A 144,179-nucleotide genomic window follows, 5' to 3' on the forward strand; every position below is an offset into this window, starting at 1 on the left:
CATCAGTTCTAAAACTAAGTATAAAAGGAGATCCCTCAGCCCATCAGATCTGCTGTCCTTCTTTAAGCAGCCTGCAGCAGATACCAGGTCTGCAGTCCGAGCTGCAGAATACATGGAGATCACCCTGAGCCTCATCACACAGAGAGTGCACAGGATACACAGACGCTCTCTGAATGCAACAGGTACCTTCACACATTCATACACGCGCTTTGTACAGTGTGCTTTCTGTAACATGTGTGAAAGGAATGCTTGTGAAAGGGGAGGACCCATAGCACTAACGATGGACTTTTAACTCAGAGTGTTTTTTTTTTATCTGTCCCCATATGAGGTTGCCTTGCATGAAAGGGTTAACACAGTATCTCTAAAGTGACTTAAATGCAGTTAAATGACGGGATTGTGTAAATGTTTACATTCATTTTAAAGTGTTACAGAACACACTGCAGTGTTCACAAGCAAGATATTACCATATCACAGCATTTTTATTCAACATATATCCGATAGTTTTATAAATTTTTTTTTTATATATAAATTTAGTCATCGCCAATGGTTTTTACCCTGGTTTTCTACACAATTTGGAATGCCCAATTATTATTTTTATCCCGGTTCGCCGCTGCAACACCCTGGTGACTCGGGAAACAGAGGCTGAAACACGTGCCCTCCGAAATGTGTTCCTATCAATCCGTCATTTTTCACACTGCGGATCCACAGCGAAGCCACCAGACCTATAGTGCTGGAAGACAACACAGATCTGAATGGCTCCACTGCAGACCCGCAAGCGCCCTATCAGCCACAGGGGTCACTGGTGCGTGGCGAACCGTGGATTGCCCTGCCGACGTAAGCCCTCCCTACCCAGGCGGCGCTCTGCCAATTGTGTGCCACCCCCTAAGAATCGATAGGGATCAATATTAGGTCCTCTGCTATTCCTAATCTACATTAATTATTTAGATTCTGGTATAGTAAGCAAACTTGTTAAATTTATCAATTTGCAGAATTGCCAGATCTCGGTTCTAATATCTACTAACTAGATAAAATCTACAAACTTGTTAAATTTGCAGACAACACAAAAATAGGAGGAGTGGCAAACACTGTTGCAGCAGCAAAGGTCATTCAAGAAACAAGGACCAGTGGTCACAAATGGAGATTAGATAAAGGGGCATTCAGAACAGAAAATAGGAGGCACTTTTTTACACAGAGAATTGTGAGGGTCTGAAACAAACCCCCCAGTAATGTTGTTGAAGCTGTCACCCTGGGATCCTTCAATAAGCTGCTTGATGAGATTCTGGGATCAATAAGCTACTAACAACCAAACGAGCAAGATGGGCTGAATTGCCTCCTCCCGTTTGTAAACTTTCTTATGTTCTTATGTTCTTATGATAGTTTTGAGATGTGCTTTATTCACACACACACACAAAAAACTAGCGCATTACTTGTTTTTCAACTTTTACTCAGGAAAGTTCACCAGAAGGAACACTTTTCTGTAACAATTTAAGGTTACTGAAGCAGACCAGTTTATCGTCCTCTGAAAAGGGTTCTTTGTAAATGTTTTGTTGTCAGTTGACACGGTTACCATTGAGCTCCAGCTAAAGCTAATGCTTTTCAACCAAACAAACAATAGCAAGAGTGTGCAAAGTCATTGAAAAGTAGTTATTAGTTATTTTACAAGCATGCAGGTTATTAAGGTTTGTCTGTATGAACTACTGTACAACATTACACAATAGTACACCAGAGCATAACAAGGAAAAGAAAAAAAAAAAATACAGCCACAAAAAAAAAACTTCCTTGAAAATGGTTATTTTTTTCTAATGCTAAAGATTATTTTTGGTTTACCTAAAACAAGGAAAGGGAGACTGTATTTGAAAACATTGCGGCACAAGAAATAAAAAAAAAGCTTAGTAACTCAAAACATAGCTTACCATTACTAAGATAAATAGCCCTGTCCTCTTACAGGACAATATACTGTCTTTAAAAATCAGTAGTGTAGCTTTTATCTCACAACAAAGAAAGAGAAAATACAGATTTTTTAGCAGCAAGAAACTTAAATATCTTACATTTGTTAACATAGAAGCACTGTCCTCATAGGAGGGACATGATGTACTATTGCTTTTAACAAAATGCTTTGAAAGCATGCAGTAGCAGTCATTCTTTTGTCTAGACAAAGACAGAGTAATAGTAATGCTGTAAGACAGAGGAATAGTAATGCTATATGACAGAGTAATAGAATGCTATAAGACAGAGGAATAGAATGCTATAAGACAGAGGAATAGAATGCTATAAGACAGAGTAATAGTAATGCTGTAAGACAGAGTAATAGTAATGCTATAAGACAGAGTAATAGAATGCTATAAGACAGAGGAATAGAATGCTATAAGACAGAGTAATAGTAATGCTGTAAGACAGAGTAATAGTAATGCTATAAGACAGAGTAATAGAATGCTATAACCCACAGTCCCTGAAAAAACACAAAACCACCTTTAAAAAAAATCTATGCTATTTTTTTTTTTTTGATAAATGAAAACAAACTTAGTTTCACGGACATGTGCACACAGAGATAACAAATAACTTTGAACAAAGGTTAAAATTAACCTAATGTGAACTAAAACATCTTTTGAAATAATGTGTGCTTTTGGAAAGTATATCCTTAGGAAGTCCTTTCTTCAAAGTGGATGTATGTAGGAATTCATTGACAGCAGCACTCCTCTGAAAGAGTAATGGAGGATGTGTCGTTCAAACACTCCTGTGCTGATGGTCTCTCCTGCCCACGCCTCATCCCTCCATCCATCTCTAGACGAGCTTGGCAGTCTTCACTGCCCTATCTGTATTCCCAGAATAATGAGTAATAGCAAAATTACTTGTGTATTACTCATATTCGGTTGTACTCATTGCTTGGCATGGCCCTGATGTTTACAGTATTAATATTTCTTATAAAACAGTTTCCTAAATAAGTCAGATCTAGGGCATGACAACAATCTGTTTTTTTGCCTTTAAGATATTTTAACTCCAGAAGACTTGTCAGTGATTGCTCGGCTCACAGGCTGTGAAGCCCGGATCACAGTGCCTTCCTGTAACACTAATGCCCTTGTAGACAAATACAGGACCATCACCAGTGTGTGCAACAACAAGTAAGTCGAATTCTTTTAATGATCCCGATATCGAGAGATCACAGTGGTGGAAACAGTTGTTTGTACATCAGGGACAAAGTTACTGACAGACTAATAAAAAAGATATTAACAATTCAGTCTATCCATTACTAAGTAATTCCTTTTAGATACATGTTGTACTCATTTATTTGGTGTATTAACTTCTATAGTAATGCCATGGATCTTAATCTTCCTTGTAGCTATAGTAATCTTAGTGGCAATCTATACAAAAATCCATAGGATTTCATTAACATTTCCTTCAATTTGCAGCACTCACTGTGTTTATTAATTTGTACATTAGTACTATGGATGTAAATAAAAGCATGCATATTACATTTATATGTTTTGTATGATCACTTAAAAGATCTGGGTGGCTGAAGAGGTCAGAATAAGATGGTCAAAATGGTATTTTGATACTGTATCATAGTGTACCCAATCCTTTATATAGCATTCTGCAGGTACACTCATCCTAAGGAACTTTACATAATTCAACAAAATGAATGAGCTCTAAAATGCTCTCTTAAGAAATATGTTATAAACCTAGTCATTTGACTTAGTCTTCTGAATTGAACTCTGAAGTGAATTACAAAATGAGGGAGCTTGTTAGTGAAATGTGCCCCCTTGTTTTTGGAAATGGTAGGAGAAACCCTCGGCTAGGAGCATCAAACACCCCGCTCAGCCGCTGGCTGCCTTCGCAGTATGAAGATGGAATTCATCTCCCCAAAGGCTGGGATCCCAACAGACTGTATTCAGGATTCCACCTCCCTCTGGTAACACTATGATATTATATAACAAAAAATACAACAATTCAAACCATTTCTTCTGTGATGAACATAAATACCAATAACTGTTGTTCATTTTAGGCCAGGGCGGTGTCCAACCATATTCTTCAGACCCCAAATGACAACCTGACCCAAGATAATGATTTTGCCTACATGCTGGTGCTGTTCGGCCAATGGACAGATCATGATCTTGGCATCACTCCTACGTCTCCGAGTGTGCGATCGTTCAATAAAGGCATTCACTGTGACGAAAGCTGTGACCAAGCATCTCCATGCTTCCCGATTAAGGTAGAAGCTTTTTCTGTGACGGACCCACTCTCAACACTAAATCCTACACTCATGGCTGCCTCTGCAGAGATGATGCTCTCTCAAGTGGCATAATTATGCGTCTCACAATCAGATTGCCCACTGAGAAGTCACAGGAGCTTCCACTTTCATTTAAGTATAAACAGTCTATGTCAACTCTACCATCCAATGTAAATGTACTTTACTTAATTATGTTAAAAGAGCACTTACCAAGTTTAAAAAAGAAAAAAAATTCTGTCTGTCTAGTTATTAAAGCTATGTGATTGATCTACAAAACGAAAGTTTACATCACTCAAGTATTCAATACACATACCAGTGTTCATAAATACAGGCCCATGTGGTGTACAGGTGATGTGTAAATGCTTCTTCCGGGGCAATTTTTACAGATGAATGAACGATCTGCATCTGCACCAGCAATGCTGCAAAATGAAATACTTTCCCTGTTTTATCACCAGATTCCTCCCAACGACACCAGAATTCACGACACTGACAGCTGCATCCCTTTCTTTCGGTCGGCTCCAGCCTGTGGCACTGGAACCACAGGGTACATGTTTGGAAATGCCAACACCCGTGAGCAGATAAACGCCCTCACCTCGTTTGTTGACGCCAGCATGGTTTATGGTTCAGAGGAGCCTTTATCAAGAAAACTGAGGAACCTAAAAAGCGATCTTGGTCTGATGGCTGTCAATGATGAATTCAGAGACGATGGACTGGAGTTCCTACCGTTCAACAAAATGGAGATGAACATGTGCGCTACGAGGAGGAGTGCTACGAGTGACCAGTCTCTGAGCGAAGTTGAATGTTTCCATGCAGGTATTATTCACGCACTTATTAAACGTCTTCTTTTTAAAATGATACCGTATTACAAGAGCAATGCTCACTGAAATTGCCCCTGCAGTCATCTCCTAGACTCCCAGAAACCAGACGAAGAAAAACCTTATTTTTTACCAGTAGGAAACAAGCGTTGACAATTCAATTCTAAAAAGGTTTTGATATCAATCTGATTTAATTATGAAACCAATACTCTGTATCAGTATGAACCATACTTTCATTTTTTTTGTAGTTCTAAAATACCAAACAAATAATTCATTGGGGGGAAAAATAAAGGTAATAATAATAATAATAATAATAATAATAATAATAATAATAATAATAATAATAATAAACTTTATTTTATATAGCGCCTTTAAAAGCAGCATCTCAAAGCGCTTTACAAACAAACAGAACAGAAAATAAAAAGTCATAAAAATGCCTTTCTATAAAAGTAGGTCTTTAAGCTAGATTTAAAAGCATTAAGAGTGGCAGAGTCCCTGATCTCTTTTGAAATGGTGTTCCAAAGTTTTGAGGCATAACAGCAAAAAGCCCTGTCGCTCATAGAATGTAGGTGAACAGAGGGAACACATAACAATCAAAGACCAGTTGAGCGAAGGTTGCATGAAGGGGTGTAGACTCATAAGAGATAAGATAAATACTGTGGGGCCAAACCATGTATCTTTAATTAATGCTGTTTTGTGCACATTTGCACAAAATGTGTTTTTCAAATGACTATATGAGATTTAAAAAAAAATCTTAATCAGTATTGATATTGTGGTATCGACTGGTATTTTACTGATACCAGAACTGAGTCGCCCAACACAAGTAGCAAATGGTAGTACAGCATGAGAAGAGATTAAACATATAAACAATATATTCTTTTGAAAATCTTCATTCACATGAATTGTTTCTATATTTTTCAATATTAATATTAATTTGGTGGACACATATGTTGTTGGTTTGTAGCAATAGACAGAACATGTGTTGGCTGTGTAGGGATTCTTGTGAGTAACTGCAGACAGCTCCATGTTCTTTGGCTCTCCTAGCAGTGGCACGACAATGGCACTGTACTGCACCTGATCTGGAAGGTTGAATGAACACACTCCTTTCTTGCAGGTGATGCACGAGTCAATGAAAACATTGGGCTGACAGCAATCCATACTTTATTTGTCAGAGAGCATAACCGCCTGGCAAGAGAACTGAAAAAACTGAACCCACACTGGAATGGAGAAATCCTCTTCCAGGAGGCCCGGAAAATCATGGGGGCGTATCACCAGGTACTGCAGACAACTGGGCCCTGTGGTTGTGATTTAAGGGGCTAATTTAATCAGACTCCATGTTTACATTTAACTCTCTGATAGGTTTAAATATGTTATCTTCATGCTGTACAATACAATACAATACAATACAATACAATACAGTTTGCTTTTATATAGCGTTCTTCATGCAGAGCATTCCAGGGCGCTTTACAATAGAAATGTGCTTGTCCAATTTCCATCCTCGAGGGCCATTCTACTCCAGGTTTAATAAGTAAAATGAAATAATTAACTAATTTAGAGCCTGGATTGAGGTTTATTTTGTTAAGTTAATTTTGAACATAGCTGGCCTGGAATGACCAACGTTTTACAGTGTTTACAATGTGGGCCAATGACCATTTACTGTGTATCCTTCTAAAATTATATTAAAAAAATCATGTTAAAAAAAAAAAGTGGACAGATTGTAATGTATGATCCGAGTACTTGGCATGTAACGGTAACGGAGTTAAAGAAAATCACTGGTATGAATTATTTCCAAACCAAGCACTGATTTATTATATTTTAAACATTGAGTTGCTTTAAATTCAAATCCAAAGAGGCTCATATTTTTTATTGGTAACTAAACAAAATATGTCATATTCCAAAAACTCTGAGGTGTGGTTTTCCAGTCCAGTTTCCCACTGACGAATACAGGCAGGTACTCGTTTAAAACAAAGAAAAAAATGCATCTGTTTTTAATTGGAGATCTGGCTGATTGGTACCATGCATTGTTTGCTCTGTTTCAGAAATGCACCCATGATTTGATATTAAAAGCAGTTTTTCACGCTTTGTCTAGATTTTGATCTACAGAGAGTACCTGCCTCGGATCGTCGGAAGAGAGGCTGTTGACACGTATCTCAAGACATACAGTGGTTACGATGAGTCTGTGGACCCTGGAGTTGCCAATGTATTTTCTACAGCTGCTTTCCGGTTTGCACATCTTACCATCCAGCCGTTCATGTTCCGCCTGAACGAGACCTATCAGGAGCATCCTGAGTATCCCAGCGTACTCCTTCATAAAGCCTTCTTCACCCCTTGGAGGCTTGTCTTTGAAGGTAAGACTAGAAACACGTTTTCTGGTTCTGTCAATGGAACCGCTTTGCTGCTACTGAATTTAAACAATAGTTTCTGATGTGATGACAGTGTTTTTTGTGGATTATTGGGGTGTAAAAACACATTAATCGGGGTCTTCACTACAAATATATAGTCCATAAGTGCAATGTAATAACATTTTAGTTTTAAAGTATTGAAAGTGGTTGTAGCTAAAAAAAAAAAGATGTAATAAATGTTTTGTTCCTTGCACTTTCATTCACTGTACAGGTCTGGAATGTGCAGTTTGTTCTGCTCCACTGCTGCCCTTCTAACAGGTCAGTTTGCTGACATATTGTTTTCTCTTTCTTTCAGGTGGAGTTGATCCGATCCTTCGGGGTTTGATTGGAAAGCCTGCCAAGTTGAATACGCAAGATAAGATGATGCACGAGGAGCTGCGTGAACGGCTGTTCAAGCTAACCAGCCACCTTGCACTGGACCTGGGCTCTCTAAATATTCAGCGCAGCCGAGACCATGGGCTACCAGGTAAAGACATTATAATGAACCAGTACGGCAGGTGCAATTAGGAGAACCTATAATACCCTTAGCTGTTTCTTAATCGCTTGTAACAATACCAAAGTAACATTATTAGAATTGATCGTAATGTGATTATTGATATTGTCATACATTAATACTTATCTACTAGTTACTGTTTGTGAATATCAACCTGTACACTTGTTTTGAATGATAGTACACCTACAATGTAATTAAATTTGACAAGGTAAAAAGAATGATCTGGCCACATCAGCTTTCCATGGCATGATATAAACCCTTTTTTCTCGTGTTTTGTCTAGGGTACAATGACTGGAGGCGTTTCTGTGGTCTTTTTGAGCCCAAGACTGTTAATGAGCTGGCTGAAGTCCTCAGTAACAGAAACCTGTCCGTGAAGCTGCTCGGACTGTATGGGTCTCCTGACAACATTGACATCTGGATGGGCGGGATCTCCGAACCCTTTGCCAGCAACGCTAGAGTAGGGCCACTATTCGCCTGTCTGATAGCAACACAGTTTCAAAAGATAAGAAATGGAGACAGGTAAGAGGACGTTTTTGTAAGGGGCTGTATTATTTGTACAATATATCCATCTGCAATCACAAATACAATTATTTAAATGTGTACTTGCTGGTCATTACTGTGTTGTTTCAGTGATCAAACCAGCATGTTTTATCTAATTAATTAATTCTTTTTTTCGGTGCTGAGATCTGTATTAGATAGGCAAAGGTTTTATATACACAAACATGTAAGGAACAAATGCCAAATGGATGGTACTGAATTAGAACAGGCCCACAACCAAAAGTGTTAGCATTCAGGCAATGTGGGGAGGCATTTGAAAAGGCTCACAGAATGCCTGACTATGTACAGATGTAGATGGTTGTGTAACTCCCTGGTGAGACCACACATACAGAATACTGTGCTCAGTTTAGGTATCCATAATACTAAAAATGAGATTATGGCAAGATTTCAGAAAAGGCGCTCCACGTGTGCCCTATAGCCTGGTGGTCACCGGTTCAAGTCTAGGCTATTCCACTGCCGACCGTGGACGAGAGCTCCCAAGGGGCGGGGCACAATTGGCCGAGCGTCGCCCGGGTGGGGAGGGCTTAGGTCGGACAGGGTGTCCTCGGCTCACTGCGCACCAGCGACCCCTGTAGACTGGTCAGGCACCTGCGAGCTTGCCTGTGAGCTGTGTTGTCCTCTGATGATGTAGCTCTGGGAGGACAGCATGTGTTCGTCTTCACCGCTCCCGAGTCAGCGCGGGGGTGGTAGCGGTGAGCTGAGCCTAAAATAATTGGCTATTTCAAATTGGGAGAAAAACAGGGTAAAAATCAATTGGCAACAACTAAATTAAAAACAAAACAAAAAAGAAAATAGCCTTAGACAAATCCCCTGGGTTCAGGGTACTGAATACATTCAGCCTGGAAGTGTTACAGGATGCTTGGGAGAGCTTTAAGCCCCCACAAAAGGGATGAATAAAGTCAACTCCAATCAGTAACACAAACATAGACCAGAATCAGGACCTGAGGACACATTGGGAGATTGAGTGAGGATTCAGGAATAGGAGTACTGCACACAAAGTGGGGAATGGGATTATTATTATTATTATTATTATTATTATTATTATTATTATTATTATTATTATTATTATTATTATTATTATTGTTTATTTCTTAGCAGACGCCCTTATCCAGAGTGACTTACAATTGTTACAAAATATCACAGTACAAAGTATCGCATTATAAAATATCACATGTTTGTTTTATTGCTGTGGTAGTGGGATCATTTCTTATTTTCTTATTTTATCAGTTGGAATGAACAAGAAGTGGCTTTTCACATGACAGTTAACTATAGTAGGTGTGTACCTGTAAGGTGCTGTAAGTATCTACATACAGATAATAACAAAGGGGATTCCAAGAATTAAACAAATCTCTGGGATCTTGTCTACAGCAGCTATGTTGATTCGACTGCAGTCCCTGTACGACTGTAGTGTCCAGTCTTTAATATACTATACATGGAAATATGTAAATAACTGTGTGATTTCTTTTCAAGATTCTGGTGGGAAAAGAGTGGCACCTTCACTGAAAGCCAGCGAAACTCCCTAAGAACAGTGAGCCTCTCTCGGATTATCTGTGACAACACCAAGATTCAAGAAGTTCCTGAAAATGTATTCCAATACAGACCGTACAGTCAAAGCTATTCCAGATGCTCACAGATTCCCAGTTTTGACCTAAGCCCCTGGCAGGAAAATACATCAGGTAAGTTTAGAGTTTTCAACTGGTAAAAAAAAAAAGAAAAACATTTCAGAACAATATATATGTTACTGCAGTGTTGGAAGCAGTGTCTTAATACATCAGTGTCCCATAAATATGAAGAATATTTTACTAAAATATATTCTCCGAGCTCTGAGTGTCAGTCTACCACATGGACATAGTTTAGTCTTTCTGCAAAGATAGCTGTTCACATTTCCACCCCCTGCCACCCTGTTAGTCTATATATTAGTCTGCTTGCTCTTACTACTTACCAGTAATATATGAACCAATATCTTACCAACTGTGTGTAATATTATTTTATTTAAAATTTCAGCCACAAGGAATAACCCTGTTGTTTTCAATGAGTCCCAGGGACAACAGGTCAGGTTACAGTCTCAAACAAATCATCAATCAGTCAAACAAATCAAAATAATCAATAACATTAGAGATACAACAATGAATCCTTGCATTGATTATTGATCATCCATCCTTAAGTTTCCTGAGCTTCAATTACATATTGGTGAATCAATGCATCAAATTAGAGTGCAGTTTAAAGTCTCCCATTGCCAGTTTGCATTAAAACTTGATTATGTAATTATATTAAAACATTGATTATGTAATTATATGCTTATATTAATGCTTGTACGGTAGGCAGAGGTCTTCAAACTAACAAACAAAAACCCAAGCAAAACATATACAGCACTTGTATATACTTGCACTTCATTTTATATTGCGGTTCAAAAATAAAATATCTTTTAGACATGCTTTTGCTACCATGGTATACGACCAGCAATATTAAAAGCAGCCTAACCTCTACCCCTAAACCTATCCCTACCCATAAACCTGACCTCTACCCCTAAACCTAACCTCTACCCCTAAACCTATCCCTACCCATAAACCTGACCTCTACCCCTAAACTTAATCCCTACCCCTAACCCTAACCCCTACCCCTAAACCTAACCTCTACCCCTAAACCTAACCCCTAACCCTAACTCTGTCAAAATGAACTGTTACTATTATTTTAACAGTTTTTTTGCACCAACTAGCAGCCTTTAGTGGCAACTACATCCAACGTTCTCCGCCTGAACTGAAAGGTAATTCACAGTACTGTAATATGCAGTCATATTTTGGCCTATATTTCATAAATAAATTAATAATTTCTGTATTTTCCTCACTTTATTTTTCTGAAAATGACCCATTAAAGTTTAACAACAACAAATTGGGCAGCAGTGTGGAGTAGTGGTTAGGGCTCTGGACTTTTGAATGGAGGGTCGTAGGTTCAATCCCAGCTGGTAGACACTGCTGCTGTATTAGATTGCTCCAGTAAAAATCCAGCTGTATAAATGGGTAATTGTATGTAAAAAAAATTATGTAATTGTATGTAAATAATGTGATATCTTGTAACAATTGTAAGTCACCCTGGATAAGGGCGTCTGCTAAGAAATAAATAATAATAATGTTCTGTGCGTGAGTTAAGTGTACCATAACCATTAAAGTCTAGAGATATGCTGCAGACACATGCATACTTTTTCAGTTCTTATTTGAATGTAAGTTGTGCCTTTCTGTTTAACTATTAAGCACAACAGTGTATTCAGTTATTGGATCTTCTGATTAAACACCCTAATGTTTATTCTTGATTTTGAATAATAAAATGCTGATGCATCGATTATTCTCAATTAAATGCGTATGTGACAATCGATTAAGAACTTAGGTTGAAAAAAATCACAGGTGTAAGCAAATTATTCCTAATTAAAAAAAATTAAATGAATTGATGAAATCTTATAATATGAATGATTACATATTGTATTCAGCTGTCACAGAGATCGCAGCTCTTGATCATTTGAATTATTGGTGAATTCCAACAGGAGTAAAGTCAAGGCCATCACTGCACTTCCAATAGGCTCACCATATCCAGTATGAGGAGCCATTGTATGCATGAAGATATACTAAGTATACAATGTGTTTTCAGGAACCACAGAGCACCCTGAGCAAACAGGAGGGTCAGCTTCCTCAGCTCCCCAAGGACCAAAAGGTGAGAAAGGAGACAGCGGACCTGCAGGACCTACAGAATCTTCTAGACCTCCAGGACCTTCTGGACCTCCAGAACCTTCTAGACCTCCAGGACCTTCTGGACCTCCAGAACCTTCTAGACCTCCAGGACCTTCTGGACCTCCAGGACCTTCTAGACCTCCAGGACCTTCTGGACCTCCAGGATCTTCTGGACCTCCAGGACCTCCAGAACCTGCTAGACCTCCAGGACCTTCTGGACCTCCAGGACCTCCAGGACCTCCAGGACCTCCTGGATCCAGTTCCGGTTCTGAGCAGTAACCAGCCTTTGCTTTTACTCTTGGCTGTAGCTATCCTGCAGTTGGAAAAGCCATTGCATTTAAAGAAATCATTTATAATGGGCAAAAAAGTTTTAATCCAGACACAGGAGCTGGTGTTTATCAGTTTGACTTGACAACTGCTACTTAATTTTCAGGACAGCTCCTGTTTAAAATCTAAGGGCTCTGTGTATCGTTGATTGTTCTTTTGTATCTTGACTTTTCATAGGTTTTTGTGACTTGGTAGACTAACCCGCAATGTATTAAAGCCATTATCACTACCGTAACTTCATCCCTGCTGCGGTAGTTTAATTACGACTGTTTGTTTCAAACTACTTCCGTATGCAAATGTACAAATCTCATTATAATGGTTCTGTGCTTACCCTTGATGTACTATCGTTCGGGTTTGTGCCGCATGCCTCTCACTGGCATAGATTCAACTAGCGGTTCGTATGTGAAACGTTTAAACGTTTACAGGCTTTTAGTTATTGTACTTTCAAATAAAGCACCTTAAAATATATTAAAAAAATTATTAATACCTAGTCTATATTAAATAACAATGGCAATAAATACATTTTGTTTTGGTTTCTTTTATATTTTAAGGTGCTTTATTTTAAATTTCACATTAATAATGAAGGGAATCACGGAAACAAATCATTGCAGAGGTCTTTAATTAAACACAAACTAAAATCTTTTCTTCTCAGTAATTAATTATGTAGTGCATAGACAACAAAAAATCTATGAAAACTATTTACTGCGTAGCCTACTGTATGCACTGCGATATTTTCTGCGATATTCTTAAATTTAAAGCACTGAAAGGGAAGCATGGTCAGGGTACAGACGAGTACAAACTTGGTAAACTGGAGAATTACCGAGCAAATTTCCCATGGTAAACGATATAGAAACAAGCTTAGTTCTATATGCTTTCGGTTTTTGGGGACCCATTCTTTTAGATCTACGTGTTGGTTTGTTTTCGCTGTGCCAGGGTCTGCGCTACGTTCACCTCACATTCAGTTTATCCTGTTTGTTTTTTTTATTTTCTGCTGCTTTCTTTTTTGTAATCCTCCTAGGTCATGCCATTTTTTTTAAGGTCAGGTGTCTGTCGCTTACAGTGTCCCAGTAAATGTATTTTGTTAGTTATTTCTTTCCATGTTTCTTTTCTTAATGTTTTTTGGCCCTGCGAAGTGTTAAATAATAGTTCTTGATTTGCATTTCACTAACTAACAGGTAAATGTCGTCTTTGTAGAAATTTGTTTTCCTTTTCTTTTTGCCCTGTGCCATGGTTGCAGTCTTCAGAAGCCATAGCTCGATCCTAGTACATTTGCCTACTACTTTCTGTTTACTATACCACTCATTTGTCTTTGCCAGATGGAAGTTATAAATCTTGATTTTGGTGTTGCAAATTTATTTATAATGAGATGCAAATTCTATATAATAAGCAGTAATTGATGCTGTTCGAAAACTTGTGGTGACAATAGTTCTTCACGAAAAAGAGCTGTTAATACATCGCAGGCAAAAATTCTACGAAGGACAGAGGCTACAAATTCACAGTATTTACTAACACGTAAGTAATATTAGTACATAGATCCCTAAGCCATTTTTTAATTAGGTGAAATACAAAGAAAGAAATACAAAATTTTGCTTGTCAATTCAGCAGTAAAACCCGATGCTTCTAACCCAGTCCCTTATTTGCAGCCACACAATAGAAACTTTTGGTGTCTATCCCAAGTAAAGACACATTTTATCACTGGCTCTCTTTTTACAGTTTTTTTTAAACATATTAAATTGGCTTTACATATTTTATATCAAAGACAGTTTACTATAGTATTTATTTTACATAATGCAATATTAGAAATTATACCTGCAACCTGATTCAGCCTAACATCATTATATATTGCAGGAGAATGTGCTATTCTTGCACTATTAAATTAAATTTGCATGATTAGATTACAATATTGAATTGTGAACATTAATAATACTTTTACAAAAGGAGAAATATGGATGGATGGAAAACACATTGATATTGGGATTTATACTGTAAAATCACATACTTAGGATTACATTAGTTATTGTATATTGCACTGACATTTAAATTGCATTATTTGATGGTTGTCTGGGTTTGGAGTTGACAGCTGTATTAATATTGGCAATCTGGTTTACTTGATGCTTCGGCTGTATGCATTTGCATCACAAAAATGTCTTAGTACTTCTTGGTCTTGTAGGGTTCCTGAACATGAAACAGAAATAGGTGGCATTTTACAAAATAAAACTGAAGTGGAGATGAATCTGATGTGAATAACTATAGACCTATTTCCAATGTGCCTGTTCTGGCTACAGTGCTTGAGTCACTACTCAATGTACAGTTAAAGTGCTACTTGAATTCTATTAGCATTCTTAGTGAAATGCAGTCTGGTTTGGGTCTAATCGTGGTACAGTGACAGCAATCCTCAAAGGTATGGGCGATATTACCTTTTCCCTGGATAAGAATGAAGTGTGTGCATCTGTGATCACTGAGCTTTCTACAGCTTTTGACACAGTGGATCATGGGCTTCTGACTCAAAGGCTTGTGGATATAGATGAGAAGGCGGTTGCATGGTTAATTATTTTAGAAATCAAACCCAAAGTATAAAAGCAGATGGATTAATTTCAGAGAGAATTGAATTAGAAAAGGAGTTCCTCAGGGATCTGTACTCAGACCAGTCTTGTTTACACTTTAGATTAACAACCTGGGCATTAGTATTGATCAATACAATGTTAATTACCTCTAGTAGCACTTAGAATCTTAGATCTCAGAATGTTCTACATTTCTCAGTTCTTAAAGTTCATACGGAATTTGGAATATAGGAATTCAGTTTTCTTACTCCGTAACAATTTTGCTTGCTTTCACTTTAAAAACACTGTAATTTGACAGGATGTGTGCATGGAAGCCTTAACTCCGGAAGATTCAAGGAAACTTTTTATATTTGAGGGCTGTCATGTATTCTCGTTTATGATGCTGCTGTCAGTAATCTTCTTAATGATGTGAGATTATAACACTTATTTGTTAAATTGTTTATTAATGCATGTTGAAAATTAAAATCGGCAAAAAATTAAATGAAGGAGCATTTTGAAGCATTTGTTTTTCATTAATAAAGTATATTACCACACTAAATAAAGTGATGTGTCATAATTTAACAGAAACAGTTTCTTAAATTGATTTTATTAATCAGAAATATAGAGCATGCATCTATAAATTCAAACACATTAAAAAATATGAAGGAAAAATTGGATTCACTGCATGAAATGAAAAATTCACAGCATGTGAGCCAAATGTACACTAAATCTGTGGGTTTACATTATTGTTTTTCCCTCGACATGTTTTACATACATTTCTTGGTTTATAAGTAACGGTTTGTTTTCAGATGTAGTTCTTTTACCAGTGTAGTGAATGTTAGTTTCGCTGCTGTATATGGGAGCACAACAGGCACATATATTTTCTAAAAAAAAGCTTTCAGTTGTGATTGTAATATCTAAATTAAACCAATATTGTATACAGTACATCTCAATTTGAATCTATCTATCTATCTATCTATCTATCTATCTATCTATCTATCTATCTATAGTTTATTATATATAGTTTATTATCACATGATAATAACCCTGTAACGCCCATTTCTGGATCACACCTGATACAATGCTTAGCCACACCTCTATATTATAATTTGTTTAATAAAGCCTCACAATTTTTCATATGCAGCACATTCTGTGTTGCCAGACAGAGAAAAAATGTCTATTTTGCATGTTTAAAAAAGTCAACTTTTGGTACTGCCTGAACAAGGTGGAATTTCTGCAATGAGAGCAGTATAAAAATGATCACTAGGGATGCTTAGCAGTAATTTTGCAATATCATTATTTGACGAAGTCACTGTTTCTGGAGGGGAGGGGTAGGGGAGTAACGGTCCTTTTTAAACTAGTCTCATTAAATAAATTCCACCTAGTGCATTATATCAGATGCACTGTCCAATAATCGCCACAGGATGGCAGTCTACCCTCATAGGTGTAAAATTAAATATATAATGTATAAGAGAATCTTGGTTTACACATTGAAGCATGTTTAAAAGCCGTGAAGTATCACATTACAGATACAGGCGTGGAAGTTTAACAGAACAGAGCTTACCTTCCTTTTCTTTATTAGTCCCATTCACATTGATTTATTTAGGCTTGTACAGTATATGCAGTTTTAACATGAAATTATTTGAAGCATCTCCCCATCAAACATGGCTGTACAATGTTTCTTACTCTGACATAATGTTTTGCTGACCCCGAGCAGAGCCACCGTGACCCCGTGTAAACTGACCCCTTAGCGATCAGATGGCCATGCACAAAACTCAAGTACCAGAGACCTGTGTGATACTCTGTATTAATATACTGTTGCCTGTGTGATACTCTGTATTGACATACTGTTGCCTGTGTGATACTCTGTATTGACATACTGTTGCCTGTGTGATACTCTGTATTGATATACTGTTGCCTGTGTGATACTCTGTATTGACATACTGTTGCCTGTGTGATACTCTGTATTGATCTACTGTTGCCTGTGTGATCCTACGTTTTTATAAACTCATTTAGAATTTTAAATATAAGGATTTTTTAGAAGCACAGGCTGCTGCAGAAGGCCTTTATATGATTAAAGGGGTGTTTCGCCTCTCTGTCTGTCAATAATCTCTAGGGTGCCTGATGTTTGTGCACGTCCATCTTATTGCTAAGGGGTCAATTAACACGTGATCACCGTGGCTCTGCTTAGGGTCAGCAAAACAAAAATCTCCAGTCTAGAGATAGAGATGTAACCTGGGGGAAGGAGGAGGGCTATCCGCTGCAGTATACTCACTGAATCACACAGCTGTGCAGAGAGCTGCATGGATGAGTCTGCATGCAGGGCAGAAGAGGCTCCGAGTCCTCACACTCACTGTTAGAGTTTCCTACACAGTCTCTCATTCCATTTAAATCTTGTTTGCTATTCAAACAGAAGCATTGACACAGTCTTCTCACTTGTTCCTCACCTGTAGTGAATGCTTGGGTTCAATGGCCTTCTACTTGAATCCAAGATGCTGAGATCTGCCAAGACGTCATCTCTTTTTGTGAGGCGCTTTTCCATATTTTTAACAAGACTTTGATGAAGAAGCTGCCCAACATTAATACAATTCGGCTTTGGATTTGGCTTCACAGTAATTGATCTGAATTCTTGGCTTTCAAAGTCTGCTCACATGTGTCCCCTAGTGAGTCCTTGAAGGAGGCTAAGTGTTTCACTAAGTGTGCAGTGCCGGGAATGCTCATAGAATGAGCCTGAAGCTTGTAGAGCACATCACCAGGTCAGAGGAATCAGGGCTGGCTCATGGGCTGCTAAGCCCCGATATCTCTGCCTTTCCATGTGCTTTCTTAGTGCATCAGAAGCATTTTCAAAATGCCTACAAAGGGCCCCAGGGACACCCATACAGCTCGTACAGTCCTAACCCTACCAGACACCCATTGTTCATGCAAGATTCGCCCACTGCGTGCAATCTGGGACCCTACCTCTGCTGAGGCTTCATTGAGCTCAAGTTCATTTTTGTTTGACTGGCTGTAAATATTACAGAGTTTCTATAAAGGCTTGAATTGTTTCACAGCGGTGATCTTATCAAACCATCTGTTACTGGTAATTTACTGAGTCAAAATCTCAAAATACATCTTAGTAAAAACCATATTTGAATTCAGCACATCCAAATTATGTAGAAAGATGTGTACCAACTTTTCCTTAAAAATGCCTCCTACACCAGTGGTTCAGTCCACTTCAAGCAGACTGGCTTCAGGACTAGAAAACCCCCAGGAACTGAACAAAATTAGTACCAATTGTAGCGTACTAAACAGAAGATCCAGCTAATTAGTTTAGCTGATCTGATCAAGTGGACCAAGTTAGACTGATTATCATGGGAACGAACCTATAGTCCAGTATATAGAAAATATAACCCAGAATTTTTGACGATTTGAAGGAACATTTTCTGCATGCTGTAGTGCAAATACAGTATAATTAGAACACATGACTTCCCCCACTCTTTTATATGGATTATCTCAGCGTGGATCTTTTTTGTGGCCACGAGGATCTGGTTCAGTATGCTGCAATCAGCACTGAACTTGATCTAGTTTAACTCTGATGATCCCAGTGATCGAATCATAAGAGGCTTAGGGAGGCTAAGCCTCCCCAAAATAAATTGCCCAACCCTCACAAGAAATTGTTCTGACCAACACAAAACATATTTGTCAGAGAAGAAGATCCATTTTTTTTCCCGCAAACGCGCAAAGCAGGTCTAACAAACATATTTCTCGTTTTCCTACTGCACAACCGCCAGACCGCTAGGGCAGCTGGGATATCAAAATCAACACTGTAGTACAGATACAGGATTTAGTTGCATTTCAATGTCATTGGAGGAGACAATGTGTGGCTGGTTTAACGTCACTTCTTTCCACTGATCTGATCTAATTAAGCCTTGCATTATTTTTTTTTATTACTCTGTTACTAGTGAGTCTGAATACTAAGTTTCATTCATTGTGTTGAGTTTGAAAAATAGTCGGACTTATGGTCACAAATAAAAGTTGTAAACCAGATTAATTCTCCTGCGTCTTTTTTTGAGAACTTGTCCTGTATAATAATTTATAGCACAAAACAGACCTCAAAACCACTCAGGGATGCTACATATACATTTGACATTGTTTTTTTTTCCAACATAAGGAGGCCAAATAAATTAAGTTTACATAAGAAATAGTCCTGAAGCCCAGGTGTTAAATCTGGACGAAGAAAACAACGCCGAATCAATATGGGTCCGAATAATGGACAGAAATTCAAAGGGCATAATAATAGGAGCATGCTATAGACCGCCAAATTCAGATGCTGAGCAAAATAATCTGTTATACAATGACATTCGAAATGCGTGTAGAAAAGGAGAAGCCATACTAATGGGGGATTTCAACTTCCCCCCATATGGGAAAACCGGTGGGGAGCACGACGGACGAAATTGAAATGGTGGAAATGACAAATGACTGCTTCCTAACGCAATTTGTCAAGGCACCGACTAGAGGGGAGGCATGCCTTGATTTAGTCTTTTCAAATAACAAAGACAGAATAACTAAAACAGAGGTCAGAGAGCCATTGGCAAACTCAGACCACAACATGGTATCATTTGAAGTGATTTTTAAAACCCAAAAAGTAATGACTAAAGCTAAGGTTTACAATTTTAGAAAAGCAAACTATGAAGGAGTAAAATACAGAAAACATCCACAGAAAGAGTGGCTGTTTTTTAAAAATGTAGTACTAGAGGTGCAAAACAATTACATCCCAAAAGTAGACAAATCTAAATCTAAAACAAAATGGCCAAAATGGTTTAATAGATCAATTAAAAAAAATATTCAGCGAAAAAAGGCACTTTACAGAGTGTTTAAAAGGGACCAAAAACAAAGCACTTGGAACTGCAAACGCAAGTCAAAAAGGAAGTTAGAAAGGCCAAGAGAGAGACAGAAATAAACATTGCTAAGGGGGCTAAAACCAATTCCAAAATGTTTTTCCAAACTTATAGAAATCATAACAAATAATATGCAAAGGTGTTTTTTTTCAATTCATTGTAAGTTGTACTAACCTTCTACAGACCAATAAGCCTGACTTCTGTTATATGTAAACTCATGGAAACTATAATAAGATCCAAAATGGAAAATTACCTATATGGTAACAGTATCCTGGGAGACAGTTAGTATGGTTTTAGGAAAGGGAGATCGTGTCTAACTGACCTGCTTGATTTTTTTGAGGATGCAACACCGACAATGGATAATTGCAAAGCATACGACATGGTTTATTCAGATTTCCAGAAAGCTTTTGACAAAGTCCCGCATAAAAGATTACTTCTCAAATTGAACGCAATAGGGATTCAAGGAAATGCATGCACATGGATTAGGGAGTGGTTAACATGTAGAAAACAGAAAGTACTGATTAGAGGAGAAACCTCAAAATGGAGCGAGGTAACCAGTGGTGTACCACAGGGATCAGTATTAGGTCCTCTGCTATTCCTAATCTACATTAATAATTTAGATTCTGGTATAATAAGCAAACTTGTTAAATTTGCAGACAACACAAAAATAGGAGGAGTGGCAAACACTGCTGCAGCAGCAAAGGTCATTCAAAATGATCTAGACAGCATTCAGAACTGGGCAAACACATGGCAAATGACATTTAATTGAGGAAAGTGTAAAGTATTGCACGCAGGCAATAAAAATGTGCATTATAAATATCATATGGGAGATACTGAAATTGAAGAAGGGATATATGAAAAAGACCTAGGAGTTTATGTTGACTCAGAAATGTCTTCATCTAGACAATGTGGGGAAGCTATAAAAAAAAGGCCAACAAGATGCTCGGATATATTGTGAGAAGTGTTGAATTTAAATCAAGGGAAGTAATGTTAAAACTTTACAATGCATTAGTAAGACCTCACCTAGAATATTGTGTTCATTTCCGGTCACCTCGTTATAAAAAGGATATTGCTGCTCTAGAAAGAGTGCAAAGAAGAGCAACCAGAATTATCCCGGGTTTAAAAGGCATGTCATATGCAGACCGGCTAAAAGAATTGAATCTATTCAGTCTTGAACAAAGAAGACTACGCAGTGATCTGATTCAAACATTCAAAATCCTAAAAGGTATAGACAATGTCGACCCAGGGGACTTTTTTGACCTGAAAAAAGAAACAAGGACCAGGGGTCACAAATGGAGATTAGATAAAGGGGCATTCAGAACAGAAAATAGGAGGCACTTTTTACACAGAGAATTGTGAGGGTCTGGAACCAACTCCCCAGTAATGTTGTTGAAGCTGACACCCTGGGATCCTTCAAGAAGCTGCTTGATATGATTCTGGGATCAATAAGCTACTAACAACCAAATGAGCAAGATGGGCTGAATGGCCTCCTCTCGTTTGTAAACTTTCTTATGTTCTTAATACAGGATTTAGTTGCATTTCACTGTCATTCAAGGAGACAATGCTTGGCTGGTTTACGTCCGGTCTTCCCGCCAATCTGAGCTCCATATAGGTATTCGAAAATTTACGGCAGGAGGGAAAGTGTGGAACAGACTCTCGTGCCGCCTATGGATCGAATACATTTTTGGTATGCATACTACAATTGGGATTAGCAAAGGTATTTCAAGCAAGTGGATCAAACTCACTTAATCCCCCTGCTGGGCGCATCGATGGACTGCATTCGGTACACTGCACTGACCCTTTGGACATCACTAACATAAACAGTAAAACAAACACGTGGGGTCAGTGTGCTTATTTGTCTGCCGTGGTGCTTCAATAACAGGAAAATCTAACAATTCAATCCATTCCAATGGGAGATTTTGATAACTTTTACACATAAATAAAACTTAAAAAAAGAAAAAAACTGAGCGTACAGAAAGTACATAGACTGATATTGAAAACTAAAATAGTACATTAAAAGGGGGTGTCCCCTGGTTCAGATGTCCACTATGCTTCTATTTTTAGGGCAAACAAAAAACAATTCCAATGGGGTTTTCTGTGGCAAAATTAAAACAGTGCATGAAACACATTTTTCTGACGCTACAATCATCTTCAAACTGAACAAAATCAAAGTACACAGACTGATAATGAAAACAAACACGCTTCGATTGTCTGTGATGAGTACTCTATTTTTTAGGCACATTCAAAACAATATCTTTGTCAGATAGATTGGTTTGTAAACTGCAGTGTTGAAGGAGTTAATAAATGTGCTGCCAACAATCCGCTGCAACCTACCTTACTGAGACTGGCGGGTGCTCAGCCAATCGGATTCCTTTTGCCAGAAACTTTCAGCTAATAGGCTTCCAGAACTTTATAATGCTAAGGAGTACAAACGGTCACAGTTCGGCGCATGCGCATATACAGTGGGTTGGTCATATTCCTAGTCTAGTGGCAGCGATCTCTAGAAGTGAGCCGCTGTGTACGTTGAAAAAGGTTTGGGTTTTTTTTGTCTGTTTATTAAGGTAAACATTTATTTTAGAAATTGCTGCAAACCTACGCAACAGCTTGTCGGTTTTAATCTACCGTGATATAAAATGGTGATTTTTTTTTTAAAGTATACACAATTCCGATAATGTGAAATCAGTGTGTTTTTCAACGATGACACTATGTACTGTACTGCAGCACGTATATAAAGTGGAGTAAGTCTTCCTTAGCAAAATATCTTGTTCTAATGGAGCTACACATTGCTTTTCTGTGTCATTTAGAACCTCTTTCCAAAGCCACCAGTCGACTTTGCTTTTATTTCATGCGTGTTTTCTTTATGCTGTGTATAATATTGCAGGCGCTGTGTCCTGTTCTTCGCTTCAGCAGATTCCACTCGCTCTGCTTCCACTGGTTAGCGTGTTCGGTTCGGGTTCGAGTTTGTAAAATGTTCACAGACCACATCTGAATGCTGTTTAGTAATATATTTGTCTGCTCTAGCCCTGTGTGTTCATCACCTGAAAGGCAACTCATAGTCAGATATCCTTGGGCCCACCGTTCATTTGGGGGTGCTTTTGTAACTTAATAGAGTCAGTATCTTTTGAGGTACATAATGTCATCTGACATTTTAATAACTATTTTAAAAATTAAACAGAACTGATCAGAACATAAACAGTACATCAAAAAATAATTTCATTCATATGCATTTTTTTAAAATTAATTTAAAAACAATTAAAAAAAAACAAATGTCCTCTCCTGTCCATGACACTTTCGTGATGGACTTCAAGATTTGTTTTTCAGTATTATAGAATTGTTGCGGTTCCACGTTAATTACAGTTAGAATGCCTGTTACTGAATGAAGGAGATATTCTTTCTTTTAAACAATCCAGCTGCTTCTATATAGCCTTCTTCATGTAGAGCATCCCGTGGCAGTTTACAATAAAAACTCAAAATGCCATTGGCCAATCAGTCCTGCTCACAAATAAGCCAACTCAAACAAATCTGTTTTTAAATGTGATGTAAACGATTCAGTTGTGCCCTGGAGTAGTGCGATTCCAGCACTTGAAAGGAGCCCTGGCTTTATCTGTCAGTGGTTCTGGTGCATCTCTTTTGGGGTGTTTGCCTCTTCTCTCTAGTTCTGGAGTCCCGGTTGTTGGAGTTTTCTGGTGTCCTTGCACACTGGTTCCTGGCTGATATCTACAGCCCAGGTAATGTTAGTTGCAGACCCGGACTCTGCTGCCTTGAATATTGACTGAGATGTTTTGTTGAAGCTCTCACCTTGGTCTGGTACCCGGTGGTAGTAGCAGTCAAATCCTACTTTCTGTCCCGAGATAAACTGTAGTTATATATTTTTCCTGCAACTCTACTTGCATGAATTCTCAGTCTTGAAATGATTTTACAGTTTTTGCAGCTGCATGCTTTCCTTCCTGGCATTCCATTGCTGTGGGTTTGCTATGGTCTTTTGACCTTTTCTTATTAGTCCTTCATCTAAACTGCTCTGTAGCTGCATAGACCCTGCACTGTAGCTGTTTCTTTACAAAAATAATACACATTCTCAAATATGACTCTTAACATTGTGTGTGACTGATGTATCCATGTACATCCATATACATATCTGTTAAACAGTAGTTTAAGTAGAAGTACAATGCACTGTACTTGAGTATCTTGTTCACACCTAAATGTAATTCATACAGGTACAAGCAGGGGTTTCGCTGTCGCTCGTCACTGTCGTAATTTGCGAATGTTTTTTGAAAGTGACGACAAAAAAAATTGTGGAATCGTCACTAGTGACGATCGTTTCTGTTTGTACTATACAAAAAATCCCTTTTGTTAAGTCACACACGACGTCTCTTTCTTCAAAAGAAGGGATCGCCTAAACCACAGAGTCACTGCTGCTGATCAGATCCGCCTCGGCCTCATCGATTCATTGACTCTGCAACGTTCTCATCGCTTGGTAGGCGACGTAAATGCAATCAGCCATTCAGCGCCTCAGTTTCATGTTGCGTGTCAGTTACCATGGTAACCCAGACCGCTTTATGAGGCTGTACTAGGTGCTGCTGTAGCTTTCAACCTCACATTATTCTTTGCAACCTGACACCTTCTGCCGCTGCGCTTTCACGATTACAGAGAGTTCTGCTCAAACCTTTGCATCCGCAGTGTTCGCGCCATTGCGCCAATGCCCCGCTGAAATAAAAAAATATCCCGCTGAAATTCTCTTAACGCGCCCGTGTGTCCCCCTTCCCTGACCAGACGCAATCAATACCGATACGGAGTATATGAAGGCATTTTGTATTACCTTGACATGTCTGACGACAGGCTAATCTTTTTACGTGTTTGTTTACACTTGCGTTTTCATAATTAAACTCCCATGTTTTATTCTCCAGTCCAGTAGAATGCGCTCACACCCTCCCTGGTTACAGTCAGTTTCACAGTAAAGCTTGGACGACAACATCAGGCTTGTTAATAACAACATGGCCCGGCGCAAATATAATCTCGTATCCCTGTTACACCCGACCATTACTTCTGGGAGAATAAGTAATAAGCTTCGGCAGTGACTGCTGAAATATAGGTTATTATAATTGTGCTTAAAAATACTGTGTGCAGAAGATTTGTGAACCGAAAACGCATCATTAACTAATAAAAAAGCCGACGGTAAAGTTATAAAATATGTGAAATGTATCTTTTCTATGACCAAAAATGCTAAAATTCAGGGCCAAAATTATTCCGTATGTGTTAAGCACCAACTGCCTCTTGACCATTTCGCCAGTAGGCCTATCGAGCATGATAAAACGGCACTATATGCCTACAATACACCTTGCATTGAGAAAACACCACTGGAATCGGAATAAAGGAAATTATTATGTAATACAGTTCACGTGCAGCATGGTTTTGGTAAGTAGCATTTTCTAAACTATATAATTATGTGCAGTATTAAAATAAATAAAAATATAGCAAATCCACAAAACCAGCGAAATACATAGTGTATATTTGACGTTTTATTTGTAGTGTTCTGTGTAACACGCCTATCGTTTAACCTAAAGCAGATATACGCGTTTATCATATTGTAACGTGCTATCACCTCCATTGTAGAAACAGGGGAAACAGGATTAGGGACCCGCCTGCCTATAGCACATTAGGGGGGTCTTGATTGACAAGTGGGGGTCCCATGAGTGTTTTCGCGGGTTTAATATGGGACTATGATAGGGGATTGACTCTCGTGGGCGGGATAAGAGAATGATTATATAGGGGTGCGCGGGGTTAGCCCCGGCGGAGCTGAGCTAATTGTGATTTTCCGGTACACTGTTAGAGTGGGCTGGCACAGTGTAAACAGTTAAAGGGCAATAAATATTTCTTTGAACCTGAACAATGTGGTCCGGAGTGCCTCTGTGGGGTCAGTCAATGGGGAATGCTACAATGGTGTCAGAAACGGGACATGTATTCAACCCCGCTCCGCACGGCCATGAGTTGCGAGAGGTGAAAGTGGAACCGGGCCTCCGAAGTCCGACGGGCTGCCTCCAAGTAAGAAACAGCGCGGCAGAAATTCCTCCACAGCCATCACTGAGACAAAAACCACCAACTTATGATGGTAAGTCCAGTTGGGAGACGTATATCACCCAGTTCGAAATTGTCAGCCAGCTAAATAACTGGACCGAGGAGGATAAAGGTGCATACTTGGCTACGAGTTTGAAAGGGGAAGCCATGAATATTCTGGCCACGGTAGCTACACAACAGCGCTGTAACTTTATAGCACTCTGCCAGGCTCTCGCGCTGAGATACGGGGTAGAACAGCAAGTAGCGATTGCTAGGATGCAGTTAAGAGCAAGAAAGAGAGAGGTGGGCGAGACATTGCCGGGGTTTGCTGGAGACCTTGAACGTCTTTTCAGAATAGCGTATCCTGGGTCGGGGTCGGAATTGCAAGAACAGATTGTGACGGAACAATTCATAGAAGGTTTAGACTATGCCGATCTGCGCATACAAGTTAAGCTGAAATCGCCTAAAACACTGAGAGAAGCCTTGCTAGCTGCGCTTCAGGTCGAGACTGTGTTTTGGGCTGAGAAAAATGCGCATACAGTAATGAAACCGCAAGTGTTCGAAACTAACGTGTCGCCCTCCACGTTGGGCATATGTGCTACTGAAAGACCCGCCTTCACAGGAAGTGACGTAACTGCTACCGCAGCTGTGGTTGAGTCCTCACAGGACAGGTACCGGATGAGGGGCAATGAGGTCAAAAGCGACGCCATTTTTATGAGGGGCAATGTAAAGCAGCCTGTTTTCTCTATGGATAATCCAACAGTCAGTAATATGAGGAATGTGAGCTTGTACACCAGCCCTCAGAGCATTGCCTGGACGCCCCAAATGGGATTAAATATTACAGGCAGGAACCCCAATGCCCCACAGATGGGTTTGCTACCCCATGCACTCCACAGCGCCCCCTTTATTACAAATGTAGGTTTTACACCAAATCGACAGCCAGAAGTCCAGCCTGTGGCCACGTTTGATGTAAACACAACCCCAGTGAGTGCTATCAATAATGTGAATGCCTTTTACAGCAGAAACGTGACTCCACAATTACCTGCACTTGGGAGCGAGCATATCCCCTGTCAATCCAGCATGCCCGTTATGACTCCACTCACCATGCCAAGCTATCAGCCCGCAGCAGCACCACTCCAGGGGCCATCTGTGAGTTACCAGCCGGCCATGCTGCCATACCACCTGCCAGCCACCTATCCCGGGACTGGGTGGATACAGGACTGGTCACCTGAGCCATACAGCCAGAGTCAGGGTGGGCTGAGAGAGACAGTGAGGGCGGTGATGTCCTGCATGGAAGAAGACGGAGCGGGTCACATACCCACTCGGGGCCGGAGACTGGTTTGCTGGGTGTGTGGCTGTCAAGACCACATGGCTCGCAACTGCCCAAAGAGGTATGGTGGGCCAGTGGGGGGCCATGGCAATGCGGGGAAGCTGTCGGGAAACTGAGGGGAGCTAGGATCGTGGGGCGGAACCTGGCTCTTACAACCCCTCAAAAGGCCCCCAAAACAGCACCCCCTGGACGTAACAAAACGGTTCCCTCACGGCCAAAGGATAACAGGGGACAGTCTGCAACCAATACAGCATCCAACACTGGTTTGAAGACCACAAATAGGACAAGGCAAAAGAGCAAGCCCTGTGGGTCGACGATAGCGGCAGCACTTTCAGGTAGGCAGTCTCCTAGTGCCCCAAAATGGAGCCAGATGCAGCGGGTTCAGGCCAGGTCTATCCCCAAGGAATGCAAGGTGGGCCGCCAAGACATCCCCGGAGCCGACCTCACACCGAGGCGGGGCACCGCGAGGAGGGGTCCAACTTTAGAGGTCTGCCAGCTGGGACGGGCGCGCCATCTCCGCATCGGGTGCTGTGTGGAAGACACTTACTGCCAGGGTCTCATCGACACCGGTGCCTCGGTGACCATTGTGAGGGCTGATGTCCTGGACAGGGGAGGACAGGAATGGAGGAAAAAGCTCCGGCCGGTGGATGGTGAGCTGTTGACGGCAACCGGTGAACCAGCTCCAGTGCTGGGAGCTGTGACCTTGAAGTTTGAGCTGGGAACGATGTCCGTTAGGCATGAGGCCTGGATTGCTGAAGTGGAGGATGACCTGATCCTGGGCCTTGACTTCCTGCGTGCCACCCGAAGCTGCCTGGATCTTAGCCAGGACAGGCTGATCTTGGGGCCCCGGGGTCAGCAGTTCCATGTTGGATTGGTGAAGCAACAATGGGAGTCACTGCAGCCGAGCGCCTCTGGGCGCATGACACAGGCAATGCTTGAGATGTGCCACCGGGGAAGTCTCTGCCTGGATAGGGAGGAGCAGAGAGCCATGTACTGTCTGGTGGAGGAGTTTTGGGATGCCTTTCCCCAAGGGAAGGGTGACAAAGGGCGCACAGATTGGGTCCAGCACTGCATCGACACTGGCCACTCCACCCCGATTCGACAGCCTCCACGACGCATGCCCTGGGCCCGCCGTGAGGAGACCGAGCGTCTCATACGGGAGATGCGGGAGACAGGAGTAATTGAGCCTTCGGACAGCCCATGGGCATCCCCGGTGGTGTTAGCAGACAAGAAGGACGGCACCAAGCGGTTTTGTGTTGATTACCGCCGCCTTAATGAGGTCACAACGAAGGATTCTTACCCCATTCCCCGCATTGACGACACCCTGGATGCTTTGGCCGGGTCCCAGTGGTTCTCCACTCTAGACTTGAAGAGCGGGTACTGGCAGGTGGAGGTGGAGCCAGCATCACGGCCAAAGACAGCATTCAGTACGGGCCAAGGGCTGTGGCAGTTTACTGTCATGCCATTCGGGCTCTGCAATGCCCCGGCGACCTTCGAGCGATTGATGGAGCGAGTCCTTGATGGCCTTCCCAAGACTGTGTGCCTCGTCTATCTAGACGATATCCTGGTCCACGCAAGGACGGTGGAAGAGGAAATGAAGCACCTGCGACTGGTATTGGAACGCCTACGGAGCGCTGGGCTGAAACTTCACCCAGCCAAGTGCAATCTCTTCCAAAGGAAGACCCCGTTTCTAGGCCATGTTGTGAGCGGAGAAGGGATCTCTACTGACCCTGGGAAAGTGGACGCGGTCCGGAAGTGGCCACGGCCCAAGAATGTTCATCAGTTGCGCAGCTTCCTGGGATTCACGTCCTATTACCGACGGTTTGTCCGGGGGTTTGCCACAGTGGCGCGGCCATTGCATAGGCTTACAGAGGCCAAGCAGAGTTTTGTTTGGACGGAGGAGTGCGAGAAGGCCTTCGAGTCTTTAAAGCAAGCCCTCTGCACGACCCCAGTCTTAGCCTACCCCATCCCAGGCTGCACCTTCATCTTGGACACCGATGCCAGCGACCAGGGAGTGGGGGCAGTGCTCTCCCAGGAGACCGAGAATGGGGAGAAAGTGGTGGCTTTCTACAGTCAAACACTTAACAAACCAGAACGAAATTACTGCGTGACACGGCGGGAGCTTCTGGCTCTGGTAAAGGCGGTAGAGCATTTCCACCCCTATCTGTACGGGCAATCCTTCGTGGCAAGGACAGACCATGCCTCACTCCAGTGGCTAATGAGCTTTCGTAACCCGGAGGGCCAGATGGCTCGATGGCTGGAGAAGCTGCAACAATACGACTTCCAAGTGTTGCATCGCCCAGGCCGTCACCACAGCAATGCTGATGCCTTGTCTCGGCGCCCCTGCCTAGAGGCAGAGTGCAAATACTGTGACCGAAGGGAGGAGACGGAAAGTGAGGCTTGTCGGGTCCATGCCATCAGGGAGACAACAGGGTGGGAACCAGAAGAGTGGACGTGGGAGCAGCTGGCCAAACTGCAGCAAGAAGATGGGGACATTGCACCACTGCTGGGGTGGAAGCGAGCAGACCAACGGCCTACTTGGGAGGAGGTTGCCCCGCACGGAGCGTTGGTGAAGGCTCTATGGGCTCAATGGGACCACCTGGAGATGAAGGAAGACGTGTTATACCGGAAGTGGCAGACGCCGGCAGGAGACCGCACCATGTGGCAGTTGGTGGCACCCAGTGCCATCCAGTCCTCCATCTTGAGAGTTGCACATGACCTGCCCACAGCTGGCCACTTTGGCGTTACCAAGACGCTGCTCCGGGTGCGCCAACGGTTTTATTGGGTCCGCTGCAGGAGGGATGTGGAGAGCTGGTGCCGTCGCTGTGACGCCTGCACAGCGCGAAAAGGGCCCCAACACAGAGCGCGAGCCCCAATGCACCAGTATAATGTAGGTGAGCCCATGGAGAGAGTCGCCATCGATGTTCTTGGCCCCCTGCCCACAACGGAGAGCGGCAACCGATTTATATTGATCGCCATGGACTATTTCTCTAAGTGGCCTGAAGCCTACGCCCTACCCAACCAAGAGGCTGTAGTGGTGGCTGAGGTCCTCGTGGGACAGTTCTTCTCCCGATTTGGCGTCCCAAGTGAGCTCCATAGTGACCAGGGACGAAATTTTGAATCTGAGATCTTCCGGGAGGTCTGCAAGCTTCTGCGGATACAGAAGACGCACACCACGGCACTGCACCCCCAGAGCGATGGCATGGTGGAGCGATACAACCGTACCTTGGAAGTTCAACTATCTTTGTTTGTGGAGCAGCACCAGCGTGACTGGGACACCCACCTCCCTCTCCTACTCATGGCATATAGGACAGCGGTCCACCATACCACAGGGTGCACCCCAGCTGCCATTATGTTTGGCAGAGAGCTCAGGACACCCACAGAGTTGCTTTATGGCCGACCACCTGGGAATGAAAATGGCAATGGGCCAGGTCCGGAATACCTACACCAATTGCAGGACCGCATGGATAAAATCCACCGGTTTGCCCGCCGCCATGTAAGAGGGGAGTCTAACCGGCAGAAGCGGCAGTATGACATCCGTGCCCGAGAGACCCACTTTCAACCTGGGGATAAGGTGTGGGTCTACTCGCCGCGCAGGATCAGGGGCAGGAGCCCAAAGCTCACCAGCGCCTGGGAGGGCCCCTGTGCCGTGCTGGAAAGGCTCTCAGACGTTGTCTACTGGGTGCAGCTTAAGGGAAGACGGCGAAAGGTCATCCTTCATCAGGACCGGCTGGCACCCTATCGTCCTGGAGAGCCTAAAGAGAATGAGACGCAGGTGCCCCTGTCTGAGCGGGAAGATCCCCCTCTTGACCTGCCTGTCCTTTTCCAGGAGCCTGTCACTGTTCCTCTTTCTCCCAGGGCTACGGTTTCAGACCCCTGTGACCCCCACCCGGAGTGTACGCCGAACGCTGCTCCAGGGGAGGAGGCCAACGAACCAGACCTGCTGCCCACAACAGAAGAGTGGCCCTACTCTCCAGTGGGTGAGCCTCAACCGCCGAGGGTTCCTGCTGCCCCACACAGACCGAGGAGGGCCACAAGGGCCCACACGGACTGCCCTTTCTGCTGTCGGCTGGGTTCCCCAGCCACCATGGTTACCCAGGACGAGGTTGACAACCTCAGCGGTGGAGGACCTGGGGAGTTAGGGGAAGTTGTCATTGTAAATAGTTAGGTTAGGGGGAGTGTTAAGACCAGGTGGGTTCGGGAGTCACAGGGTGGTTTATTTTGGGGACCCCCCCTCTGGCTAGGGATGTAATTTTAACATATTCGGGGACGAATGTGTCTGAGAGGGGGGCAGTGTAACGTGCTATCACCTCCATTGTAGAAACAGGGGAAACAGGATTAGGGACCCGCCTGCCTATAGCACATTAGGGGGGTCTTGATTGACAAGTGGGGGTCCCATGAGTGTTTTCGCGGGTTTAATATGGGACTATGATAGGGGATTGACTCTCGTGGGCGGGATAAGAGAATGATTATATAGGGGTGCGCGGGGTTAGCCCCGGCGGAGCTGAGCTAATTGTGATTTTCCGGTACACTGTTAGAGTGGGCTGGCACAGTGTAAACAGTTAAAGGGCAATAAATATTTCTTTGAACCTGAACAATGTGGTCCGGAGTGCCTCTGTGGGGTCAGTCAATGGGGAATGCTACAATATTATCAACAGTATTGCCATGCGGTCTAGTTTGACATGCCGTTACGTCTGGTCTGAGCGTAGTAAGAGTTTTTTGGCTTTCAATCCAGTGAAAAAATGTGGATTGTTTGCTCAATACCAGTACGTTACTAGCAAAGGGCGATCAAGACGAAATACCATCAAGATTAAAAACGCCAAAAATGTCTTGCGACTGAAGCTCTCTCCAGTTTCCCTGCCCTCATCAGTGTTTTGTGTGGTAACAAGCAGGGACATCCATCACACTGATACTAGGTAAGCGTTTTATTATTATTTTTTAATTAGCATCAGTACTGTACGTTTTAGTCACCAATAATTTAAAAATGCCAGTAATATGTTTTTGTATTGAGGTCAGCTGTAGAGATGCGTGGATAGTGAACTTTTCTTTGCCTTCTTTTCTATAACTATCAGTATCATCAATATAAATACATGACTGCGGTAAACTTGTGCGCGCGAATTAAAAAAACAAAACTTTTAGCCAATACTGTAAAATGTCGCAGAAGAAAATCCACTCGTTTTTCAGCAAGAGTGAAATAGAACAAACAGAACAACAAGTTGTAGAAAATGAAGACTTGGATTCGGAACAGCAGAAAAAAAAGAACAAACTAAGCGTCAGATAAAAGAAAAAGAAAACAAGCAGCAAAGTTTCAGCCTTATTGCAAAACTCTGTTTCCATGGGTTGTATATAATAGTCTAACACTGTGTTTTTTTTTTCTTTTTATTGTAAAAAGACATACATGGTATAAGTAATTCATAATGCATTCTGTGTCTGTATGTAGCTTTTCAGGGCAAAAAAATCTGGTTCTTGAGTTTTAATGCTTTACAGCTGTAAATTACCAATGTATTTAAACTGTAGAGCATTATTAAAATGGTTTAATTAAATAATTGTTTTGGTCAATACAGTGATTTAAGGTATAACATAAAAAAACAGGATTCATAACACCCTTGAAGACTTGAGCTGTGCGCCAGTAGTGACTACTGAATATCTGGAGTGACTAATGTTTTTAGAATGTATTAGTCACTAGTGACTACAAAAATTTAGAACCCAGGGGAAACCCTGGGTACAAGATTCCATATTCATGTATCAAAAGCCTTGTTTACTGTCCGGTTTGTTTACAACTTTTACTTTTACTGAGTTTTTACTGAATGATTAGGGACACAAGCTTCCTCCCCCTTTAAAACCTGTTTGCCGTTCGATTTGTAGTTGTAAGTTTTGATCTGTGCTTGCTTCTGTCATACTTACTGCAGTCCTTGCCTTTCAGATCCCAGACTATTTATTTACTGAATATATAAGAGAAGGTTTAGGTATACATAAATCAAATTAGCAGCATTCTTTAGAATCATTTCATTATTCTGTTTGTAATTCAAGCATTAATAAAGATTCCACCATGACATTTGGTACGTACAAAATGAAAATGAAATCAAATGGTCCCGCTCCAGGACATTTAGCAGGACCCTTTGCTATAGTGCAAGACAGCAGAAAGGAACCTGTGAATATGCTGGCTTCTATTTACTGAAACAGCTTCTGATGGTACAGCGTGAATGTGTAGATATTGCAGGGCAGAATCAAGGACACACTGCTGAACACAGTGTAGTGAATGATAGACCAGGACCTGCTTCATTTGCCAAATGTTTGTACTTGAGAACTCTGTTATGTCAGCATTCAAACTGTTTGCGAATGAGCCAGTAGGGTTTTTTTCTTGTCCTAAAGAATTTGTTTTTAGAAGAGACAATGTCAGAAGTGTAAAATATGCAATCAGAAATGATTAGTGGTATTTTAATAACACTACTGGCAACTATAAACCCAGCTTTAATATGTAATCATTGCCGGATCATCACTTACTGTAGTTTGCAGTTGACATTAAAAAGTTAATTTATTTTAAATATAAGACCCAGAGATTTTCAGGAATTTCAAAACGTTAAAGTTAAAAGAAGGTTTTTTGAATGTGCTGCTGCTGGAGGTTTATCTAAATACAGTTCATACTGTGCACAGCACTTCGGTAGGGTGCTGTTCCTTCTGTTTAGTGTTAATGCAGGCTTTAAAGAGTAAGTAACGGGGCTCCGAAAAATAGTGTTCCACGTCCCCACGTGTTGCTACAACTGTTTAAGTAAGTTGCCTGTCATTTTTCTTTTCACTATTAATATCCTGACAACTTTACACTTACAACTTTAAAGTCTGTGTGACGGAGTACACCCTGCCCCTGTGTGTATTTTGTATTATTTTATATTAGTGTTTTACTGTATGGTTTGGTGTGTTATAAACACAATGTTTTGTTATTATTGTTTACAGCCTGTATGGGGTTAAAATGCCATATCCAGATAAAATCAGAGAATGCGTGGTCAACAGCAAGTGATTATTGACAAACTGGCTGTTGACCAAGCATATATGAGAAACTCTGTGCTGAATGTGGTCAAGGGATAAACTAGGTAATTGATAGCCAGTTAATCCCTCAACCACAATATAAAAACAAGCAGCTTTGGCTGAACGGGGTGAGTGTGTTCAGAGGTGGAACGAGAGTCAGGAGGTAAAGCAAAAGAAACCAGAAATACAACAACTGCTGCTCTTGTTGGTTTAGACCAGCACAATGCTTGATTTGTGCCGTGTCTGTTTGTCTGTTAGTTTAGACCAGCACGATACTTGTTTTGTTCCATGTCTGTTAGTTGTGGCCACTGTGCCGTTTTGTTTTGTATAAGTGTTTTGTTTGGTTTGTTTAAATCTTCATTAATTATTAAACATGCGCTTCAGCACTTCCATACCCCAGTACTGTGTGTCTCCTCCCTGATCTGACGTCACCCGCAAGCCATCTTGCCACAGTCTGTTTCAAAGCGCTTTCCAAAATGTCCGCTCTAGTGTAAGGATTAGTACCCACATTGTCAAACAGGTAACACAGCAATAATGATCCATTATGGTATATGGTATGGAACAGAAAAGACAGAGCACTTATGTTTTTTTTTTTTTAAACATACATGTAAAGTTGTCAGGATGTGAATAATGAAAAGAGAAATGACAGGTACGTTATTTAAACAGTTGTAGCGGCACATGGTGACGTGGAACACTATATCTTTTGGAAATCACTACTTACTCTTTAACAGCGTATTCTCTAGGCACCCGCTCCCATGATAAGTAGTAACACAGCATGCCTGCTAATAACGTCTTCTCCGATGTTGTGGCTGTTTATCGTAAGCACTGGCCCAGAATAAACACCGGGGCTGGCAAGCATTTTTGCTGTCTCACCTGAAGTTTTATGTTCAGACAATTTCTGTGACCACAATGTTGGAATGAAAGAAATGTGCTCAACTACTCCCACTCTTCCCTGCCCATTTTTAGATTATGGTGGTAGTTAAAACATAGGACATGGAGTGCTTATGGGGAGTAACTTTTATTTGGGACCATGGGCTCAGTGCTGGGACCCCTTATTATCTACAGTACATAAATGTCCTAAATAGGGAGATAACCAGCAGTCTTTTAAATTGTGCAGATAGCACAGAGCTGCGGGAGTGGGTTTTGAAGATAGCACAGAGCTGGGGGAATGGGATGTGCAGACAGCACAGAGCTGCGGGAGTGGGATGTGCAGATAGCACGGTGCTGCAGGAGTGGGATGTGCAGATAGCACAGAGCTGCAGGAGTGGGATGTGCAGACAGCGCAGAGCTGCGGGAGTGGGATGTGCAGATAGCACGGTGCTGCATGAGTGGGATGTGCAGATAGCGCAGAGCTGCGGGAGTGGGATGTGCAGACAGCACAGAGCTGGGGGAGTGGGATGTGCAGACAGCACAGAGCTGGGGGATTGGGATGTGCAGATAGCACATAGCTGCGGGAGTGGGATGTGCAGACAGCACAGAGCTGCGGGAGTGGGATGTGCAGACAGCACAGAGCTGCGGGAGTGGGATGTGCAGACAGCACAGAGCTGCGGGAGTGGGATGTGTAGATAGCACAGAGCTGCGGGAGTGGGATGTGCAGATAGCAAAGAGCTGGGGGAGTGGGATGTGCAGATAGCACAGAGCTGCGGGAGTGGGATGTGCAGATAGCACAGAGCTGCGGGAGTGGGATGTGCAGATAGCACAGAGCTGCGGGAGTGGGATGTGCAGATAGCGCAGAGCTGCGGGAGTGGGATGTGCAGATAGCGCAGAGCTGGGGGAGTGGGATGTGCAGATAGCGCAGAGCTGGGGGAGTGGGATGTGCAGACAGCGCAGAGCTGGGGGAGTGGGATGTGCAGACAGCGCAGAGCTGCGGGAGTGGGATGTGCAGACAGCGCAGAGCTGCGGGAGTGGGATGTGCAGACAGCACAGTGCTGGGGGAGTGGGATGTGCAGACAGCGCAGAGCTGCGGGAGTGGGATGTGCAGACAGCGCAGAGCTGCGGGAGTGGGATGTGCAGACAGCACAGTGCTGCGGGAGTGGGATGTGCAGACAGCACAGAGCTGCGGGAGTGGGATGTGCAGACAGCACAGAGCTGGGGGAGTGGGATGTGCAGACAGCGCAGAGCTGCGGGAGTGGGATGTGCAGACAGCGCAGAGCTGCGGGAGTGGGATGTGCAGACAGCGCAGAGCTGGGGGAGTGGGATGTGCAGATAGCGCAGAGCTGCGGGAGTGGGATGTGCAGACAGCGCAGAGCTGCGGGAGTGGGATGTGCAGACAGCGCAGAGCTGCGGGAGTGGGATGTGCAGACAGCGCAGAGCTGCGGGAGTGGGATGTGCAGACAGCGCAGAGCTGCGGGAGTGGGGTGTGCAGACAGCGCAGAGCTGCGGGAGTGGGGTGTGCAGACAGCACAGAGCTGCGGGACTGGGGTGTGCAGACAGCAGAGAGCTGCGGGAGTGGGGTGTGCAGACAGCAGAGAGCTGCGGGAGTGGGATGTGCAGACAGCACAGAGCTGGGGGATTGGGATGTGCAGACAGCACAGAGCTGGGGGAGTGGGATGTGCAGACAGCACAGAGCTGGGGGAGTGGGATGTGTAGACAGCACAGAGCTGGGGGAGTGGGATGTGCAGACAGCACAGAGCTGGGGGAGTGGGATGTGCAGACAGCACAGAGCTGCGGGAGTGGGATGTGCAGATAGCACAGAGCTGCGGGAGTGGGATGTGCAGATAGCACAGAGCTGCGGGAGTGGGATGTGCAGACAGCACAGAGCTGCGGGAGTGGGATGTGCAGACAGCACAGAGCTGGGGGAGTGGGATGTGTAGATAGCACAGAGCTGCGGGAGTGGGATGTGCAGACAGCACAGAGCTGGGGGAGTGGGATGTGCAGACAGCACAGAGCTGCGGGAGTGGGATGTGCAGACAGCACAGAGCTGGGGGAGTGGGATGTGCAGATAGCACAGAGCTGGGGGAGTGGGTAATACGTATGAGGCGGTCCTGGAAATCAAAGGTATTTAGACTGCATAGAACTGGGCTGAAACATGACAAATTAAAGCATTGTCACAGGAAAGACCTTGGTGTTGTGGTACTCTGCACTGTCAGCTAGGCAGTGTGGGAGGCAATCAACACAGTAAACAGAATGCTTGGCTGCGTAGTCAAAAGTGTAAAGTACAGATCATGGGAGGGTTAGGACAAGGTTGTGTAATCAGGCCGCACATAAAACACTGTGTTCACATCTGGAATCTGCATTACAAAAACAACACGGAGAGAGTCCGGTGAAGAGCAGCTAGAACAACCCCAGGGCTAAAGGTATGAGTTGTGAATAGAGAGCTGAATCTCTTTATCCAGAAGAAAAGGGTTAGGGAAGTCTTAAAACTCTAATGTTTTAAGCACAGAACAGAGACCAGGAGCAGAGAACACAGCGAAAATTAAGAGAAGACAGCAGGCTCATAAATGAACTGGCAATACATTTCTCAACATTTACTCGTGAGCGTTCGCTAGGAGAAAATAAAAATGTTCTAAGAATCATAGTGTATCCCCATCACGCTCCCTCCTGCAACGATGCTTGTTTTTTGTTCCCACAATACACCACTCATTTCAATCCGAGCACAGGCACTGTTGCAGGAGGGAGCAGAACTGGATGCACTGCAACATTTAGAAGAAATATTCTTTCTCCTGGCGAACGTTGAACAGGGTTAATACAGGACTTGGAAAAATTTGAAAAGTCTTGATTTTCTCCTGGTAATATTCAAGGTCTTGAAAAGCCTTACATTTTAATTGTTTTTTTGGATTGGCCTGGATAAGCCTTGACAATTGTGGAACAAAGTTGCGTCTTGCTATGAAAAGTATTCTCGTTATATCTGTAATCTAGATGGAGACTTGCATGCAATGTCTGTGCATGAATTCTGTCAGTTTATTTTATTTGACTTGTTTTACATGTGCACATGCTGCATCACAAAAGTGCTGGAAGTATGGTAGTTTGTTTATTTATTTAAATGCTTTCCCTTGTGTTGGATTAATAAATCAACAGCACTTAACTGGTTGTATATGGTTATAAGCAACTTCCTTTTGTAAAATGAAATCTTTCAGATTTTACTTTTTTTTTAAACATTCTTTAATAACAATATTTTTTTATTATCTATATTTATACAGTTTAGTATTTTTTAATTGATTATTCTTTTATGAATGCATTATTTTAATACCCTATTTTCACTTGTATGCTTTTGTATCATCGGTAAGTAATACTGTAGCTAGGTAAGTTTGACTGAGTTAGCTTATAGTATATGCATTGACATAAACAGGCATTATTTGTATCTGTTACCTACAGAACTGTGCAGTATTGTGATTGGAATACTGCACTCATGTTCATTTCACAAGCTTACCTGTGTAGAAACGCAAGCCTCTTTATCATGGTACCCGGGTGAATATATAAATTCCTCTGTACTACCAGCCATATTTAACACATAATTAACACATAAAGTGGCAATATCCGGCTGAACTTCGGTGTAAAATATACATGCAGAAGCTAATTGTTAAATCCTACAACATCTCGAATTAATGTACATTTTTGGATTGCATTGATTTGGATGGGGTATTTTAATTGGCTTAACTGGAATGTGCATACTTAAAATTTAGTACTGTGTTTTGAGTCCTGTGTTTTGAATTTATGTGCAATACACTATTTTTTTAATGTATTTTTTGATTTGTGTGGTGGGCCTAGAAATTGCTGGAAATGACACTTGCATAAGTGTATGAACCCTGGTTGAATACAAGTAATCCCCTAGTTGATTTACCTATGATGTGTGAAAAAAAAAAAAAAAAAAAACAATTGGGGAATATGTTTAAACAAGTAATAATCCTGCGATATGGACAACATGGGATACAGCAAAGGTAAAGTAATGTGTTTCTTGTAAACATTGCAGGAGCTTCTGTAGCACTTTAATGTACGTCAAATGAAATAGGTTCTGAGTAGACGTGCAGTGCTACATACTCGAGGTAAACAGCAAATAGACGGTCATGTTCAGAGCTGTAACTTGCTTTTAATGTCCAGAATTCCTGAAAGTGCTGAGCTGTGCAATGCACTGACCGTTCTGTTAAATACATCACTTACATTCCAAATGAACTGACCCGAATCCAGGAAGATATCGGAGAGGGCCTTCCTATCCTAATTGTACATTTGTCTTTTTTTTAACACAGACTGACGAAATATTGGTTGTCATGGATACGAAGGAAAGTTTGAAGATGGAACCTGTTTACATTAAGGAAGAGGTTATAGAGGAAGAGTGCTTTTGCATTCCGAAGCGGGTAACAGAGCAGACGTCTGTACGAGAGGAAGACCCTGAACTGAGAGCTGTCCATATTAAAGAGGAGGCCCCGGAGCTAGACCCCGAGTCTGAGCAGTGCAGCGGCGATTCTGCTCTACTGGGCAGTGTGCACATTAAAGAACAGGATACCTGCTCTTCTGCTGAAGAGGAGGGCCAAGATCTGGAGTCCATGCAGGAGGAACATCGCACCTCTCCACTGGAATCTCTCCAGATTGTTCAAGTAGAAATAGTTGATGTGAAAGAAGAAAACCCAGCAGAACAAACGACAAGCAATGAAGAGGAGGAAGTTCCTTCTACTCGCTGCAAAACATGTAAGTATAACCGCGTAACTAAGACATAGTGAATTTGGTATGGACTATGTTGTTGTTGTTGTTTATAATTTATTTACCCCTTTTATGTAAAATACCAGTGTGTTTCCTGGACTGTTGCTCGAAAGCATCCTTGTACTAGCCTTTCATCATGTTCCTACTGTTAATTCCTGCATGCTACTGTAGGTCCACAGATCATTCCCAAGTACTGCATGACAGTCCTGCACTCGGAAGCAGTGGACTTTATACATCAGCCCCTGTTTAACAGGTCAGTGTGGTGATAACACTGAGAATTGGATGCTTTTTGTGTTTTAGGGATGTCGAATTTATTTAGGGTAAAAGACGTCATTGTCTTGGTTTAACCTTCCATCAGCAGCAAAAGAACATTATAGACATGCAGCAGTAATGGGGTATAATTGGACCCCCAAAAAAGATTTGGAAAGAAAATGGGTACAAATCCAGAACATCAATCCACTATATCAAATCCATCATTTTTTAAATGACTGCATGTCACAAAGACGGCCGGAGTGGGTGGCGTCAGACCAGAAGCAGGAATTCACAGACACAGACAATGGTTGTGATGAGCTGAGTGCAATGGCTGCACTCAGCGTTTATTAACAAAATAAAAGGTTTCAAACAGCACAAAAACACGGGACACGGCACTTGCGCCAAAATAAACAGACATACAAAACGACTAAACACTAACACACAGGTGAAACGGAGACGAACAAACACGGTGAGTACAAACAAACTTATCTTTACTTTTACGATCTTAATGATTTACTCCTTCTCTCTCACCCGTTCTCCACTCTCTGAACACCTAACCCTGAGTGCAAGAAATGTGCGTCTATATATACTATTGTGCTGGGATTCAATTACTAATTAATTATTCACTTGAATCCCAGCACGTGAATTAATTCTGTGCAACCCCGTGCTCACATATTACATTTAACCAGCACGTGAAGTGATTTGTGCTCTCCTCGTGCCTAAATACAAATCTACACTTTAAACACACGTGAAACACAGACCCGTTTATATCCCGTGTACCAATCTATACACCAACATTAACATACGCACGCATACATACATACACATAACACAAATGCACACAGGGGCGGGGCGCTTTGCCACATATACCCCCCCTTGTGCGCAGCACACATGGCCTCAACGGCCACCTCCCCCCTTAAAAATCCAGCAGTCCAGGACAAAGTCTCGGGCTGGGAAGGGAGGCTTCAGTGGGCCCATGGCTGGCCATGCTGTCAGCACCCCTGCCGGTAGTGGCACGGCTGACAGCCTGTTGGTCCCGTCCTGCAGCGAAAAAGCTGCGGGGGCAGGTGGTCCCCCGACCTCCCCCTTCTTCGTAGCCGGCAGCTCCCTCCTGTGGGGCTCCGGCCACAAGAACTCCTGCAGCGAAACTGCTGCTGGGGAAAGTGGTCTCCAGACCTCGTCCCCCTTCTTTGTAGCCGGTAGCTCCCTTTGGTGGGGCTCCGACCACAGTACTGCTGGCAGCGAAACTGCTGCAGTGGGAGCAGGTCTCCAGACCTCCCCCACGATCTCCGGCAGCGAAACTGCTGCAGTGGGAGCAGGTCTCCTGACCTCCCTCACGATCTCCGGCAGCGAAACTGCTGCTGGGGTTGGTGGTCTCCAGACCTCCTCCCCCTTCTTTGTGGCCGACAGCTCCCCTTTCTGGGGCTCCGGCCACCGTACTCCCCGTGGTGGAGGTATGGGAAGCAGAGACAGCTCCTGCTGTTCTGCTTCTGGCAGTGGCAGAGGCAGAGGCAGAGGCAGCTCCTCTGCTCCTGGAAGTGGCAGAGGCAGCTCCTGCTCCTCTGCTCCTGCCGGTGTAGGTGGCGGAGGCAGAGGCAGCTCCGGCTGCTCTGCTCCTGCCGATGTAGGTGGCGGAGGCAGAGGCAGCTCCTGCTCCTCTGCTCCTGGAAGTGGCAGAGGCAGCTCCTGCTGCTCTGCTCCTTCCGGTGGAGGCGGCGGAGGCAGAGGCAGCTCCGGCTGCTCTGCTCCTGCCGGTGAAGGTGGGAGCAGCGTGTAGTCTCCTGCCGATGGAGGTGGGAGCAGCGTGTAGTCTCCCCCTTTTTCAGGGGACTGGTGCTGCTCTGCCTCTCTTGCAGCGGACTGGTGCGGCTCTGCCTCTGAAGGGGAAACCAGCAGGCATTCTACCTCTGCTGGTTGTGCTGGGGAAACCAGCAGGCATTCTTCCTCTGCTGGTTGTGCTGGGGAAACCAGCAGGCATTCTTCCTCTGCTGGTGAAGGTGGGAACAGCTGCCTCTCAGGCTTCGGATTCCCGCGGTCCCCCCGTCTGGGCGCTGGACGCTCGCGGTCCCCCCGTCTGGGCGCTGGACGCTCGCGGTCCCCCCGTCTGGGCGCTGGACGCTCGCGGTCCCCCCGTCTGGGCGCTAGTTCCTCCTCTTCATACTGGGTGGGGCATATGGTTAACGTGTGCCCATAAGCCCCACAGCCAGGGCATAACTCTGCTGCGAGGTTCTTTAAAAAAACCTCCCAGCCATCATCCTCGACCTCCTCCCTTTTGGGCTGTGGACGCCCCGACTCCTCCCTTTTGGGCTGTGGACACTCGGGTTCCCCCCACTCAGGCGTAGGACGTTCGGGTTCCTCCCACTCAGGCGTAGGACGTTCGGGCTCCTCCCACTCAGGCGTAGGACGCTCGGGCTCCTCCCACTCGGGCTGTGGACGCTCAGGCTCCTCCCACTCAGGCTGTGGACGCTCAGGCTCCTCCCACTCGGGCTGTGGACGCTCAGGCTCCTCCCACTCGGGCTGTGGACGCTCAGGCTCCTCCCACTCGGGCTGTGGACGCTCAGGCTCCTCCCACTCGGGCTGTGGACGCTCAGGCTCCTCCCACTCGGGCTGTGGACGCTCAGGCTCCTCCCGCTCAGGTACTGGAGAGGGCAGCGACCGCTCCTCTCCCTCTTGCTCACTGGAAGGCATCCCTCCCATGTCTGCAGCTAGGTAACCCAGCACCACAATGGTGAGGTCACGAACGGATGCCGGGTTGTGCTGTTGCTCCCAGTCCTCCCATCGTTTCCCATCTCGCATCTGCAGTGCGTGAATAACCATGGGGAGGTCACTGGCGAAGTTCCCCTCGGGGTGCACCAGCCAGTCCCATATTTCCCGGGACGGTGGGGAACCCGGTGGCAGTGGGGGTAGAGGGGTGGCTACTGCCCCGTTGTGGCTGTCCTCCTCCCAGCCCGGCATGCAGGATGAGGGCTGCAGCTGTTGTTGTTGCTGCTGCTGCTGCTTCTGCTGCTTCCTGCAGCTCTTTCTTCCCATCCTCGCTTTATTTTTTTTTATTTTTTTTTCACAAAACCCCCTCTCCTGGTCTGACGCTTGGAGGCGCTATTATCCCACGATGACACCACGTGTCACAAAGACGGCCGGAGTGGGTGGCGTCAGACCAGAAGCAGGAATTCACAGACACAGACAATGGTTGTGATGAGCTGAGTGCAATGGCTGCACTCAGCGTTTATTAACAAAATAAAAGGTTTCAAACAGCACAAAAACACGGGACACGGCACTTGCGCCAAAATAAACAGACATACAAAACGACTAAACACTAACACACAGGTGAAACGGAGACGAACAAACACGGTGAGTACAAACAAACTTATCTTTATTTTTACGATCTTAATGATTTACTCCTTCTCTCTCACCCGTTCTCCACTCTCTGAACACCTAACCCTGAGTGCAAGAAATGTGCGTCTATATATACTATTGTGCTGGGATTCAATGACTAATTAATTATTCACTTGAATCCCAGCACGTGAATTAATTCTGTGCAACCCCGTGCTCACATATTACATTTAACCAGCACGTGAAGTGATTTGTGCTCTCCTCGTGCCTAAATACAAATCTACACTTTAAACACACGTGAAACACAGACCCGTTTATATCCCGTGTACCAATCTATACACCAACATTAACATACGCACGCATACATACATACACATAACACAAATGCACACGGGCGGGGCGCTTTGCCACACTGCAACATTTATTTTTTATTTTTTTTATTTACTTTATGGAGTAACGTGGCTTCATGCAGTGCTCCATGCAGGTTACCTACTTGCAGGTGCTGCATCTGGCCCTGATCTTTCTCCCCCTCTCTCTGTTGCACAGGTAACACCATCCCTTCATGGGTTTGGGAGCACTACATCAATTCATGAATATGACAATCATTACTCTGCAGTAATTCAGCATTAGTTTTTTACTCAGACAGCTTTCAGTGGTGATGTTGCTTCCTGTTTTAAAATAAGGCATTGCCAAAGATATTCCTTAAATACATATCCACAGTGCATCCACCTCCCTTAAATACATATCCACAGTGCATCCACCTCCCTTAAATACATATCCACAGTGCATCCACCTCCCTTAAATACATATCCACAGTGCATCCACCTTCCTTAAATACAAATCCACAGTGCATCCACCTCCCTTAAATACATATCCACAGTGCATCCACCTCCCTTAAATACATATCCACAGTGCATCCACCTCCCTTAAATACATATCCACAGTGCATCCACCTTCCTTAAATACATATCCACAGTGCATCCACCTTCCTTAAATACATATCCACAGTGCATCCACCTTCCTTAAATACATATCCACAGTGCATCCACCTTCCTTAAATACATATCCACAGTGCATCCACCTTCCTTAAATACATATCCACAGTGCATCCACCTCCCTTAAATACATATCCACAGTGCATCCACCTTCCTTAAATACAAATCCACAGTGCATCCACCTCCCTTAAATACATATCCACAGTGCATCCACCTCCCTTAAATACATATCCACAGTGCATCCACCTTCCTTAAATACAAATCCACAGTGCATCCACCTCCCTTAAATACATATCCACAGTGCATCCACCTCCCTTAAATACATATCCACAGTGCATCCACCTCCCTTAAATACATATCCACAGTGCATCCACCTTCCTTAAATACAAATCCACAGTGCATCCACCTTCCTTAAATACATATCCACAGTGCATCCACCTTCCTTAAATACATATCCACAGTGCATCCACCTCCCTTAAATACATATCCACAGTGCATCCACCTCCCTTAAATACAAATCCACAGTGCATCCACCTCCCTTAAATACATATCCACAGTGCATCCACCTCCCTTAAATACATATCCACAGTGCATCCACCTCCCTTAAATACATATCCACAGTGCATCCACCTTCCTTAAATACATATCCACAGTGCATCCACCTCCCTTAAATACATACCCACAGTGCATCCACCTTCCTTAAATACATATCCACAGTGCATCCACCTCCCTTAAATACATATCCACAGTGCATCCACCTCCCTTAAATACATATCCACAGTGCATCCACCTCCCTTAAATACATACCCACAGTGCATCCACCTTCCTTAAATACATATCCACAGTGCATCCACCTCCCTTAAATACATACCCACAGTGCATCCACCTTCCTTAAATACATATCCACAGTGCATCCACCTCCCTTAAATACATATCCACAGTGCATCCACCTTCCTTAAATACATATCCACAGTGCATCCACCTCCCTTAAATACATACCCACAGTGCATCCACCTTCCTTAAATACATATCCACAGTGCATCCACCTTCCTTAAATACATATCCACAGTGCATCCACCTTCCTTAAATACATATCCACAGTGCGTCCACCTTCCTTAAATACATATCCACAGTGCAGAGGTCCCCAGCCTCACAGTCCACCAGCTCATTTTGATGCCATTTCTTGCTGGTCCTTTGGCATGTACTAACATTTACAGGAAGGATACAGCTCTTCAAGAACGATGACAGCAGCCTGAAGCACTGTCGTGTCTTTCATGCAGAACTCATCTGTAAAATCAGCAACATGCTGAAGTATGCATATACCTCATCATGCACCTCTCATTTCAATCAGAGCACAGGCACTGTTGCAGGAAGGAGCATGAACTGGATACACTGCGATGTTCAGAAGAAATACTCTTTCTCCTGGTGAACATTCCTGAGTAAAAGTAATTCCCTTTTTTAATCGCATATGATGTGTGAATAAAGAATAAACTGCAGGGGGTTCTGGATCCTGTCCTTCAGATGAGACATAAAACCGAGGTCCTATTGTAAGGGACTCTGCAGCAGCAGCTGTTGAGTCTCTAAGTCGCTTTGGATAAAAGCGTCTGCTAAATGATATTCATGTTAAAAATGAAAAAAGTAATTAGTAAATTACTGTCTAAATGTGAACTGTGCAGTAACCTCTCTCTCTCTCTCTCTCTCTCTCTCTCACTCTCTCGCTCTCTCTCTCACAGTGGGTGCAGAACGTCAAGCCCATTCATGTCCTCACTGTGAAATCTCATTCACTCGGAAACAGTACCTGGAGAAGCATATCAAGGGCACACACCAAGAGGAGTATGTGCAGATGCTGAGAGCTCCGTCTTCCCAGGTCTGCCACCACTGCACTGTCTGTGGGAAGACATTCAGTAAGTCTGGAAACCTCAAAGCACACCAGAGAATTCACACAGGAGAAATGCTGTATCACTGTACTGAGTGTGGGAAGGGTTTCAGTCAGTTAGGAAACCTTAAAACGCACCAGCGAATTCACACAGGAGAGTCGCCGTACAGCTGCAGCGAGTGTGGGAGGAGTTTTCGTGTGTTAGGAAACCTTAAAAAACACCAGCGGATTCACACAGGAGAAACACCCTACCACTGCACTGACTGCGAGCGCAGCTTCAGTCGCTTGGAGACCCTGAAAGTTCACAAGCGGATTCACACAGGAGAGACCCCGTATTGCTGCTCGGAGTGTGGGACGTTCTTCAGTCACTCCACTACGCTCAAAGCGCACCAGCGCGTTCACTCTGGAGAGACCCCCTACTCCTGCACCGTGTGTGGGAAGAGTTTCAATCGATCAGGGAACCTTAAACAGCATCACCGCATTCACACAGGGGAGGCGCCGTATCACTGCTCTGTGTGTGGGAAGAACTTCAGAATCTCGGGAGATCTCAAAAAACACAAGCGCATTCACACAGGAGAGAAGCCCTATTACTGTACTGAATGTGGGAAGAGATTTACTTATCTGTACCAGCTGAAAATTCACAGCTGCGCTTGTGTATGAAAATAAACACCTGCAATATGTAGCGGATCATTTGTAATAATTGACCTAAAGAGAGTGAATTCTAGATTCATTCAGGGTCACATTGTACATTCCACTGAATCTATACAGCAGATACGCCTGTCAAACGGTAGCCAGTTCAGCAAGTGTTTTACAATGACGTGTGCTAGCAGAACTCTTTTGTTCAGTGCTGACTAAGTCAGGGAACAATATTGCCATTTTTCAAATATGACATATTATAGCTGTTCTGCTTCTCCTAAACCACAAGATGGCACATGTGAGTCACAGGCAGTAAAATGCTCTTTATGTCTCTTGCTACTGTCTGTCCTATACATCAGGGGTTCTCAAACTTTTTTTTTGTTGACGGACCCATTTTCACATGTAACATTAATCACGGACCCCCTACTGAGAAACTGACTGACAAAAGTATATAAAATGTACTTATAAACACATACTGTTAATAATGCTTAAAGAAAAAAAGTACACAGCACTTACAGATACTGCAGATGTCAGTGAGATGGGTGGGCCTGCTTCTTACTGCAGAGTCTGTCTATCCTTGGTGTGATGGTTGACAAGCAAACTCGCAAATCATTCTCCACTTGTAGTCGGGACCTGAGCTTTGTCTTCATAGCTGCCAAAGCAGAGAACGATGCTTCACATATATATGTTGTTGGGAAAGGTAGCAGCACTTTCATGGCTTCTTTTACTAAGACTGGATACTCCACTGCAACAGTTGGCCAAAACTGGTAAGGGGCTTGTTCCTGAAATTTAATTTTCAGTGTGCGGTCACAGGAGAGTTCGACCAGCTCTTGTTCTGCTTTTCCACTCAAGCGACAGGTTGACGTAGCAAAAGTTGAAAATGGATCTCGAACCCAGTCGTATTCCTCCATGTTTAAATTTTTAAAGTAAACTCCGAAGTACTCTGCCAAAGTTGAAAGGTGAGCAACGATAGTGTCACACAGTCAATTGTCATACTGTTTGTATCCAGGAATTCTGTCAGTTGCGGAAACATATTGGAGATTCCATTGCTCACTCTTGTTTTCCAAATGTCTAGTTTCTTCGTAAATGATGCAATCTTGTCACTCACCTCAAGTATGGTTGTATTGCCCCCTGGTGAGGACAGGTTCAGGGCATTCAACAAGTTAAACATATCTGCGAGGTATGCAAGCTTCGTGATCCATAGCGTGTCAGAAAAGTTTTTGGCAAGTGTAGGATTATGCACAGAAAGAAAGCCCAGCAGTTCTTTGCGAAGTTTGAAAACTTGTTCCAACACTCGAGATAACCAACGCACCTCCGTGTGAAACAATAATTTGTCATATTCAGCACCCATTTCGGAACACAACTTTGAAAACAGGTGTGAATTCAAAGGCCTGGACTTCACAAAATTCACAACTGTAACAACAGCATGTAATTCGGGTTCCATTTTCTTCGATGCAAGGGCCTGGCGATGCAGCATACAGTGTGTGACAATTACGTTTGGGTTTATAGCTCGTATTCTTGCTACAACACCATTCCTGTTGCCTGTCATAGCGGCTGCACCATCTGTACAAACAGCAACACACTTCTCCCAGTTTAGATTCAGCTCTCATGAAATCATCCAATAATTTTAAAATGTCTTCACCTGTTGTACGTTCTGGTAACTCCTGACAAAAAAAGAAAATCTTCCACAATTTCCCCCAACCAAACATAACAAACATAAACTAACAATTGTGCTGCATTACCAACATCTGTTGTCTCATCAAGCTGAATTGCAAACTGCTCACACGTACGTAGCCTTTCGGTGAGCCGGCATTTCAAATCACTTGAAAGCCCTTCAATTCTCCTACTTACTGTGTCGTTAGAAAGTGGTATGGCCTTCAGTTTCTTCGCTGCATCTTCGCTAACCATCACTTCGCACATTTCTACAGCAGCTGGAAGAATCAGTTCTTCTCCAATAGTATGGGCCTTTTTACTCTTTGCAATCCGAAGCGCTGTTAAGAAGGGTGCTTTCAGAGCCTTTTCTGGAACCGTTGTTATGTTTGTCATTTTAGTTTTCTGTTGATTGTATTCTTTCTTTCTTTTAAAAAAGTCTCTGGATTTATCTTTGTATTCCGGGTGCCTTGTAGTAAGATGTCGTTTCAGCTTTGCAGGTTTCATTGCTTCATTTGACAGAATTTGTAAGCATACAACGCATTGCGGCCGCCCATCACTGAATTCCATAAAACCAAAATCAATGTAACTGTCATCAAACTTTCTCTTCTTTTGCTTTTTACTGGACTCGGCATTGTCACTGCCTTCAGCACAACTAGCAGTACATGGACGTTTTAAATACTTATCCATTTTTCTTAATGTTTGCTCACTCACTATTTATTTTCTCTCTCACTGATATCTTTCACTTCCACCTGCCAAATACGTCTCAGACTGACATCACTGAGCTCTTGTCGTAAGCATTTCTGCATTTGACGCTTATTAGTAGGCTTACCATAGTTTTCATATTAACCGGCGAGATTTGAGAACATTTTGAAGTTGCCTTTAAACTGCAATATGTTTTTATCTGTAAGTATTACGCCTTTGTTAATATGTAAAGTTTAATTAATCTTGCTGATTAATTTTTCTGATTTGATCGGGAGTGCATATTATTAGGGCAATATTAATTATTAATAGAATGTAAAAAGAGACAGTTGACACTGCAAAAAAAACATGAATGAAAAAAAACATTTAATCATTTTAATTATTATTATTGCTGTGTACGGAGTTACGCAGGTGTAATGCTTAATTTACACGATGTGCTTTATTGAGTTTCGCTTTAGCCAGAAGTATGTGTAGTTTTTATTGTTAGCGCACTGTTTTGCCTTTTGAGAGAGCAGGAGGTCGGGGTCATGTAGAGATTGGGGTGTCTGTCTGTCTGTCTGTCCGTCACACTTATGTTTGCCTCTGTCTGAAGAACTGCTTATCCAGTTGTCAGAAGTCTTGGTATAAACGTTATTTAGCTTTAAGTTGTTGAGAATATCATATCCTCGAGATCCGAGGGGTTTCTGTCGTACATCTGTATGTCACACTTTTCTGCTTGCATCTGGAGAACCGCTTATCAAATTGAAACAGTCTGTTGCTAATTCTTATTCTTTACTACTCTATACATACTGAGAATATATGGCATGGTCTGTATTCTACTGATAGCTCTCATTTTGACTTTCCAGCCGTGGCACCTTCTATAACATACATTTTTCAAACAAATACCCCTTACTTTAGGACTGAGGAGATGGCATTCTTTCAACCTCTCCTCATAGATCTCAAATATTGTGTACTGGGAGGAGCTTTGCACCTTCCAGTTTCTTTTAATTACATGCAAAAGGAATATGCTGTTTATTTGCATAATTCAATCACTCTGATAAACTCTTACCTGATGAAAGATGACAGCAGCCTGAAGCGCTGCCAGGGACTGTCTCTTATGCAGAACTCAGCTGTAAAATCAGCAACATGCCGAAGTATGCATATACAGTACCTTGCGAAAGTATTCAGCCCCCTTGAACTTTGCGACCTTTTGCCACATTTCAGGCTTCAAACATAAAGATATGAAACTGTAATTTTTTGTGAAGAATCAACAACAAGTGGGACACAATCATGAAGTGGAACGAAATTTATTGGATATTTCAAACTTTTTTAACAAATAAAAAACTGAAAAATTGGGCGTGCAAAATTATTCAGCCCCCTTAAGTTAATACTTTGTAGCGCCACCTTTTGCTGCGATTACAGCTGTAAGTCGCTTGGGGTATGTCTCTATCAGTTTTGCACATCGAGAGACTGAAATTTTTGCCCATTCCTCCTTGCAAAACAGCTCGAGCTCAGTGAGGTTGGATGGAGAGCATTTGTGAACAGCAGTTTTCAGTTCTTTCCACAGATTCTCGATTGGATTCAGGTCTGGACTTTGACTTGGCCATTCTAACACCTGGATATGTTTATTTGTGAACCATTCCATTGTAGATTTTGCTTTATGTTTTGGATCATTGTCTTGTTGGAAGACAAATCTCCGTCCCAGTCTCAGGTCTTTTGCAGACTCCATCAGGTTTTCTTCCAGAATGGTCCTGTATTTGGCTCCATCCATCTTCCCATCAATTTTAACCATCTTCCCTGTCCCTGCTGAAGAAAAGCAGGCCCAAACCATGATGCTGCCACCACCATGTTTGACAGTGGGGATGGTGTGTTCAGGGTGATGAGCTGTGTTGCTTTTACGCCAAACATAACGTTTTGCATTTGCCAAAAAGTTCGATTTTGGTTTCATCTGACCAGAGCACCTTCTTCCACATGTTTGGTGTGTCTCCCAGGTGGCTTGTGGCAAACTGTAAACGACACTTTTTATGGATATCTTTAAGAAATGGCTTTCTTCTTGCCACTCTTCCATAAAGGCCAGATTTGTGCAGTATACGACTGATTGTTGTCCTATGGACAGAGTCTCCCACCTCAGCTGTAGATCTCTGCAGTTCATCCAGAGTGATCATGGGCCTCTTGGCTGTATCTCTGATCAGTCTTCTCCTTGTATGAGCTGAAAGTTTAGAGGGACGGCCAGGTCTTGGTAGATTTGCAGTGGTCTGATACTCCTTCCATTTCAATATTATCGCTTGCACAGTGCTCCTTGGGATGTTTAAAGCTTGGGAAATCTTTTTGTATCCAAATCCGGCTTTAAACTTCTCCACAACAGTATCTCGGACCTGCGTGGTGTGTCCCTTGTTCTTCATGATGCTCTCTGCACTTTAAACGGACCTCTGAGACTATCACAGTGCAGGTGCATTTATACGGAGACTTGATTACACACAGGTGGATTCTATTTATCATCATTAGTCATTTAGGTCAACATTGGATCATTCAGAGATCCTCACTGAACTTCTGGAGAGAGTTTGCTGCACTGAAAGTAAAGGGGCTGAATAATTTTGCACGCCCAATTTTTCAGTTTTTTATTTGTTAAAAAAGTTTGAAATATCCAATAAATTTCGTTCCACTTCATGATTGTGTCCCACTTGTTGTTGATTTTTCACAAAAAATTACAGTTTCATATCTTTATGTTTGAAGCCTGAAATGTGGCAAAAGGTCGCAAAGTTCAAGGGGGCCGAATACTTTCGCAAGGCACTGTACCTCATCATGCACCTCTCATTTCAATCAGGGCACAGGCACTGTTGCAGGAAGGAGCATGAACTGGATACACTGCGGTGTTCAGAAGAAAAAAAATCTCTTTCTGCTGGTGAACATTCCTGAGTAAAATGAATTCTTCTTAAATGACCTAGGATGTGTGAATAAAAAAATATCAAAACTACCAGGAATGTTTTGAAGAGAATTCAAAATGGCTTAGATCTGGAGAACAACAAATACAGCAAAGGGAAGTAATGTGTTTCTTGTGAACACTGCAGGGCGTTCTGGATCATGTTAAAAACAGAAAGGGTAATTACTGAATTACTGTCTAAATGTGAACGGTGCAGTAACCTCTATCTCTCTCCCCTTTTCTCTCACACAGTGGAGGCCTCATCTGTAATCTCACTCTTTTCCTTAAGATGTAATTAAAAAATAACTCTTTTAGTTGAATTCTAACCAGAAAAATTAAATTACAGAACACCCATTGACTTTGTCAGCACTCATACTGGTGCTAGTTCCTATGTGTTAAATCTTGTTGCAAAATAAATAAAACCTGTCTAATACAGCCCTTCTACAACCGGCATGCAGGGTATGTCCTGTGGGTACGGTACACACACAGTCAAATCCAAACACAATGGAGAAAATACAATTACAATCAATACAGGGTATGCCTGGACAGTGCCTGCATGCAGGGTATGTCCTGTGGGTACGGTACACACACAGTCAAATCCAAACACAATGGAGAAAATACAATTACAATCAATACAGGGTATGCCTGGACAGTGCCTGCATGCAGGGTATGTCCTGTGGGTGCGGTACACACACAGTCAAATTCAAACACAATGGAGAAAATACAATTACAATCAATACAGGGTATGCCTGGACAGTGCCTGCATGCAGGGTATGTCCTGTGGGTACGGTACACACACAGTCAAATCCAAACACTAATGGAGAAAATACAATTACAATCAATACAGGGTATGCCTGGACAGTGCCTGCATGTTCTGTAAAGTATGTTTAAAAAGTTTACTTAAACCTTTAGGTTTTGTAGGTGCAGTATTAATGTTTACAATACCTCTGTAGTCGGCACACTGTTTTCTTTGATCCCCAAAGATGCTGGATTAGGCAGATTTTTTTTACTATATCAAATCTATGACTTAAAAATGGTTATTCAGGATTATAGACCACATTTCAATACACCGGTCAGCGACATCCTCTACAGCTATGCCAAGCAATCCATACAAATACCAAAACAATTGCATCTTACAAAAAAGCAGATGCCAGTAGTGAGAATTGCGGAAGTTTTGGGGTGTTCGCTAATTGTTTAAAGTTATGTATATTTTGAAATATTAATGCTGAAATGTTCTCCCCCTTCCCCTTGAAAACACATTAAAACAATATTAATAAATACTCAATGAGAAAGTGAAGTTGTTTTTGTGATTCTGTGCAATGGCTGTTCATCACTGTCACAAAGACGGCCGGAGTGGGTGGCGTCAGACCAGAAACAGGAACACAACAAACAGACAGAGATTTGGATTTTGGTTAAGCTGAGCGCGTGATTGCGCTCAGCATTTAATACAGAAAATAAACGGCTTGCAACAAAACACAGGACAAGGCACTTGAGCCAAAATAAACAGACAAACAAAACGAACTACACAGACAAACACGGTGAGCTTCTTTTACTATTATTACTTTTACAATACCCTCCGTCTCCTAACCCGTTCTCCACTCACCGAACACCAACCCCCAGTGAGTGAAAACATGCAGCTTTTATGCAGTTGTACCGAGATTCGATTGCTAGTCAATCATTCAATTGGAATCTCGGTACAACTGCACGTGAATTAATTAAAGTGCAATTACCCGTGCTCACATATTACTTTTTACTTGCACGTGATGTGATGTGCCATCCCCGTGCCTAAATACAAATATACAATTTACACACACGTGAAACACAGACCGCTTATATCCCGTGTACCAATGCCTATACACCAACATTTACACACAACACGTAACATATAACATACACAGGGGGGGCACTTTGCCACAATCACGTTTTAGACCTGTGGGATGCTTGCAGTCGCACATTCACTGCCCTTGTTGTATGCAGCAACACATTGACTGGCTGTCAAAGAAAACATTAACAGACACATTTAGGGACAAAGTAAGAAGCAAGTTATTTGCAACCCGATTAAAGATTTGAAGGGTCTGAATGAAAAGCATGTTTGGGAAGAGTCAGAAACAGAGTGAACGATCAGAGACAGTCAGTGCAGTCTGCAAACTCACATTTAAAATGAAATTAGTATGTAGTGGTGAACAAACACAAACATGATACTAAAAGTGTATTTAAAAAAGGACAAATATTAAATCCATGAAGTTCGTCCTTTAATTACATCTAATTTTTATTTTTTTGTAATTACTACTGTATAACCATCAAACAGAAAACAAACTCTTGTTGACCTAATAGCTCACTGGTGTTCAAGATCATGGACTGTTCTACTTATATTTTGTGGAAAATGAAGTGGAGATAGACTTAGGACAGAGGGAAGGAGACACATCTTCACACAGAGAGTGGTGAGGGGATGGAATAGGCCACCTACAGTAGTCCTGTTGTTTGAAGCAGAATCACTTGGATCCTTTAAGAACCGACTTAACAGAGTTCTGAGATCAGGAGCCGGACGAGCTTAGATGGGCCGAATGGCCTCCTCTCGTTCGTAAATGTTCTTATGTTCTCATAACACCATGAAGAATGGGGGTAGATCCTGAGGGGTCAGACATCATGTCCAGTGGTAAAAAAAAAATGGGGAGGGAGAGCTTGTCCTGTTGGCACAGATAGGATCCCGGCCGAGGGTTCAAGGAGATTACTGGGAGAGAGTGTTGCCTCTGTGAGAGGAGAGGGAGGGAGAGAGAGCGAGAGGGGAATGGATAGTTATTAAGTGGGAAATTTGTGAAAAGAGCAAGTGATTGTGTATTCTTCATGCTAATCCATCATTGGTGTTACTAAAGTACTATATAAGGAAATAATGAGTTGCAAAATGACCTGAACAGTAATCTTGGATTTCTGTATGTGTAAAAACACCAGCCAAGCAACCAACAGAATTCCACATTGCTTCAGATATAAACAAAACCAAACAGTCCTTAAAGGAACAGAAGGAAGAAGTCATGAGCCTGAAGGACAGCGGCGATGCAGTCAAGGATAATAAAGCACTAACACATGCATTGAATGACTAGTTCCAAGGTCTGGGTTGTCCATTCGTTAGTTACTTTATCAGATCTTGAAAAACCACCTACTTTCCACGTGGAGAATGTTTATATTGTGCTCCGTGCTGCAATGCACAATGCATGGCTTCATTACTGAGCCGCTCAGGTGTTTACTGCACCCATATTCCACTCTGAATGCAACAACCTTTCAACATGATGGATGCATGATCCAGTGTGTATGAGCTAATCACTTGGGTGACTGGTGCAAAGTTATACACTGCAAGCCTGAAGTACCGACAACTAATTAGACATCAACGAAAATAAACTAATGCTAAATTATATTGTAGAAGCTATCAACAAAGACATTTCAGATATGAGATAAGATTTTGTGGAACAGTGCGAGAATGGAAGTGCAGCAATGTTTTTAGCGCTGTGCATAGTGACGGTGGTATGATATCAGTGATACAGGAGCATCAGAATCCACCCGAGGAAGAGGGGAGAGGATGCATTCAAGAAACAAACAGATAGGCACGGCAAAGCTGAACTGTTCATTTATTCAAGACAAAAATGATACTGGGTTATTTACTGGGTATTTTAGTGATAGATAACCAATTTCAAATGATTAAAGCTAAATATAATTATTACTAAAATGGCAATACTTATATGGGAAGTCTTCAACGTACTTACAACAATAATTTTTTATTGCAAAATACCTTCACAGTTCACTTGCAGACCCATTGAACATTCATACAAAAACCACATGACTAATACATCTTTACACACTGTTCATGGACAGTCACACACACCAAAGTTTTCATATTCAGATGAGTGTTCTAACCTAGGGGTTTATTGATTGCCCAATGAATATCTCCTTTTTAAATTAAATCTGTATTTAAATTAATACAGATATACATAATTTGTTCCTGGCACATCCCTAATTTACCAGTGTTTTGTGTGTTAAGGTATTGGTCTCTTCACAAGCCTAAATTAACCTAAATCTTAATACGAACAACAAAAAGAATTGTGGTTTATTTTTTGCATATATTTTATAATTTTGAAAACAAACATAATTAATTTTGTACCATTTGGGTAGGAGATTAATTATGTGTTTGGAATAAAAAATACATTCCACATGAATATTATTTGATGACAAAAAGTTATCTGTTTTTAATTTATAATTGATGGTGGGGGTAATTTGATAAACCGTAGCTGGAGTTTTTAGATAATCCGGGATATCCATGTATAGATGGCTGTTAATCAGTAATGGATTATGGGGTATACATCTCTGGCCAAAAGTTTTGCATCATCTAGAATTTTAGGATTGAAAAAAACAAACAAACTATAAGACTATAATTTAGATCTTTTAGAATCTACCAAATGATATCGCAAAAGTCTGCCGGAAGCCAGAACAGTAGTACAGTATGTCAGTTTTTCGTTAAGTAGATGGAAAACTGCAAAGCGGTGTGTAATTCAATACGTTAACGTAACATTATTCAGCTGGTTTCATGAAGCAAAATGAGTTAATTCTACAGGGTGACACAAAACCTTTGGCCAGAGCTGTACAATACAGTAGGTTGATCAAATCAGCCCCTTGGTCACATTGCATCGCCCCCAGTCTTTTTTTTTAATTTTTTTTTTTAGCCTTGTTTAAATAGTTATTACAGTGAAAACCACTTAATTGAATCACTGGTTAATTAGGTTAACAGCCTTAAACAGCCTGAGGTTAACAGTATTAAAAATAGCATTGTCTCATTCTTATTGTTGCGTAGACTAACAGTAGGCTTTTCTATTTCAATCATCACATCCTGGTAACCTTTTAAAATATGTTTTAGGCACCCCTGTGACTTCAAAAGAGTCCTCAGAGTCATTTACGCTCCAGGTACAACTGGTACCCCTGAATGTAACCATGAACGTGTCCCCCCTGCAACACTGTGCAGTTTGGCTTGGGTTTCACTGATTGACATCAGGACTGAAGACATTTTAATATCGGTATTTTATTGGCTTTAAGTTTAGAGAGAGGGAAATGGATAGTAATATAAAAAATGCCTAAGATTAAGTGAAGGAAATTTTCATACAGAATATATTCCATTAGCATCCTGCACATTTGTTCTAATTATTCTGCTTAATTGGTAATATTCCAGTTAATGCATAGAAGCATTGAAGATGAGTTCTATTAGTCTGTACATACTACTGGAGCAGCAGATGAAGCCTCTTTCAGTGGACACATCGATAGCCAGTGACACGTGCCTTATAAAGTACATTTTAATTGGGTATAACTTATAAATATGTATTGCAAATTGCAGTGTTTCTGTACTCCACTGAACAAGCACTGAACCCCCCTTTTTTCACTTTCCATAGAAACCTCTATTCCCAACAAAGGGTCCGTTTTTAACTCTTAAAGGGGCAATACCAATATACTGAACGTCACAACCAGGTGATTGCTTGCACTCTGATACTGTAACCATTACACTCTATTGAGGCCAAAGGTCAGTTTTAACAGTCTCCAGGGTGTGATGACTGAAACAGAACATGATACCAGAAGAAGACTTTAGTTAAAATATCAAGTTGTATTTAGAAATCATCACAATTGAGACCAGGTCCTAGTTAAGAACAGTCACCTGCACTCTGCTTTGGTTTTTAAGAGGCTCACGCCCTAGACCAGGGATCTCAGTCACTTTTATCTAGCTGTCTACTTGTGTGTCAGCTAGTCTGTCTGTAAAACAGTACGGTATTACAGTGTTTTCTCCTTACTGTGCGTGCGTGTGAGGGAGTGAGGGAGTGCTAAACAAATGATTTCCGCAGGAGTTCAGGGGTGTACCTGATCTCATTGTAGCACTCTTCTTCTTCCCCCTCTTCTCTCCACTTCCTGTCATGTCCCGAGCGATGGAACCACAGGACCAGAGCCAGCAGAGCCAGGAGAACCAGAGCCATGCAGAGAGTGAGAGAGACAGCCTGGAGAATACCTGCTGCACCGTGGCTTGCTGTAAGGGAGCGAGGGTAAAAATAACCTGTACACACAGAACACAGTACTTCACGTTTGAGTAATTTGAAACACGCTGAGATAAAATATAACACCCCTTGTTGAATGAGGAAACAATTTGCAACATGGAATATTGGACTTATTGGAGCCCCATCATTTCCCAAATGAACAGCAGTAAGCTGTTACGGTCTACTCAAATCTTAACCCATGTATCAGAGATTACACCCAATTTGTTCCACTGAACAACATGTTTTTATTGGTTAGTTGTGCATGTTGGAAACATTGCTTTATTTATTTATTTTACTGTTTACACTAGAAGTCAATAGTGTGTCACTCATGATTAGTGACCAGTTTTGTCCCAGTGTGTTAAAACATAACTTGCCTGGGTTCTTACTGAAATATTATCATTTCGATGTTAGTGAATACAGAATACATACCTTGGGGAAACCTGCTTAACTAGTAGAGAGAGAGAGAGACAGATGAGAGGACAAAGCACAGACAAACAGAACTTTGAATACTCACTGCTGTAGACTGAGAGATCCACAGAGCAGGCCTCTGTTCCATGAGGATTGGACACAGTGCAGCGATAGAGTCCTGAATTCTGTGCAGAAATGTTCAGAATCCGGACAGTCCCTTTGAGAGAGCCTGGAGTGGAGGACAGACCGAGAGAGAGATTGGGAGGATGAGAGGTCAGAGGGGACAGAAAAGAGTACAGAGGGAGAAAGGAGACCAGTCTCACCTCCCTGTCCAGTGAGACGCGGAGTATGGGACAGGACGTAGAGAGAGGACAGGGCAGCAGGAGTTACAGTGTACTTGAATGATTTGCATTAGTTCTAGCTATCTAAATTAACAGTAAGTAGTCCAAGATTACTGCTTATCAGTGTCTCTAAAACCTTAATTATTGTATTAAGTTATTAAGTGTGTTAGGATCACTACATATGATCTATCTTTTTATGCAACCTGCTGAATAATACATTTTGAGTTTTTTGTGTTCTGTATGAATTGTTTGTATTAATCAGGTATGTGTGTCTCTGGGTGCTTATATGTGTACAGTATTAGCATGATTTTCAAAAGGGGCAAAATAAGAACGACTAGTTTTTTTTAATGCTTTTTAAAGCCCGATTAATGAAACCTAATCACTTTATTTCAGTATTTTAAAGGTTATAAAAGTGGATACACAATGTGATTTATATAAACTATTGGAAAGCTAATTCTTTAGTGACCAAATCACTTTTAGATCTAGGCTTCCCTCTTATTTTGCCCCTTTTAAAAATCAAGCTGTTGTGTTCATATAATCTATTACCACATTGTTAGAAACATCAGCAGGTTTTCCATTTTTTCAAGTTTTCTACTGATAAACTGCAACTTACAAATTTGCCTGTTAGTGTAGCTACAGCTGAGCGCAGCTTGTCAAAATTGAAAATAATCAAGACTTATTTTCGATCAAACATGAACCTTGAAAGGCTAAATGGCCTTGCAGAAATCTCAATTGAACGGGACATATGCCAATCCTTGAGTCCACAAAGCTATGAAGCTCCACTTTCAAACAGTGAATGGTGGGGGTGGGGGGGCCTTTTTTTTCGCAGAGGCCCCCAAAATTGCTAGAACAGGCCCTGAGAAAGGGCTCCAGTCTGAGAGAAGCCACACGCTCCAGCCTCAGTAAGGGCTCCAGTCTGAGAGAAGCCACGCGCTCCAGCCTCAGTAAGGGGTCCAGTCTGAGAGAAGCCACACGCTCCAGCCTCAGTAAGGGCTCCAGTCTGAGAGAAGCCACACGCTCCAGCCTCAGTAAGGGCTCCAGTCTGAGAGAAGCCACGCGCTCCAGCCTCAGTAAGGGCTCCAGCCTGAGAGAAGCCACGCGCTCCAGCCTCAGTAAGGGCTCCAGTCTGAGAGAAGCCACACGCTCCAGCCTCAGTAAGGGCTCCAGTCTGAGAGAAGCCACACGCTCCAGCCTCAGTAAGGGCTCCAGTCTGAGAGAAGCCACGCACTCCAGCCTCAGTAAGGGCTCCAGTCTGAGAGAAGCCACACGCTCCAGCCTCAGTAAGGGCTCCAGTCTGAGAGAAGCCACGCGCTCCAGCCTCAGTAAGGGCTCCAGCCTGAGAGAAGCCACGCGCTCCAGCCTCAGTAAGGGCTCCAGTCTGAGAGAAGCCACACGCTCCAGCCTCAGTAAGGGCTCCAGTCTGAGAGAAGCCACGCGCTCCAGCCTCAGTAAGGGTTCCAGTCTGAGAGAAGCCACGCGCTCCAGCCTCAGTAAGGGCTCCAGCCTGAGAGAAGCCACACGCTCCAGCCTCAGTAAGGGCTCCAGTCTGAGAGAAGCCACGCGCTCCAGCCTCAGTAAGGGCTCCAGTCTGAGAGAAGCCACACGCTCCAGCCTCAGTAAGGGCTCCAGTCTGAGAGAAGCCACGCGCTCCAGCCTCAGTAAGGGCTCCAGTCTGAGAGAAGCCACACGCTCCACTCAGTAAGGGCTCCAGTCTGAGAGAAGCCACACGCTCCAGCCTCAGTAAGGGGGTAACTTCAGGTAACTCAGGTAACTTCAGACAATGGTTGATGGGGTCAACACTCGGGCCAGGGCAGCAAGCTCCGTGCTCGTTGCAAAAACAGATCTTGTGCTCAGAGATGCGACAAATGAGGGGGGAGCAAAATCTTGGAAGTTGGCTTGTGTTGACGATCTGATAACTCATTGCAGGCCTGTTACATAAGACCCCCTCAGCAGAACCCTGCAGAATGGAGACTAACACCAGACACAGCCCAGTCAGTTTTCAACAACTTGCAACACAATGAAACAAACAGCGGTACAATGTTATGTTTGAACTGCGCATATACGTATGTGCAAACTGGTTAAGAGTGAAATGAAATGGATTCTGTTCAACAGTAAGTGTGTCTAATTTATGTTATGTACCACTGGAACTGTCAGTATCATACCAGGCACTTTAAGGGGCATTGAAGCAAATGTGTCCCAGAAGCCAGAACATAGACCAACGTTTTGTCGTCCACGGCCAGTACCATATGCAATCAGACCAAAAGTGGATGCAGAATTGATTCGTTCAGTGGAAGCTGGAATTTTGTCACCTATGGAGTTTAGTGATTTGGCCACACCTATTGTACCTGCTGTGAAGAAAGATGGCTCTGTAAGAATATGTGGGGATTTTAAAGTAACGATAAACCCTGCCCTGTGTGTAGAGCAATACCCGATTCCACGCATTGAGGATCTGTTTGCTTCTCTAGTGGGAGGTCAGCACTTTACCAAACTAGATTTGTCCCATGCTTACCTACAAATGAGGGTGGAAAATACCTGTCTATCACCACAGAATCGTTTACCCTTTGGTATTGCCTCAGTTTCAGCTTTGTTCCAAAAGGTTATGGATCGGGTGTTACAGGGCCTGCCCAATGTACACTGTTATCTGGACGACGTTCTAGTGACTGGGAGGAATGGTGCTGAACATCTCAAGAACCTTGACATGGTTTTGCAGCGTCTGGAGGACTTCGGTCTGCGAGTCAAGGCAATTGATGCAAAAAGGCCTGCATAAATCACTACGAAAGTAGCAGTGATTATGGACGCACCAGCACCAGGCAATGAGAGTCAATTGCGTTCATTCTTGGGTCTGTTAAATTATAAAAGCAGATTCATACCAAGTCTTGCAACTATCCTGAATCCACTTAATGTTTTGCAGGGCAAGGGCAAGCCATGGTATTGGTCTGAGGACTGTGAGGAAGCATTTAAGAGGGCCACAGAGCAGCTGATGTCACAAGACATGCTTACACAGTTTGACTCAAATCTTTCAATCAGGCTTGCTTGTGATGCATCACTGTATGGCGTGGGTGCAGTCATTTCCCATGTTGTGCAAAATGGTGATGAAATGTCAATTGCTTTAGCAGCCAGGACTCTTAGCAAGGCTGAACAAAACTATGCACAAATTGAGAGGGAGGACCTGGGAATAGTGTTTGGGGTCTGCAAGTTCCACCAGTACCTATATGGGCATGAATTTACCCTCATCACTGACCATTGCCCTCTCACCATAATTTTGGTCCTAAGAAGGGCATCCCATCACTAGCAACACTGGGCTCTTTTGCTGTCAGCCCACACATACAACACTGAATAAAAAAGGCTGCACTTCACAGAATGCTGATGGGCTCTCCAGATTGCCATGACAGCGAGCTAGGGCTCTGGACTCTTGACCGGAGGGTTGTGGGTTCAATCCCAGGTGGGGGACACTGCTGCTGTAACCCTTGAGCAAGGTACTTTACCTAGATTGCTCCAGTAAAAACCCAACTGTATAAATGGGTAATTGTATGTAAAAAAATAATGTGATATCTGTATAATGTGAAATAATGTAATATCTTGTAACAACTGTAAGTCGCCCTGGATAAGGGCGTCCGCTAAGAAATAAATAATAATAAAATAATAATGACAGGTGATGCACAATTACAAAGCGATCTATTTATGTCAGTCAAATTGAGTAATCGAGAAGGAAAAAAAAAAGTAACATTTGTGTTTGTAACCTCCAAATACATATTAGTAAAAATAATATAGGATTTATAGTGTTGCACTTACTTATTAAGAGACAAATTAATTTACTTTAACAAAATTATTTATTGATCATATTTTGATATGTTGTAAACAAAACATTGCCCTTTTAAAATGACTCCTACGCGTTTTGAGAGACGGTGTTCTTAGAGGCACGTATTGTACTACCAAGTCTGCGATTTGTTATTTTAACAAAACAATGCAGCACAGGTTCACTTTTTTATTTGAATGGTGATGTTATTTTATGTATTTTTTAATTTAGTGTGTCCATGTGACAGGGTGGCTGGGTGGTGACGTCAGGCCAGATGCAGGAAGTAAAAATACTGACACCAGTACTGCAGATTTCAAACAAAAAGACGCGGCGCGCAGTTTTATTTTTAAATAACAAAAATAAATAAAAGGTTTTAACAAAAAGAAACTTGCTCACAGAGAGAAATAAAAAAGGTAAACAAAACAAATCTCGAACACAAAAATAACACAGGTCAGGCTGGGTAATAGCCTTCACTGTTCCTGTATGTTTTTTCGTTTAGTTTCGTTTTCTCTCTCCTCGCTCTCTCCGCTTCTCTCATACATCCACCCCGAATGCAGCGAGCTGCAGGCTTTTATAGCGTGGCCGAGGGGTTTAACTGGCTAGTAATTAGTCTATTACCCCTCGGCCACAATCTGCACAAGTTTATTAAATTACTGTGGATGGGGCTTCCCATCCACGCTACTAAACAATACAAAAAACAATCGGCTACGCCGTCCTAAATACACAAACAAAACAATAACAAAACCCGCGGCGTTTCGCCGTCATATTTACAATAACTAAATACAGAAATAATAACAGAACACACAGCACCTCGCCGTCATAAATATAAAAAATCATAATAAACAAACACAAAACAATAATCTGCACAGGGGCGGAGGGGGAACCCCGTTCAAAAAATAAATACATTTTACAGGGCACTTCGCCCTGTTACAGTCCAATTATAATTTCCCCCCCCAATTTTCTTCCAATTTGGAATGCCCAATCGCTTTTCTCCTCACCGCAGCAATTCCCCATATGGCTCAGGAGACCCGAAGATTCAGAGGGCATCCTCTGATCCCATGACCAAGCCAACTTTTTTTTCACCCAGGAACTTGAGAGCGGATGTCAGCGAGCTACTCACCTCTGAAGGACAAAGGCCAGCCCTGCAGGTGTCTGCTCTGAGCTCACTGGGCACCTGGCCAGCAGGGTTCGCTGTAGAGCGAAGAGGAGAAACAGTCCCTACTGGTTTTACCTCCCTAACCCACGTGAGCGCCTGGGCCAATGCGACGCTCCCTTTGGAGTCTCCAGTGAAGACCACCTACTTTGCACAGCCAGGATGCAAACCTGTGCTGTGTGACTCCCCCCTGTGAACCACCATTGTGATGGTATTTTAATATAATCATTATAATTATTTTAATCATTTAATATAACCATTAGGCGACAGCAGGGCTGGGAGGTGGTGGTACATCTGGTAAAGTCAAATGTACCAAGGCCCCAAATTTCTCTCAATGGGACTGTTTGTATCCACTTAATTTTTTTAATTAACTGTTAATAACTGTTTTTGTGGAAGAGCTGTATTGATTGTAACTGATATTGTAGCCACAGTTGAATGCAATTTTTAAAAATGTAATTATCCTAACAACTTTTTCCTAGTGAAAGATATATTGATATATTGTAAGTGAGATAAATGGTGGTAAAGCAGTTCATACCCTCCTTGTTCACAGGCAGGGCGATCTGATCTGGTTCCAGTTTGTCCCAGCGCAGCTCCGGTACTGGGACCCCCTCTTCCACTGAGCAGGACAGAGAGATGCTGCCCCCCTCATCTGCCTGGCCATCCCACAAACAGAGAGGGGAGGAAGGGGGAGCTGCAGAAAGAAGCAGAGTGGAAGAGAGACAAGAGTGGTAATGCACCAATTCTCTTGTGAACTGCAGGCCTGACACACTGTGTAAGACAGGCAGAAGTTTACTAAGGGCAGTGAGGTTCATATCCCCAATCTCTGGATTCCTTGGTACAGCAGGGCTGTTGACATGGACAGACAGTTGGTTTACCGAGGATAGTTAGGCTCAGCTCCCCTATCCCTGGCGCACCGGGTTCGGGAGGGTTGTTCACTACACAGCGATACGTCCCGGCGTCAGACAAGCTCGTTGAGTTGAGGACGATGTCGGCACTCAGCGGAACAGATCTAAAACTGACACGGCCAATCAGAGAGGGACTCTCTATCACCTGACCACGATCATACACTATCACCTAAGAGGCAGAAAGATATTTCACATCATGAACAAAGACCAGTCACAATCTGAGAGATTTTGTAAAAAAGAAATAAAGAAAAGACTACAGCCCACCACCCCTTTGACTAAATGGAAACTGAAAAATAGATGCCTGAAGAGAGGGAGTGAGACAGCACTTGTGAGATTAGCAAAGGCCCTTTTTTCTGTCCATTCTTATGCTTCTCGATCTTAGTGCTGCGTTTGATACATTCCAACAGTAAATCTGTGTGTCAGGCACTGAGTGCTCTTGGTTCAAACCATACCTCCCCTGTAGTTAGCATTAATAGTCACTGTTAAATATCTACATGTTACTGTTACGTGAGTCTGTCATTATAAAACTGGGATTGCGTTGCTATACTGATGTACCTTTTCTTGAAAACAGACAATGCTGTCTCACTGACCTGGCTCTGACTGCTTTACTGAAATCTAAATGTGGATGTTAATAACTACAACTTAATTCTGTACCCCTTGATCTAACTCCTGAGGGACATAAACTCCAGTCCTCCACTGGTTAAAAAAACAGCTTAACTTCAAGGCTTGCATGTCTGCAAGACATTATTCTTTACCCTTCGTAACAACAGATCAAACCATCTTGTTTCCCCATGAACTGATTACTCTTTTTAAACCAGGCTCTATCCGGGCTTCAATTGGTTTCAAACGCTGTTGCCAGGATGTTAACCCTAACCAGTCCTTCTGAATATATTACACTTGTGCTGCTGCTTTGCAATGTCTGCCCGTCACTTGCAGGACTTCTGACCTATACAGTAAGGCTGAGCTCCTGACTCAGCAGCTACTGCATGGTGACCCATGCACCTTGTATAAACAGGGTTCCCTACCCTCTGATCCATGCACTCTGCACACCTTGTATAAACAGGGTACCCTACCCTCTGATCCATGCACTCTGCACACCTTGTATAAACAGGGTACCCTACCCTCTGATCCATGCACTCTGCACACCTTGTATAAACAGGGTACCCCACCCTCTGATCCATGCACTCTGCACACCTTGTATAAACAGGGTACCCTACCCTCTGATCCATGCACTCTGCACACCTTGTATTAACAGGGTACCCTACCCTCTGATCCATGCACTCTGCACACCTTGTATAAACAGGGTACCCTACCCTCTGATCCATGCACTCTGCACACCTTGTATAAACAGGGTACCCTACCCTCTGATCCATGCACTCTGCACACCTTGTATAAACAGGGTACCCTACCCTCTGATCCATGCACTCTGCACACCTTGTATAAACAGGGTACCCTACCCTCTGATCCATGCACTCTGCACACCTTGTATAAACAGGGTACTCTACCCTCTGATCCATGCACTCTGCACACCTTGTATAAACAGGGTACCCTACCCTCTGATCCATGCACTCTGCACACCTTGTATAAACAGGGTATCCTACCCTCTGATCCATGCACTCTGCACACCTTGTATAAACAGGGTATCCTACCCTCTGATCCATGCACTGTGCACACCTTGTATAAACAGGGTACCCTACCCTCTGATCCATGCACTCTGCACACCTTGTATAAACAGGGTACCCTACCCTCTGATCCATGCACTCTGCACACCTTGTATAAACAGGGTATCCTACCCTCTGATCCATGCACTTTGCACACCTTGTATAAACAGGGTATCCTACCCTCTGATCCATGCACTCTGCACACCTTGTATAAACAGGGTACCCTACCCTCTGATCCATGCACTCTGCACACCTTGTATAAACAGGGTATCCTACCCTCTGATCCATGCACTTTGCACACCTTGTATAAACAGGGTATCCTACCCTCTGATCCATGCACTCTGCACACCTTGTATAAACAGGGTACCCTACCCTCTGATCCATGCACTCTGCACACCTTGTATAAACAGGGTACCCTACCCTCTGATCCATGCACTCTGCACACCTTGTATAAACAGGGTATCCTACCCTCTGATCCATGCACTCTGCACACCTTGTATAAACAGGGTACCCTACCCTCTGATCCATGCACTCTGCACACCTTGTATAAACAGGGTACCCTACCCTCTGATCCATGCACTCTGCACACCTTGTATAAACAGGGTATCCTACCCTCTGATCCATGCACTCTGCACACCTTGTATAAACAGGGTATCCTACCCTCTGATCCATGCACTGTGCACACCTTGTATAAACAGGGTACCCTACCCTCTGATCCATGCACTCTGCACACCTTGTATAAACAGGGTACCCTACCCTCTGATCCATGCACTCTGCACACCTTGTATAAACAGGGTATCCTACCCTCTGATCCATGCACTTTGCACACCTTGTATAAACAGGGTATCCTACCCTCTGATCCATGCACTCTGCACACCTTGTATAAACAGGGTACCCTACCCTCTGATCCATGCACTCTGCACACCTTGTATAAACAGGGTATCCTACCCTCTGATCCATGCACTCTGCACACCTTGTATAAACAGGGTACCCTACCCTCTGATCCATGCACTCTGCACACCTTGTATAAACAGGGTATCCTACCCTCTGATCCATGCACTCTGCACACCTTGTATAAACAGGGTACCCTACCCTCTGATCCATGCACTCTGCACACCTTGTATAAACAGGGTACCCTACCCTCTGATCCATGCACTCTGCACACCTTGTATAAACAGGGTATCCTACCCTCTGATCCATGCACTCTGCACACCTTGTATAAACAGGGTACCCTACCCTCTGATCCATGCACTCTGCACACCTTGTATAAACAGGGTATCCTACCCTCTGATCCATGCACTCTGCACACCTTGTATAAAACAGGGTACCCTACCCTCTGATCCATGCACTCTGCACACCTTGTATAAACAGGGTACCCTACCCTCTGATCCATGCACTCTGCACACCTTGTATAAACAGGGTACCCTACCCTCTGATCCATGCACTCTGCACACCTTGTATAAACAGGGTATCCTACCCTCTGATCCATGCACTCTGCACACCTTGTATAAACAGGGTATCCTACCCTCTGATCCATGCACTGTGCACACCTTGTATAAACAGGGTACCCTACCCTCTGATCCATGCACTCTGCACACCTTGTATAAACAGGGTACCCTACCCTCTGATCCATGCACTCTGCACACCTTGTATAAACAGGGTATCCTACCCTCTGATCCATGCACTTTGCACACCTTGTATAAACAGGGTATCCTACCCTCTGATCCATGCACTCTGCACACCTTGTATAAACAGGGTACCCTACCCTCTGATCCATGCACTCTGCACACCTTGTATAAACAGGGTATCCTACCCTCTGATCCATGCACTCTGCACACCTTGTATAAACAGGGTACCCTACCCTCTGATCCATGCACTCTGCACACCTTGTATAAACAGGGTATCCTACCCTCTGATCCATGCACTCTGCACACCTTGTATAAACAGGGTACCCTACCCTCTGATCCATGCACTCTGCACACCTTGTATAAACAGGGTACCCTACCCTCTGATCCATGCACTCTGCACACCTTGTATAAACAGGGTATCCTACCCTCTGATCCATGCACTCTGCACACCTTGTATAAACAGGGTACCCTACCCTCTGATCCATGCACTCTGCACACCTTGTATAAACAGGGTATCCTACCCTCTGATCCATGCACTCTGCACACCTTGTATAAAACAGGGTACCCTACCCTCTGATCCATGCACTCTGCACACCTTGTATAAACAGGGTATCCTACCCTCTGATCCATGCACTCTGCACACCTTGTATAAACAGGGTATCCTACCCTCTGATCCATGCACTCTGCACACCTTGTATAAACAGGGTACCCTACCCTCTGATCCATGCACTCTGCACACCTTGTATAAACAGGGTACCCTACCCTCTGATCCATGCACTTTGCACACCTTGTATAAACAGGGTACCCTACCCTCTGATCCATGCACTCTGCACACCTTGTATAAACAGGGTATCCTACCCTCTGATCCATGCACTCTGCACACCTTGTATAAACAGGGTACCCTACCCTCTGATCCATGCACTCTGCACACCTTGTATAAACAGGGTATCCTACCCTCTGATCCATGCACTCTGCACACCTTGTATAAACAGGGTATCCTACCCTCTGATCCATGCACTCTGCACACCTTGTATAAACAGGGTATCCTACCCTCTGATCCATGCACTCTGCACACCTTGTATAAACAGGGTATCCTACCCTCTGATCCATGCACTCTGCACACCTTGTATAAACAGGGTACCCTACCCTCTGATCCATGCACTCTGCACACCTTGTATAAACAGGGTATCCTACCCTCTGATCCATGCACTCTGCACACCTTGTATAAACAGGGTATCCTACCCTCTGATCCATGCACTCTGCACACCTTGTATAAACAGGGTACCCTACCCTCTGATCCATGCACTCTGCACACCTTGTATAAACAGGGTACCCTACCCTCTGATCCATGCACTCTGCACACCTTGTATAAACAGGGTACCCTACCCTCTGATCCATGCACTCTGCACACCTTGTATAAACAGGGTACCCTACCCTCTGATCCATGCACTCTGCACACCTTGTATAAACAGGGTATCCTACCCTCTGATCCATGCACTTTGCACACCTTGTATAAACAGGGTATCCTACCCTCTGATCCATGCACTCTGCACACCTTGTATAAACAGGGTATCCTACCCTCTGATCCATGCACTCTGCACACCTTGTATAAACAGGGTACCCTACCCTCTGATCCATGCACTCTGCACACCTTGTATAAACAGGGTATCCTACCCTCTGATCCATGCACTCTGCACACCTTGTATAAACAGGGTACCCTACCCTCTGATCCATGCACTCTGCACACCTTGTATAAACAGGGTATCCTACCCTCTGATCCATGCACTCTGCACACCTTGTATAAACAGGGTATCCTACCCTCTGATCCATGCACTCTGCACACCTTGTATAAACAGGGTACCCTACCCTCTGATCCATGCACTCTGCACACCTTGTATAAACAGGGTATCCTACCCTCTGATCCAGGCACTCTGCACACCTTGTATAAACAGGGTACCCTACCCTCTGATCCATGCACTCTGCACACCTTGTATAAACAGGGTACCCTACCCTCTGATCCATGCACTCTGCACACCTTGTATAAACAGGGTATCCTACCCTCTGATCCATGCACTCTGCACACCTTGTATAAACAGGGTATCCTACCCTCTGATCCATGCACTGTGCACACCTTGTATAAACAGGGTACCCTACCCTCTGATCCATGCACTCTGCACACCTTGTATAAACAGGGTACCCTACCCTCTGATCCATGCACTCTGCACACCTTGTATAAACAGGGTATCCTACCCTCTGATCCATGCACTTTGCACACCTTGTATAAACAGGGTATCCTACCCTCTGATCCATGCACTCTGCACACCTTGTATAAACAGGGTACCCTACCCTCTGATCCATGCACTCTGCACACCTTGTATAAACAGGGTATCCTACCCTCTGATCCATGCACTCTGCACACCTTGTATAAACAGGGTACCCTACCCTCTGATCCATGCACTCTGCACACCTTGTATAAACAGGGTACCCTACCCGCTGATCCATGCACTCTGCACACCTTGTATAAACAGGGTATCCTACCCTCTGATCCATGCACTCTGCACACCTTGTATAAACAGGGTATCCTACCCTCTGATCCATGCACTCTGCACACCTTGTATAAACAGGGTACCCTACCCTCTGATCCATGCACTCTGCACACCTTGTATAAACAGGGTACCCTACCCTCTGATCCATGCACTCTGCACACCTTGTATAAACAGGGTACCCTACCCTCTGATCCATGCACTCTGCATACCTTGTATAAACAGGGTACCCTACCCTCTGACCCAAGTCTGCCTCGATTCACTTTCCAACCTCTGAGCTTCGTGCTGCTCTTAGAAATAGTGGCTTTGTTGACACCATTAAACATTAAAAAAACGTCGCTCTCCTTTGATGGAACAGATGACGTCTTTAGCCAATAACACAGAAGCTGTCTTCTAGTCTACAAAGGCGTTCCCTCAACCCGTCTTCATACTGAGAGATAGAAAAGGAATGTGTGAGATGCTGTATAGTGGTGACGGAGGGCGGGACCCACACCTGTGAAGGGGAGCTGGGTTCAGACAGCGGAGTGACGGTCCAGATGATATTGAGGCGAGACAGTGTAGCCATGGTAACGAAAGAGCACGGCAGCAGAACGGAGTCTCCACGCAGGACCTGCACACTCGTCTCTCTGACTGTCACCCTCACTGGATGGGCTGGGGAAGAGACGGAAAGAGGGAATCAATAAAGATATCCATTAGCATCTCTATCTATCTGTGGTTTGCCCAATAAAAGTGAGACAGTTTCCAAATTAAAACAAGACACAATTGGTACTAACTTGGCCCCCCACACACTACAAAGATTTTAGACACCAGGTAGAGTTTACAACAATGACCTTGTCCTTGTCTAAAATGTTGTTATTGAAGCTATACAACCAGTACATTTATTTTTTCTCCCTTGGGATACTGGGACAGTATGAAATTTGTAACACTTTCTAAAATGGATACAAGCTTTTAATAATTCAAAAATATAAACTGGATGATTTTTAGTTTATGATGACTTTTTGGGGAAATGGGGAAATTTGAAACTGGAAAAACAGCTATATCTGTCTGCTTTGTTTCTAGCACATTACAGCATGTTACTGTTAGAGAAGAATCTCTAATAGCACATCAGCATGTTACTGTTAGACTGTTAGAGAAGAATCTCTAATAGCTACAGCTATAGTACTCTGTGCCAGTAGCAGTCTCTGCTCACTCAGTTTCCTACAGTGGTTAGAATTTGATTGAATTTGTAGTTTTAAAGTTATTTTCATTTTAATGCTGGTTTTTGTGGTGAGTACATTCAAGTGTTTCAGAGGAGGCGGTTTGCTGTCTGCTCGGAGGGGCACTGCGTGAGAATGCTGTCCGCTCAGAGGGGGAGCTGTGTGAGAATGCTGCCCGCTCGGAGGGGCGCTGCGTGAGAATGCTGCCCGCTCGGAGGGGCACTGCGTGAGAATGCTGTCCGCTCGGAGGGGGAGCTGTGTGAGAATGCTGCCCGCTCGGAGGGGCACTGCGTGAGAATGCTGTCCGCTCGGAGGGGCGCTGTGTGAGAATGCTGCCCGCTCGGAGGGGCGCTGCGTGAGAATGCTGCCCGCTCGGAGGGGCACTGCGTGAGAATGCTGTCCGCTCGGAGGGGGAGCTGTGTGAGAATGCTGCCCGCTCGGAGGGGCACTGCGTGAGAATGCTGTCCGCTCGGAGGGGGCACTGCGTGAGAATGCTGTCCGCTCGGAGGGGCACTGTGTGAGAATGCTGTCTGCTCGGAGGGGAGCTGTGTGAGAATGCTGCCTGCTCGGCGGGGGCACTGCGTGAGAATGCTGTCCGCTCGGAGGGGGAGCTGTGTGAGAATGCTGTCCGCTCGGAGGGGGAGCTGTGTGAGAATGCTGTCTGCTCGGAGGGGCACTGCGTGAGAATGCTGTCCGCTCGGAGGGGAGCTGTGTGAGAATGCTGCCTGCTCGGAGGAGCACTGTGTGAGAATGCTGTCCGCTCGGAGGGGCGCTGTGTGAGAATGCTGTCCGCTCGGAGGGGCACTGTGTGAGAATGCTGTCCGCTCGGAGGGGCACTGCGTGAGAATGCTGTCCGCTCGGAGGGGCACTGTGTGAGAATGCTGCCCGCTTGGAGGGGGAGCTGTGTGAGAATGCTGTCCGCTCGTAGGGGCACTGCGTGAGAATGCTGTCCGCTCGGAGGGGCGCTGTGTGAGAATGCTGCCCGCTCGGAGGGGGAGCTGTGTGAGAATGCTGTCTGCTCGGAGGGGAGCTGTGTGAGAATGCTGCCTGCTCGGAGGGGGCACTGCGTGAGAATGCTGTCCGCTCGGAGGGGGAGCTGTGTGAGAATGCTGCCCGCTCGGAGGGGAGCTGTGTGAGAATGCTGCCCGCTCGGAGGGGCGCTGCGTGAGAATGCTGTCCGCTCGGAGGGGACACTGCGTAAGAATGCTGTCCGCTCGGAGGGGGCACTGCGTAAGAATGCTGCCCGCTCGGAGGGGCACTGCGTGAGAATGCTGTCCGCTCGGAGGGGCACTGCGTGAGAATGCTGTCCGCTCGGAGGGGCGCTGTGTGAGAATGCTGTCCGCTCGGGGGGGGAGCTGTGTGAGAATGCTGTCCGCTCGGAGGGGGCGCTGTGTGAGAATGCTGTCCGCTCGGGGGGGGAGCTGTGTGAGAATGCTGTCCGCTCGGAGGGGGAGCTGTGTGAGAATGCTGTCCGCTCGGAGGGGGAGCTGTGTGAGAATGCTGTCCGCTCGGAGGGGCGCTGTGTGAGAATGCTGTCCGCTCGGAGGGGGAGCTGTGTGAGAATGCTGTCCGCTCGGAGGGGCGCTGTGTGAGAATGCTGCCCGCTCGGAAGGGGAGCTGTGTGAGAATGCTGTCCGCTCGGAGGGGGAGCTGTGTGAGAATGCTGTCCGCTCGGAGGGGGAGCTGTGTGAGAATGCTGCCCGCTCGGAGGGGCGCTGCGTGAGAATGCTGTCCGCTCGGAGGGGCACTGCATGAGAATGCTGTCCGCTCAGCGGTGGAGCTGTGTGAGAATGTTGTCCGCTCGGAGGGGCGCTGCGTGAGAATGCTGCCCGCTCGGAGGGGCACTGCGTGAGAATGCTGTCCGCTCGGAGGGGCGCTGTGTGAGAATGCTGTCCGCTCGGAGGGGGAGCTGTGTGAGAATGCTGTCTGCTCGGAGGGGGAGCTGTGTGAGAATGCTGTCCGCTCGGAGGGGCGCTGTGTGAGAATGCTGTCCGCTCGGAGGGGGAGCTGTGTGAGAATGCTGTCTGCTCGGAGGGGGAGCTGTGTGAGAATGCTGCCCGCTCGGAGGGGCACTGTGTGAGAATGCTGCCCGCTCGGAGGGGGATACCTGCTCTCTGCAGCTAACCTTCTAGAACTCATTTCAGGCTGCGGGCCGCAGCACAAAGGAATATCCACTTGAAGCTGTCCTCAGGGCATCAGTTGATTCTAAAGGGTTAGGATTATGGTTGGGGTTAGGTTTTAGGGTTGGGGTTGGGTTAGGGTCAGGGCGGGCTGATGTCGGAGAGGTGCAGACCTCGGGAAGTGAAAGGTTGGCGTGCTAGACAAATGCCCTAGAATCATCTGATGCCCTGAGGACAGTGTCTAGTGGACCTCCTAGAATGGGCTTCCGTCCACAATTATTTTCTGGGACAGCAGACTTTCTGAACCCATTCGTTGTTGTTGTTTTAATGCAACACAAACCTGATTTACACTATGATGAATTATTTTAATATCAGACTAAATAGTACAAGCTGCATTACGTGTACAGTGGTATAATGTACGTAATGGTCCAAGTGGCATAGCTTTATTTTCAGTTTAACAAGACCGGTTTGAATTAAGCATACAATACAAATGGAAAGGCTATTAGGAAATGGTTATATGTTTTTTGTTATTTTATGTAAAAATAGACAAAATAAAAGTTTTTACTGATGTATTTCTTTTAATAGAAATACTAAGAATGAATCACCCAGAAGCCACCAGTATGAATACATTATCACAGGCAATGTCCTGGTCTAACTTTATTAGGATTTTGAGTTAATTATAACAGAAGGTTGCATATTTGACACAAAGGACTGGCATATTTTTATTAATGTGCTGTCGTAACTTATTAAATGAAACTAAACATTTTAGACACCGCCACTTGAAAAGTGGCAGACGTAGTTGGGTAGCGTTGGAGCGATGCAGCATCATTGATCCTTCTGGTTCAGACAAGTGATGAATGGGTTGATCATGTGATTGCTGCATGACACGTGCTGCCTTTCAATCTTGTTACGACTAGCACAACACCCTTCTGATTCTGAACCTAAGATGTTTGTTTTTACTTCTGAAGTTTTCAGTGTCTCCATACTTCAAATAAAGTTAACAATTATTCACTTTGTATCTCAGCACATAATTGTTTGTGAACTATAATTCTTAAATTGATACTACAGTCAATTAGCCTTCTGTACTTAAATCAGTAATTCTAAACACATTTGTGTAAGCTCTTTCTTACATTCCTGTTTTACATTACACAGATGTAAGCCTCTTCCATTACTTTATATATAAATAATACTGTTAATAAAATCATACAGATTGGTGAACTTCAATGCAGTAAAAAAAGACAGGTAGTGGTTGAAAATAGGTCTATATCTTCTGCTACTAAAATTGCACATTGTACAACAGCATCTGCCATCATTTCCTTCTGCATGGTCAGGACTGTTTGTGACAAATCAGACTGATGATGGGCTTGACAGAGTTCCGTTAATAATAAAATAGGACTCCCTGTGAAATCCATACAGGCTTTACAACCTCTAAAACACTCTTATTTGATCAATGAAGTGGGTAAAAGCATTGGTTTAGTGTGCACTTTAATAACACTGAGAAACTAGTGAACAGGGTTCGCATTTTCTTCCCTTTTAAAGTATGAAATGTAAAATAAATGATTCTGATTTCTACATCTCCCTCTCTCTTTATCTATTCTACCCTCCCTCTTGTCCCACACTCATTAATTACTCCATCATTAGCACCCTGCGGTTCACTGGATCTGTGTGAAACAATCACCTCTGCCTGTCATTAATTAGGAGTGACAGATCAACTCAAACGAGAGAGAGAGAGAGAGAGAGCACAATGTGTCTTATATTGCTTAAATGAACCGAGAGAATATTCCACTATAATACTTAGTCAAAAATGATACACAGAGCAGTCAACAGAACTACTAATACAATATATATATATATATATATATATATATATATATATATATATATATATATATATATATATATATATACACATACTTTTTTTCATTGTGCTGACTGAATTAAGTGGGGTTTATAACACCCTGTAATCAATGAATATACAGAAGCAACACTGGCAACAGAAAAAGTGAGAAAAAATATAACATTTTATTTTGACATATTTTAAAAAGACACTTATACAAAAAGTACAGTATTTCCTCCAAGCTAATGTTAGTACTGAACCACTTTACATCTAATCTTAAAGATACTGTATTCAATAAAATGTCCCCCATCTTTATATTCAAACCCTCCACGTTATTCCGTTTTATAATATTTACACTGATTTGTTTTTTAAATATGACTTCATTTACTTACTGCCCTGCATTTGCCCCTGGTTAATACAGCTTTGCACCAACAATTGTGTTCTGTAGTCTAAAAGCCACGACAGCTTTCCATAGCTCACATTCACAATCAAAAGATGGACGGCCTGCAGATGTATTATAGATGTGACGCTATGGTTAGCAGCGGAAAGGACTATCCACAAGAAACTCAGGGCATCAGATGATTCTAAGGCATTTGCCAAGCACTCCCACCTTTCACTTCCCACGCTCAACACCTCTCCGACATCAACCCACGCTGACCCTAACCCAACCCCAACCCTAAAACCTAACCCTAACCCAAAACCTAACCCTAAATCTTAAGAATCATCTGATGTCCTGAAGACAGTTTCTACTGGATATTCCTATGTTTTGCCTACGGTTATGGTTTCAACTGTTTGGAGTTTGAAGCATTTGTGATATTGTCTATTTAAATCTGTGATGGTCTTTCAATAGAATGATTACTTTCAAAGATAAAAGAGGGCTCAAAATGTTACAATTGTGTGCAGTGCAAATTATAATGTACATTTTCAGCAGACCTGGAGAAAAAACTGTAATATATCTACAGCTAGCCTATAGTCTCCTACCGACAACAGAAATCTGATTTACATGATGATGAATTATTTTAATATCAGACTAAATGTGATAGGTGTTACAGAAACTAGGTTGTCTGAGAGTGATGGAGATGAATATAATATTAGTGGGTACACACTGTATAGGAAAGACAGGCAGGACAGAAGAGGCGGAGGGGTAGCGCTATACATAAGAAATAGTCTTGAAGCCCAGGTGTTAAATCAGGACAAAGAAAACAATGCAGAATCAATATGGGTCAGAATAATGGACAAAAATTCAAAGGGCATAATAATAGGAGCATGCTATAGACCGCCAAATTCAGACGCTGAGCAAAATAATCTGTTATACAATGACATTCGAAATGCGTGTAGAAAAGGAGAAGCCATACTAATGGGGGATTTCAACTTACCCAGTATAAAATGGGAGAACCCGGTGGGGAGCACGACGGACGAAATTGAAATGGTGGAAATGACAAATGACTGCTTCCTAACGCAATTTGTCAAGGCACTGACTAGAGGGGAGGCATGCCTTGATTTAGTCTTTTCAAATAATGAAGACAGAATAACTAAAACAGAGGTCAGAGAGCCATTGGCAAACTCAGACCACAACATGGTCTCATTTGAAGTATTTTTTAAAACCCCAAAAGTATTGACTAAAGCTAAGGTTTACAATTTTAGAAAAGCAAACTATGAAGGTATGAAACAGAGACTAACAGAAGTAGATTGGAGTAAAATAGAGAAACATCCACAGAAAAAGGATGGCTGTTTTTTTTAAAAATGTAGTACTAGATGCGCAAAACAATTTCATCCCAAAAGTAGACAAATCTAAATCTAAAACAAAATGGCCAAAATGGTTTAATAGATCAATTAAAAAAAATATTCAGCGAAAAAAGGCACTTTACAGAGCGTTTAAAAGGGACCGAAAACAAAGCACACAGAAAGAGTACTTGGAACTGCAAACACAAGTCAAAAAGGAAGTTAGAAAGGCCAAGAGAGAGATAGAAATCAATATTGCTAAGGGGGCTAAAACCAATTCCAAAATGTTTTCCAATATTATAACAGCAAGAGAACATTCAAAGAGGAGGTTAAATGTCTAAGAGACACAAATGGCAAAATCATAGATGAAGAAAAAAAAATAGCAAATATATTAAATGATTACTTTTCACAGGTCTTTACAAAGGAGGACACGGACAACATGCCACACATGTCGACCTGTTCCTATCCAATTTTAAATAACTTTAGCATAACAGAGGCAGTAGTGAGAAAGGGACTAGGAGCTCTTAAAATAAACAAATCCCCTGGGCCGGATGAGATCCTCCCAATAGTACTCAAAGAAATGAAAGAAGTTATTTACAAACCGCTAACCAAGATCATGCAACAGTCTCTTGACACAGGGGTTGTACCGACAGACTGGAAAATAGCAAACGTAATACCAATCCACAAAAAGGGAGACAAAACCGAACCAGGTATCTACAGACCAATAAGCCTGACTTCTATTATATGTAAACTTATGGAAACTATAATAAGATCCAAAATGGAAAATTACCTATATGGTAACAGTATCCTCGGAGACAGTCAGCATGGTTTTAGAAAAGGGAGATCGTGTCTAACTGACCTATTTGACTTTTCTGAGGATGCAACATTGAAAATTGATAATTGCAAGCATACAACATGGTTTATTTAGATTTCCAGAAAGCTTTTGACAAAGTCCTGCATAAAAGATTAATTCTCAAACTGAACGCAGTAGGGATTCAAGGAAATGCATGCACATGGATTAGGGAGTGGTTAACATGTAGAAAACAGAAAGTACAATCGGGGCTACTAATTTGCATATGCGCTGCGCATGCAGGCAAAGGTAAGTCAAAAATAATAAATCTGGATCAGCCACAGACTTAAATAAATAAATAAATAAATAAATAAACAAATCCAGATTTATTCTTTTTGATTTACCTTCGACCGCATTTGCATGGAACGAGTTACCCACGGATATCAGGACTGCTCAGTCCCTGACCACCTTCCGGTGCCTCCTCAAGACACACCTGTTCAGAGAGCCTCTGTAAACATCACCATTCTCAATTATACTGGGCTATATGGCACCCAATTGTATCAGTACTTGCACCAGCTTGCACTGACATGTCCATACCTTGCCACATTCAGTTACTGCTGCTAACTATAGCTACTTACTGTATCTTGTATTTGATTTTACTCTTATAGGTAACCGTATTCACGTTGTTTGTAATTGTTTTTATCTGAAATCACTATCATCCATTTATCATACTTACTACGTTTTCTTCATGGACTTTACTCATATAAGCAAATATTTACTATAAATTGTAACTGCTCCATGTGCAAAATGTGAACCCAGGTGTTCATTGATTAATGATCAACCAGCACTGGCCACATGGTATAGAATCCAGATCCTTTGTTGAGGGTTTCTGGTAAAGGGAAAGGACTGGTAGCAGCAGGTTGCGCTCGCTGTCTCTATGATAGCCCAGCTTGGATGCAGTTGTTTAATTGGTTAATAGAAGTGCACCGCCCTGCTGAACTGCAGTTTTCCACTCCATGTCTGCTATTCATGCCAAATTTACATTCAAAGCAAACTCATTTTATTTGCAACAAAACACTCACAATATCTACATGCAAGGCCTCTGCCCTGCCACAAATACAAAAAAAGAAATGAATTTAAAAGTAATCAGGGATTACTAATTTGCATATTTTGCAGCATATATATGGCATTTTCAATCGTGACATTCTGGTAAGGGTTTTTTTTTTCCATGTCTCTATTACTGCCTGCAGTCAGTACAGGGTGTGATGCATACAGCTCTATGTCCTTCATAACTTATATTTAAAATAAAATGTTTAGACACCGCCATCTTCAAAGTGACAGACGTAGTTGGCTAACGTTGGAGTGAAACTATTTTATTGATCCTTCTGGTTCAGACAAGTGATGAATGGGTTGATCACGTGATTGCTGCGTGACATGTGCCGCCTTTTAATCTTGTTACGACTGGCACAACACCCTCTGATTCTGAACTTTAGGAAAGATTTTTTTTTTTTAATGAAAGAAGCTGAAGGAAAAAAGTCATATGTTTATATTAGCACTTAAATATCTGTTTAGAATGATCGTTAATTAATTTCTGCACATAACTGTAAAAATGCTCAGTATTACATCTGTAGGTACTTTTCAGTATTCCGTATTTTTTATTACGTTTTTTTTAAAATTGTGTTTTAATTTAAGCGGACAGCCACAAGTAAGACAAAAATGATTTAGGATATACAAATAGGTGACCTAGTTGAATAAATCCAATATGAATGCCAGTCACAAGGCATTTTCAATCGTGACATTCTGCTAAGGGTACCAGACTTCACAACAAGAGACCCCGAATACAATAATGTGATACTGATCATACTTCCAGACCGTTGTAAGAAGCTACTAATAATCAAGAACAGTAACTTGGATGTATTTAAAAAAAAAAACACGTTGCAAAAAACATCTTCAACAACTCAACTGCCTTTACTGTGTGATTAATTACTAGATTTTTTTTGTTTTCTACAGTTTGTTACTCACCATTTTGAAATGCACTGCTTATCAGTAAGGTGATCACACACAGCCCCAGTCCTTCCATTGCTTCAGTCTCCTTCGCATTCAGTTGCGTGACTGTGTCCTCCCCCCTCTCTGCAAACACACTGACCCCCCGAACTTAATTAAACTATTGAGTCAGTCTCTCTCTCTCTCTCTCTCTCTCTCTCTCTCTCTCTCTCTCTCTCTCTCTCTCTCTCTCTCTCTCTCTCTCTCTCTCTCTCTCTCTCTCTCTCTCTCTCTCTCTCTCTCTCTCTCTCTCTCTCTCTCTCTCTCTCTCTCTCTCTCTCTCTCACTCTCTCATTGGTACTGCCTGGCTGTGTCTGCTTCTTCAGCTGCTAGTAGTATACCCTGCTAACGAAGCTTACTGTAGGGTTGGATTTTAATAAGCGTGCTGCTATACTTGCAGCATCATTTAAAACCTGCAATTTAGCAAAAACAAAACAAACAAAAAAACAGCAACTCTGATAAAAAATGACTTATGGTTTGGGGGCATTTTATGCACTGATAGCATAAATAATTGCACAGTTTTGATTATTTGGTACTTTTTAAAAGCCACCTGTTAAGATAGTGCAGCGATAATTCAAATGATACATAGTTACTAAGATCATTTGACAAAATGTGCTTATTACTATAATACTGATTTAAGTTATTTTACCATCACCCAGCCTACCTGTCTGACCGAATCTCAACCCTCCCTCAAGCAGGACCTCTGCATGCAGGACTGTCCTAATGTGATGGCATTCGCATGCAGAGGCACATTTTGACAGGATGTAAGGTGGCCCTTAGCCAAGGACAGTTTACTTGGCACCATGACCAGGTGCTGTGATGTTTGGCCTTAGCATTGGAAGACAAGCGTAACATGACCAATAAGTTGCCACCTGTTCCATCAAAGCATTACACACAAAAGACAACATTCCTCCGCCCAGGAGAGCAACCACCAAGAAAAGGTGTTAAAACCAAACCTCGCCCAGGACAACTGGAAGCTGCTAGAGACTGGAAAATGCTGGCAGATGTTGGTCAACGGCTTATTTCTCCACCTGAGATTGCCACCACTAATCTTCGACTAGATATTGTCTTGTGGTCTGGATCAGCACGCCTTGTTCACCTGGTAGAGTTAACAGTGCCATGGGAGGACGCTGTAGATGAGGCGTATGAGAGGAAGAAACTGCGGTATGCTCAACTAGCCACTGAAGCGGAACAGCGAGGATGGAGAGCCCAGGTTTACCCAGTGGAAGTGGGTTGTCGAGGATTTGTGGCACACTCTACAACCAGGTTTCTCAGAGACGACGGATTCAGTGGCAAAGAGTTGCGTCGCACAGTGAAGAACTTATCTGAAGCAGCAGAGAGGAGCAGCAACTGGCTGTGGTTGAGACGGAAAGATTCTGGCTGGGGATCTCAAGCACAATAGAAAGAAAGAAACGCTGATGTACAGGTAAGTAAGCTGGGCTGAGTTGAGTGATGCTGGGATGCCAGAATCACCGTCGAGCCCTCTTGAGGTGTCGTGGGCTAGTCGACGAAACACTGAGGATGGAAGGTGCCCACTTGAAGACCCCAGAGATGTACCCTACTTAGCTCAATCCAGACGGTTGTCATGTTGATGCGCTGGGGAGGCCGCACTGTGGTTGATCCCCGGAGCCAGCATCGCAGCCGTTGTGTGTGCTGATGCGCCAGGGAGGCAAAATAAGCTGATCCCTGGAGCCAGCATTACACTTCAGTCATTAACACCAGACAGAAGGATATCTACATCATCATATGGAAGGAAACGTAAATGGATGGAGACACAGATGGATCACATTAGTTTACTGTAAAGCTACGTCTTAGTTGGTGCTTATCTTGGCGAGAGCCGAGTTCAAATCAGCATGAAGTTTTAACATCTACTCTCGTGTAACGGAAATCAGTTCTTCCCATTGTGTTCATAATGATTTGAGATTCACTGCGTATACTATTTTGGAGCGTGGACGTAATCCCAGTAACGGTATTTGTTTTGCGATCTTCTCATATAGCGACTTCTTTAAATACCACCTTCCCACTAAAAATGGAGAAAAACACCATTCTGTATAGTAAAACAACAGGTTTGGACCAGTCCCACATGTAGATTTGATTAAAAACTTTTAAAACAATATTCCGTATATTATAAAGACGTGTTTTACCCATCTTCCCATTAAAAGCTGTATAAAATATGATTTATATCACATACTTGTTCTGCATTTTCTGTCAAAAGTTTTTTTTTTTAGTGTCATCTTATAGTAGCCTATATTTATTTATTGCATGTAATCATCCTATCATCCTTGTATGACCCCTTTCCACCTATATTTTTAAGTTGTAATATAGTCTATATATCAATATTGAAAGCGCATTTAAAAATGATTAGTGTTAATATATGCATTACATGTATTGTATGACATAAAATCAACGTGGAAATGTGCCTTGGTAACTTAATTTAAGGGAGCCTACATCAATTAAATATTTGCTTACAGTATGTGACAGCAACGTCATTTCTCAAGCAAAGAGTAAACGTGCAAGGACTGATTTAATCCACACACAGATATATATTCCAACAAAAAAAGGCGTTTTTTTAAATAAATAAATAAATAAATAATTTCCAGTATTTATTGTTTTGCTAAAAACCTGGTAAACATAGTTTCCCTTTTTGCAGCAATTCGCGCATGCGCAGAAATCTACTTTTATCCCCCGGTCTACCAATTTTCGCATGAGAACAGTTTTAGTTTAAAGAAAAATCAAAACAGGAAGTTTTATCAAGAAACGAATATACTTTTTTTGTTATGTCATGAAAAAATAGACAAAATAAACGTTTTTACTGATGTATTCCCTTTAATAGACGTTCAAAGTATGAATCTCCCAGAAGCCACCAGTATGAATATATTACAGGCGATGTCCTGGTCTAATGTTATCAGGATTTCGAGTTAATTATATCAAAATGCTGCATATTTGATACAGAGGACTGGTATACTGATTTTATTAAGGTGCTGTATCTTTCTGAACTTATTATATTAAAATTCAAATCCAGTCACCGCCACTTGAAAAGTGACAGTCGTAGTTGGGTAACGTTGGCGTGACGCTCGCATGTCGATCCTTCTGGTTCAGTGAAGTGATGAATGGGTTAATCACGTGATTGCTGCGTGACGTGTGCCGCCTTCTAATCTTGTTACGACTGGCACAGCACCCTTCTGATTCTGAACCATGGGACGAGTTTATTATAAGAAAGATAGAGGAAGGTTTTTTTTTTTTGTAAATTGACATTCACTAGTTATTGCCTGTGACTTCAAGTTTATTGTTTGTCTGTGCTTTTAAGTGTCATACCGGTTATACTGTTGTGTTATGTTTTTTTTTATTGTATTGATTGAGGGCTAGATAATGAGAAACACGCTTTATTCAATCAGTAGGCGTACACCATTCTTCAGTTTCTTGTGTAGTTCTATGTATGTACTTCTGTAATAAATTGATATACAACTGTATTCTAATTTAATGGGAAATGTCGGTTTATAGATACGAGAGATATACACTTCACGTAGTTTTAATATAACGTGTCCAACCGTTCACAGCCTACCTCTGATGGTGATCCACTATGAAAGGCGCTATATAAAAATAAAGATATTATTATTATTATTATTATTATTATTATTATTATTATGATGATGATGATGATGATGATGATGATGATGATGATGATGATGTTTATGTGTTAGTATTGCATTCGTGTTGACAAACTCACACCAAATGACTGTATATTGCAATGCATTAGAAATGCGTTTATTTATACAGTAAATGTCTGACACAAAAAAGAGATAGAACGGCCTTCGGTTTTAATGCATAATAAACACACGCCATCTGTTGGACGACGAGGTTAGTGCAATACAAAATTCAACCGGGGGGGGGGGGTCTGTAATAAAATAGAAATACTGTTGGTTGCATTAACGCTTGTGTATGGAACATTCTAAAATCTATTTATTAACACACGTGAATCTCAGCCTAAAGACGTTCTGTTATTTCTTCTCGCGTTCTAGTTTTTCTTCAGTCTCAGGTAGCGCGAGATGTGAGTCCCTTTGTTGAACTCTCACGAGATTATGTGAGAGTGTCCGGCACTAACCAACATGGCTGCCTCCTGATTACACGTGTAGAAATTCAGAGCAGAAAGATAGGAAGCTTTTTCAAACACTGTACTGATCAAATTCACGATATTGAAATACACCGAATCAACTTCACGACATCTTATTTATATATATATATCTATCTTTTCGCATAGACCAAGAAAATGCAGCACGACGATGTAAGTACCGGTTTGAGTGCGAGTGGTGTTAACACGTTAGGTCTAGTCGATCTAAACTGTTAGTTAATATAATTATAATTCTTCTGTGTTGTCTAGCGATTTAGCCGCTTAACACATGTTTTAAAAACTCGCGGGTATTAAATTGTACATCTGGAAAGCAAATGCTGCTATCTTAATAGTGCCGGTTTACACACAGATTCGCGGTGACTCTTGTAGTAATGTGGCTGCCTGAGTTTTTGGTATCTGATGTTAGATTTATTTATTTATTTATTTATTTATTTATTTATTTATTTCTTAGCAGACGCCCTTATCCAGGGCGACTTACAATCTTAAGCAAATACATTTCAAGTGTTCAAGATTTGATCTGTATTGGTAACTGAAACTGGAAAAAACTGTTTGTTTACCACAAATCAAACAGGAATTATTCTTTTTGTATACGTTTGAAGTCTTTGTTTGCCAGACCATTCAATGTTGAAAGTGATGTTGTATTTATTTTATAATTTGGTATTGTTTCAATCAAGCTGTTTACATCTCTGATGCCGTGTCACTGTTCTGTAGGTCATCTGGGATATCGTTGGAAACAGACAGTTCTGCTCGTTCAAAGTCAAGTAAGTGTACCTGTCTGATTAGACTTGTGTAAAGCTACAGCGACCGCGTGAGAAATGAAATTCGTTAACAGTCCTGTTCGTTTATATCATATACATGTTATTAGCTGTAGGGACACAACGGTAGTATTTCTTCAAAATTACAAGAATCAGAATGTTTGAAATTCCAGAAGATATGTGACTGTGATGTTAATGTCAGTTTGGAGTATTCAGGGTGTGTATTGTTTTTAAGTCTTTAAGGCTGTGTGGTCCAGTGGTTAAAGAAAAGGGCTTGTAACCAGGAGGTCCCCGGTTCAAATCCCACCTCAGCCACTGACTCATTGTGTGACCCTGAGCAAGTCACTTAACCTCCTTGTGCTCCGTCTTTCGGATGAGACGTAGTTATAAGTGACTCTGCAGCTGATGCATAGTTCACACACCCTAGTCTCTGCTAAATAAACAAATAACAAAAAATAATTAAAATTCCAAAATGATCCGTACACTGCTATTTGAAGATTGAAAAACTGTCATCATAACAGGTAAAAAAATTGATCTGGTGCGAAAAGTGCTCAGTGCAAACGTTTTGGTCACGTGACCATCCTCCGTGCTCCCGAATGGAGAACACCGGAGTATTTAAGATCTTAATTCAATTAAAGACAAAACAGGGGTTCAATTAAAGACAAAACAACATGTACCCAGACCAATTAATATGTTAATATGTTGATAGACATTAGAGGGAATGTATTGCTAAATACTATTATATAGTTGAATTATAGTACAAGTTACAGAAAAATAGCAACGATAATGGCAGGAATACATCATATTGTTAATTATTGAATTCTAATCTATTGATTAGACTATTTCAATTCATATAGATCTACTGAAGCCAAAATAATAAAAATTAACACTGATAATAATTTACAAAAAATATTTAAAACTATGTAGACAAACATCAGTGGTGATGGAGCCAAATGGTAACAAGTCTTGAGTATAACATAATTAATTAATTATCAAATAAACATTAATGATATAAAGAATACAAAAGCAATAAAACAAATAATATTAATTATACAGTACTGTGCAAAAGTTTTAGGCAGGTGTGAAAAAATGCTGTAAAGTAAGAATGCTTTCAAAAATAGACATGTTAATAGATTATATTTATCAATTAACTAAATGCAAAGTGAGTGAACAGAAGAAAAATCTAAATCAAATCCATATTTGGTGTGACCACCCTTTGCCTTCAAAACAGCATCAATTCTTCTAGGTACACTTGCACAAAGTCAGGGATTTTGTAGGCATATAGTCAGGTGTATGATTAAACAATTATACCAAACAGGTGCTAATGATCATCAATTCAATATGTAGGTTGAAACACAAACATTAACTGAAACAGAAACAGCTGTGTAGGAGGAATAAAACTGGGTGAGGAACAGCCAAACTCAGCTAACAAGGTGAGGTTGCTGAAGACAGTTTACTGTCAAAAGTCATACACCATGGCAAGACTGAGCACAGCAACAAGACACAAGGTAGTTATACTGCATCAGCAAGGTCTCTCCCAGGCAGAAATTTCAAGGCAGACAGGGGTTTCCAGATGTGCTGTCCAAGCTCTTTTGAAGAAGCACAAAGAAACGGGAAACGTTGAGGACCGTAGACGCAGTGGTCGGCCAAGGAAACTTACTGCAGCAGATGAAAGACACATCATGCTTACTTCCCTTCGCAATCGGAAGATGTCCAGCAGTGCCATCAGCTCAGAATTGGCAGAAAACAGTGGGACCCTGGTACACCCATCTACTGTCCGGAGAAGTCTGGTCAGAAGTGGCCTTCATGGAAGACTTGCGGCCAAAAAGCCATACCTCCGACGTGGAAACAAGGCCAAGCGACTCAACTATGCACGAAAACACAGGAACTGGGGTGCAGAAAAATGGCAGCAGGTGCTTTGGATTGATGAGTCAAAATTTGAAATATTTGGCTGTAGCAGAAGGCAGTTTGTTCGCCGAAGGGCTGGAGAGCGGTACACGAATGAGTGTCTGCAGGCAACAGTGAAGCATGGTGGAGGTTCCTTGCAAGTTTGGGGCTGCATTTCTGCAAATGGAGTTGGGGATTTGGTCAGAATTAATGGTCTCCTCAATGCTGAGAAGTACAGGCAGATACTTATCCATCATGCAATACCATCAGGGAGGCATCTGATTGGCCCCAAATTTATTCTGCAGCATGACAACGACCCCAAACATACAGCGAAAGTCATTAAGAACTATCTTCAGCGTAAAGAAGAACAAGGAGTCCTGGAAGTGATGGTATGGTCCCCACAGAGCCCTGATCTCAACATCATCGAGTCTGTCTGGGATTACATGAAGAGAGAGAAGCAACTGAGGCAGCCTAAATCCACAGAAGAACTGTGGTTAGTTCTCCAAGATGTTTGGGCCAACCTACCTGCCGAGTTCCTACAAAAACTGTGTGCAAGAGTACCTAGAAGAATTGATGCTGTTTTGAAGGCAAAGGGTGGTCACACCAAATATTGATTTGATGTAGATTTTTCTTCTGTTCACTCACTTTGCATTTTGTTAATTGATAAATATAAACTATTAACAGGTCTATTTTTGAAAGCATTCTTACTTTACAGCATTTTTTCACACCTGCCTAAAACCTTTGCACAATACTGTATATTTATAGGTAACATGATAATCCAAGTTCTTAATTATTTTCCTAATTTTAGAACAAAAAATCAGAACTTTTGTCGGAATGAATACAACATCACAGGCCTGTGTAACCGATCATCGTGTCCCCTGGCTAACAGCCAGTATGCCACAATCAAAGAGGAGAAAGGTAAGCACTGCTGCTGGCACTTCTTATATAATGAACTGTCCAGGGATTCGAGCTAAATACATCATTCCATATGTACTACCTGTTCTGCACCTCCATCAGCTTTCAAAGAAGCATGTTACAGCAAACACGTGTCTTCATTTGATACCATTTGGTACCATTCAAGGTTATACAAAGCTCTCACTGGGATGGAAATAAGACTCCCACTGTATAGCAGTTTGATCCATTCCAGATTTTACTATGAGTTTATTAAGACATTCCTGAGCTTGCTACCTATACACTGATAATTAAGCTAATAGTAAAACCTGGAATGTGTGAAACTGCTATGCAATAGGAGTCGTACCTGCATCCTGTCCCAGTTTGCATGCATTACTTCAATGAAGTGAGAGTATAATAGAGTATCTGTGTATTTCACCTGCTCTGGTTTTCCACCCCTTCATTGCCTTCTTTCCTGTCAGTAACCCTCCAGCTTTTTCCCCTTATGATTGACATGCATAGAACTCAGACACCCGGTGAAATAACCTGAAGAGCAAGTGGAACAGACTGGCTGAGAGTCAGGCATGGGAACTGAGAGCTTAGGATCATACCAGATACACCTTCTTTAAAAGCACATATATGTTTGCTATAACATGTGCATCTCTCACAACTGCTCATATGAAATCTTTATTTTTTTGTAAGATATTACACACATATATCAGTTTAGGGAGTCTGCAAAATGGTCAGATGTGGTATTGTTTGTAAATTTATAATGGCATTGACTTGGAATTTGGGGTTGAAAAGCAAAAATTCCCAGGTAACTTGGAATACTCTACTAGCAAAGCATTGAAGATCTTCGTTTGGTAGTTTCACCGTCATGTATTGATTACATTCATTACACTATTCAGATGCTGCAGTGTAGTATACACATGGGATTGTGTTAATCGTTTTTAAACATGTTTTATTTCCAGGCCAGTGCTTCTTATATATGAAGGTCATAGAAAGAGCTGCTTTTCCAGCCAGAATGTGGGAAAGGGTAAGTTTTGACGCTGTTCCTACACTGGCACTATAATGTCTTAATTAGTACAAGTAAATGTTTCTGTTAAAACCCTAATACCCTTACCACTGTGTAAAGAAGTGTCTCTTACGCTCTGTCCTACGTCTGTCTCCACTTAATTTCGAACTGTGTCCTCTGGTCCTAATATTTGTTCTGCATTTAAATGGCTGGGGTTAACTTTGTCAGCTCTTGATACATTTTTCAAGACTCCATTAAGTCCATCCTTAATTCTTGTTTGATCTAGGCTAAATAAATTCAGTTCTCACAACCTTCTTCAAAGCCCATCCCTTTGCAGCTCTGAGATTATTGCAAAAGAAAGCAAATGAAGTTAGAGAAAGGAACATTACATCTCAGTAAAAAGGGTGCTTATGCTTTCATTTTAGGTGACCAGAATTACAATAAATAATCAAGACACACAAAATGATGAATACCATTTTAGTGCTCGATTAGTGGTCTAACCACAGTGTGGCTACACATACTGTTTTCCCTTTCTAGGTAAAGCTGAGCAAGAATTACGAGAAGGCTTTGGAACAGATAGATATAAATCTCATCTACTGGCCTCGCTTCCTCAGACACAAGTGTAAACAGCGCTTCACCAAGATCACACAGTACCTCATCCGAATCCGCAAGCTCACCCTGAAACGACAGTGAGTACGACAACGACCTGCTTCCATTGCATTTACAAACTCGATAGTGCTGAATGTAGGAATACTAAAAGAAACTTCAGTGACACATGTTTTGTCTAGATGCCTTTTCTTCAGGCTTTGAAATTTGAAATATATCTACAGCTATGGCCAAAAGTCTTGCATTGCCCTATAGAATTAACACATTTTGCTTCATAAAGTAGAATGTTAACCTGCTGAATAATGTTACGTTAACATATTGAATTACACACCGCTTTGTAGTTTTCCATATACTTAACGAAAAACGGACAAATTGAAAAATGTGACATTTTGAAATCTAACATGAAATACTGTACTACTATTATGGCTTCCAGTAGACTTTTGCGATGTCATTTTGTAGTCCTATGTCTCAATCCTAAAATTCTAGGTGATGCAAAACTTGTGGCCATAGCTAAAAATCAAAGTGCACAATAGAACCTAATGTATTGGCATATGTCCTTTTCTAGGAGAAAAATTGTTCCTCTGAGCAGGAAAGTGGAAAGAAGAGAGAAAAGAAGAGAGGTATGTATGATGATGATGATTGTGATTTTTGTATTATTTAGGTATAGGTTGGAATAAAGGGAATGTTCTTAAGTAATGTATTATCTGTTTCATAACTGTACCACTGGACTAATTGTTGCCATTTTAGAGATTATATTGTGTATTCAATACCACATGCTGGTATATTATGTATTCAATACTACTTGTTGGTATTTCTCTGTTGTTTTAGGAAAAGGCTCTTATTGCAGCTCAGCTGGACAATGCGATTGAGAAGGAACTGCTTGAGCGATTGAAACAGGGCACGGTAAGGACAGCACCTTGCATTCAAACAGGGCACAATAAGGACACCCTTGTAACCCTGTTTTTCTCATTTTTGGATTTTGTTTCGATATTTTCTGTTTTGGTTTCACATCATGCTACATGGTTATGGCAGTTGCCCGTGCTGTCAAGTGAAGTATTGTGTATTTGAAGTTTGGCTGACGGCTCTCCAGTCCTTTCATTTGTTCTAATCACCAGAGCTGCGGTGCAGTGCAGTGAGGTTCATGTTGCCTGTAGCTAATCAGCGGGCGTGACATTGTGTTTGTTTTGTGGGTTTCAGTATGGAGATATCTACAATTTCCCAAGCCATGCATTCGACAAGGCCTTGGAGCAGCAGGACGCAGACATTGAAACAGATTCATCTGAGGAAGAAGAGGAGGAGGATGATGAGGTGAGTGTGAGAATCCAGTACTGCCACCAAGTGTGGGAATAATCAAATCAACACTTCATTAAAAGTACCAAATAACAAAACTAACAACTGCAATAAAGATAACTGATGGTTTGGCATTTTATGCCGTGTCTGGCACACAGTAATCATAGTTGTTTATATTTTGTTATTTTTAAAAACTGCATTTAGAATAGCATAATTTAAATAATCCTTGGGATAGATTGCCATGATAATTTAGGATGTGGTGTTCTTTTGCCAATATATGTTAGTAATATTAAAAGCTTATAAAGGCTTATGAGTAAGGCTGTGATTTTGTCACAGAAATCGGAAATTTGAATAAAGTCCGTGAAATCTTGGAAATGGATGTAAAAACACATTTGATTAGGGGCTTCCTTTATTTCTTTTAAACAATGCAGAATGTCATGCACTGAAAATCCAAGTCTGCGAGTATCTGTAAATTGTTTGGTTGCGTATGCACACGGCATTTAGGTGGAGTGATGTAGGTCAGCGAATGAGACAGATGAGCGAGCAAGCATGACAGCTAAAATACAACAAAGTGTGAGTGAACCGTTTTCTGTAAAGACAGAAGAACAAATGCATCGGAGAACAGAAGTTAACCGACTTAAGCCTGGGACACAGTATCAGATTGGCTACAGGAAGGTATCGTGCCGCGCTGATCTGTCCATCTCCATATTAAAGCAATGGCAGCGATACAGGCGGCAAAATGCCTTGCGTGCCGCGCCTGTCTGTCTACAGGCTTTCTTTACAACATGCTGTTTCTTTCAAAATCGTGGACAACTAAAGCCTGGTTCATACTTCTGTCGCAGCTGAAGTATGAAAGAGATATACTTCAGCAAATGAAATTTAATAGAGAAAAGTGTAAAGTATTGCATGCAGGCAATAAAAATGTGCATTATAAATATCATATGGGAGATACTGAAATTGAAGAAGGGAACTATGAAAGACCTAGGAGTTTATGTTGACTCAGAAATGTCTTCATCTAGACAATGTGGGGAAGCTATAAAAAAGGCCAAGAAGATGCTTGGATATATTGTGAGAAGTGTTGAATTTAAATCAAGGGAAGTAATGTTAAAACTTTACAATGCATTAGTAAGACCTCACCTAGAATATTGTGTTCAGTTCTGGTCACCTCGTTACAAAAAGGATATTGCTGCTCTAGAAAGAGTGCAAAGAAGAGCAACCAGAATTATACCAGGTTTAAAAGGCATGTCATATGCAGACAGGCTAAAAGAATTGAAACTATTCAGTCTTGAACAAAGAAGACTATGCGGCGATCTGATTCAAACATTCAAAATCCTAAAAGGTATAGACAATGTCGACCCAGGGGACTTTTTTGACCTGAAAAAAGAAACAAGGACCAGGGGTCACAAATGGAGATTAGATAAAGGGGCATTCAGAACAGAAAATAGGAGGCACTTTTTTACAAGTCCTACTTGTCGCACAGTGTCAGAGACCCTCGAGTCTGAAGTGTGTTCTGTAAGTTTTGTAACATTTAAACTTGTCAGTAGTCAAAAGCAACAGTCTTTATATTATTGGTTTCTGTGTACTATTTGTACTATTTGAAAGCTCTTTTGTATGTTGATGTAGCTAAAACTACATGTATTTGGTGACCTTTCCGCGAATTCTTGTTTTTTTGCCGCACCTCACCCGTGAAATTTACTGAAAATGACCGTGCCAAAATCGTAGCCTTACTTATGAGCCGAGTGACTGCAAAACTGGATCTATGTAACATTGTTATAAAATGTTCTAAATGTGAATGAAGAAATATTTTTTTAATATTTAGAAAACACATTTCTTGGGAGGGGGATAGGCATACTGAAATGTTAAGATCCATTTCTTTAACTATTTCATAAATGTGTTTCTCGTCGAGCACATACACCCTGAAGAGCTCTTCGGAAGGTACTGTTTTACAGCACGTTCTGACTCTCCCCTCTTCTCTGCAGGATGTTGGGCAGAGGGAGTTTGTGGAAGATGACGATGTAGATGAGAGCGACCTAAGTGACTTTGAGGTAAAAAGAAAAATCATTATCTTAATAAAACCGGGTCTGGTTTGATACTGGAGAAACACCTATATCAAAAGCAGTTGAAGTTTAAGGTAATAACTGACAGGACACTGTTTGTGTGTCTTTTGGTAGTATTATGACAGCATGTTTATTGTATTTTTGTACTGTATGCTGCCTACTTATGTTTCTATTGTTGAGATTTTAGTGTATATTTTTAATATTTATTTCTGCTCACCAGTTTGCTGGTATTAAGGTAATGTTTTCTGTTTTGGGTTTATGTATTGAAAACTAAACTGGGTGAAACTGTCTTTACAGGTTGTTTCTTTGTTTTTAATAAAAAATAAGATAAATAAATATGTATAAACTCTATGGAGTGCATGAAACATATGTGGCTGAGTGATGGGTAGGGTGTATTCTCAGTGGCCAGGCATTCCAAACTGAAAACAACGTTTCTTTCAGGAAATGAATAAACTGAAGGGCAGCAGTGATGAAGAGGAGGAGAAATCCAGCGATGAGGAGTCTGAAATGGAGATTGCGAGCGAGGAGGAAGTGGAGACGGAGGGCGAGTCTGCAAAGGGCAAGAAGTCCAAGGGCAAGGCGCCTCTGAAAGGAGGGATCAGGAAGAAGCGAGCGTACGTGGAGATCGAATATGAGCAAGAGACTGAACCGCCCGCCAAAGAGAAAGCTTCATAATGCACTGTGTGCACATCCTGTCCTGTGTATCCAGTCACACTGCCTCCCGGACCCACAGGATATCACTGGGCTCTTAGACTCCATGGTAGAATGACATCATACTCATTTAATAATGCGGCCAGCCTCTGCTTTTTTTTCATTTGGTATTCAAGCCCTTTTATAATTTTTGTTCTGTCGACACAGTACCAGTATGAAAACTTTCAGAGTGGGCTGAAGCTGTTTAGTTGCATGTATTATTTACATGTCGACCTTGAAAAAAAAACTTGGCGTTTCTTTTGCTAAATCTTAGCAATAACAATTATTGTGCAATGTCTATTTTTGCTGATTGCTTCATTTAAGATGTTATTAACAACCAAGTTATTTTCCAAAACCATAGCAGTTAAAAAAAAAAAAAAATTGCAATAAGGTGCTACAGATGTGTTCAGGTTCACACTGAGCTCGTTATTTCAGTACTGGTTTTCTGTCTTCGGTTCCCCAGCATGTGGAAGGCTCCCTGTTTCCGAAGGTGACTAAATAAAACACACTTCTTTATCTGAAAATATTTTGGTATATTCATACATCCCACTCATAATTGGGATCCCATATTGTGAAAAGTGAACAGTCATATATTTTCATTTATCCAAAACATTCTGTTTTTGTAACCCTAAAATAAGTTGGACTGGTTAGTTCATTTTTGCATGCGGGTGTCCGAGTAAATGAAACAGAGCTGATGTGAATTTTCCTGTTAACATGAATGATTGATTTTTGGAAACAATTGATAAACCCTCATGTCTGTGTGTGCACATAGAATACCAACACTGTGATCAGTATCATCTTATTTTGTCATTCCCCGACGGGGAGAGAGTGGTAAAGCTCCTGCATGTTGCATTCACATAGATGCTCTAGTTCTAGAATCAGAATTAGTCATAGTTGAGATTTAACTTATGTATGAGTTTTGGAGTTTAATTGGAAACCTGATAAAATGAAAAATAAGAAGATGCTGCATGGCTCCACTCAGATTTTCATGAAGCTTTGCATGGGAATTTGTTCTGAGATGCTGCCCTGCATTTGTAAAGCTTTGGTTAGGTTCTATACAGAAGTACCCTGTTTATTAGACAGTATGCACAGAATAGAAATGGTGGGCACATTCTGTCAAAGCATTTTTATTTTGTTGACCAAGTCAACAATATTTGTGTTACAAGTCCTCCGCACTCGAGATACACATGCTACTGTACATCACTGAGCAGATATTTAAGTGCAATTTCAGTTGTTTCCATTTCACAGAAATGACATTCTGTCTACTGGGTTAGACATTAATTCACATTACAGTTCAGTTAGACCATTCCACATTTGCTTCTTGTCTTCGAACATCCTGCTGAATTTTCTCAATGCATTCCAACACTCTTGCGTCGGGGCAGGTGCTGTGAACTCCTGCAAGAACCGCCTGAAAAGAGAAACATCTCTTATTAAAGCTGCAGTGCCCCCACACTCAAGTTCACACTAAATGATGATTTATTGTTACTGGTGAACATGTTCTTCCATCAATCAGCCCTGTGTATACTGCTACTTTAAACCACCAATGAGTGCAGTTAGGAGCTGTAGGGAGCTTTCTTGTTTTGTTTTTTGTTAAACTAATACTATTAGATGTGGGATTTTCAACATGGGTTTATAAACCTGAACTATGTCAGTTTTAAACGGTGTGGTGCAGTGCAGCTGCACAGTAGGGCAAAGAATCTCAAGCTCGTCCCGATGTCCGCATGGACAACAAATTTTGCATAAGCACTAAATATGACAGCAAGTTTCAATGAGTTTTTGTAGATGTGCACACAGCGCTCCACATAAGGTTTTGGGTATGGGAGTAACTTAACCACAAATTTTTGAGTGAGTAAAATGCATTACCTTGAAGTCATGAGTAATCTTGATAATAACTGTACAATCTTTAATGATAATGGGGTAGGCATTTATTGACCACTGCCAATATGATTATATATATATATATATATATATATATATATATATATATAAAGCACAGAAAAATAACTTACATTTTAACATTACATTCTTGAACTCAGTGAACATATTAACTTCTGTATAAATCCATACAGATAAATAAGGAAATGCATTAATAAGTTATAAAACAATTTGTTTAATATTATAGGCACCTTTTTTTAGTGGTTGCCTCTGATGATGGTTCCAGTTGGATTTGTAGCTGGACTTCAACCTGTGTAGCTTGAAATGTTCCTTATTCTTACTGTGATTGGCTGCAAAGACAACAGGGCTAGCCAGAGATTAGATCATGTTTGTTGGGTTGGTTTGTCTGGTGTAGTTTCCTAGTTACTGAAGACATTGTATTCTGGGAGATGTAGTTGTTATTGGGAGGCGGGAGGGGAGGCAGACAAGCTGAGCAGCAAAATTGGTCTGCGTATTTGTACGCATTAAATTTAAATTGAGTGCGTATCTCAGATTTTCTAATGCGCAACGCCGGCAGGTACGCAGCTCATCTGGAGCGCTGCGTGCACATTTATCCTGTGTGTCTGCGTAAGGTAGCCGATACCTGCAGCTCGTGGTCGCAGCAGCGGTGCAGCAGCATGAGACAGTGCGCTGCTCGCTGCAGCAGGTCCTCTCTCACTGCCTGTGGGGTGGGGCTGCAGTCTGTGCACACGTCGTAAATCAGCCTCAACAGGGACTTCACAAGCACATCCAACCTGGAAGCCATTCTGTACAGAAAGAATTGCAATGGTAGGATTAAAAAGCATCTGGAACCAAAACTTTAGCCATTTGTAAATGGAAGATAAAAGTAGCCAGTTGTCAAAGCTGCCTCTTTTAAAGTTCCGGTGTCCCCCAATCCTGTTCAGTTTTACACTAAAAACTTCACTCTTTCGTGCACTTGATCAGAATCTTTTTTTTCTAGTAAAAGTCTCTCAACTCAATGTTTTTCCTGAGAATTACACATGCAGTGCAATAATATATTTTCCCAATATTTACAATCACACATAGTTGTTCTGTACCTAGGCCAGGCATGTTGTATTGTGTTTTCTAGAGCCTGCAGTGTGTAAAGTCTTGCCACTTCCTCTGGTCCGTCATAAACTTCAAGGTATCCCACAATCACCCTCTCCAGCCGTTTCAGATGACGAACAATCACAATTCCCAGTCTGGCAAGTGTGAACAATGATATTGTTAAATATATAATTGTAACAAACATGTGGAGAGTATTTAGAAGAACATAGTAATATAAATGGGTCATCTGATTATTTTTGCTTAATGCTGCAACGAAAAATACATTTTTAAAATGTGAAACCATATAGTCATTCTCAGTTTCATAATGGATGCAACAATTCTGCACTGATTTATAAAAAAAATAGAGGATTTGTGTATCAAAATCACCTTGATATTGTTATACTAGAGGGGTCTAGTGTTTTTGAATAGTCTCCTGTGTTTGTATTGTCGATTTATCTATTGGTTGTGTTTTTGTGTTGAAAACTCCAAGCTCTCCCTCTTCAGTCTTAAATTGTTACATTTTTTTGGCGGGACGGAGCCCTGCTGTAAAAACCCGGCGCGGGAGTGTCCGCGCTCTCCGAGTCCCCAGCTGCGGTAGGGAGAGGTACTGCTGGACTGTGCAGCCATTGGAGTGTCCTACACGGAGGGCCCTAGTCACAGGGACAGGCCCTGCAGTGCTGACTACAACCCTGTATTATTGTGGTTTTATTCTGTTAATAAAGCGCACTATTCATTTCATTTAGACTGGCTGAGTCAGTCGGTCTCCGGCCTCCGATGATCTCCGAGACTCGCGCAGCGACCTGCCCAGGGTAAGCCAGAGAGTAAGCTGACCGAGATGCAATATTATACAATACCATGCTGATTTCATTTATATAGTGATCTTCGTGAACATGCATCCAACTGCATTTAAGCTAATTAATGTGTTTAAAATTCCTGAATTCACAGTATTTCACACATTTTTATTGAATTGCAATGCTAATTAGGGGTTGATACACCTTGAGAGCAAACAGCAGCAGGCTTAATATAAAGTAAATGTGCAACTGTAGTTTTCACCTCTCTATGAAGGGTGGGTTAGGGTTAGTTCTGCTGTTCACTCTATGAAGAGTGGGAGGTCAGGGTTAGTTCTGCTGCTCACCTCTCTATGAAGGACAGGGTGTTAGGGTTTGGGCTGGGTTACGGTTTGGGCTGGGATAGGGTTTGGGCTGGGTTTGGGCTGGGTTAGGGTTAGGGCTGGGTTAGGGTTAGCTCTGGGTTAGGGTTAGCTCTGGGTTAGGGTTTGGGCTGGGATAGGGTTTAGGCTGGGATAGGGTTTGGGCTGGGTTAGGGTTTGGGCTGGGTTAGGGTTTGGGCTGGGTTAGGGTTTGGGCTGGGTTAGGGTTAGCTCTGGGTTAGGGTTTAGGCTAGGTTAGGGTTAGCTCTGGGTTAGGGTTTGGGCTGGGTTAGGGTTAGCTCTGGGTTAGGGTTTGGGCTGGGTTAGGGTTTAGGCTGGGTTAGGGTTTAGGTTGGGTTAGGGTTAGGGTTTGGGCTAGGTTAGGGTTAGCTCTGGGTTAGGGTTTGGGCTGGGTCAGGGTTTGGGCTGGGATAGGGTTTAGGCTGGGATAGGGTTTGGGCTGGGATAGGGTTTGGGATGGGTTTCGGCTGGGTTAGGGTTAGTGCTGGGTTAGGGTTAGCTCTGGGTTAGGGTTTGGGCTAGGTTAGGGTTAGCTCTGGGTTAGGGTTTGGGCTGGGTTAGGGTTAGCTCTGGGTTAGGGTTTAGGCTGGGTTAGGGTTTGGGCTGGGTTAGGGCTGGGTTAGGGTTAGTTCTGCTGCTCACCTGTCTATGAAGGGCGGGATGTTCCTGGCGTAGACCCTCCGCAGGGGGATCTTGTGCTCCATCTCCATGTGAGTCAGAACCAGCCTCAGGACCTCATCATAGCGGGTGGCTTTCCTTGGATCCCCTGCTTTCTGGGGGGGCTTTTCTAGCACAGAGAGCAGGTCTAAGAGACAGGGAAGAACAGCCTGGGGTGGGGCAGAGAGGCAATTTAATATTAAAGACAGTCTATTACAGTGCTGCCCAAACACAGTCCTGGAGAGCCCCTATCCAGGAAGTTTTGTAGGTCACCCTAAATTGCTAATTTCTAAAGACTGGGAACACATGGATGTTACTGATCAATTAAGCAAGTAACTTGTTCAATTAAGGGAACTCTGGTCATTGGGCCAGTTTACATACTGGGAAAATGTCATGACTTGTTTACTGTCATGACTTATTTAAGGTGGTACGGTCTGGATTACAATTTTAGTTAGTTTTGGTTTATGTTTGAATACAAATGTAATACATTATACAAAAATCAAATACAACATGAAGTTTCAAAGCAGGAATTGTTAAATTAAACAAACCAAAATTATCTAAAATAATTCAGCTGTACCGCCTTAAATAAGTCATGACAGTAGACAGATAAGTCATGACATTTTCCCAGCATGTAATCCAGGCCATTGAGGGCTGAAAAGGGTAGTTCATTTTTTGTACCAAATGATCTCAAAATGACTTTAATAAATGAATTTAATAAATCACCTGCTTAATTGATCACAGTGAAATTGTTCCAGGTGTTAAGAAATTGATGATTAAAGGTTACCTATAAAACCTGCTGGATAGGGGCTCTCCAGGACCGGGTTTGGGCAGCACTGCTCTGTTATATTGGATGTGATCCTCACTGTGAACAATGAGGGGGTATCAATCCTGGATGGACCCTATTGAGAAAACCAATTTGGCTAATGGCTGTGTTTGTCAACGCCACGTAAAAAGACAGTGAAACTCACTGGGGTCATGCCTGTGGTCATATTACTTATTAAAGGGATTGCATTGTGCACGGCGAATGGTAGCCACACATGCCTGCTGTACCTGTATGAGGTGTGCCTCCGGTGTGTAGAGGTGGTTGAAGAGTGCGTGATACAGCACCTGGGCTCTGTTGAACTGCCGCAGAGCAGCTGCAGGCTGAAACAAAGGTGGAAATCATTCATGTGCTCATTAAAGCACTCTTATTAGGAAAGGCTACAAAGTTAGTTTGCCATTGCTTTAAAACTGAAACGCCTCCCAATAGAACCTCTACAGGAGTAGCTCAGTAAAAGGATACTGAATTGTTTTTGTTTTTACTCACTATTCCCTCACATCTATATGATGTTTGCAATTGTTCTCATGAGGATTACAAACATCATACAAAGGCAAGGGGACTGTACAAAAAAATGACAATCCTTAACTTTAAGGTGTTTAGCTAAAATTATTAGCTACTGATCAAAATGCCAATAACATGTTGTTCTGTAATTCTAATAACTTTTCAATTGAGTTCTGGAACTGTTTACTCTGAAAAGTTATTGATGTACGCCATTGGTGATAAAGGATGACACAGTGACTATAACTTACAGCTGCTGCAATTAAATCGAAAATCAATTCTTCGATCGATTCCATTCCTCATTATATACATCGATATAGATACTGGATAATCGATTCAATAATTACATTTTTGTAACACGCATAATAACGTTATTTAAGTTTATCAACGACACTGCACCGAACGCACTGCCTTGCTATTTACAGTATTTCTGCCAGATAAGCAGTGGGCATGCTCTTCTTTTCCTGCTTGTGTTAACAAGCTTCTGATTTGCTGGTCCCATCCTACCAGCGAATCAGTTTTGAAAATGCTTTGTAAGCATGCCCCTCTGTATAAACAAACACACAAAAAAGCGTGCTGCGTTGTACATTATTATTATTATTATTATTATTATTATTATTATTATTGTTATTATTATTATTATTATTAATTATTTTAGGCAGGGATTTCCGCATTGTGTGTTTCACAGATAGTGAAGGTTAGGTGGTACAGTATTAACAAGATGCAATGCGTGATGCTGCAGCTGTCACTGAATAAAAAAAAAAAAAAATGTTTTTCATAAACTCGTGTCTAGTTTATATAGATTACATACAAGTACTGTAATCTGTTTGGAATAAATATTTTAGTAACACTCCTGTAGTATGTTAAACTTGCTTTAGGCTTGTGAATGTTGTTGTTTTTTTTCTTCTCTTGACGCTACCAAGGCGTGATTACCCCTCGCATTCAATTGTTGTGCACAAGCTTTTACTAAACAGCAATGATATTAAAATAACAACGCCGCAGGAAGAGGAGTGCACTGAACATGTACGGTACAATCATCGATATTTACTCAAACGATTATATTTTGTGTGGCCAAATAATCGATTGCTATTTTGAGGCTTAACTGACAGCCCTACTCTAACTGTATGGACACTTGCAGTCTAGGACCACAGGGCCCTAATAACTACTGCACATGAAGGAAAGGTCAAGTGCATTGTTGTAAGCTTAGTAAAACATCAAGTAACCAACAACATAACATTAAGCTAAGATTGCTAAAATAAGTGCAGTCTTCAATCAATTTAAGAAGATTCATCTAAGACTAATGCATAGCATTGCTTAAACACAAGGGCTCTTATGCTTCCTGAGTTTTGAAGAGGGAGTCTGCCGACAGCAAAAATGCACCCCAAATTTGCTGCCCGAATCAGCTAAGGGTTTGTTTGCTTGAAAATGACCCCCGTAGGTAGATGGCACTGGTGGTGGTGAAGTTTGAACTCACGACATTGAGGACGATGTGGTGCAGGCAGTGCACCCCCAGGACCTTGTTCTCAGTGCGGTAGTCGTCAGAGATGAGCAGCGACGGGGGAAAGACCCAGTCCAGGTAAGAGCAGAGCCAGGGCCGGCTCACCTGAATCAGGGTCCACGAGAACACGTGCTTGGTGGCTTGGTTCAGCTTCCAGGTCTCTCTGAAAGAATGTTGAGAATAGAGAATCCTCTAACTGAACCAAATTGAATCTTTAAATCCGGGAAACACATGCAAGTGGAACTGAAGTTCTTTCGTAGCAAACAGGATCTTTTTATTTTTATTTTGTAAATAAACAATCCTGGTTTTCACAACTACCCTGAATTAAGTACATTTAAATCAGTCATGAGTTTGATAAATTCTTCCTTCTTTATAGCTGCATGAAGAACTTACAGATTCACCAGGGGCCGAATTATTTAAAATCCTGGCATCATTTCAATAATATACCTAAAGGAAGAAAGTTCTGAAACCAGGGGCTGGGTGCAGGGCTAGTGTGAGTTTCAAGTCCTCTTTGTAGTGGGAAAGGATATTAGTGTTATCCTGTCTGGGAATTCTGTATAGCCGGGAGCACTTTTAAACAGCAAAATAAAATGGCCTTACCTTAAATTTATAATAAGACAAATAATTTGAATAATAATAAGAAATTGAATAATAATCCACCCTGATTCATACCCAGGCTACACTGCTCCATTTATCCCCTGATCCTTTGCGATCTTGTTTGTGTTTCTGCCAGAGCTTGCACATCATACCACCCAATTCCTTGCTGTAAAAAAAGCCATTTCTACCCCCCCTCCCCCCCCGCCTTCAACTCTGATTGATTAAATGCAGTGTCAAGACGTAACACAGCAGCACACTGTGAGACAGACAGCGGGGAGTTGTCTCAGAGCTGTCATGTGGTTCCGAGATTTTTTTTTCACCGTGCTTGCAAGAGGGGCAGCCCGCTCTGCTGAAAATGCTTGGGGAGAACCCTGCCTGTGCACTGAAGCCCATAAATGAAGAATTTGTACCAAAGCCTGTGCAACAGTGATATTGTTCCCCACCTCACTCATGAAGTACTTTCAGAAGCAATTTCTTGCTGGAATAGGAAATGAAAATTAGAAACGGCAACTGTCTGAATATATTTTGGTTCAATTACCACTGTGTGGTTTCACATGAAACTTTCCATTTGAAACAAAAATCACAGGAAAACTAAACAAAACACAAGTTACTTCCAAAACAAAGAACCTTTAAAAATAACTCCTACTCACTTCTTCATCTCTGGCTTCAGGAGTTCCAAGACAGGCCCCAAAATCCCTTCATCGTCACTGCTTGTCTTTCCACAAAGCAGTTCAGTTAGAGTCTCACAGCCCGCAGTCTGCACTGAAGCAGCCAGGAGCTCCCGTGCAGCAAGCTCTGACTGCGCATCGGTCCAGGGAAGACCCTGCATGTGTGCAGCAGAAAACACAAAGACAGGGGGCAGCAGCTTGCGTACAAGCGACCTTACAGGAGCTGCTGTGCTTCCGCAGGGCAGTACAACATTAGAGGCTCCAAGCCTCCTCACCAGCCGGAGAAGCACGCCAGCCACAGTGCAAGCCTTTCCAGGGACTGAGCTATACCAGCTCTCACACAACTCCCCGCTGTCTGTCTCACAGCGTGGAAGTGCAGCATACTGGACAAGCGTGCCAGTAAAACCCACGTACACTTTACCCAAGTCAGGACCTTCACTGTGGCAGCAGCTGGAGAAAAGCCAAAGGCTATCTGCGGTTTCGAATAAGCGCATGACGTCCTGTAGAATATCTTCTTTGGTTTTGGAGGACTTCCCGGCTTGGAGTAACTCCTGAATCTGGGATAGAACTGTGGCCACAGGGGGTCCCGGGAGCAGGCTGGGACTTGGGGCTTCTGTCTCACCTGAGATTTGGAGCCTGTGCAGTATTTCAGGCAGATCCATTGTTAATCAGTAATCTGCAACATACAGAAGGGGTTTTGCATTAGTTACAGTACATGTAGAAATGTAACATTACATTTAAAAATGAAAAGGTAAATGAAACGTCAAAACAAAAATCAAATAAGCAAATAAACATATATATATATATATATATATATATATATATATATATACAGTGCCACAGTTGTTAACAGTTCATATTTCTCAAGCAGTATTGGATTGAATATCTACTACAGCATAAAGTGCAGAATGTTCTTAATCATCAGCAACATACAGAAAGCCTTGGCATAAAATACCGACATTAATTAATATTTAACGTCATCGTAATTACAACTTGACGATCACCTAATAGCTGTAAACATTCCTTTAAATACTGCAACATTTCTGCAATATGTGTTGCAATGTTTCTGGATGTAGTTCAATGCAGTGAACTGTGCGCATATGGCCGTACTAAAAGTTACAGCGTCTAATAAGAAGTTGTAGTGTGTTTTTTTTTTAAAGGGTTAGACACATCATTAAAATAAAAACATCGGTTTGAGCATCAACGTACGAGTATTATTTTTTTTAATTTTTTTACACAACACAACACGTTAGACCAGCGAGCTAGTTCTAGCATAATAAATTAGTGGCACACATGTTCTACAAGTAAAATCATTAGAAAGCACAAATTGTTTACCTCAGTGTCTTAGCTGTTATGCGACGTCAGTATGTTTCACATAAATAACATACATTTAAACGTGTTTATCATGCAGCAAGATTACTACACATGACTTGGACAGGATGTGCAACTTTTTAATGATTCCCCACTGGAAACAACGATGAAACCACAAGAACCTTGCTATTTATAGATTTTTTTTTTTTATGCAACTGCATCCTTGTTCCGCCATATTGGCTCCAATGCTCCTATGATGGTGCATGAGCCTGAATCTCAGACTATTTCACCAGTGTAACATGATCAATCACCGCACTTTGAAATATTATACCTTGGCTTTATGTACAATATGAAACTGACTTATACATCAATTGTTCTGTGGCCACCTCTGAAATATTACCCGGTGAGCTGAATCTATTACATAAAATAATGTAACTTCAAGTAATATGTTTATGCTTGTAAACAGCGACCTCTGTTGGAAACTCTGTACTAACATTATATTTTGTAAATTCTGCACTGTTAGGAAGGATGCAGTGAAAATGCCTTTCCGGTTCTTCTTTATTTTATTTCTGCTTTGTGGTTAATAGTGCAAAGACAATATATGATATATTACAAAACGCTTGAATAATATAAATACAGCAAAAGACTGGGTCCCACTGTATTACTCAGGCTGCACTGCCGTGTCTATTCACGGGCGCGATCCCACTACTGAGCGGCACGGGGGCTTTGACCTGCTCCGTTTCCGACCTGGGCCGGTTCACCCCTCTTTAAGCGACCTGGTGGTCCCGGGCTCCCCCGCGAGCACCATATCGTTACCGAGCTTAGTGCGGACACCCGCTCGGCATAGCCCACTGCAGCTCAGAGCCCCTGAGCTCAAGCAATCCTCCAGCCTCAGCCTCCCGGTAGCTGGGATTACAGGCGTGCGCCACCGCGCCCGGCGGAAACCAAGGAGCTTTATTTATCTTTTCAAATTACAATGCTGCTGACGTCACTCGATACTGTGACAATAGTGCCGATTAGCGACCGTAAACAGAAGGTGAAAATCTGACAATGGACCAGTCCTACCAATATGAAACAATGCTCTTTTTATATCACAAAGTATCTTATAGAAATCATAACAAATAATACGCGAAGGTGTTTTTTTCAGTTCATTGTAAATTGTACTAACCTTCTACAGACCAATAAGCCTGACTTCTATTATATGTAAACTCATGGAAACTATAATAAGATCCCAAATGGAAAATTACATATATGGTAACAGTATCCTGGGAGACAGTCAGCATGGTTTTAGGAAAAGGAGATCGTGTCTAACTGACCTGCTTGATTTTTTTGAGGATGCAACTCCGACAATGGATAATTGCAAAGCATACGACATGGTTTATTCAGATTTCCAGAAAGCTTTTGACATAGTGCTGCATAAAAGATTACTTCTCAAATTGAACGCAGTAGGGATTCAAGGAAATGCATGCACATGGATTAGGGAGTGGTTAACATGTAGAAAACAGAAAGTACTGAGGACCTCAAAAATGGAGCAAGGTAACCAGTGGAGTACCACAGGGATCAGTATTAGGTCATCTGCTCTTCCTATTGTACATTAATGACTTAGATTATGGTATAGTAAGCAAACTGATCTAGACAGCATTCAGAACTGTGCAGACACATGGCAAATGACATTTAATAGAAAAAAGTGTAAGGTACTGCACGCAGGCAATAAAAATGTCCACTATAAATAAATAGAAATAGGTACTGAAATTGAAGAAGGAATCGATAGTGCCATGAAAAAGTATTTGCCCCCTGTCTGATTTTCTGCATTTTTGCACATTTTTCACGTTGTATTTGTTCAGATTTTTTTGTGGGTTGTAGTATATATAGAGTCTGAGAGAAAAAATGACACCAAAGTTTGGTGCTTCTTTCATTTGTTTGGTATGCAAGGTAATCAAACATGCAATCTTCAGGTGTGAAAAAGTTATTGCCCCCCCTAGTTAACTCAACTCAATTAAAGGGATAATTAGGGTCAGCTGTTTGAGTACTTTGGTTAACAACCAGGCCTGATTTGGACCAGCCCTGCCCACTAGAAATCTGACTAACTTTGGCCCTTACCATCAGAGTGAAGTTGTCAGCACACGGGTTCTAGAGGCACATCATGCCACGAACAAAAGAAGTTCCTGAAGACCTCCGGGAAAAAAATGGTTGATGCCTGTCAGTCTGGAAAGGGTTACAAAGCAATTTGTAAGGCTCTGGGGCTCCACCGAACCACAGTCAGAGCCATATTGTCCAAATGGAGAAAGTTTGGGACAGTAGTGAATCTTCCCAGGAGTGGCCGTCCTGCCAAAATCTCTCCAACAGCAAGGCGTAAAATCGTCCAGGAAGTCACAAAGAACCCTAGAACAACATCCAGGTATCTGCAGGCCTCTTTTGTCTCGGCTAAGGTCAGTCAGTGTACATGAATCCACCATCAGAAAGACACTGGGCAAAAATGGGATTCATGGCAGAGTAGCAAGGCGGAAACCATTGCTCACTAAGAAGAACATGAATGCTCGTCTCAAGTTTGCCAAAAATCACCTGGATGATCCTCAAGAGTTCTGGAACAATGTTCTATGGAGAGATGAGTCAATAGTGGAACTTTTTGGCCGACATGGACCCCGTTATATCTGGCGAAAACCAATCACTGCATTCAACAGGGGCATTGGGTGTTGCATAACTTTCTTAATAAATAAATGAAATATGTATCAAATTTTATGTTATTTGTTCACTCAGGGTCCCTTTTATCTAATATTAGGTTTTGGTTGAAGATCTGATAACATTCAGTGTCAAAAATATGCAAAAATGCAGAAAATCAGACAGGGGGCAAATACTTTTTAACGGCACTCTATGAAAAAGACCTTGGAGTTTATGTTGACTCAGAAATGTCTTCATCTAGACAATGAGGGGAAGCTATAAAAAAGGGCAACAAAATGCTTTGATATATATAGTGAAAAGTGTTGAATTTAAATCAAGGGAAGTAATGTTAAAACTTTACAATGCATTAGTGAGACTTCATCTAGAATATTGTGTTTAGTTCTGGTCACGTTGCGCTAGAAAGAGTGCAAAGAAGAGTGACCAGAATTATTCTGAGTTTAAAAGGCATGTCATATGCAGACAGGCTAAAGGAAATGAATCTATTCAGTCTTGAACAAAGAAGACTATGCAGCGATCTGATTCAAGCATTCAAAATTCTAAAAGGTATGGACAATATCGAACCAAGGGACTTTTCCGATCTGAAAAAAGAAACAAGGACAAGGGGTCACAAATGGAGATTAGATAAAGGGGCATCCAGATCATAAAATAGGAGGCACTTTTTTACACAGAGAGTTGTGAGAGTCTGGAACCAACTCCCCAGTAATGTTGTTGAAACTGACACTCTGGGATCCTTCAAGAAGCTGCTTGATGAGATTCTGGGATCAATAAGCTACTAACAACAAAGCAAGCAAGATGGGCCGATTGGCCTTCTCTCGTTTCTAAACTTTCTTATGTTCTTATGTTCTTAACCTACAATATTCTTCTTTCCCAAGTATACTGTCACAGCACTTGCACGGTATCTGTAAGCACCATTGTATTCTATTCCATTCACTGTTGTACATTCTCAAATGCTCAGTAAAGCATTGTTATAAATACATACATGGATACAATAAATACAGTCATCTCCTTTCTCTTCAAATAAGTTATTACAATATATAATCTCATGTTCTAGCTGCAGTAACAACAAATTAGACTGATCGTTTTGTTATCATAATTAAGTTCCTTTATTCTACCACCAGAGGGCAGCATTGAACCATAAGTTAAAACAGCCTAGAAATCTTTTTCACATAACACCGCAAACTGCCTGGCACCATCCTATTGGCTGTGAGCTCCAACCCTCATGAAGCATCCCAGGGCCGTCAGCTGTGAACCGAACACGTCTTTTATCACAAGCTTCATACCCTTCAAAACACATTTAACTGTTACTATTATAATAACAGTACTGTGGCAGCAACAAATGCAAGGCTATTACCACAGCGCCAATCAGATTGTATCACAATCAACTGTGCAATAGTTGGGTACTGCGGTAATTGACACATTCAGGAATAATATTTCAGTGCATAATGTCTGTAACGCACATATCTTATAAGCTTGAGATGTATTCACCTGAGTTCAGGAGCTTCTCTTAAGTTCTACCCCTCCCTATATATATATGAAACATAGGCTAGATCTGCCACAGTTTCTTTATAGAGGAGCCAAGGATTTAAGGATACTAGGATTTGGAATCTCAATAAAAGTGACCGGCGCAGAGATTTCTCTTGCCATATAATACTGAATAAGCTGCGATAATAAAAGTCACTTTAGTCACTTGTGAACAGTACATAAACACCTGCCAAAAGAGCTCTTACTATGTGTCAGACCTGCTTGCGTGTCCATGTAGCCTTTCTATATTCAAATCTATGACAGTTATGCAGTAAAACCTGTCTAATCCGGTATCGTTTGGGACTGGAACATTGTGCCGGATCATACAGTGTGCTGGTTTACAGAGGTACTGTCAAATCTAATACTGCAAAAATAAAGGCATGACACAAACTGACCAATTTAAAAACGTGTTACAGTACATACAGTAAAAGTACTGTCCAATTATCATTTTAAACATTATACTGTAGGGGTTCATTTGTAAATAAAAGGCACCGAATCTTATAGTAAAGCAAGACGGATAGCATTTTTGCTTTATTTTATTTGAACTGTGTTGGCTGATAATATGATCTATTACAAAACGCTTGCATAATGTAAACAACATAAATACAGCAAAAGACTGGGTCCCACTGTATTACTCAGGCTGCACTGCCGTGTCTATTCACGGGCGCGATCCCACTACTGAGCGGCACGGGGGCTTTGACCTGCTCCGTTTCCGACCTGGGCCGGTTCACCCCTCTTTAAGCGACCTGGTGGTCCCGGGCTCCCCCGCGAGCACCATATCGATACCGAGCTTAGTGCGGACACCCGCTCGGCATAGCCCACTGCAGCTCAGAGCCCCTGAGCTCAAGCAATCCTCCAGCCTCAGCCTCCCGGTAGCTGGGATTACAGGCGTGCGCCACCGCGCCCGGCGGAAACCAAGGAGCTTTATTTATCTTTTCAAATTACAATGCTGCTGACGTCACACTCGATACTGTGACAATAGTGCCGATTAGCGACCGTAAACAGAAGGTGAAAATCTGACAGTGGACCAGTCGTACCGATATGAAACAATGCTCTTTTTATATCACAAACTATCTTAAAGAAATCATAACAAATAATACGCGAAGGCGTTTTTTTCAGTTCATTGTAAATTGTACTAACCTTCTACAGACCAATAAGCCTGACTTCTATTATATGTAAACTCATGGAAACTATAATAAGATCCCAAATGGAAAATTACATATATGGTAACAGTATCCTGGGAGACAGTCAGCATGGTTTTAGGAAAAGGAGATCGTGTCTAACTGACCTGCTTGATTTTTTTGAGGATGCAACTCCGACAATGGATAATTGCAAAGCATACGACATGGTTTATTCAGATTTCCAGAAAGCTTTTGACAAAGTGCTGCATAAAAGATTACTTCTCAAATTGAACGCAGTAGGGATTCAAGGAAATGCATGCACATGGATTAGGGAGTGGTTAACATGTAGAAAACAGAAAGTACTGATTAGAGGAGAAACCTCAAAAATGGAGCAAGGTAACCAGTGGAGTACCACAGGGATCAGTATTAGGTCCTCTGCTATTCCTAATCTACATTAATGACTTAGATTATGGTATAGTAAGCAAACTGATCTAGACAGCATTCAGAACTGGGCAGACACATGGCAAATGACATTTAATAGAAAAAAGTGTAAGGTACTGCATGCAGGCAATAAAAATGTCCACTATAAATATTGTATGGGAGGTACTGAAATTGAAGAAGGAATCGATAGTGCCATGAAAAAGTATTTGCCCCCTGTCTGATTTTCTGCATTTTTGCACATTTTTCACGTTGTATTTGGTCAGATTTTTTTGTGGGTTGTAGTATATATAGAGTCTGAGAGAAAAAATGACACCAAAGTTTGGTGCTTCTTTCATTTGTTTGGTGTGCAAGGTAATCAAACATGCAATCTTCAGGTGTGAAAAAGTTATTGCCCCCCCTAGTTAACTCAACTCAATTAAAGGGATAATTAGGGTCAGCTGTTTGAGTACTTTGGTTAACAACCAGGCCTGATTTGGACCAGCCCTGCCCACTAGAAATCTGACTAACTTTGGCCCTTACCATCAGAGTGAAGTTGTCAGCACACAGGTTCTAGAGGCACATCATGCCACGAACAAAAGAAGTTCCTGAAGACCTCCGGGAAAAAAATGGTTGATGCCTGTCAGTCTGGAAAGGGTTACAAAGCAATTTGTAAGGCTCTGGGGCTCCACCGAACCACAGTCAGAGCCATATTGTCCAAATGGAGAAAGTTTGGGACAGTAGTGAATCTTCCCAGGAGTGGCCGTCCTGCCAAAATCTCTCCAACAGCAAGGCGTAAAATCGTCCAGGAAGTCACAAAGAACCCTAGAACAACATCCAAGGATCTGCAGGCCTCTTTTGCCTCGGCTAAGGTCAGTGTACATTAATCCACCATCAGAAAGACACTGGGCAAAAATGGGATTCATGGCAGAGTAGCAAGGCGGAAACCATTGCTCACTAAGAAGAACATGGATGCTCGTCTCAAGTTTGCCAAAAAGCACCTGGATGATCCTCAAGAGTTCTGGAACAATGTTCTATGGAGAGGTGAGTCAAAAGTGGAACTTTTTGGCCGACATGGGCCCCGTTATGTCTGGCGAAAACCAATCACTGCATTCCACAGTAAGAACCTCATACCAACGGTCAAGCATGGTGGTGGTAGTGTCATGGTTTGAGGATGTTTTGCTGCATCAGGACCTGGACGCCTTGCCATCATTGAAGGAACCATGAATTCTGCTCTGTATCAGAGAATTCTACAGGAGAATGTCAGGCCATCCGTCCGTGAGCTGAAGCTGAAGCGCAACTGGGTCATGCAGCAAGACAATGATCCGAAACACACAAGCAAGTCTACATCAGAATGGTTGAAAAACAAGAAATTTAAAGTTTTGAAATGGCCTAGTCAAAGTCCAGACCTAAACCCCATTGAGATGTTGTGGCAGGACCTGAAATGAGCAGTTCATGCTCGAAAACCCACAAATGTCACTGAGTTGAAGCAGTTCTGCATGTAGGAGTGGGCCAAAATTCCTCAGCGGCGCTGTGAGAGACTAATCAATAACTACAGGAAGCGTTTGGTTGCAGTTATTGCTGCTAAAGGTGGCGTAACCAGTTATTGAGTCTAAGGGGGCGATTACTTTTTCACACGGGGGCATTGGGTGTTGCATAACTTTCTTAATAAATAAATGAAATATGTATCAAATTTTTATTATTTGTTCACTCAGGGTCCCTTTTATCTAATATTAGGTTTTGGTTGAAGATCTGATAACATTCAGTGTCAAAAATATGCAAAAATGCAGAAAATCAGACAGGGGGCAAATACTTTTTAACGGCACTCTATGAAAAAGACCTTGGAGTTTATGTTGACTCAGAAATGTCTTCATCTAGACAATGAGGGGAAGCTATAAAAAGGGCAACAAAATGCTTTGATATATATAGTGAAAAGTGTTGAATTTAAATCAAGGGAAGTAATGTTAAAACTTTACAATGGATTAGTGAGACTTCATCTAGACTATTGTGTTCAGTTCTGGTCACGTTGCTATAGAAAGAGTGCAAAGAAGAGTGACCAGAATTATTCTGAGTTTAAAAGGCATGTCATATGCAGACAGGCTAAAGAAAATGAATCTATTCAGTCTTGAACAAAGAAGACTATGCAGCGATCTGATTCAAGCATTCAAAATTCTAAAAGGTATTGACAATATCGAACCAAGGGACTTTTCCGATCTGAAAAAAGAAACAAGGACCAGGGGTCACAAATGGAGATTAGATAAAGGGGCATCCAGATCATAAAATAGGAGGCACTTCTTTACACAGAGAGTTGTGGGAGTCTGGAACCAACTCCCCAGTAATGTTGTTGAAGCTGACACCCTGGGATCCTTCAAGAAGCTGCTTGATGAGATTCTGGGATCAATAAGCTACTAACAACAAAGCAAGCAAGATGGGCCGATTGGCCTTCTCTCGTTTCTAAACTTTCTTATGTTCTTATGTTCTTAACCTACAATATTCTTCTTTCCCAAGTATACTGTCACAGCACTTGCACAGTATCTGTAAGCACCATTGTATTCTATTCCATTCACTGTTGTACATTCTCAAATGCTCAGTAAAGCATTGTTATAAATACATACATGCATACAATAAATACAGTCATCTCCTATCTCTTCAAACAAGTTATTACAATATATAATCTCATGTTGTAGCTGCAGTAACAACAAATTAAACTGATCGTTTTGTTAAAATAATTAAGTTCCTTTATTGTACCACCAGAGGGCAGCATTGAACCATCAGCAAAAACAGCCTAGAAATCTTTTTCACATAACACCGCAAAATGCCTAGCCCCATCCTAATGGCTGTGAGCTCCAACCCTCATGAAGCATCCCAGGGCCATCAGCTGTGAACCGCACACGTCTTTTATCACAAGCTTCATACTCTTCAAAACACTTTTAACTGCTGCGATTATAAGGCAGCAGTGTGGAGTAGTGGTTAGGGTTCTGTACTCTTGACCGGAGGATTTGGGCTCAATCCTAGGTGGGGGACACTGCTGCTGTACCCTTGAGCAAGGTAGTTTACCTAAATTGCTTGAGTTAAACAAAAAAGCAGCAGCTGTATAAATGGGTAATTGTATGTAAAAATTATGTGATATCTTGTAACAATTATAAGTCGCTCTGGATAAGGAGGCTGTGTGGTCCAATGTTTAAAGAAAAGGGCTTGTAACCAAGAGGTCCCCAGTTCAAATCCCATATCAGCCACTGACTCATGGTGTGATTCTAAGCAAGTCGCTTAATCTTTTTGTGCTCTGTCTTTCAGGTGAGATGTAGTTGTAAGTGACTCTGCAGCTGATGCATAGTTCACACACACTAGTCTCTGTAAGTCGCATTGGATAAAGGCATCTGCTAAATAAACAAATAATAATAAAGGCTAGTGATCTGCCACTTTACAAACACATTTCCATTTATTTTTGCTGGCAATGCCCTGCTGTGCACTAGATGGTGTATAAAGACACTTTGTTGATCTAGCCTATATTAAACATGTCTATGACAGAAAAACAGATCCAGTCTCTGCAGGCTTTAATAACTACAAGGCACATTGAGTGTGTACAGTACAAGCAGATGCGTCTTTTGAGTGGATACAATCTGAGACAAGGTTTATACTAGCGATGGAGAGGTATACTTTATGCTGCCTCTAGTGAATTTGCATCAAGTGTTTTTTAGTTTAAGGACTTAAGGATACTAGGATTTGGAATCTCAATAAATAGAGACCGGAACAGAGATTTCTCTTGCCATATAATTCTGAATAAGCTGCGATAATAAAAGTCACTTTAGTCACTTGTGAACAGTACATAAACACCTGCCAACCGAGCTCTTACTATGTGTCAGACCTGCTTGCTTGTCCATGTAGCCTTTCTATATTCAAATCTATGACAGTTATGCAGTAAAACCTGTCTAATCCGGTATCGTTTGGGACTGGAACATTGTGCCGGATCATACAGTGTGCTGGTTTACAGAGGTACTGTCAAATCTAATACTGCAAAAATAAAGGCATGACACAAACTGACCAATTTAAAAACGTGTTACAGTACATACAGTAAAAGTACTGTCCAATTATCATTTTAAACATTATACTGTAGGTGTTCATTTGTAAATAAAAGGCACCGAATCGTATAGTAAAGCAAGACGGATAGCATTTTTGCTTTATTTTATTTGAACTGTGTTGGCTGATAATATGATCTATTACAAAACGCTTGCATAATGTAAACAACATAAATACAGCAAAAGACTGGGTCCCACTGTATTACTCAGGCTGCACTGCCGTGTCTATTCACGGGCGCGATCCCACTACTGAGCGGCACGGGGGCTTTGACCTGCTCCGTTTCCGACCTGGGCCGGTTCACCCCTCTTTAAGCGACCTGGTGGTCCCGGGCTCCCCCGCGAGCACCATATCGATACCGAGCTTAGTGCGGACACCCGCTCGGCATAGCCCACTGCAGCTCAGAGCCCCTGAGCTCAAGCAATCCTCCAGCCTCAGCCTCCCGGTAGCTGGGATTACAGGCGTGCGCCACCGCGCCCGGCGAAAACCAAGGAGCTTTATTTATCTTTTCAAATTACAATGCTGTTGACGTCACTCGATACTGTGACAATAGTGCCGATTAGCGACCGTAAACAGAAGGTGAAAATCTGACAATGGACCAGTCGTACCAATATGAAACAATGCTCTTTTTATATCACAAACTATCTTATAGAAATTATAACAAATAATACGCGAAGGTGTTTTTTTCAATTCATTGTAAATTGTACTAACCTTCTACAGACCAATAAGCCTGACTTCTGTTATATGTAAACTCATGGAAACTATAATAAGATCCAAAATGGAAAATTACATATATGGTAACAGTATCCTGGGAGACAGTCAGCATGGTTTTAGGAAAGGGAGATCGTGTCTAACTGACCTGCTTGATTTTTTTGAGGATGCAACTCCGACAATGGATAATTGCAAAGCATATGACATGGTTTATTCAGATTTCCAGAAAGCTTTTGACAAAGTGCCGCATAAAAGATTACTTCTCAAATTGAACGCAACAGGGATTCAAGGAAATGCATGCACATGGATTAGGGAGTGGTTAACATGTAGAAAACAGAAAGTACTGATTAGAGGAGAAACCTCAAAATGGAGCAAGGTAACCAGTGGAGTACCACAGGGATCAGTATTAGGTCCTCTGCTATTCCTATTCTACATTAATGATTTAGATTCTGGTATAGTAAGCAAACTTGTTCAATTTGCAGACGACACAAAAAAAGGAGGAGTGGCAAACATCGTTGCAGCAGCAAAGGTCATTCAAAATGATCTAGACAGCATTCAGAACTGGGCAGACACATGGCAAATGACATTTAATAGAGAAAAGTGTAAGGTATTGCACGCAGGCACTAAAAATGTCCACTATAAATATTGTATGGGAGGTACTGAAATTGAAGAAGGAATCTATGAAAAAGACCTAGGAGTTTATGTTGACTCAGAAATGTCTTCATCTAGACAATGTGGGGAAGCTATAAAAAAGGCCAACAAAATGCTGTGACCAGAATTATTCTGAGTTTAAAAGGCATGTCATATGCAGACAGGCTAAAGGAATTGAATCTATTCAGTCTTGAACAAAGAAGACTATGTAGCGATCTGATTCAAGCATTCAAAATTCTAAAAGGTATTGACAATATCGAACCAAGGGACTTTTCCGACCTGAAAAAAGAAACAAGGACCAGGGGTCACAAATGGAGATTTAGATAAAGGGGCATTCAGAACATAGAATAAGAGGCACTTTTTTACACAGAGAGTTGTGGGAGTCTGGAACCAACTCCCCAGCAATGTTATTGAAGCTGACACCCTGGGATCCTTCAAGAAGCTGCTTGATGAGATTCTGGGATCAATAAGCTACTAACAAAAAAACAAGCAAGATGGGCCGAATGGCCTCCTCTCGTTTGTAAACGTTCTTGTTCTTATGTTCTTAACCTACAGTATTCTTCTTTCCCAAGTATACTGTCACAGCACTTGCACGGTATCTGTAAGCACCATTGTATTCTATTCCATTCACTGTTGTACATTCTCAAATGCTCAGTAAAGCATTGTTATAAATACATACATGGATACAATAAATACAGCCATCTCCTTTCTCTTCAAAGAAGTTATTACAATATGTAATCTAATGTTGTAGCTGGAGTAACAACAAATTAAACTGATCGTTTTGTTATCATAATTAAGTTCCTTTATTGTACCACCAGAGGGCAGCATTGAACCATAAGTAAAAACAGCCTAGAAATCTTTTTCACATAACACCGCAAACTGCCTAGCCCCATCCTATTGGCTGTGAGCTCCAACCCTCATGAAGCATCCCAGGGCCATCAGCTGTGAACCGAACACGTCTTTTATCACAAGCTTCATACCCTTCAAAACACTTTTAACTGCTGCTGTTATAAGGCAGCAGTGTGGAGTAGTGGTTAGGGTTCTGTACTCTTGACCAGAGGATTTGGGCTCAATCCCAGGTGGGGGACACTGCTGCTGTACCCTTGAGCAAGGTAGTTTACCTAAATTACTCGTGTTAAAAAAACCCAAGCAGCAGCTGTATGAATGGGTAATTGTATGTAAAAATAATGTGATATCTTGTAACAATTATAAGTCACTCTGGATAAGGAGGCTGTGTGGTCCAATGGTTAAAGAAAAGGGTTTGTAACCAAGCTGTTTCTAGTTCAAATCCCACATCAGCCACTGACTCATGGTGTAACTATGCAAGTCACTTAACCTTTTTGTACTCTGTCTTTCAGGTGAGATGTAGTTGTAGGTGACTGCAGCTGATGCATAGTTCACACACACTAGTCTTTGTAAGTCGCATTGGATAAAGGCATCTGCTAAATAAACTAATAATAATAAAGGCTAGTGATCTGCCACTTTACAAACACATTTCCAATTATTTTTGTTGGCAATGCCCTGCTGTGCACTAGATGGTGTATAAAGACACTTTGTTGATCTAGCCTATATTAAACATGTCTATGACAGAAAAACAGATCCAGTCTCTGCAGGCTTTAATAACTACAAGGCACATTGAGTGTACAGTACAAGCAGATGCGTCTTTTGAGTGGATACAATCTGAGACAAGGTTTATACTAGCGATGGAGAGGTATACTTTATGCTGCCTCTAGTGAATTTGCATCAAGTGTTTTTTAGTTTAAGGATTTAAGGATACTAGGATTTGGAATCTCAATAAATAGAGACCGGCGCAGAGATTTCTCTTGCCATATAATACTGAATAAGCTGCGATAATAAAAGTCACTTTAGCAACTTGTGAAGAGTACATAAACACCTGCCAACCGAGCTCTTACTATGTGTCAGACCTGCTTGCTTGTCCATGTAGCCTTTCTATATTCAAATCTATGACAGTTATGCAGTAAAACGTATCGTTTGGGACTGGAACATTGTGCCGGATCATACAGTGTGCTGGTTTACAGAGGTACTGTCAAATCTAATACTGCAAAAATAAAGGCATGACACAAACTGACCAATTTAAAAACGTGTTACAGTACATACAGTAAAAGTACTGTCCAATTATCATTTTAAACATTATACTGTAGGGGTTCATTTGTAAATAAAAGGCACCGAATCTTATAGTAAAGCAAGACGGATAGCATTTTTGCTTTATTTTATTTGAACTGTGTTGGCTGATAATATGATCTATTACAAAACGCTTGCATAATGTAAACAACATAAATACAGCAAAAGACTGGGTCCCACTGTATTACTCAGGCTGCACTGCCGTGTCTATTCACGGGCGCGATCCCACTACTGAGCGGCACGGGGGCTTTGACCTGCTCCGTTTCCGACCTGGGCCGGTTCACCCCTCTTTAAGCGACCTGGTGGTCCCGGGCTCCCCCGCGAGCACCATATCGATACCGAGCTTAGTGCGGACACCCGCTCGGCATAGCCCACTGCAGCTCAGAGCCCCTGAGCTCAAGCAATCCTCCAGCCTCAGCCTCCCGGTAGCTGGGATTACAGGCGTGCGCCACCGCGCCCGGCGGAAACCAAGGAGCTTTATTTATCTTTTCAAATTACAATGCTGCTGACGTCACACTCGATACTGTGACAATAGTGCCGATTAGCGACCGTAAACAGAAGGTGAAAATCTGACAATGGACCAGTCGTACCAATATGAAACAATGCTCTTTTTATATCACAAACGATCTTATAGAAATTATAACAAATAATACGCGAAGGTGTTTTTTTCAATTCATTGTAAATTGTACTAACCTTCTACAGACCAATAAGCCTGACTTCTATTATATGTAAACTCATGGAAACTATAATAAGATCCAAAATGGAAAATTACCTATATGGTAACAGTATCCTGGGAGACAGTCAGCATGGTTTTAGGAAAGGGAGATCGTGTCTAACTGACCTGCTTGATTTTTTTGAGGATGCAACTCCGACAATGGATAATTGCAAAGCATATGACATGGTTTATTCAGATTTCCAGAAAGCTTTTGACAAAGTGCCGCATAAAAGATTACTTCTCAAATTGAACGCAATAGGGATTCAAGGAAATGCATGCACATGGATTAGGGAGTGGTTAACATGTAGAAAACAGAAAGTACTGATTAGAGGAGAAACCTCAAAATGGAGCAAGGTAACCAGTGGAGTACCACAGGGATCAGAATTAGGTCCTCTGCTCTTCCTATTGTACATTAATGATTTAGATTCTGGTATAGTAAGCAAACTTGTTCAATTTGCAGACGACACAAAAAAAGGAGGAGTGGCAAACATCGTTGCAGCAGCAAAGGTCATTCAAAATGATCTAGACAGCATTCAGAACTGGGCAGACACATGGCAAATGACATTTAATAGAGAAAAGTGTAAGGTATTGCACGCAGGCACTAAAAATGTCCACTATAAATATTGTATGGGAGGTACTGAAATTGAAGAAGGAATCTATGAAAAAGACCTAGGAGTTTATGTTGACTCAGAAATGTCTTCATCTAGACAATGTGGGGAAGCTATAAAAAAGGCCAACAAAATGCTGTGACCAGAATTATTCTGAGTTTAAAAGGCATGTCATATGCAGACAGGCTAAAGGAATTGAATCTATTCAGTCTTGAACAAAGAAGACTATGTAGCGATCTGATTCAAGCATTCAAAATTCTAAAAGGTATTGACAATATCGAACCAAGGGACTTTTCCGACCTGAAAAAAGAAACAAGGACCAGGGGTCACAAATGGAGATTTAGATAAAGGGGCATTCAGAACATAGAATAAGAGGCACTTTTTTACACAGAGAGTTGTGGGAGTCTGGAACCAACTCCCCAGCAATGTTATTGAAGCTGACACCCTGGGATCCTTCAAGAAGCTGCTTGATGAGATTCTGGGATCAATAAGCTACTAACAAAAAAACAAGCAAGATGGGCCGAATGGCCTCCTCTCGTTTGTAAACGTTCTTGTTCTTATGTTCTTAACCTACAGTATTCTTCTTTCCCAAGTATACTGTCACAGCACTTGCACGGTATCTGTAAGCACCATTGTATTCTATTCCATTCACTGTTGTACATTCTCAAATGCTCAGTAAAGCATTGTTATAAATACATACATGGATACAATAAATACAGTCATCTCCTTTCTCTTCAAACAAGTTATTACAATATATAATCTAATGTTGTAGCTGCAGTAACAACAAATTAGACTGATCGTTTTGTTATCATAATTAAGTTCCTTTATTGTACCAGCAGTGGGCAGCATTGAACCATAAGTAAAAACAGCCTAGAAATCTTTTTCACATAACACCGCAAACTGCCTAGCCCCATCCTATTGGCTGTGAGCTCCAACCCTCATGAAACATCCCAGGGCCGTCAGCTGTGAACCGAACACGTCTTTTATCACAAGCTTCATACCCTTCAAAACACTTTTAACTGCTGCTGTTATAAGGCAGCAGTGTGGAGTAGTGGTGAGGGTTCTGTACTCTTGACCAGAGGATTTGGGCTCAATCCCAGGTGGGGGACACTGCTGCTGTACCCTTGAGCAAGGTAGTTTACCTAAATTACTCGTGTTAAAAAAACCCAAGCAGCAGCTGTATGAATGGGTAATTGTATGTAAAAATAATGTGATATCTTGTAACAATTATAAGTCACTCTGGATAAGGAGGCTGTGTGGTCCAATGGTTAAAGAAAAGGGTTTGTAACCAAGCTGTTTCTAGTTCAAATCCCACATCAGCCACTGACTCATGGTGTAACTATGCAAGTCACTTAACCTTTTTGTGCTCTGTCTTTCAGGTGAGATGTAGTCGTAAGTGACTCTGCAGTTGATGCAGAGTTCACACACACTAGTCGTTGTAAGTCGCATTGGATAAAGGCATCTGCTAAATAAACTAATAATAATGAAGGCTAGTGATCTGCCACTTTACAAACACATTTCCATTTATTTTTGTCGGCAATGCCCTGCTGTGCACTAGATGGTGTATAAAGACACTTTCTTGATCTAGCCCATATTACTGCAGGCTTTAATAACTACAGGGCACATTGAGTGTACAGTACAAGCAGATGCGTCTTTTGAGTGGATACAATCCGAGACAAGGTTTATACTAGCGATGGAGAGGTATACTTTATGCTTCCTCTAGTGAATTTGCATCAAGTGTTTTTAAGTTTAAGGATTTAAGGATACTAGGATTTGGAATCTCAATAAATAGAGACCGGCACAGAGATTTCTCTTGCCCTATAATACTGAATAAGCTGCGATAATAAAAGTCACTTTAGCAACTTGTGAAGAGTACATAAACACCTGCCAACCGAGCTCTTACTATGTGTCAGACCTGCTTGCTTGTCCATGTAGCCTTTCTATATTGAAATCTATGACAGTTATGCAGTAAAATCTGTCTAATCCGGTATCGTTTGGGACTGGAACATTGTGCCGGATCATACAGTGTGCTGGTTTACAGAGGTACTGTCAAATCTAATACTGCAAAAATAAAGGCATGACACAAACTGACCAATTTAAAAACGTGTTACAGTACATACAGTAAAAGTACTGTCCAATTATCATTTTAAACATTATACTGTAGGGGTTCATTTGTAAATAAAAGGCACCGAATCTTATAGTAAAGCAAGACGGATAGCATTTTTGCTTTATTTTATTTGAACTGTGTTGGCTGATAATATGATATATTACAAAACGCTTGCATAATGTAAACAACATAAATACAGCAAAAGACTGGGTCCCACTGTATTACTCAGGCTGCACTGCCGTGTCTATTCACGGGCGCGATCCCACTACTGAGCGGCACGGGGGCTTTGACCTGCTCCGTTTCCGACCTGGGCCGGTTCACCCCTCTTTAAGCGACCTGGTGGTCCCGGGCTCCCCCGCGAGCACCATATCGATACCGAGCTTAGTGCGGACACCCGCTCGGCATAGCCCACTGCAGCTCAGAGCCCCTGAGCTCAAGCAATCCTCCAGCCTCAGCCTCCCGGTAGCTGGGATTACAGGCGTGCGCCACCGCGCCCGGCGGAAACCAAGGAGCTTTATTGATCTTTTCAAATTACAATGCTGCTGACGTCACTCGATACACACACGACAGTGCCGATTAGCGACCGTAAACAGAAGGTGAAAATCTGACAATGGACCAGTCGTACCGATATGAAACAATGCTCTTTTTATATCACAAACTATCTTATAGAAATCATAACAAATAATACGCGAAGGTGTTTTTTTCAATTCATTGTAAATTGTACTAACCTTCTACAGACCAATAAGCCTGACTTCTATTATATGTAAACTCATGGAAACTATAATAAGATCCAAAATGGAAAATTACCTATATGGTAACAGTATCCAGGGAGACAGTCAGCATGGTTTTAGGAAAGGGAGATCGTGTCTAACTGACCTGCTTGATTTTTTTGAGGATGCAACACCGACAATGGATAATTGCAAAGCATACGACATGGTTTATTCAGATTTCCAGAAAGCTTTTGACAAAGTGCTGCATAAAAGATTACTTCTCAAATTGAACGCAATAGGGATTCAAGGAAATGCATGCACATGGATTAGGGAGTGGTTAACATGTAGAAAACAGAAAGTACTGAGGACCTCAAAAATGGAGCAAGGTTACCAGTGGAGTACCACAGGGATCAGTATTAGGTCATCCGCTCTTCCTAATCTACATTAATGACTTAGATTATGGTATAGTAAGCAAACTGATCTAGACAGCATTCAGAACTGGGCAGACACATGGCAAATTACATTTAATAGAAAAAAGTGTAAGGTACTGCACGCAGGCAATAAAAATGTCCACTATAAATATTGTATGGGAGGTACTGAAATTGAAGAAGGAATCGATAGTGCCATGAAAAAGTATTTGCCCCCTGTCTGATTTTCTGCATTTTTGCACATTTTTCACGTTGTATTTGGTCAGATTTTTTTGTGGGTTATAGTATATATAGAGTCTGAGAGAAAAAATGACACCAAAGTTTGGTGCTTCTTTCATTTGTTTGGTGTGCAAGGTAATCAAACATGCAATCTTCAGGTGTGAAAAAGTTATTGCCCCCCCTAGTTAACTCAACTCAATTAAAGGGATAATTAGGGTCAGCTGTTTGAGTACTTTGGTTAACAACCAGGCCTGATTTGGACCAGCCCTGCCCACTAGAAATCTGACTAACTTTGGCCCTTACCATCAGAGTGAAGTTGTCAGCACACAGGTTCTAGAGGCACATCATGCCACGAACAAAAGAAGTTCCTGAAGACCTCCGGGAAAAAAATTGTTGATGCCTGTCAGTCTGGAAAGGGTTACAAAGCAATTTGTAAGGCTCTGGGGCTCCACCGAACCACAGTCAGAGCCATATTGTCCAAATGGAGAAAGTTTGGGACAGTAGTGAATCTTCCCAGGAGTGGCCGTCCTGCCAAAATCTCTCCAACAGCAAGGCGTAAAATCGTCCAGGAAGTCACAAAGAACCCTAGAACAACATCCAAGGATCTGCAGGCCTCTTTTGCCTCGGCTAAGGTCAGTGTACATGACTGCACCATCAGAAAGACACTGGGCAAAAATGGGATTCATGGCAGAGTAGCAAGGCGGAAACCATTGCTCACTAAGAAGAACATGAATGCTCGTCTCAAGTTTGCCAAAAAGCACCTGGATGATCCTCAAGAGTTCTGGAACAATGTTCTATGGAGAGATGAGTCAAAAGTGGAACTTTTTGGCCGACATGGGCCCCGTTATGTCTGGCCAAAACCAATCACTGCATTCCACAGTAAGAACCTCATACCAACGGTCAAGCATGGTGGTGGTAGTGTCATGGTTTGAGGATGTTTTGCTGCATCAGGACCTGGACGCCTTGCCATCATTGAAGGAACCATGAATTCTGCTCTGTATCAGAGAATTCTAAAGGGGAATGTCAGGCCATCCGTCCGTGAGCTGAAGCTGAAGCGCAACTGGGTCATGCAGCAAGACAATGATCTGAAACACACAAGCAAGTCTACATCAGAATGGTTGAAAAACAAGAAATTTAAAGTTTTGAAATGGCCTAGTCAAAGTCCAGACCTAAACCCCATTGAGATGTTGTGGCAGGACCTGAAATGAGCAGTTCATGCTCAAAAACCCACAAATGTCACTGAGTTGAAGCAGTTCTGCATGTAGGAGTGGGCCAAAATTCCTCAGCGGCGCTGTGAGAGACTAATCAATAACTACAGGAAGCGTTTGGTTGCAGTTATTGCTGCTAAAGGTGGCGTAACCAGTTATTGAGTCTAAGGGGGCGATTACTTTTTCACACTGGGGCATTGGGTGTTGCATAACTTTCTTAATAAATAAATGAAATATGTATCACATTTTTATGTTATTTTTTCACTCAGGGTCCCTTTTATCTAATATTAGGTTTTGGTTGAAGATCTGATAACATTCAGTGTCAAAAATATGCAAAAATGCAGAAAATCAGACAGGGGGCAAATACTTTTTAACAGCACTCTATGAAAAAGACCTAGGAGTTTATGTTGACTCAGAAATGTCTTCATCTAGACAATGAGGGGAAGCTATAAGAAAGGGCAACAAAATGCTTTGATATATATAGTGAAAAGTGTTGAATTTAAATCAAGGGAAGTAATGTTAAAACTTTACAATGGATTAGTGAGACTTCATCTAGACTATTGTGTTCAGTTCTGGTCACGTTGCTCTAGAAAGAGTGCAAAGAAGAGTGACCAGAATTATTCTGAGTTTAAAAGGCATGTCATATGCAGACAGGCTAAAGGAAATGAATCTATTCAGTCTTGAACAAAGAAGACTATGCAGCGATCTGATTCAAGCATTCAAAATTCTAAAAGGTATTGACAATATCGAACCAAGGGACTTTTCCGATCTGAAAAAAGAAACAAGGACCAGGGGTCACAAATGGAGATTAGATAAAGGGGCATCCAGATCATAAAATAGGAGGCACTTTTTTACACAGAGAGTTGTGGGAGTCTGGAACCAACTCCCCAGTAATGTTATTGAAGCTGACACCCTGGGATCCTTCAAGAAGCTGCTTGATGAGATTCTGGGATCAATAAGCTACTAACAACCAAACGAGCAAGATGGACCGAATGGCCTCCTCTCGTTTCTAAACTTTCTTATGTTCTTATGTTCTTAACCTACAATATTCTTCTTTCCCAAGTATACTGTCACAGCACTTGCACGGTATCTGTAAGCACCATTGTATTCTATTCCATTCACTGTTGTACATTCTCAAATGCTCAGTAAAGCATTGTTATAAATACATACATGCATACAATAAATACAGTCATCTCCTATCTCTTCAAACAAGTTATTACAATATATAATCTCATGTTATAGCTGCAGTAACAACAAATTAAACTGATCGTTTTGTTAAAATAATTAAGTTCCTTTATTGTACCACCAGAGGGCAGCATTGAACCATCAGCAAAAACAGCCTAGAAATCTTTTTCACATAACACCGCAAAATGCCTAGCCCCATCCTAATGGCTGTGAGCTCCAACCCTCATGAAGCATCCCAGGGCCATCAGCTGTGAACTGCACACGTCTTTTATCACAAGCTTCATACTCTTCTAAACACTTTTAACTGCTGTGGCAGCAGTGTGGAGTAGTGGTTAGGGTTCTGTACTCTTGACCGGAGGATTTGGGCTCAATCCCAGGTGGGGGACACTGTTGCTGTACCCTTGAGCAAGGTACTTTACCTAGATTGCATGAGTTAAAAAAAAAAGCAGCAGCTGTATGAATGGGTAATTGTATGTAAAAATTATGTGATATCTTGTAACAATTATAAGTCACACTGGATAAGGAGGCTGTGTGGTGCAATGTTTAAAGAAAAGGGCTTGTAACCAAGAGATCACCAGTTCAAATCCCACATCAGCCACTGACTCATGGTGTGACTCTAAGCAAGTCGCTTAATCTTTTTGTGCTCTGTCTTTCAGGTGAGATGTAGTTGTAAGTGACTCTGCAGCTGATGCATAGTTCACACACCCTAGTCTCTGTAAGTCGCATTGGATAAAGGCATCTGCTAAATAAACAAATAATAATAAAGGCTAGTGATCTGCCACTTTACAAACACATTTCTATTTATTTTTGTTTGCAATGCCCTGCTGTGCACTAGATGGTGTATAAAGACACTTTGTTGATCTAGCCTATATTACTGCAGGCTTTAATAACTACAGGGCACATTGAGTGTACAGTACAAGCAGATGCGTCTTTTGAGAGGATACAATCCGAGACAAGGTTTAAACTAGCGATGGAGAGGTATACTTTATGCTGCCTCTAGTGAATTTGCATCAAGTGTTTTTTAGTTTAAGGATTTAAGGATACTAGGATTTGGAATCTCAATAAATAGAGACCGGCACAGAGATTTCTCTTGCCATACAATACTGAATAAGTTGCGATAATAAAAGTCACTTTAGTAACTTGTGAACAGTGCATAAACACCTGCCAACCGAGCTCTTACTATGCATCAGACCTGCTTGCTTGTCCATGTAGCCTTTCTATATTCAAATCTTTGTCAGTTATACAGTAAAACCTGTCTAATCCGGTATCGTTTGGGACTGGAACATTGTGCCGGATCATACAGTGTGCTGGTTTACAGAGGTACTGTCAAATCTAATACTGCAAAAATAAAGGCATGACACAAACTGACCAATTTAAAAACGTGTTACAGTACATACAGTAAAAGTACTGTCCAATTATCATTTTAAACATTATACTGTAGGGGTTCATTTGTAAATAAAAGGTACCGAATCTTATAGTAAAGCAAGACGGATAGCATTTTTGCTTTATTTTATTTGAACTGTGTTGGCTGATAATATGATATATTACAAAACGCTTGCATAATGTAAACAACATAAATACAGCAAAAGACTGGGTCCCACTGTATTACTCAGGCTGCACTGCCGTGTCTATTCACGGGCGCGATCCCACTACTGAGCGGCACGGGGGCTTTGACCTGCTCCGTTTCCGACCTGGGCCGGTTCACCCCTCTTTAAGCGACCTGGTGGTCCCGGGCTCCCCCGCGAGCACCATATCGATACCGAGCTTAGTGCGGACACCCGCTCGGCATAGCCCACTGCAGCTCAGAGCCCCTGAGCTCAAGCAATCCTCCAACCTCAGCCTCCCGGTAGCTGGGATTACAGGCGTGCGCCACCGCGCCCGGCGGAAACCAAGGAGCTTTATTTATCTTTTCAAATTACAATGCTGCGGACGTCACTCGATACTGTGACAATAGTGCCGATTAGCGACCGTAAACAGAAGGTGAAAATCTGACAATGGACCAGTCCTACCAATATGAAACAATCCTCTTTTTATATCACAAACTATCTTATAGAAATCATAACAAATACAACGCGAAGGTGTTTTTTTTCAGTTCTTTGTAATTTGTACTAACCTTCCACAGACCAATAAGCCTGACTTCGATTATATGTAAACTCATGGAAACTATAATAAATATTGTAAAAATGTCCATTATAAATTTTGTATGGGAGGTACTGAAATTGAAGAAGGAATCTATGAAAATGACCTCGGAGTTTATGTTGACTCAGAAATGTCTTAATCTTGACAATGAGGGGAAGTTATAAAAAAGGGTAACAAAATGCTTGGATATATATAGTGAAAAGTGTTGAATTTAAATCAAGGGAAGTAATGTTAAAACTTTACAATGCATTAGTAAGACTTCATATAGAATATTGTGTTCAGTTCTGGTCACGTTGCTCTAGAAAGAGTGCAAAGAAGAGTGACCAGAATTATTCTGAGTTTAAAAGGCATGTCATATGCAGACAGGCTAAAAGAAATGAATCTATTCAGTCTTGAACAAAGACGACTATGCAGCGATCTGATTCTAGCATTCAAAATTCTAAAAGGTATTGACAATATCGAACCAAGGGACTTTTCCGAACTGAAAAAAGAAACAAGGACCAGGGGTCACAAATGGAGATTTAGATAAAGGGGCATTCAGAACATAAAATAAGAGGCACTTTTTTACACAGAGAGTTGTGGGAGTCTGGAACCAACTCCCCAGCAATGTTATTGAAGCTGACACCCTGGGATCCTTCAAGAAGCTGCTTGATGAGATTCTGGGATCAATAAGCTACTAACAACAAAACAAGCACGCTGGGCCGAATGGCCTCCTCTCGTTTGTAAACGTTCTTGTTCTTATGTTCTTAACCTACAGTATTCTTCTTTCCCAAGTATACTGTCACAGCACTTGCAAGGTACCTGTAAGCACCATTGTATTCTATTCCATTCACTGTTGTACATTCCCAAATGCTCAGTAAAGCATTGTTATAAATACATACATAGATACAATAAATACAGTCATCTCCTTTCTCTTCAAACAAGTTATTACAATATATAATCTCATGTTCTAGCTGCAGTAACAACAAATTAGACTGATCGTTTTGTTATCATAATTAAGTTCCTTTATTCTACCACCAGAGGGCAGCATTGAACCATAAGTAAAAACAGCCTAGAAATCTTTTTCACATAACACCGCAAACTGCCTACCCCCATCCTATTGGCTGTGAGCTCCAACCCTCATGAAGCATCCCAGGGCCGTCAGCTGTGAACCGAACACGTCTTTTATCACAAGCTCCATACCCTTCAAAACACTTTTAACTGTTACTATTATAATAACAGTACTGTGGCAGCAACAAATGCAAGGCTATTACCACAGCGCCAATCAGATTGTATCACAATCAACTGTGCAATGGTTGGGTACTGCGGTAATTGACACATTCAGGAATAATATTTCAGTGCATAATGTCTGCAACGCACATATCTTATAAGCTTGAGGTGTATTCACCTGAGTTCAGGAGCTTCTCTAAAGTTCTACCCTTCCCTATATATATATATATATATATATATATATATATATATATATATATATATATATATATATATATATATATGTAACATCGGCTAGATCTGCCACAGTTTCTTTATAGAGGAGCCAAGGATTTAAGGATACTAGGATTTGGAATCTCAATAAAAGTGACCGGCGCAGAGATTTCTCTTGCCATATAATACTGAATAAGCTGCGATTATACAAGTCACTTTAGCAACTTGTGAACAGTACATAAACACCTGCCAACCGAGCTCTTACTATGTGTCAGACCTGCTTGCTTGTCCATGTAGCCTTTCTATATTCAAATCTATGACAGTTATGCAGTAAAACCTGTCTAATCCGGTATCGTTTGGGACTGGAACATTGTGCCGGATCATACAGTGTGCTGGTTTACAGAGGTACTGTCAAATCTAATACTGCAAAAATAAAGGCATGACACAAACTGACCAATTTAAAAACGTGTTACAGTACATACAGTAAAAGTACTGTCCAATTATCATTTTAAACATTATACTGTAGGGGTTCATTTGTAAATAAAAGGCACCGAATCGTATAGTAAAGCAAGACGGATAGCATTTTTGCTTTATTTTATTTGAACTGTGTTGGCTGATAATATGATCTATTACAAAACGCTTGCATAATGTAAACAACACAAATACAGCAAAAGACTGGGTCCCACTGTATTACTCAGGCTGCACTGCCGTGTCTATTCACGGGCGCGATCCCACTACTGAGCGGCACGGGGGCTTTGACCTGCTCCGTTTCCGACCTGGGCCGGTTCACCCCTCTTTAAGCGACCTGGTGGTCCCGGGTTCCCCCGCGAGCACCATATCGATACCGAGCTTAGTGCGGACACCCGCTCGGCATAGCCCACTGCAGCTCAGAGCCCCTGAGCTCAAGCAATCCTCCAGCCTCAGCCTCCCGGTAGCTGGGATTACAGGCGTGCGCCACCGCGCCCGGCGGAAACCAAGGAGCTTTATTTATCTTTTCAAATTACAATGCTGTTGACGTCACTCGATACACTGACAATAGTGCCGATTAGCGACCGTAAACAGAAGGTGAAAATCTGACAGTGGACCAGTCGTACCAATATGAAACAATGCTCTTTTTATATCACAAACTATCTTATAGAAATCATAACAAATACTACGCGAAGGTGTTTTTTTTCAGTTCTTTGTAAGTTGTACTAACCTTCTACAGACCAATAAGCCTGACTTCTATTATATGTAAACTCATGGAAACTATAATAAATATTGTAAAAATGCCCATTATAAATTTTGTATGGGAGGTACTGAAATTGAAGAAGGAATCTATGAAAATGACCTCGGAGTTTATGTTGACTCAGAAATGTCTTAATCTAGACAATGAGAGGAAGTTATAAAAAAGGGCAACAAAATGCTTGGATATATATAGTGAAAAGTGTTGAATTTAAATCAAGGGAAGTAATGTTAAAACTTTACAATCCATTAGTAAGACTTCATCTAGAATATTGTGTTCAGTTCTGGTCACGTTGCTCTAGAAAGAGTGCAAAGAAGAGTGACCAGAATTATTCTGAGTTTAAAAGGCATGTCATATGCAGACAGGCTAATGGAATTGAATCTATTCAGTCTTGAACAAAGAAGACTATGCAGCGATCGGATTCAAGCATTCAAAATTCTAAAAGGTATGGACAATAGCGTACCAAGGGACTTTTTCGACCTGAAAAAAGAAACAAGGACCAGGGGTCACAAATGGAGATTAGATAAAGGAGCATTCAGAAAATAAAATATGAGGCATTTTTTACACAGAGAGTTGTGGGAGTCTTCAACCAACTCCTCAGCAATGTTATTGAAGCTGACACCCTGGGATCCTTCAAGAAGCTGCTTGATGAGATTCTGGCGAGCAACCACCATGAAAAGGTGTTAAAGCCAGTCCTTGCCCAGGACAACTGGAAGCTGCTAGAGACTGGAAAATGCTGGCAGATGTTGGTCAACGGCTTATTTTTCCACCTGAGATTGCCACCACTAACCTTCGACCAGATATTGTCTTGTGGTCTGGATCAGCACGCCTTGTTCCCCTGGTAGAGTTAACAGTGCCATGGGAGGATGCTGTAGATGAGGCGTATGAGAGGAAGAAACTGCGGTATGCTCAACTAGCCACTGAAGCGGAACAGCGAGGATGGAGAGTCCGGGTTTACCCAGTGGAGGTGGGTTGTCGAGGATTTGTGGCAGACTCTACAACCCGGTTTCTCAGAGACGTCGGATTCAGTGGCCAAGAGTTGCGTCGCACAGTAAAGAACTTATCTGAAGCAGCGAGAGGAGCAGCAACTGGCTGTGGTTGAGACGGAAAGATTCTTGCTGGGGATCTCAAGCACAATAGATAGAAAGAAACGCTGACGTACAGGTAAGTAAGCTGGGCTGAGTTGAGTGGGGGACGGAGGGGGGTGATTCTGGGACGCCAGAATCACCGTCAAGCGCTATTGAGGTGTCGTGAGCTAGTCGACGAAACACCGAGGAATGAAGGTGCCCACTTGAAGACCCCAGAGATGTACCCTACTTAGCTCAATCCAGACGGTTGTCATGCTGATGCGCTGGGGAGACCGCACCGTGGTTGATCCCCGGAGCCAGCATTGCAGCCGCTGTGTGTGCTGATGCACTAGGGAGGCAAAATAAGCTGATCCCTGGAGCCAGCATTACACTTCAGCCATCAACACCAGACAGAAGGATATCTACATCATCATATGGAAGGAAGCGCAAATGGATGGAGACACCTATGGATCACATTAGTTTACTGTAAAGCTACGTCTTAGTTGGTGCTTATCTTGGCAAGAGCCGAGTTCAAATCAGCATGAAGTTTTAACATCTACTCTCGTGGACTGGAAATCATGTATGGGAGGTACTGAAATTGAAGAAGGAATCTATGAAAACAACCTAGGAGTTTATGTTCCTCACCAACTATGCTACCCAGCTCCTGGTCCAGGCCCTGGTACTCTCCCGCCTCGACTACTGCAACTCCCTCCTGGCTGGCCTCCCTGCGTCCGCCACCCGTCCGCTCCAGCTCATCCAGAACTCTGCTGCCCGCCTGGTGTTCTCTCTGCCTCGCTTTGCCCACGCTACTCCACTACTCCGCTCACTCCACTGGCTCCCGATCACCGCTCGCATCCAGTTCAAGACTCTTGTACTAGCCTACAGATGCCTTGACCAGACTGCACCCAGCTACCTCCAGACTCTCATCTCTCCCTACACCCCCACTCGACCTCTCCGCTCCGCCTGCACTAGAAGACTGGCTCTACCTCCGCTACGCTCCCCTGCCTCCCGAGCCCGCTCCTTCTCCACCCTTGCTCCGCAGTGGTGGAATGACCTTCCTACAGATGTCAGGACTGCCCAGTCCCTGACCACATTCCGGCGCCTCCTTAAGACTCACCTCTTCAAACAGCACCTGTAGAACTCCTCTGTTGTATCCTGGGACACTATCACCCTTCATTTAAATATGCTTTATGTTGCTCTTATCTGCCCCCTATTTTACTACATTTAATCCTGTACTTCAGAATATTGTAATCTGCCAAGTGTTTAACCTGTAGTATTTTGCACTTAATCATATCCTGATGTAACTATCGCTATTTAATCATATCCTGATGTAACTTTCACTATTATCTGCTGTATTATTGAATTGTGGTTTGTCACACTTGAAAAAAAAAATATTGTATTTCTTGCTCTTATTGTATGACTTGTATTGTAACACTTGAATGTATTTGCTTGCGATTGTAAGTCGCCCTGGATAAGGGTGTCTGCTAAGAAATAAATAATAATAATAATGTTGACTCAGAAATGTCTTCATCTAGACAATGAGGGGAAAGCTATAAAAAAGGCCAACAAAATCCTATGACCAGAATTATTCTGAGTTTAAAAGGCATGTCATATGCAGACAGGCTAAAGGAATTGAATCTATTCAGTCTTGAACAAAGAAGACTATGCAGCGATCTGATTCAAGCATTCAAAATTCTAAAAGGTATGGACAATATCGTACCAAGGGACTTTTCCGACCTGAAAAAAGAAACAAGGACCAGGGGTCACAAATGGAGATTTAGATAAAGGGGCATTCGGAACATAAAATAAGAGGCACTTTTTTACACAGAGAGTTGTGGGAGTCTGGAACCAACTCCCCAGCAATGTTATTGAAGCTGACACCCTGGGATCCTTCAAGAAGCTGCTTGATGAGATTCTGGGATCAATAAGCTACTAACAAGAAAACAAGCACGCTGGGCCGAATGGCCTCCTCTCGTTTGTAAACGTTCTTGTTCTTATGTTCCTAACCTACAGTATTCTTCTTTCCCAAGTATACTGTCACAGCACTTGCACGGTACCTGTAAGCACCATTGTATTCTATTCCATTCACTGTTGTACATTCTCAAATGCTCAGTAAAGCATTGTTATAAATACATACATGGATACAATAAATACAGTCATCTCCTTTCTCTTCAAAGAAGTTATTACAATATATAATCTCATGTTCTAGCTGCAGTAACAACAAATTAGACTGATCGTTTTGTTAACATAATTAAGTTCATTTATTGTACCACCAGAGGGCAGCATTGAACCATAAGTAAAAACAGCCTAGAAATCTTTTTCACATAACACCGCAAACTGCCTACCCCCATCCTATTGGCTGTGAGCTCCAACCCTCATGAAGCATCCCAGGGCCGTCAGCTGTGAACCGAACACGTCTTTTATAACAAGCTTCATACCCTTCAAAACACTTTTAACTGCTACTATTATAATAACAGTACTGTGGCAGCAACAAATGCAAGGCTATTACCACAGCGGCAATCAGATTGTATCACAATCAACTGTGCAATGGTTGGGTACTGCGGTAATTGACACATTCAGGAATAATATTTCAGTGCATAATGTCTGTAACGCACATATCTTATAAGCTTGAGGTGTATTCACCTGAGTTCAGGAGCTTCTCTTCAGTTCTACCCTTCCCTATATATATATATATATATATATATATATATATATATATATATATATATATATATATATATATATATATATGTAACATAGGCTAGATCTGCCACAGTTTCTTTATAGAGGAGCCAAGGATTTAAGGATACTAGGATTTGGAATCTCAATAAATAGAGACCGGCACAGAGATTTCTCTTGCCATATAATACTGAATAAGCTGCGATAATAAAAGTCACTTTAGCAACTTGTGAACAGTACATAAACACCTGCCAACCGAGCTCTTACTATGTGTCAGACCTGCTTGCTTGTCCATGTAGACTTTCTATATTCAAATCTATGACAGTTATGCAGTAAAACCTGTCTAATCCGGTATCGTTTGGGACTGGAACATTGTGCCGGATCATACAGTGTGCTGGTTTACAGAGGTACTGTCAAATCTAATACTGCAAAAATAAAGGCATGACACAAACTGACCAATTTAAAAACGTGTTACAGTACATACAGTAAAAGTACTGTCCAATTATCATTTTAAACATTATACTGTAGGGGTTCATTTGTAAATAAAAGGCACCAAATCTTATAGTAAAGCAAGACGGATAGCATTTTTGCTTTATTTTATTTGAACTGTGTTGGCTGATAATATGATATATTACAAAACGCTTGCATAATGTAAACAACATAAATACAGCAAAAGACTGGGTCCCACTGTATTACTCAGGCTGCACTGCCGTGTCTATTCACGGGCGCGATCCCACTACTGAGCGGCACGGGGGCTTTGACCTGCTCCGTTTCCGACCTGGGCCGGTTCACCCCTCTTTAAGCGACCTGGTGGTCCCGGGCTCCCCCGCGAACACCATATCGATACCGAGCTTAGTGCGGACACCCGCTCGGCATAGCCCACTGCAGCTCAGAGCCCCTGAGCTCAAGCAATCCTCCAGCCTCAGCCTCCCGGTAGCTGGGATTACAGGCGTGCGCCACCGCGCCCGGCGGAAACCAAGGAGCTTTATTTATCTTTTCAAATTACAATGCTGCTGACGTCACACTCGATACTGTGACAATAGTGCCGATTAGCAACCGTAAACAGAAGGTGAAAATCTGACAATGGACCAGTCCTACCAATATGAAACAATGCTCTTTTTATATCACAAACTACCTTATAGAAATCATAACAAATAATACGCGAAGGTGTTTTATTTCAGTTCTTTGTAAGTTGTACTAACCTTCCACAGACCAATAAGCCTGACTTCTATGATATGTAAACTCATGGAAACTATAATAAATATTGTAAAAATGTCCATTATAAATTTTGTATGGGAGGTACTGAAATTGAAGAAGGAATCTATGAAAAAGACCTAGGAGTTTATGTTGACGCAGAAATGTCTTCATATAGACAATGAGGGGAAGTTATAAAAAAGGGCAACAAAATGCTTGGATATATATAGTGAAAAGTGTTGAATTTAAATCAAGGGAAGTAATGTTGAAACTTTACAATGCATTAGTAAGACTTCATCTAGAATATTGTGTTCAGTTCTGGTCACGTTGCTCTAGAAAGAGTGCAAAGAAGAGTGACCAGAATAATTCTGAGTTTAAAAGGCATGTCATATGCAGACAGGCTAATGGAATTGAATCTATTCAGTCTTGAACAAAGACGACTATGCAGCGATCTGATTCAAGCATTCAAAATTTTAAAAGGTATGGACAATATCGAACCAAGGGACTTTTTCGACCTGAAAAAAGAAACAAGGACCAGGGGTCACAAATGGAGATTTAGATAAAGGGGCATTCAGAACATAAAATAAGAGGCACTTTTTTACACAGAGAGTTGTGGGAGTCTGGAACCAACTCCCCAGCAATGTTATTGAAGCTGACACCCTGGGATCCTTCAAGAAGCTGCTTGATGAGATTCTGGGATCAATAAGCTACTAACAACAAAACAAGCACGCTGGGCCGAATGGCCTCCTCTCGTTTGTAAACGTTCTTGTCCTTATGTTCTTAACCTACAGTATTCTTCTTTCCCAAGTATACTGTCACAGCACTTGCACGGTACCTGTAAGCACCATTGTATTCTATTCCATTCACTGCTGTACATTCTCAAATGCTCAGTAAAGCATTGTTATAAATACATACATGGATACAATAAATACAGTCATCTCCTTTCTCTTCAAAGAAGTTATTACAATATATAATCTCATGTTCTAGCTGCAGTAACAACAAATTAGACTGATCGTTTTGTTAACATAATTAAGTTCTTTTATTGTACCACCAGAGGGCAGCATTGAACCATAAGTAAAAACAGCCTAGAAATCTTTTTCACATAACACCGCAAACTGCCTAGCCCCATCCCATTGGCTGTGAGCTCCAACCCTCATGAAGCATCCCAGGTCCGTCAGCTGTGAACCGAACACGTCTTTTATCACAAGCTTCATACCCTTCAAAACACTTTTAACTGCTACTATTATAATAACAGTACTGTGGCAGCAACAAATGCAAGGCTATTACCACAGCGCCAATCAGATTGTATCACAATCAACTGTGCAATGGTTGGGTACTGCGGTAATTGACACATTCAGGAATAATATTTCAGTGCATAATGTCTGTAACGCACATATCTTATAAGCTTGAGGTGTATTCACCTGAGTTCAGGAGCTTCTCTTAAGTTCTACCCTTCCATATATATATATATATATACATATATATATATATATATATATATATATATATATATATATATATATATATATATATATATTGTAACATCGAGCGTGCTGTGGGTTCCAAGCGGGAGGTTAATTCAGCAGCGACGGCGGCGAAATAAGCAGGCAGACACTGTTTGCTGAGTTGAAACGCACCCAAAGGTACCGTTTATTGCTCTTTATCAATGCAATCACCAAATCAATAAAACAGAACAGAACCAGAACATCGGCGCTGAGCCCCCTAATATAGCCCAACCAGGCTTGATCATTGGCCAACTAAAGTTGTCCCTAATTAGCATACTAACCCCCCAATCCCTGACAACTATACTTCCCCCCAATCCCAGCTGTACACAATTGGCACTATGCCCACTATACTACACAATGCAAGGTGTCTAACTATGTGATTAGCCCCCGTTTTTATAGCCCGCCGCTACATTGCCCCCCTTTTGCTGCTTACCGCCCTCGGAAAGCTCAATCTGTGTCCCGGAAGCGCAGGGGTGCCCGAACCTTGCGGCGGGGTCTTTGGTTAGGTTCAGAGGCAAGATGGCTGGGTTGAAGGGATGGAGGTCCCCTCTGTGAAGTAGAGGCTCGAGGCCGGCGGTGGCTTGCCACCACAGGAGGGGTGATTGTGGAATGATGGGGCCTTCCTCTATGGGCTCCCAATGGACCACTCTGAGGTTCCTGTCCTGGGTGGCCGGCTCCCTGGGGTGCTTCGGGTACCTGGTCTCCCCGGTAGGGAGCGAGGCGGTCCCGGTGGAGGACCACGCAGCGTCCTGTGAGGTGTATTTGGACCCGGTACACCACCTCGCCCAGCTGTTGCAAGATCCGACAGGGTCCCACCCAGGGGCTATCCAGTTTGGGGCAACGGCCCTTCATCCGTTTAGGTCCGTAGACCCAAACAAGCTCCCCCACTTTAAAGTGTCGCCCCTTCTCCCGGACGTCATAATTCCTCTTCTGTCGTATGCCGGCAGCCAGTAGACAGTCCCGGGCAAACTGGTGAGCAGCATCGATCCGGTCCTGAAGGCGTCGGGCATACTCTGGTCCAGGAGGGAGATCTGTGGCGTCAGGAGGGCGACCGAACACAAGCTCGGCCGGTGTCTGGAGCTCACGACCGAGGAGCAGCAGTGCAGGAGTGCAGCCTGTCGATTCCTGCACCGCCGTGCGGTATGCCAGCATGATTAGAGGCAGCTGGAGGTCCCAGTCTCGTTGGTTCCGACTGGTAACAATAGCCAGCTGTGCCAAAAGAGTCCTGTTGAAGCGCTCCACGAGGCCGTCGCTCTGGGGGTGGAGCGGGGTGGTGCGGGTTTTCTTTATCCCGAGGCGACGGCACATCTCCGCAAAAATCCGGGATTCGAAATTCCGGCCCTGATCCGAATGGAGCTCCTGAGGAACCCCGAACCTTGAAAAGAAGCCTTCAATAAGAGCATCTGCTACCGTGCTTGCCTCCTGATCCGGTAGTGCGTAGACCTCTGGCCATTTTGAAAAATAATCCATCGCCACCAGCACATACTTATTGCCCTTGTCAGATACAGGTAATGGCCCAAGGATGTCCACTCCAACTCGTTGCATCGGACCGCCCACTGGACATTGCTGCATGGGAGCACGGGACTGCCCCGGAGGACCCTTGCGGGCAGCACAATGGTCACACCTGCGGCAATGGTTTTCGACATCCCTCCGACACCGGCTCCAGTAGTAACTCTGCCGCAGGCGTTGGAGGGTCTTGTTCACTCCAAAGTGCCCCACCCCAGGGGTCCCATGAACAGCCCGCAGAATCTCCGACTTGAGGGCTTCCGGAACCACGAGCTGCCACCTTGTCTCTCCTGATGTTGGTGTTACCCAGCGTCTCTGCAGCACTCCCTCCCGAAGTGCCACGCCATCCCATTGTGACCAGAGTGCCTTGGTGACTTCTGAATGAGCAGCTACATCCTCCCAGACCGGCCGTTGGTTCTCCGCCAGCCACTGGAAGACTGGTGCTAGATCCTGGTCTCTCTCCTGCTGCGCTCGCCACTCAGTTGCAGGCACAACACGGATCTCCCCGCACTCCCTCGTCTGTCCAACACCCTCTGCTCGGGCTCCCACATGGTACAGCTCCTTTGACCCCTCTTGCTCCTCTGTCTGCTGTTCCCTCTTCAGGCAGTAGGCGCAGTCGTCTGGCAAGCAGGGGCGCCTGGACATTGCGTCAGCGTTAGAGTGCTTCTCTCCAGCCCTATGCTGGATGGTGAAATCAAACTCTTGCAGCTGTTCTAACCAGCGGGCTAGCTGCCCTTCGGGCTCCTTAAAGTTGACTAGCCACTGGAGTGAAGCATGGTCGGTCCGCAGAAGGAAGTGCCTTCCACACAGGTAGGGCCGGAACTGTTTGACAGCCACTACCACAGCAAGTAGCTCTCTGCGAGTTACACAGTATCTCCGCTCCTGTTTGCTGAGGGCGTGGCTGTAATATGCAACCACGTGTTCTCCATCTGGCCACTTCTGGGAGAGCACTGCGCCGAGACCTCGGTCGCTGGCATCCGTGTCTAGCACAAAGGGGAGATCTGGCCGTGGCAACATAAGAACAGGCGCCTGGATCAGTGCTTCTTTCAGGGTGGTGAAAGCTTCTTCACAGGCCTCGTCCCAGTCAAAGGTCTGGTTCTTCCTCAAGAGTCGGTGGAGAGGGAACGCGATGTGGCCAAACCGGGGAACAAATCGGCGGTAGTAGGAGGCAAGCCCAATGAACCCTCGCAGCTGGCGTTGGTTAGCCGGCCTGGCCCACTGCCTCACCGCGTTGATTTTTGAGGGGTCAGTCTTAATTCCATCCTGCCCCACAATGTACCCCAGGAAGTAGACCTCCTGCTGCATAAAGCGGCACTTGTCCGGGTGCAGCTTAAGTCCGGCCATCTCCAGTCGCTGCAACACGGTCCTCAAGTTTTCCATTGCCTGCTCGAAGGTGGGGCCGTGCACTAGCAGGTCATCAAGATAAACCAGGCACACTTGAGGGGGAATGCCGGCCAGTACCCTCTCCATCAGACGCTCAAACGTGGCAGGGGCATTGCACAGCCCGAACGGCATAACTTGGAACTGCCACAAGCCCCTGCCAGTTGAAAAGGCAGTTTTTGAACGAGCGTCCGGGGAGAGCTCGACTTGCCAGTACCCACTGCGGAGGTCCAAAGAGCTAAACCAGGAGGACCCAGCGACCAGGTCCAGTGACTCATCTATCCGAGGCAGGGGGTAGGAGTCTTTCCTCGTAACCTCATTGAGGCGGCGGTAGTCCACACAAAACCGCATCTCTCCACTCTTCTTGGGAACGAGAACGACTGGAGAGGCCCATGGACTGTCTGATGGTTCTATAATGTTAGCCTCTCTCATCTCCCGGATAATCTTCTCAGCTACTCCCTGTTTGGCAAGTGGAAGTCGGCGGGGGCGCTGCCTAATCGGGGGGGACCCACCGGTGTTAATGGAATGCTGGATAACATGCGTGCGGCCGGTTTCTTCAGGCTTGGTGGCGAAGCAGTTGGGGAACTTGGCCAGCAGCTCCCCCAACTGGTCCTGCTGCTCCGGGCAAAGCCCCTCACAGCTACGGCGCCAGACTGCTTCCACTGCCATTTTTGTCTCAGACGGGGTGGTAGATCGCAGTTTCATGCCAGTCTCCTGGGACATAACTGAGGCAGGTGAGGGCTTTGGTGGAGGGGTGATGTTTGTTGTAACGGTGGCCTGGAAGTGCTGTGGGGTTGGGGGCAACCCTTCCCGTGTAGAGCAGGGGACTGGAGAAGGCCAAGCCGCTGTGCCCCGTGAGCAAGGGGGCTCTGGAGGAAGGACTTCAGCAGCAGCTGATATCGACTGTAGGGCTGTCTGTGCATAACACGCCACCCCCCTAGACTTGGTCGACTCCCCTAAGGCTGGCAGTGCCAGGCCAGGCTCGGCAAAGGTGGTGATGTGCCCATGGCGAAGATCAAGGGAGATACCGGCCCTCCTCAGGAAATCCAACCCGAGGATACAGCAGTCTTGCACTGCGGCGAGCCAAACTTCGTGGCGGAAGGTCCATCCGGCGTATGTGACCCTCAGTTGGCCCCTACCTTCCATGGGTGCTTGCTCTCCGGTGACCGTTTTCAGTTGAACCGGTGTTGGTCTGACTCTGTTTCTCCAGTCTCCTACTGCTTGGTGAAGGACATCAGGACGAACGACAGTGATGGAGGAGCCGGTGTCGATGAGGGCCATGCAGGGGACCCCCTCAATGAGGACAGGAGCACGCAGGAAGGCCCCGTCACCAGTGCGGCCCACCACACGGGGTTGGCTTGAGTCGAATTCGGCTGCGGTTGGGTTCAACTGTTGGGCCCATGTTTCCCCCCCTACATGGACCCGTTCCCGTTTCCCGACAGTTCCGTCACCCCTTTTCCCTTGGGCTCTCGTTGGCGACAGTCAGCGATGAGGTGCCCAGGCTGTCCGCACCTCCAGCAGATTCTCTCTCTCACTCGTCGAGGGTTGGTAGTAGCCGCTCTCACTTTGTACTCTGGTTCGCTGTCAGTGCCTTCAGTGTCTCTCCACATATGCTCCACCAATCGGACTGGCTTGGAAGTAAGGTGGCGTGGTAGTGGCTCTTCATCCAGTAACACCTCTTCAATGGATTGTGCATATCCAAGGGCTTCTTTTAGTGTGCTGGGCCTCTTCAGGCGGACCTGGTGACGCAGCTCTGGGGGTTGTAGGCTGCGGAGGAAGGTGTCCAAAGCGATCCTCTGGCTAAAGCTGGTGGGCTCGTCACGGTATGCTTTACAGGAGAGGCGAGCGATGTCAGCTGCCAGGGCTCCTAGCTTTTCTCCTCTAGCTCTGCATCTACCCCGAAGTTGATCCTGTAGGCGGTACGGTGATTCGCTGTCTCCAAAGCGGCACTTCAGAGCATCAACCAGGGAGGTATAATTCACTCTCTCTTCTGGCCCGAGATCCAGCAATACCTCTGCTGCAGCACCCTCCAGTGACTGAGACAGGCAGGAAGCCTTCTTGCGCTGGGACCAGGCATAATCTTCAGCCACTAATTCAAACTGGGTCAGAAAGGCTTCCAAAGACATGACCCCGTTGTACCGTGGAAGCTTTGGGACTGGTCCATGCAAAGGAGCAGGTGGTTGAGGAAGCGAGACAGGTTGTGGACCACGCCCCTCCATCTGTAACTGCAGCCTGGATTCCTCTCCTCCGTGCAGGGAGCGTGTCTCGTTACTGTACGTCCCCTCTCTCGCTCTAACTGTGCTCCGTAGTGTCTGGTCTCTCTCTGCATGACGTAATGGTCGCTCTGCGTCTGCAGGGGCTGTCAGCCTCATGTTTTCCATTAGCAGGCTGGCTTCGCTTGTAGCTGTCGTTTCCAAATCGCTCTTAATCGGCCGCCGGGGAAGGTTTCTCTCCCCCGTGAGAGTGAAGCGCTGCGGGGTAGGCAGCAAGGGAGTTCCCGGTTCCAGCATGACGTTTTCTCGGGGCGGAGTTCTGCTGCTTGGCCGTCTATCTCTCTGACTGTCAGGCTGGATATCAAGCAGCGTTGTAGAGTCGATTTCGCCGCTCTGTGCTTCCTCATAGACCTCATCTTCCTGCTCCTTCTCTCTCCCCCGGAGATTCTGTTCAATCCGCTGCGTCTTTTCTTCACCCCTCCAGAGCGCTTTAATTATTGGTGTTGCCTTAAGCCAAGCCACAGCCCATTCTCTGTTCCCGACGGCCGCTCCGAGCTGGGGCGACCGTTCACCCGGGTGGTTTCTTTCTGCCTCTGTTGGATCCATTTCCCGATCACGCTTGTCTGATCTGACACCAGTGTAACGTCGAGCGTGCTGTGGGTTCCAAGCGGGAGGTTAATTCAGCAGCGACGGCGGCGAAATAAGCAGGCAGACACTGTTTGCTGAGTTGAAACGCACCCAAAGGTACCGTTTATTGCTCTTTATCAATGCAATCACCAAATCAATGAAACAGAACAGAACCAGAACATCGGCGCTGAGCCCCCTAATATAGCCCAACCAGGCTTGATCATTGGCCAACTAAAGTTGTCCCTAATTAGCATACTAACCCCCCAATCCCTGACAACTATACTTCCCCCCAATCCCAGCTGTACACAATTGGCACTATGCCCACTATACTACACAATGCAAGGTGTCTAACTATGTGATTAGCCCCCGTTTTTATAGCCCGCCGCTACAATATATATATATATATATATATGTAACATAGGCTAGATCTGCCACAGTTTCTTTATAGAGGAGCCAAGGATTTAAGGATACTAGGATTTGGAATCTCAATAAAAGTGACCGGCGCAGAGATTTCTCTTGCCATATAATACTGAATAAGCTGCGATTATAAAAGTCACTTTAGTAACTTGTGAACAGTACATAAACACCTGCCAACCGAGCTCTTACTATGTGTCAGACCTGCTTGCTTGTCCATGTAGACTTTCTATATTCAAATCTATGACAGTTATGCAGTAAAACCTGTCTAATCCGGTATCGTTTGGGACTGGAACATTGTGCCAGATCATACAGTGTGCTGGTTTACAGAGGTACTGTCAAATCTAATACTGCAAAAATAAAGGCATGACACAAACTGACCAATTTAAAAACGTGTTACAGTACATACAGTAAAAGTACTGTCCAATTATCATTTTAAACATTATACTGTAGGGGTTCATTTGTAAATAAAAGGCACCGAATCTTATAGTAAAGCAAGACGGATAGCATTTTTGCTTTATTTTATTTGAACTGTGTTGGCTGATAATATGATCTATTACAAAACGCTTGCATAATGTAAACAACATAAATACAGCAAAAGACTGGGTCCCACTGTATTACTCAGGCTGCACTGCCGTGTCTATTCACGGGCGCGATCCCACTACTGAGCGGCACGGGGGCTTTGACCTGCTCCGTTTCCGACCTGGGCCGGTTCACCCCTCTTTAAGCGACCTGGTGGTCCCGGGCTCCCCCGCGAGCACCATATCGATACCGAGCTTAGTGCGGACACCCGCTCGGCATAGCCCACTGCAGCTCAGAGCCCCTGAGCTCAAGCAATCCTCCAGCCTCAGCCTCCCGGTAGCTGGGATTACAGGCGTGCGCCACCGCGCCCGGCGGAAACCAAGGAGCTTTATTTATCTTTTCAAAATACAATGCTGCTGACGTCACACTCGATACTGTGACAATAGTGCCGATTAGCGACCGTAAACAGAAGGTGAAAATCTGACAATGGACCAGTCGTACCAATATGAAACAATGCTCTTTTTATATCACAAACTATCTTATAGAAATCATAACAAATACTACGCGAAGGTGTTTTTTTTCAGTTCTTTGTAAGTTGTACTAACCTTCTACAGACCAATAAGCCTGACTTCTATTATATGTAAACTCATGGAAACTATAATAAATATTGTAAAAATGTCCATTATAAATTTTGTATGGGAGGTACTGAAATTGAAGAAGGAATCAATGAAAAAGACCTAGGAGTTTATGTTGACTCAGAAATGTCTTCATCTAGACAATGAGGGGAAGTTATAAAAAAGGGCAACAAAATGCTTGGATATATATAGTGAAAAGTGTTGAATTTAAATCAAGTGAAGTAATGTTAAAACTTTACAATGCATTAGTAAGACTTCATCTAGAATATTGTGTTCAGTTCTGGTCACGTTGCTCTAGAAAGAGTGCAAAGAAGAGTGACCAGAATTATTCTGAGTTTAAAAGGCATGTCATATGCAGACAGGCTAATGGAATTAAATCTATTCAGTCTTGAACAAAGAAGACTACATGGTGATCTGATTCAAGCATTCAAAATTCTAAAAGGTATGGACAATATCGTACCAAGGGACTTTTTCGACCTGAAAAAAGAAACAAGGACCAGGGGTCACAAATGGAGATTAGATAAAGGAGCATTCAGAAAATAAAATAGGAGGCATTTTTTACACAGAGAGTTGTGGGAGTCTTCAACCAACTCCTCAGCAATGTTATTGAAGCTGACACCCTGGGATCCTTCAAGAAGCTGCTTGATGAGATTCTGGCGAGCAACCACCATGAAAAGGTGTTAAAGCCAGTCCTTGCCCAGGACAACTGGAAGCTGCTAGAGACTGGAAAATGCTGGCAGATGTTGGTCAACGGCTTATTTTTCCACCTGAGATTGCCACCACTAACCTTCGACCAGATATTGTCTTGTGGTCTGGATCAGCACGCCTTGTTCCCCTGGTAGAGTTAACAGTGCCATGGGAGGATGTTGTAGATGAGGTGTATGAGAGGAAGAAACTGCGGTATGCTCAACTAGCCACTGAAGCGGAACAGCGAGGATGGAGAGTCCGGGTTTACCCAGTGGAGGTGGGTTGTCGAGGATTTGTGGCAGACTCTACAACCCGGTTTCTCAGAGACGCCGGATTCAGTGGCCAAGAGTTGCGTCGCACAGTAAAGAACTTATCTGAAGCAGCAGAGAGGAGCAGCAACTGGCTGTGGTTGAGACGGAAAGATTCTTGCTGGG

General features: G+C 42.7%; 5 protein-coding genes and 3 non-coding genes across 8 annotated transcripts in view; 6 read left to right on the forward strand and 2 right to left on the reverse strand.

The window, feature by feature from the left end:
* LOC117397753 (myeloperoxidase) overlaps positions 1-15,625 on the forward strand; it is a 16,754-nt gene extending 1,129 nt beyond the window's left edge. Inside the window, exons 3-13 of the mRNA XM_059013574.1 lie at positions 7-182; positions 2,987-3,119; positions 3,778-3,907; positions 4,001-4,207; positions 4,681-5,038; positions 6,155-6,315; positions 7,130-7,388; positions 7,738-7,908; positions 8,217-8,454; positions 9,964-10,169; positions 12,133-15,625. Coding sequence (XP_058869557.1) covers positions 7-182; positions 2,987-3,119; positions 3,778-3,907; positions 4,001-4,207; positions 4,681-5,038; positions 6,155-6,315; positions 7,130-7,388; positions 7,738-7,908; positions 8,217-8,454; positions 9,964-10,169; positions 12,133-12,491 — 2,398 coding nt within the window. The 3' untranslated portion in view covers positions 12,492-15,625. The remainder of the gene's footprint in view (positions 1-6; positions 183-2,986; positions 3,120-3,777; positions 3,908-4,000; positions 4,208-4,680; positions 5,039-6,154; positions 6,316-7,129; positions 7,389-7,737; positions 7,909-8,216; positions 8,455-9,963; positions 10,170-12,132) is intronic.
* A 6,787-nt stretch (positions 15,626-22,412) lies between these two features.
* On the forward strand, positions 22,413-53,614 carry LOC117970555 (zinc finger and SCAN domain-containing protein 2-like). Its single transcript, XM_059013585.1, has 3 exons — positions 22,413-22,488; positions 39,544-39,982; positions 46,305-53,614. Exons 2-3 carry the CDS (start codon positions 39,565-39,567, stop codon positions 47,105-47,107), a joined length of 1,221 nt encoding a protein of 406 aa, XP_058869568.1. The 5' UTR covers positions 22,413-22,488; positions 39,544-39,564; the 3' UTR covers positions 47,108-53,614.
* Positions 53,615-58,183: 4,569 nt separating this feature from the next.
* On the reverse strand, positions 58,184-80,641 carry LOC117397861 (immunoglobulin superfamily member 11-like). Its single transcript, XM_059013586.1, has 6 exons — positions 80,513-80,641; positions 71,319-71,476; positions 64,964-65,162; positions 64,624-64,779; positions 58,905-59,027; positions 58,184-58,383 (listed from the first exon to the last, which is right to left on the reverse strand). Exons 1-6 carry the CDS (start codon positions 80,568-80,570, stop codon positions 58,184-58,186), a joined length of 894 nt encoding a protein of 297 aa, XP_058869569.1. The 5' UTR covers positions 80,571-80,641.
* Positions 74,973-75,076, forward strand: LOC117397976 (small nucleolar RNA U13). The gene has a single exon (XR_004543839.3). It is a non-coding gene; the product is annotated as a small nucleolar RNA U13 (small nucleolar RNA).
* LOC117397978 (small nucleolar RNA U13) lies at positions 79,870-79,972 on the forward strand. The gene has a single exon (XR_004543840.3). It is a non-coding gene; the product is annotated as a small nucleolar RNA U13 (small nucleolar RNA).
* Positions 80,642-83,617: 2,976 nt separating the features above from the next.
* LOC117397981 (small nucleolar RNA U13) lies at positions 83,618-83,721 on the forward strand. Its single transcript, XR_004543843.3, has one exon. It is a non-coding gene; the product is annotated as a small nucleolar RNA U13 (small nucleolar RNA).
* An 891-nt stretch (positions 83,722-84,612) lies between these two features.
* On the forward strand, positions 84,613-94,600 carry LOC117397922 (protein MAK16 homolog). The gene is made up of 10 exons (XM_059013599.1): positions 84,613-84,815; positions 85,374-85,423; positions 88,113-88,222; positions 89,167-89,231; positions 89,748-89,899; positions 90,382-90,436; positions 90,645-90,719; positions 91,014-91,124; positions 93,086-93,151; positions 93,605-94,600. The coding sequence occupies exons 1-10, from the start codon at positions 84,801-84,803 to the stop codon at positions 93,836-93,838; spliced, it is 933 nt and encodes a 310-aa protein (XP_058869582.1). The 5' UTR covers positions 84,613-84,800; the 3' UTR covers positions 93,839-94,600.
* Positions 94,601-94,964: 364 nt separating this feature from the next.
* On the reverse strand, positions 94,965-104,181 carry LOC117397859 (TELO2-interacting protein 2-like). Its single transcript, XM_033996783.3, has 8 exons — positions 104,059-104,181; positions 102,706-103,399; positions 101,435-101,621; positions 99,693-99,785; positions 98,628-98,812; positions 96,826-96,969; positions 96,372-96,534; positions 94,965-95,261 (listed from the first exon to the last, which is right to left on the reverse strand). The coding sequence occupies exons 2-8, from the start codon at positions 103,383-103,385 to the stop codon at positions 95,148-95,150; spliced, it is 1,566 nt and encodes a 521-aa protein (XP_033852674.3). The 5' UTR covers positions 103,386-103,399; positions 104,059-104,181; the 3' UTR covers positions 94,965-95,147.
* Between the last annotated feature and the right edge of the window lie 39,998 nt (positions 104,182-144,179).

This window comes from Acipenser ruthenus, chromosome 46 (assembly GCF_902713425.1).
Source record: "Acipenser ruthenus chromosome 46, fAciRut3.2 maternal haplotype, whole genome shotgun sequence".
Lineage (NCBI taxonomy): Eukaryota > Metazoa > Chordata > Actinopteri > Acipenseriformes > Acipenseridae > Acipenser > Acipenser ruthenus.

Excerpts from the sequence above, each read along its gene's own strand:
- LOC117397922 (XM_059013599.1), top strand. Across the intron at positions 90,437-90,644 it reads GAAGAGAGAAAAGAAGAGAG|GAAAAGGCTCTTATTGCAGC; the intron begins GTATGTATGATG and ends CTGTTGTTTTAG. Across the intron at positions 90,720-91,013 it reads AGCGATTGAAACAGGGCACG|TATGGAGATATCTACAATTT; the intron begins GTAAGGACAGCA and ends TGTGGGTTTCAG.
- LOC117397859 (XM_033996783.3), bottom strand. The coding sequence starts at position 103,385 with ATGGATCTGCCTGAAATACTGCACAGGCTCCAAATCTCAGGTGAGACA. Across the intron at positions 99,786-101,434 it reads ACCACATCGTCCTCAATGTC|CCTGCAGCTGCTCTGCGGCA; the intron begins GTGAGTTCAAAC and ends CCTTTGTTTCAG. Across the intron at positions 96,970-98,627 it reads ATCCCGCCCTTCATAGACAG|ACTGGGAATTGTGATTGTTC; the intron begins GTGAGCAGCAGA and ends CACACTTGCCAG.
- LOC117970555 (XM_059013585.1), top strand. The coding sequence starts at position 39,565 with ATGGATACGAAGGAAAGTTTGAAGATGGAACCTGTTTACATTAAGGAA. Across the intron at positions 39,983-46,304 it reads TTCTACTCGCTGCAAAACAT|TGGGTGCAGAACGTCAAGCC; the intron begins GTAAGTATAACC and ends TCTCTCTCACAG.
- LOC117397861 (XM_059013586.1), bottom strand. The coding sequence starts at position 80,570 with ATGGAAGGACTGGGGCTGTGTGTGATCACCTTACTGATAAGCAGTGCA. Across the intron at positions 71,477-80,512 it reads AAGCAGTGCATTTCAAAATG|CCCATCCAGTGAGGGTGACA; the intron begins GTGAGTAACAAA and ends TCTCTTCCCCAG. Across the intron at positions 64,780-64,963 it reads GCTGAGCCTAACTATCCTCG|CTCCCCCTTCCTCCCCTCTC; the intron begins GTAAACCAACTG and ends TTCTTTCTGCAG.